This window comes from Pyrus communis, chromosome 13 (assembly GCF_963583255.1).
Source record: "Pyrus communis chromosome 13, drPyrComm1.1, whole genome shotgun sequence".
Classification (NCBI taxonomy): domain Eukaryota; kingdom Viridiplantae; phylum Streptophyta; class Magnoliopsida; order Rosales; family Rosaceae; genus Pyrus; species Pyrus communis.
The window spans coordinates 17773966-17915711 of NC_084815.1; the positions used below are offsets into that span (position 1 = coordinate 17773966).

The 141746-nt window shown below is 37.2% G+C and overlaps 15 protein-coding genes, 2 long non-coding RNA genes and 1 pseudogene across 19 annotated transcripts; 11 read left to right on the forward strand and 7 right to left on the reverse strand.

Annotated features, from left to right (window-relative positions):
- The first annotated feature begins 3694 nt into the window (after window positions 1–3694).
- LOC137712051 (uncharacterized) lies at window positions 3695–6461 on the forward strand. Its single transcript, XR_011065190.1, has 3 exons — window positions 3695–3871; window positions 4571–4629; window positions 6300–6461. It is a non-coding gene; the product is annotated as an uncharacterized lncRNA (long non-coding RNA).
- Window positions 6462–11495: 5034 nt separating this feature from the next.
- LOC137713423 (dof zinc finger protein DOF4.6-like) lies at window positions 11496–13265 on the forward strand. Its single transcript, XM_068452713.1, has 2 exons — window positions 11496–11686; window positions 12179–13265. The coding sequence occupies exons 1-2, from the start codon at window positions 11663–11665 to the stop codon at window positions 13100–13102; spliced, it is 948 nt and encodes a 315-aa protein (XP_068308814.1). The 5' UTR covers window positions 11496–11662; the 3' UTR covers window positions 13103–13265.
- A 3292-nt stretch (window positions 13266–16557) lies between these two features.
- LOC137712961 (uncharacterized) lies at window positions 16558–18764 on the reverse strand. The gene is made up of 3 exons (XM_068452173.1): window positions 18455–18764; window positions 17429–17577; window positions 16558–16911 (listed from the first exon to the last, which is right to left on the reverse strand). The coding sequence occupies exons 1-3, from the start codon at window positions 18629–18631 to the stop codon at window positions 16773–16775; spliced, it is 465 nt and encodes a 154-aa protein (XP_068308274.1). The 5' UTR covers window positions 18632–18764; the 3' UTR covers window positions 16558–16772.
- A 2147-nt stretch (window positions 18765–20911) lies between these two features.
- LOC137713489 (BTB/POZ domain-containing protein At3g05675-like) lies at window positions 20912–23216 on the reverse strand. The gene is made up of 2 exons (XM_068452788.1): window positions 23068–23216; window positions 20912–22435 (listed from the first exon to the last, which is right to left on the reverse strand). The coding sequence occupies exon 2, from the start codon at window positions 22371–22373 to the stop codon at window positions 21078–21080; it is 1296 nt and encodes a 431-aa protein (XP_068308889.1). The 5' UTR covers window positions 22374–22435; window positions 23068–23216; the 3' UTR covers window positions 20912–21077.
- Window positions 23217–49343: 26127 nt separating this feature from the next.
- Window positions 49344–54021, forward strand: LOC137713558 (transcription factor bHLH157-like). Its single transcript, XM_068452869.1, has 10 exons — window positions 49344–49747; window positions 50280–50369; window positions 50541–50649; window positions 50758–50799; window positions 50976–51035; window positions 51196–52608; window positions 52721–52822; window positions 52923–53069; window positions 53171–53296; window positions 53429–54021. Exons 1-10 carry the CDS (start codon window positions 49638–49640, stop codon window positions 53606–53608), a joined length of 2379 nt encoding a protein of 792 aa, XP_068308970.1. The 5' UTR covers window positions 49344–49637; the 3' UTR covers window positions 53609–54021.
- A 4375-nt stretch (window positions 54022–58396) lies between these two features.
- On the forward strand, window positions 58397–60659 carry LOC137712493 (aluminum-activated malate transporter 10-like). The gene is made up of 6 exons (XM_068451565.1): window positions 58397–58742; window positions 58866–59006; window positions 59107–59379; window positions 59491–59609; window positions 59754–59897; window positions 60189–60659. The coding sequence occupies exons 1-6, from the start codon at window positions 58397–58399 to the stop codon at window positions 60657–60659; spliced, it is 1494 nt and encodes a 497-aa protein (XP_068307666.1).
- A 12838-nt stretch (window positions 60660–73497) lies between these two features.
- On the forward strand, window positions 73498–76144 carry LOC137712448 (aluminum-activated malate transporter 10-like). The gene is made up of 6 exons (XM_068451519.1): window positions 73498–74162; window positions 74287–74427; window positions 74528–74800; window positions 74912–75027; window positions 75175–75318; window positions 75674–76144. Exons 1-6 carry the CDS (start codon window positions 73817–73819, stop codon window positions 76142–76144), a joined length of 1491 nt encoding a protein of 496 aa, XP_068307620.1. The 5' UTR covers window positions 73498–73816.
- Window positions 76145–86665: 10521 nt separating this feature from the next.
- LOC137712985 (plant UBX domain-containing protein 10-like) lies at window positions 86666–90382 on the forward strand. Its single transcript, XM_068452209.1, has 4 exons — window positions 86666–87835; window positions 89151–89321; window positions 89446–89649; window positions 89899–90382. The coding sequence occupies exons 1-4, from the start codon at window positions 87020–87022 to the stop codon at window positions 90127–90129; spliced, it is 1422 nt and encodes a 473-aa protein (XP_068308310.1). The 5' UTR covers window positions 86666–87019; the 3' UTR covers window positions 90130–90382.
- A 1496-nt stretch (window positions 90383–91878) lies between these two features.
- Window positions 91879–95017, forward strand: LOC137712685 (serine/threonine-protein kinase WNK8-like). 2 transcript variants are annotated; one of them, XM_068451816.1, is made up of 6 exons: window positions 91879–92559; window positions 92720–92757; window positions 92873–93100; window positions 93189–93567; window positions 93664–94054; window positions 94137–95017. In XM_068451816.1, the coding sequence occupies exons 1-6, from the start codon at window positions 92470–92472 to the stop codon at window positions 94829–94831; spliced, it is 1821 nt and encodes a 606-aa protein (XP_068307917.1). In that variant the 5' UTR covers window positions 91879–92469; the 3' UTR covers window positions 94832–95017. The 2 variants fall into 2 exon arrangements, with proteins under 2 accessions (XP_068307917.1, XP_068307918.1); XM_068451817.1 differs by lacking the exon at window positions 92720–92757.
- An 11306-nt stretch (window positions 95018–106323) lies between these two features.
- Window positions 106324–111043, forward strand: LOC137713776 (oligopeptide transporter 7-like). Its single transcript, XM_068453127.1, has 7 exons — window positions 106324–106492; window positions 106576–107072; window positions 107234–107331; window positions 108638–109207; window positions 109385–109640; window positions 109879–110061; window positions 110264–111043. The coding sequence occupies exons 1-7, from the start codon at window positions 106429–106431 to the stop codon at window positions 110867–110869; spliced, it is 2274 nt and encodes a 757-aa protein (XP_068309228.1). The 5' UTR covers window positions 106324–106428; the 3' UTR covers window positions 110870–111043.
- Window positions 111044–111884: 841 nt separating this feature from the next.
- On the forward strand, window positions 111885–114432 carry LOC137712284 (probable N6-adenosine-methyltransferase MT-A70-like). The gene is made up of 6 exons (XM_068451388.1): window positions 111885–111977; window positions 112148–112231; window positions 112328–112683; window positions 112807–113023; window positions 113251–113330; window positions 113874–114432. Exons 1-6 carry the CDS (start codon window positions 111885–111887, stop codon window positions 114118–114120), a joined length of 1077 nt encoding a protein of 358 aa, XP_068307489.1. The 3' UTR covers window positions 114121–114432.
- A 1108-nt stretch (window positions 114433–115540) lies between these two features.
- On the reverse strand, window positions 115541–116700 carry LOC137712000 (early nodulin-like protein 8). Its single transcript, XM_068451152.1, has 2 exons — window positions 116458–116700; window positions 115541–116146 (listed from the first exon to the last, which is right to left on the reverse strand). The coding sequence occupies exons 1-2, from the start codon at window positions 116648–116650 to the stop codon at window positions 115743–115745; spliced, it is 597 nt and encodes a 198-aa protein (XP_068307253.1). The 5' UTR covers window positions 116651–116700; the 3' UTR covers window positions 115541–115742.
- A 3304-nt stretch (window positions 116701–120004) lies between these two features.
- On the reverse strand, window positions 120005–121512 carry LOC137712648 (uncharacterized). Its single transcript, XM_068451764.1, has one exon. It carries the CDS (start codon window positions 121294–121296, stop codon window positions 120238–120240), a length of 1059 nt encoding a protein of 352 aa, XP_068307865.1. The 5' UTR covers window positions 121297–121512; the 3' UTR covers window positions 120005–120237.
- A 140-nt stretch (window positions 121513–121652) lies between these two features.
- Window positions 121653–124472, reverse strand: LOC137712647 (uncharacterized). Its single transcript, XM_068451763.1, has 7 exons — window positions 124196–124472; window positions 123910–124056; window positions 123719–123817; window positions 123226–123417; window positions 122928–123047; window positions 122699–122770; window positions 121653–122152 (listed from the first exon to the last, which is right to left on the reverse strand). Exons 1-7 carry the CDS (start codon window positions 124421–124423, stop codon window positions 121925–121927), a joined length of 1086 nt encoding a protein of 361 aa, XP_068307864.1. The 5' UTR covers window positions 124424–124472; the 3' UTR covers window positions 121653–121924.
- Window positions 124473–127406: 2934 nt separating this feature from the next.
- Window positions 127407–129801, forward strand: LOC137712285 (uncharacterized; annotated as a pseudogene).
- A 694-nt stretch (window positions 129802–130495) lies between these two features.
- Window positions 130496–131923, forward strand: LOC137712286 (uncharacterized). The gene is made up of 2 exons (XM_068451389.1): window positions 130496–130932; window positions 131354–131923. The coding sequence occupies exons 1-2, from the start codon at window positions 130534–130536 to the stop codon at window positions 131921–131923; spliced, it is 969 nt and encodes a 322-aa protein (XP_068307490.1). The 5' UTR covers window positions 130496–130533.
- Window positions 131924–132203: 280 nt separating this feature from the next.
- Window positions 132204–133309, reverse strand: LOC137713810 (uncharacterized). The gene is made up of 3 exons (XR_011065337.1): window positions 132905–133309; window positions 132683–132761; window positions 132204–132530 (listed from the first exon to the last, which is right to left on the reverse strand). It is a non-coding gene; the product is annotated as an uncharacterized lncRNA (long non-coding RNA).
- Window positions 133310–134102: 793 nt separating this feature from the next.
- LOC137712804 (serine/threonine-protein kinase BLUS1-like) lies at window positions 134103–141493 on the reverse strand. Of its 2 annotated transcripts, XM_068451969.1 has the most exons (21): window positions 141204–141493; window positions 140523–140777; window positions 140300–140424; window positions 140141–140185; window positions 139402–139483; window positions 139238–139306; window positions 138898–139068; window positions 138732–138797; window positions 138495–138563; window positions 138295–138360; window positions 137794–138143; window positions 137560–137696; window positions 137348–137442; window positions 137238–137276; window positions 137101–137160; window positions 135756–135854; window positions 135596–135647; window positions 135441–135496; window positions 135009–135073; window positions 134847–134898; window positions 134103–134717 (listed from the first exon to the last, which is right to left on the reverse strand). In XM_068451969.1, exons 1-21 carry the CDS (start codon window positions 141375–141377, stop codon window positions 134664–134666), a joined length of 2181 nt encoding a protein of 726 aa, XP_068308070.1. In that variant the 5' UTR covers window positions 141378–141493; the 3' UTR covers window positions 134103–134663. The 2 variants fall into 2 exon arrangements, with proteins under 2 accessions (XP_068308070.1, XP_068308071.1); XM_068451970.1 differs by lacking the exon at window positions 137238–137276.
- Between the last annotated feature and the right edge of the window lie 253 nt (window positions 141494–141746).

Consider the following 141746-nt stretch of genomic DNA (forward strand, 5'->3'; position numbering starts at 1 on the left):
CATAAATTCTTCAGCTTATCAACCAACGGCCTTAAGTAAACATCGATTGACCTCCCAAGATCCTCAGTTATCAAAAGAGTCATCATCGTGTATTCTTTTTTCATGCATTTCCAAGGTGGCAAATTATATGGGATTACAAATATCGGCTAAGTGTTGTGGTGTTGGTTTAGAACCCCGAACGGATTGAATCTATCAATGGCAAGTCTCAATCTAACATTCCGAGGATCAGCAGCAAACTTGGTGAACGTTTGATCAAACTCTTTCCATGCCTCCCTATTTGCAGGATGCCTCATCACATCGTCGTCTACCCGTTTTTCCTTATGCCATCTTATGTCTATGGCAGCATGCGTCGACATATACAATCGCTGCAACCTAGGTTTTAAGGGCAGATAACGCATGATTTTTTGTGGGATCTTAGTCGTTCTATTCTAAGATGTCATTTTGAACCTCGACTCATTGCATACAGGGCATTTATCCAATGCTTTATTCTCTTTGTAGAATAAAATACAATTATTTTTGCAAGCGTGAATTTTTTTCATAACTCAATCCAAGACCATTTAACACCTTTTGACATTTCTATGGTGTTTGCAAACAATTGTCCTTCAGAAGCATTCTCTTGAAAACCCCTAAAAAGTAATCAAAACACTGGTTTGACATACGATACTTTATTTTTTCGTGCATTAGTTTGACAATGGTCGTGAGAACGGAAAAGCTCTCACATCCCAGGTATAACTCTTGGTTGGCATTTTTTAATAGTTTTTCATATAGCTCGAACACTGTATTGTCCATTGGTGTAAGCACGTCATCTTCCCCTTCTTGATTAGTGTTTGTCGATGCAAATGGAAAATCATCATTTATAATATCTATGACTTGTTCATTAGGATCCACAATAGGTTCAACATTGTCCACTCTTATGGTGTTTAAAGATGAAGCATTGTCTAATTGTTCCCCATGATGGTTCCATGTATTATATATCTCAATCATTCCATTCCTTACTAAATGAAATCGAATATTTTCAATTGTCTCCCTTAACGTGTTGTTACACCTCCTACAAGGACACCGGATTCTAGTTGCACCCGGGTTGTGTGTATGTGCAAAGTCAATAAAATCATCGATTCCATTCAAGTATTCGTCCGCGCATCTATTCGAGTTATGTTTCCATGTCCTGTCCATAATTCATGGAACCACAATAACAATACAACAATCACTACAACTTCATACAAATGATAGTGTCACCTTATGCCTCCGGCAAGGGCCCTATCCCATTCGGGAATGTATAGTCATGTCACGTAATTTATGACTACATCAGATTAGATTTCGACTTGGATGAATTTCTATAGCATCTCGGTACAGTTCTTCAGGTGTACAACGTAGATATAAAATACTTAAGTGCCACCGGAATAGCATATAAAGATGACACCGAAATCTCCACAACCGAAACCTAATCCTTCAACCATAAACTACATGTCATAACTGTACATTCCCAAACTGTCCAAATAATGGGACAATTTGTACATTCCCAAACTGTTCAAAGTTAATTTCAATTAACTCCATACATCACAACACATATTTGTACGTCACGACCAAATTTAACAACATAATATAAATATAATTTCACAACACACTATAAACATAACAAACTAAAATTTACATTAATACTTTTACCCTAAAAAAAAAAAAAAAAAGGCTTACTAGACACACTGAGATAGCTCGATCAACTTAGAGAAGAAGATGGAGGGAGTACAAGATGATGAAAATGAGAGAAAATGGAAATGACAAATGTCGGATTAAGCAAAATCGAAGGGATGAGTGCAGAGGCACAATCTGCAATTTTTTTTACAATTTGCCTCTGCACATGGCTGAATCCAGATTAAAATTTTCACTTTTGGACGAATAATTTTGCGCAACGAACAATGTCTTCATTGCGCAAATGCAATTTGCACAACTAACATAGTCTTCATCACCCAAATTACATTTGCGCGACGAAAAATAATCATTCGTCATGCAAGTTTACCCTTTTTTTATTTTATAATTTATTCTTTTCAACAAATTGCACGACGAAAACATGTATCGTCACGCAATGCATATTTTTTAATTTTTTTATATTTTTCTGTTTTATTTGTATGTATTGTAAATTTTTATTTTATTATAAATCAAAAACTCAAACCTAATTAAACATTAAATTAATTAACAAAACTAACTTACTATCCCAAATAGAAATTATAATTAATGTAAATATTAATACTCATCCACATAACATAAATTTATTAATTAAATTAAATATAAGTCCACAAAATCTTTAAAAAAAAAAAAAACAACCATCCTCAACTTCAATCCTCCCTTACCCGCAACACATCAAACTTCCAATGCCAGAAAATCTACTTGAAAAGCCCATCCACATAAATCCGTTGCTTCTCATCGCTTTCATCAACATTCCAATGAACCTATATTAATGTCAATAATAATAAATTAGTAATTTAAAAAATATTACGTTTTAACAAAAATAATTGTTCATAATTTACTACAAACTTACAATAACTCCCTCAGCATGGACTTCTTCAACTCCTCAGGAACCTTTTTCCAAGATCAAACTTGGCAGAACAATCCTTCCACACCAAATTCCCAATGTCACACCTAAATTCAGCATACGCCTAAGCCATATTTTTACCTTCAAAGTACGGCATTTGCTTATGTCGACACCTCTCTATTCGGACTAAAGTTTCTTTTTGCCAAAACCTTCTCTAGAATCGGCCATTCTTTTTTAAACAAATTTTTTTTGAAAACTAGGGTTCTGAAATTGTGTTTATATAGCACTAGGATACCTTTGCACGACGAAACCATTCGTCGCGCAAATCTCCATGTTCGTCGTGCAAAATGCGTCATAAATGCGCAATAAATGGGAAGGTTTGAACGCAATCTGATCGTGCTTTGCATGACAAACATTTGATATTCGTTGTACAAAGTCATCTTACGCGACGAAACTAGCGTCATGCAATATATATTTAGCGACGAATGGAATGATTGTAATTATAAAGTTTACGTAAACATATATATCTATGTTTACGTAAACTTTATAATTGCAAACAAATATTCAGAAAATATTTAATACCTTATGTGACAACCCGTTCCAAATTTTACGTTTTTATTTTATTTTAAAAGCGTGAATTTACTAAATTGCCCTAGAGGCAAGGACTTTGACTTCCGTTGACCATCGACTTGAGAGATGTGGGACTTATTCTTTAAGCATATCCTCGTAGTACTCTTTGGTACGAACGTATAGGCGAAAGCCGTTTGCGCGTTCGGATTATAACGGTATAGTTACGAACGTTCGAAATTGGTTATTCAAGGTTTAGTGGGTATTTAAATTAAACACCCACTTTGTGGGGGAAGCCCAAAATCAGAAACGGAGGGAGGAAAGAAAAGAAGAAAAAAAAAAAAAAAAACAGGGAAGAGAGCTTCCCGTGCACCCATACCCGCGCCACCACGAGACCACCTTCCAAGGCCGATTCTGGCCAGCTCCGGTGGAGTTTTTCGATGCCACCACCACCATCTTGAAGCTCTCATTCCCCTCTACAAAACCCACCCAAGAACCACCTTGATTGACCATGGTATGAGACGGTTTGAGGCCACGAAAGTTGACGAAAATCAATGGTGCTCCGGCCACCCTTTTCGATTTTTCGGCCAATCGGCAAAGCAATGGCCGATGCCACCACTTGGGCTTTGTAGCCCACAATCCCAGGAGCAAAACCCAACCAACCTTGACCCCGTTGGACCACCGTAGACGACGAATCGACGTCGGGAAGTTTTAGGCATCCGCCGGCTTCGTGGGCAAAATTGACCATCTTCCGTCCACTTTTGGACTTCGTGGCAGGTATGAAAGTTGCTCCACTCACTGAGATCTTCATTTCTGTGAAGTTTGAGAATTTTTGGAAATAGTTGGATTTTCCGGCGAGTCGGGGCGGCCGACCGCCACCCGCGGCGGCGCGTGCGGCGGCGCGTGGCCAGTGGGCCGCCAATGCTATTTTTAGGCTATGTCAAATGTCTTGAATTCAGTTTTGTCATTTGAATGACGTAGGTTGATAGTTGGAACCTAAATTCATTACGATACGTTACTTGATGAAAATGTGAATCGATGATCCGACCGTTGGATCGTCACCAAAATGGGATATATTATAATACGTAATATTTAAAGATTATAGGAATTTACAGATCGGGAATCCGACTTACGGATCTTCCTGAATTGGATTTGTAAGTTAGTAAAATAAATGTTCATGGCCACTTGTTTTAGGCAATTGGCGGAGATCTGACCGTTGGATCGTAATGAAATTTTAGTATGTTATTCTTGAAACATATTGTGGATCGTTGGGAGTTGCGGATTGGAAATCTGATATGCGGATCTTCCGGGTCAAGTTATACAGGGTTGTAAACCCTACCGTCGATCTTTGATCGACGGTTGACTTGTGGTCAATGGGTATCAAACTATTTTAGAATGTCGTTGAGGTTGTGTTTTATGTGAATTACGTACTCTTCGGATAAGAGTTCTGAGATGTGATTTGATAATTGGTCACAGGGACCAATCATTCAGGACGCCTCGATGTGTGCGCTAGAGAATCATAGCGTGGACTCCAAGTAAGTGGATCTTTTCCTTTTTATCGTACATATTATTGAGAGTTCTATCGACACTTTTAAATTGATTAGGTATATTACTTTCATATATAATTATTGTGAATGCTTGAAGTACGATATGAACTACGAATGGCTTGATCCCTATTTAGGGTACGTAGGCAGTCTAACAAGACGTTAGATGCAGCCATAAAATATTCGAGACCAAAGCCTTGCTTGGGAAATTGAGTAAGGCGAAGGAAATTGGTAAAGGCAAGTTTTAGTTTTATGAATTAGTTAGCTAAATTAGTGTTAATTGGGTCGTCATGGATAATTATCCCTGAAAATAAATAGTTTGGGAGTAATGCGTTATTGATTGTACACTTCTCACTGTATTGTTTATAATTGAACATGCTACGACATGTTTGAGTATTAGATTGCATCATAGTATATCAATATGTATATTACTTGCATATAATTATTGGGAATGCTTTCAAGTGCAAAGGTGAACTCAGGACACCCAGGTAAGTTCAGGTGAGTTTATGGTACTAGTTGAATTGATTTCGTTATAGCATGACTACAGTTATGTGTTAGGCAACTTCGATACTGTCGTACTGGTTGCCATGAGTTGCACATGTTATATTGAGATGCATTGAGAGCTCATAAACCTGCACCCCGGTGTTAGTGCTCCCGCCCGTGGCCAGGGCACAGTCCTTCACGTGATGTTCACCTCCCGCACCTTATGCTCACCTTGGATTCAAGGTAGGTGCACAGTCCTGTCGTACAGACCACTTTAGGTGGTTCCGACTCGTAGGTGACCCGCGATTATTCGCCCAGTCTTCACGTGATCGTAGCACTTGAACTTATTTATTTACACCCAGTCCTGTCGTACAGACCACTTTAGGTGGTTCCGACTCGTGTGCAGGTATACTTATTGAGCTATATGCTAGTCAGGTTTGATGAGATATGGATAAGTCGTACAGGTCACTATAGGTGACTCCGACTTATATGCTAGCCAGGATTGATGAGATAGGGATAAGTCGTACAGGTCACTAGAGGTGACTCCGACTTATATGCTAGCCAGGATTGATGAGATAGGGATAAGTCGTACAGGTCACTATAGGTGACTCCGACTTATATGCTAGCCAGGATTGATGAGATATGGATAAGTCGTACAGGTCACTAGAGGTGACTCCGACTTATATGCTAGCCAGGATTGATGAGATAGGGATAAGTCGTACAGGTCACTATAGGTGACTCCGACTTATATGCTAGCCAGGATTGATGAGATATGGATAAGTCGTACAGGTCACTAGAGGTGACTCCGACTTATATGCTAGCCAGGATTGATAAGATATGGATAAGTCGTACAGGTCACTAGAGGTGACTCCGACTTATATGCTAGCCATGATTGATGAGATACGAATAAGTTGTACATGTCATTTTAGATGACTCTGACTGATATATCACTTTGTATTGATTTAGTTCATTTGGCCTACTTATTAATGTATGGTGGAGTTAATGGCAAACCGTGGTTTTGGTCATTTCTGAGTATGGTTTGGATATATGTATATATGTTGTACTGTCTTATGGAAAACGATACGGGTTTTACATTAGGGCATTACTTTTAGAGAGGTAATAACTTTGGGAAGCTTGGTTTTATTGCTTACTCACACCTTCTGTTTGGTGCCCTCCAGGTTTTAGCTGCTGAGTTTGTATCGACAACAATCTGTGGTGAATCTTAGTATTAATGGATATTTTTGAGGGTATGATTCTTACCCATACTACTGTACCTTACTTATGCTCTGACATCGCGTGTGAAATGGGTTCGCTCCCACTCGTAGCGCACTCTGGTACTTAGACACTTGTAGATTCAAATTTATTCACTTTTTGTACACTATCACATTTTATGGCTTCGTCACCTTCCAGGTGTCGGCCAGCACGGTTCGATTCAGGGTCCAAGTGGACTTTCTGGGTCGGGGTGTGTCACCTTAAATATTTATTCTAAAAATATTTAATACCTTAAATATTTATTCTAAAAATAATTAATACTTTAAATATTTATTCTATAAATAATTAATACATGAAATATTATTCTATAAATAATTAATATGTTAAATATTTATTCTATAAATAATTAATGCCTTAATCCATACAATTATTTGAGTATAAGTATGATATTCATTGAAGATTGAAAACACATATAAACCAAGGATAGGGTGCTTACATTAGCCTCAATAAAAAATAAAAAAAAACCCAACAAGAATTCAAACTTAATTAAGTCCAAATACATAACTTATAAAAAAAAAAAACCTTAAATTTAAATATTGTCATACAAAACATAAATTTAAAACTACTATTTCTATGGTCCTGGTCCATTCCGCAAGACTCCATAACGCCACCAATTGTAACATCCCTCCAACGTATCATCCATCAACTGTTCATTCATATCATCATCAAGAGTATACTTACACTGTTACACATATATGCAAATAATTAATTCCAACATAACAAACTTAATTATTGATCCATCAACAATATACTTACTAATAGTTCATCCATCACAAATTTCTTCACATTCCTGGGCACATCTTTCCAAGAATGCCACTCAGTAGTGGGACAATTATTATTCCCCATAGCTACAGCAATCACATGAGCGATATGCGGGTTGGCATCACACACACTCTCATCCTTGTTTTTATACGCCATCCCAACATGAACAACATTGTGAAGAATAAGGAGAACATAATTGTGAAGAATAAGGACAGCATAAGCTCATACTTATAAGAAGGTTAGGGCCTTTGTGCGACAAAGGCTTCGTTGTGCAAACATCTATAGTAAATGCGGTATTGATTCCTCTTATTCACCTACAGTAAATGGTCAAAACTGACAGGAACTTGCACGACAAATCCTTGGTCGCGCAAATGTCCCATTTTCGTCGCGCAAGTTTTTTGCGCGAAAAAAAATTACCCCGCGTTTTCTTGCTAACTTTACATGACGACAACAAGTATTCGTCAAACTAATTATTCTTGACGACGAATATTTTCGTCACGCAATTACGTCATGTGCAACAACATATTGTTTGTCGTGCAAAATATCGTTGCGCAATCTGTTTTTTCTACTAGTGTCATTCGATTTAAGACTGAAAATTGAGAGAGATATGTGACAATTAAAAATGAGTGTTAATAATTTCACGTTTAGTCTACTTAATTGATAGTATAATAGGACATCCAGAACATAAAGACCAATATAAAGTTACATTAACAACAATGTCATGTGTTATTAACTATAACCTTTAAATGATCTTGTGGTTCCACAATAAAATCAATTAACAATATCAAAAGTAGCTCAACTCCTTATAAAAATAGCAAATATAAGTCGTTGCAAAGTTTGGTTTTTCTGTGATGTAGGACTTTCACTTTCACAACTCATGCACTTTCTCACTTATGGTGAATTTTCAAGCTGAAAACATGGACAACACAAATTGGTAGCGTGGGGTCATTGTGCTTCACACGTGGGCCAACTTGCATTAATTGTTATTATAAAAAAGTTGAGGTTCCACCATAAAACTAACTGTTAATATGCATAGTGGTCAATTATTTAGTTTTTCTTTGACGTGGACTTTTCTCTTTCACATCTTCATAACCTTGTCATTATTATATAATCTTGTGATAAAAAATTTTAGACCTAGCATAATTCACCAACAACACCATCGATATTGTCTCAACTTTACCATCTATTTCTTAGGCGTTGAGTTTTATTACAAAAGGCATCGGTGATATTCGAAGTGAAACTCCCACACATAAGTTGTATATTAATTTTGTATTTCTCCAGTGTGAGAATCTATTCTCCAGCATGTCCCCCCACGAGTGATCCCACATGGGAACCAACATCGAGAACTGGTCAACTCATTATGTCGAAACTAATGCAACTTTTCGAGAGCCTCAACATCATTCATTTGCTAGAGCCTACACAACCTTTTGCCAGCCCAGTCATTCAATACCCTTAAGTTGGAGCCAAAGCAACTTTTATAAAGCCTATTAAGGAGGTAAATTCAAGCCGAGTAGACCAGCCCAGGCATGTCAGAAGAATATCCTGCTCTGATATCATAATAAACTTTTATAGGCTCAGCATGGTCCACCAACATCACCAATATTCTCAACTTAACCACCTATTTCTAGTTATTGAGTTTATCAAAAAATGTTTTGGTGACCCTATTCTCTAATACCTTGGACCATAAAATTTGATGATTATAGTGTATTAATATTTTAAAGAGGTATAAGGTGTATTAATATTTTACAGTGTTGTAACTTAATATAAGTTATATAATAAATTTGCTTACAATAAATAAAAAAAATCGCCTAGGCCCATCTAATCCCCTAGGCGCTAGACCTTGTCTGGTTCGACTACCGCCTAGTGATTTTTAAAACACTGGATATAGCTATACGAACTTAGATTTATGTTGACGTGGAATCACAGTCGTGGGAAATATTTTAAAGAAGTGGACTATTACTAATAACAGCTCACAAAAATTATGTTTTTATTGAGTTTTCTCTATTTTAAATCTTAATGTACTCAATTACAACACCATATTTCACCTCAAAATGTAGGACCAGAACATCTTAATACCAAAAATTGTAGTAGTTGGATGTAGGCTTTCATTGAAATATTGTTCCTTTATTGATTCAATTATATACATCTCCTGAATTAATGTCGTAGCTAGAAATTGGAAACTAAGTGAATGCTATTAGTGAATGCTGGCATGTAATATGTTCAAAGCTGATGTTAGAGAGTCATTTTTGGAAAGAGATGGGTTTTGGTTAAGTCGGCATTTAAGAGGAGATGCAAAACCAGTAGTTATGTAGTCAAGTCGCTTTTCATACCTGCATTCTATGCTTAATACCATCCATTTTGGTATCAAATTTATTATAAATCTATCAGAGAAGGCTTTTACTCTAGCGTTGAATTGAATTAGTATCAATATAAAAAGGAAATATTAAAGTTATAGAGTAACATAAGTTTGTGAAAATATAAATAAAAAATCTAAAGAAATAATCTTAGTGAAACAAAAATAAAAAATTCTAAGGTCCTTAGGGATTGTGACCGTGCCCTGCACTGGGAATGGTATCTATATAAAGTTAGCGTCTTCAAATTTATCACAGAGCTATTTTGTTCCTTAATTAGCAAGACTTCATGTGTGACAAGAATAAGATGATTAATGTCATGTGCTGAAATATATCAGAATCTCTTTTAAGTGGTCATGAATGCACCCTTTTAATATGAGCCGTAAACATTTCTTACCTGAGTTGCTAAACTCTATAATTCTACATAGCTTGGGTAAAAAAATTGGTTCAATTTGTGTTCCTGTATACAAATGGTTGAATGAAGAGTTGAACATATATTTACAGACTCGGATAGAGCGTTAAACATAGGTGCATTTTGATCCGAAAAATAATCACAGACTTCAAATTGTTTAACTTTTTATTCGACACTTATTATAAGGGGTCATTTGATTGAGGTTGACTCGATGGTAGGGCAGATAGAATGATGAGTACGAGTAGGCTAAGTCTAAAGTTCGAAACTATCTAGTTTAACAAAAAAATGAAAAAATAAATAAAATTCCCGAAGCCTGAGGTATCTTGTATCCCACACCTCGAAGGGTAAGACTAATTAATCCCTAGTAGCCCGAAAAGGCTGAAGGCGTTTCAACCCATGCCTGGCCACTGTCAAATGGCACAACATCCCCTCAAGGCTTTCAACTAGGGAAACACCCTTGTTTTTGCTAGCTTAGTGCCTCAAACCCACGACCAAGGAGCATACCTAACTTGGAATTCTACTGGACCACTTCCCATGGCTAAAAAATTAAAAATGTTTCAGTTGGTGCAGTTCCCCATTTTAATTTCATGAACTCTTAGCTAATTAACCTAGACTCTTTATTGAGCTACAGAAATTATTGGTACTATAATATATATGACCCCATGTGGCAAGTAGCATTACCACAGGGATTACCATATTCAAGCCTTGAAATGAATGGTGAGTCATTCTAGATGCTTCATGCATAAAATGGTTTTTACATGATGATATAGAAAAATTATTGGAGTCTGGTTGTCCCCCAAATTATAGTGACATATGTAGTATCTATATAAGCTCTAGTAGCTAGCTAACTAGCTTAGTTATATATGTAGCATTCATCAGCAAAACCGCAAATCAACTTGGACAAGTCCATTGCCTTAATTTTGTCTGTCAAATTTGACCCATTTAGTTTTCGAAGAACACAAAAAATGTGGATTATTTATATGTCGTATTAGGGTTCCTTTCTCTGTGCAGTGCATGCATGCATGCTAGCTAACAAACATTATTTATCTTTATAACGGAAAACAGCTTACAAATAAAAAGAGAACTTAAGCTAGGGTTAGGGTGATTGAATAGGCTGGGGAGAAAATATGACTAGCAAGCCGTATTTTCTGGTCAGAAAAGCGGAAAACACCCTCTACCAAAAGATTTATGTACACTGTCAAATGGCACAAACCCACAGGGCACAAAGTTTGATTTTATATTGCCACCGGACCATCATTTTTAATTACTAAATCTGCAGAAAAATATTCGCCCTCGGAAGGTCAGGAATAAAATATTTTGAAAATGAAAAAAATTATTAGTATATTAATTCTAGAGAGACTTATCTATGTAAATTATACGATTCGATTATTCATAATTGAATTATTATTTAAATATTAATTAATATGTTTATTTTCTACTTGTAACACACCATATAATTTACAAAAGTAATTTAAAAAATTGTCGACCTAAATTACCTATTATATTTGATTATACAAATCAACCCCTCTCTCTCTCTCTCTCATACACTGGCCAACACACATAAAGCAAGGGCCATACATACACAGAACGTCCACAAACAAAACCCTCTCAAAAACAATCTTTTCTTTTTTGTTTTCCAGCTTTTGTAACCAGTTTCAAGAAAAGTGGTTTTTTCGCTCTTTTTGAGGAAAACAGTTTTCTTCTTCCTATAGCTCTCCCTCTTTGTGCACTCAAGTTTTCAGCCATGGATACTTCTCAGTGGCCACAGGTAGACAGATTTTCTTCATTTTTCATTTTTCATATCAAACCTTTTTTCCGCTTCCTCTTTTTAATTCTATGAATAATTTAGACATATATATATATATATATATATATATATATATATATAAATTTAATGGCCTTTTGGTTCCTCTTTTCTTTCTGTAAGGATACTGATATGATATGGTATTCAGTGCAAGTCCCCACTCAGATTTTGGATTTAGTTTTTATCAGTTCTTCAACATGGTGTTTCACTTTACCTTTTGTTTAGGTGATAAAGGAAAAAAGAGCCCAATTTTCTTCTGTTGTTTTTGTTTCTCTCTTTTGTTGTTGGCTAATACAATTTTCAGAAAGTGTAAATTAAAAAAGCAGCTCCTCAGTTGTTTTGTTTTGCTTGTCTTTCTGCCATTTCTCTAATTTCACAGTATTACTACTGATCAAATATTATTTCTTTTGTTTGATCTGAAATTTATCTTCTTCCTTTTGCTATTGGCTTTTTTAGGGAATTGTGGTGAACCCAATAGAAGAGATAGTGACAAACTCATGCCCTAAGCCTGCAGCAGCTAATAATTTAGAGAGGAAGGCAAGGCCTCAGAAGGAACAAGCCCTAAACTGTCCAAGGTGCAACTCCACCAACACCAAATTCTGCTACTACAACAACTACAGCCTCACACAACCAAGGTACTTCTGCAAGACTTGCAGAAGGTACTGGACTGAAGGTGGGTCCCTCAGAAACATCCCAGTTGGAGGTGGTTCGAGGAAGAACAAGAGATCTTCATCCTTAAACAATTCTCCATCAACAACTTCTAACAATTCTTCTTCTTCCTCAGCATCCAAAAGGCTTCCTGATCTGATTCACCAAAACCCTAAAATTAATCAAGCCCAAGATCTGAACCTCACTTTCCCATCCACTAATCAAGATTTCAGGAATATTATCTCTGATCACTTGCTTAATCACCATCATCAACAATTTCCAAACAACAACATCAATAACGAAAACACCAACAAGCAGCAAAACCACATTTCTTCTTCTTCCCCAACTTCTACTTCTACAACTACAACAACATCCCACCTTTCAGCCTTGGAGCTTCTCACTGGGTTCACTTCTAGGGGTTTGAACTCCTTCATGCCTATGCCAGTCTCATCAGACCCCAACAACAACAGCAACACTATATATAATAGTCCCTCTGGACTAATTAATCCCATGCAGGATTTCAAGCCAACTCTTAATTTTTCACTTGACGGGCTTGGAAGTGGGTATGGGAGTCTTCAAGGTCATCATGTTCAAGAGAGCAGTGGGAGGCTTTTGTTTCCATTTGAAGACTTGAAACAAGCTCCTTCAGGAGGTGGGATTAATGAGCAGAACAAGGAGCATGGAGATTCAGCTGGGTATTGGACTGGAATGCTAGGAGGAGGATCATGGTAATTAGTAATTACAAGAAGAGATTTGCATAATGGGTTTTTCTTAGTTGTGGTTTTAAACTCTTTATTAATCTTTGGTGGTGGGTGACTTAATGTTTGGATTTCTTCATAAGTTAACTAACAGATAGGATACATGGGTTTTCTTCAATTATCATCTATTTTCCTTCTCTTTTTTTCTTGGAATTTCCTTTACTTTTTTGAAGTGGATGTTGCTGGGTTTTTGAAGCTTATTTTAGATTTGGCTTCAGAATGACTTCTTATATGTAAGGAGTCCACCATTGTTCTTTATATGTAAGAAGCCAAGTAGTGTTCTTGAGAAAAAAGGCCAAGGAAGATAGAAGCTATGGTATCAATCAAGACCAGCCCAGATTTTTTAAGGGTAGAAAAAAAAAGAGGCATATGGCATGCACTGTATAACCAGATGCCCTTTTTAATATTTCATGTAATTTCTTCTAGTTCTATCACTACAAGAAAATCAATGGGCAGCCCTCTCCACTGTAATGTGCCACTAATTGGTTGGCTTGGTATGATAAATAATATGTAGAATTTGCAACTTAAGTTGTAAGGTTCTGAGGTGGATGCAATATAAATATAAATATATATATATATATATATGTATGTATGTATGTAAATATTGTTGTTTTAGCAGGATTTTAGTTTAAGGTTTTATTCAAAAACAGAGATTCTTCCAGCCATTACACAAAGATCTCCATGAAGAATATGAGGAGAGAGTTTGCTAGCGGAAGACCCAGGTAAGAACTCTGATGCCTTCCACGCGACTTGGTAATAAACAACTTTTCAAAAAAGCAGCTTCTACTTCTCTCCATGTTTTAATTAGAACCCCTAAAACTGCTACTTCAACCAAAAGCTCACCTACTGACGAAATACACATATCCAAACAGTTCAGAAGACTCCCTCACAATGTCCCATTTCCTGGAATGATATCATTGCTTCCATGCCACACCCCCTTCTTTTCTTTTGTTTTTTCCCTCAAGTGAAGGATTTGAGAGAAAGATCTGACAAACCCTACTTTTTTTTGTCTTTGTTGGGACCCACAAACATTCCCCTTGGCAAGTGTGCTAAAGAAAGAATAATACACCCCACTAAGTTGATCTATCTAGATCTGGACTCTCAAATTTTTTATTTTTTAAATTACATTCTCTCTTGCTGTAAGCCACTTGTGGTGTGTATACACATAAAAGAAATGAAACCCACACACTATTTTACTCTTTTGTTGTTTTGTTTTTTAATTTCCACGTTCTAAAGATTATAAATAAATAGAAATGAAAAGAAAAAAAAGTATATAAAAATGTATAATAACTAGCAAATGTAAGATGTATTTAGTATTCATTATTTAAAATATCTATATATGTAAGAATATCGACATGTAAATTTATAGAAATATAGATTTCGATATTAATTGCATTCGACAAAAACTATGGAAAAACAAGATGGTATTGATGACGCATATATAAGAAGCGAGTTGACGTTTGCGGTCATAGTTGTTGTTTCTTGCAATGGATTAGGCATATCAACTCATTCAGATTTAATCGAATTAGAAAAGAATTTCTAAAACAAAAATTCTAAGTTCGAAATCTACAATGAATTATGGCAAATTTTCTATAGTGAATTAGTAAATATCATTCCATATCGATCCTTGATTTTTTTTTTTTTTTTTTTTTTTTGTGTTTCAAATATTTCAATGAAATTGACTATTTCCTAGATATTTTAAACACTGAATATACCATACCACCCCTCCCTTAACATGGTTGAGGTCATTTTCCGGCTAAATTTTCACGGTTTATTTTATAACACGTTAATCCAACTTAGGTTTTTCCAAGGGCTTTTTTGGGAGTCCCAACATGCCCATAGTCATTGGAGCAGATTTGCTCTCCTAAGCATCCGAATTTAAATCCCGGCCGTTCATATGTGCAGCAGAGAAAATCTGGTGATTAGATAGAGATCACTTTGGTCCAAGTTGACAATGAAAGTGACAAACCCATTTTCCTAAAGTTAATCACCAACAAATGAAAAATCTATTGGCCATCCCAACTATTTACATAAAAATATCAATTAAAATAAAAATAAAAAAATTAGAAAGAAGGGTGGAAAGTGGATTTGATTGATCAAATGTTGTTGGTGGGTTCTTGTGTGTTGTGTTTTTGTGTTTAGGTTTTCTCAATAAACAAAACATGTTCCAATTTTATCTCTTACCTTTCTTGAGTTGAAACCACAGAAGCAACCTTTATTTTTGGCAAGGCGTGAAACATCTGCCTGCTCTCTTTACATTCTTTCAAACCTATAACTCCCTTAACCTAACTCATAGGATAAAGACGTATGCATGATCAACTGAGCACCGTTATTATTGGACACGGAAAAATTACATTCATCAAATCTGCTCACCAAATGACATGTTAGAACTTAATTAGAACACGTCGTGTTATAAATTATAATTTAATAAAAGAGGGGGTAAAACGTGGGTATGACAGCATAATTATGTGGTTAGTCAAAATTACTCTCACAAAAGCAAGTGACCTCATGTATTTTGGTCTCATCTAATCCACCACATCGATCACACTGTGTGTGGGACTTTCCCTAACGAAACACTCCCTATCAAGTTTTCTTTGGCAGAGGGAATCCATACTCAAAGAAATGGAAGACTACAAATATCATTTGATGAAAATACCCGAGGAAGACTTTCATATAACGAGTTTACCATCACAGCGGCGTCCCACGCCACTAATAGAAAGCCTTGTGTAAGACTTTTTCCCTATGGCCTTGTACTTGTGGTTCAAACCATCAAGTATCAAGTGCCAGTGAAACCGTTCCCCCTATGTCCTAGTAGCATCGCTCTATCGGCAAAACATTATACAGAGATTCTTTGTCTAAAAGTCAAGGTCTCCAACATCACGAGGTAGAATAGAAAGAACGTGTTAGCTTGAGGAGTTAAAGGGCAAAATTGAGAGATTCTATGAGTTAAATTTGAACTATTGATGTTGTCACACATCTGATGGCTACTTTACGAGATCGCAATTTCAAATTCTCTTTTGAAATGTAAGAAAAAAAAAAATACAAGGGTCCTGAAATTTCATCTCAATAATTGAACTATTGATGTTGTCACACATCTGATGGCTACTTTACGAGATCCCAATTTCAAATTCTCTTTTGAAATGTAAGAAGAAAAAAAAACAAGGGTCCTGATAATTCATCTCAATAATCCCAATCGCCCAAACAAATTGAGTCCATCCAACCCAATAGCACCTTACAGACGAAGAAAGAAAATTGAACCAAGATGGAGACAGGTCTACGGTCCATCTTCAATTATGTTTCTACAGTATTATTCGTCACCGGGGGCCGGAACCGGCCATAATTAGTAAAAATACACCCAAGGATTTTGGGAGAGTACAAATACGGGGTAATAAGACGGAAACTTCTCTATCCAGAAATAAATAAGTGCACTGAAATCTGAAACTCAGCAATGATAGCACTTTTATATCCGTCTGGTATGAATGAATGTAACAGAGAGCAGTGGAGGGGTAAGAAAATTCACTTCATTCAAAAAAATAATACACTGTTTCCAGTTTCAATATTTCAACAGGGACTTTACCGTTATGTCCGAATGCCAAAACGATTAGACCAAGAGAACTATAGTCATGCTTGATCTTTTAGAGATATCAGTGATCAGCATTGATTCCGAATATACGAACCTTGTGCATGTTTGGGAACTTTGCAACTACCAACACAAAAACTGCTAGTGTGTTAAAGATGAGCATTGGATTTTGATAGTCTGTCGTGTGAGAGGCTATTAAGTACCTGCCAAATAAAAGATGATAGATGCATAAGTGAAACAGATGTCTAACCGAGGTAGGATTATTCGATACAGTAGCAGCACATGTGAGAAAGAAAGTTGTATCGCATCAGCATCTTTCTGCTCTAACAAAAGCATTTCTATAAGATCAAATTAAGTCTAACCAGAAAAATGCAACTTCTGTATAACAGCAATGTTGAATCAAACTTAATGGATGACTATATACAGAAGCACTCACCTACGAGACTTAAATTAAGGGACACTGTATTTAATTGTTGGTCTGGAAACGACTGTTGTAATCAATAATACATTGAAGTGAATGCAGCCCTAAATACATTGTCCTTCCCTTGTCACTCAATTTAAGTCCCTTAAGTGAGCACTTCTTGTTCTAGTCTAGTTTACTCATTTTCACTTGGTAGTAAAGGGTGTTTATGTGCGAGGAGTGAGAACTATAGGCAAAATTCTATAATTTATCCAAAAAGCGATCTGGAAGGCTTATAAAGAAAAACTTGAAGTACTCACAACACAACAGGCACGACAGTTAGAAACTTTCTGTTTCGAGTGAGCTGGTTGCCATTGTCTATTTGCTCCCACCAAGTCAGTGCGTTGTAGATACCCTGGTCATCTGCAAATGGTGTTCCTTTCTTCCAGTGAAAAAAGTGATAAGTAACCTGAAGACAATCAGAAAACGTTTTACTTTTCCCCAGAAGACGCATAACAGATACTTATTACTAAAATCAGCGGCAACAAATTCGAAGAGGCTTCAAATCAACTCGATTAATTGGGTAGTGAGAACCGAATGAATCTTTCATTTATCAGTATGAAGTTTACTATTTCAAATTACAATAACATAACGTGGAAACCCTCTGACTATATTCCTCAGATAAAAGTTGTTCATTCCACTGTACCCAATGCTTAGCAAAATCTGCGCTTCAGCATCCACATACCGATCCCTTAAAACTCAATCTTATTTCCTGGAGTTAAATCACGGCAACAGACACATGCCAAAATGCATCACCGTCTATGAACAAATTCAATACAATATCTCTTTCACTCTCCCTCCACACTGCGTACCGATTCTGAATTTTTTGAGAGTTTATAATTGAACAGAGACTGGTTCATCGATTCTACTTTCTACCCCATCTCTACTACAGAACTGAACAAGAGAGTAGTTTCTTCTCCTCCGCCTCCGTGCAAATTAAAATGATTACACAAACAACATAGACCTATATGAACTGAAGATAAAAATTTCGGGATTCCTCGAAATTTCAGCTAATCGATTAGAAATTTCTACATCCTGTCTAGTGTTTAGAAATTTCTACAATTCGATTCAATGTAACATAAGATCACATTCAAGTAGGATTCATTCATGCTAATGCGTTCTTCATCAATCACAACGACCCTAACAACTCAGATTCACAATCACAAGCAAAGTAATTAACCTAATCCGCCACCATATCAAACCAAATCGAACAGGAAAAAAAGAAGAAGATTAAGCTTAACCTAAAAACAAATAAATAAGGAAACAAGATTGGGGAGAGAGAATACGAGGAAGTGGGACAGGTGGACGACGGTCCAGGCCATGCCGGGAGAGCAAGAGAAGAGGCAGAGGACGGTGAGCCACGAGAAGAACACCATCAGAATGTAGGTCGTCCAGACTCCGGGGTACGTGAACCACTCCGTGTTCCGATTCAGATCCGTCGGTCGCACCGCCGTTACGTACATTTTCCGATCCTCTTTTTTTCTGGACTTTTTTTGCTGATTTTTTTTGGGATTAAGAAACGAAATTAATTGACCGGAAGAGACTACGAGATGAAGATTAAGATTAACGACGACGACGATGATGGGAGTGTTAATAAGGAACAGCTGCTCATCATCACCGACGTCGAAAACGAAAAGAAAATGAGACGATATTTTGGTGGATTTGGGGAAGTTGCGTTGCTGCAGGTCAGTTTGAGATTCGTGGGATTTTTGGGGCTGCCGACTTGGCGTGTTTTTGTTTTTTTTTTTTTTTTTTTTTGGATTTAATATTTTATTTCCTTTTCTTTAAAAATGGGGAGCAATTACGGGCAAGTCACAGTTATCCATCCTTTATCGCCGAAGAGTATAATCTGATTTTACTAAGAAGGAATGACTTACAGAAGCATTTCAGCCTTTCCTAACAACAAGTCTGACTTCTAAACGAACAACCGATTTCGAACCGAGATATCTAATTTTTAATTTGAAAAAAAGTCTCGTAATCCATTTTTTAAGCTCGTGGTTGATTAAATAATTTACTTAGGAAATTAGAAAAATGGAATTGGAGCGAAGGAGTATGATTGATGATGAATATATTTAACGGTGGGTGATGGAGTCGGTGCCGAGAGCTCTACCTAACTATATTTCATCTCAGTCGGACTTTGTATTAAAAAATAAAAAAATAAAAAACTAATGAAAAGATTTGGACTTTGTATTAAAAAATAAAAAAAATAAAAAACTAATGAAAAGATTTGAAAATTTTGAGTTTTAATGATAAGCATAAAATAAAATGTAAAACGAATAATACCATGATTGATTTTTTAGTATAAAAATATGATTTTTTGTTAAGGTGAACAGTACTGCAGACTTTTCATTAAAACTCTCTTAAAAAAATCATGGTTACTTACCGATTGATTTTAATTTAGGAAATTTTAACGAAAAGCTTCCAGTACTATTCACTTTAACGAAAAACCACATTTTTATATTAAAAATCAATTTTGTTATTACCTAAATAAGTGTAGCACTACCCAAATAAATGTGTTATGCTGCGCCCAAATAAATGTGTTACGCTACGCCGCCCCCCCCCCCCCCAAAAAAAATTATGCTGCGCCCCCCCCCCCCCCCCAACCAAAAAAAAAAATGTTTCCAACAACAAAAGAATTCTGATTATTGAAGAAAAGTGTGTTTTCAAAATATCATTTCTTTTGTTTTGTTTTGTTTTGTGTCTTTCAATGATGACTTATTGTGGTCTTGCTTGCAATGATTATATGTGGCATCGCACTTGTGCAATGACCTATGTGTTTGCCAGTGTTAAATTCGTACTGGAGACATCTCGTAGGGTAGGGCAGTGCTTGTGGTAGCCAGGGTTTATTGTTGTTTGTTTACTTGTGCAAATTTACTCCAGATCAATTTTTTGATCATTAGGGCTTATGTACCAGATTGGCAACCCTTGTAATTGTTTGTGAAGTTCAATAAAATATCACTCTATCGTTTCTTGTCAAAAAATAAATAAATAAAAATTATAAACCCCAAGTGTGTTTTCAAATATGCTTTGAGGAATTGCTTTTTAATTTATTTTTTTTCCTTGGAGATTAAAAGTATTTCTAATATTAGAGATAAAAGAAAACAATTGGATGTTTGTGATGGTTAGCCTCCACACCACTCTACGTAACAAAATTCGAATTAGATTTATGGATAATACTTGCGTGTACTTACCTTTTAATTTTGTCCAATTATATTTTAATACATGCTTTATTATTTTAGAAAATAATAGAAATTTCATTAATTTTTTTTTTTAAATTTTTAAAAAACAAGAAACACATGACATTTTTTTTTTTATTAGATCAAATCAAAAGGTCAATATATAGAGAACTCGCCATTACATTCATACTTCTCTCGCTCCCTTTCGTATTCCTTAATGCATTTTAAATAAACAAACATACCAATATGTTTATTAATGCAATGGAAAACCAAAAATGGAAAATGTCAAATTGCAAATTAAGGTCAGAATTTGGCAAGAAGAGTCTGGTTCTCTTTAAAATGACGTATTATGTTCCCAAATCGAACATCCAGCCCCCCAATCTTAAGAATTTTTAAAACCTATTTTTCTTAGGTTGACGCTTGTCGAACTGCTTCATAATCTGAGACGTTCTAAATGTTGTGCATCATTTACCCTAAGTTCAAATAGAAGCATTTTCTAAAAACCACAAATGGGATCATAACATTTACTTGTGTTCTTGTGGGGGAGAATAAATTGTAACGGTTGGAATTTGGAAACTATATTGATATAAAGCTCAATTCTTTCAAAGGAGCTTAATAATGTCAAAATGCAAGAATATAACATCAACGACCAATTAACTTTCTTCCTATTTCAACAGAATATTAATCTTACAACACATAAGGAGGCCAAAGCAAAAAAAAAAAAAAAAAAAAATCAGAGGCTCACAGTTGCATTGCCTGCCCCATCCAATCCCTCCACTAATCTTCTCTTTGCAGACTTCGTTCTAAAACACCAAACCTCAAACGCCTCGCTCAAGTCTGGATACCTGACCTGCTCGGCTCCCATCCAGTCCGCCAGAATGTCCGCTTGATCATTCGAAGGCAATGCCAGCACTAATGTCACCATGGCCCCTTCAATGCTCTGGCACAAGTCTTCGCTCATCTTGTATGGAAAACCCGTTCCCTCGCTACCCTTTGAATCCAAGAGGGGCTTCATCTTCCTTATATAAGGCAGCCATGTCTTTAGTAACGAGACGCGGATTGGAGTTGGAAGAATCACATTGCCATAGCCAACTGCTTCCAAGACTTTAGCAGTTACTTCTATTAGCTTAATTTTCAAACCCCACATAAAAGAATCAAGTTTTTTATCCTCGACTACTCCTAAAACGTTGCTCGAGCTTTCAGCCCAGTTGGATACGAAATCCTTCATCAAATCCATCTTCCCGAGTATGTTACACATCCACTCGAGATCAGATAAACTATGCAATATTTTCTCCTCTGCCCTGTCAGATACAAGGTCGGGCTCCAAAAGTAGGGCAGACAACTCCTTTTCAAACGTCGAATAAATCTGCAATAGACCCATTCTCAACACTGATTTTACTTCATCATCAGCTGTGACCAACGGTGCATCCTCATCTTCTCCTAGCATGAATTCAACTTGTTCTTGCGCAGAAGTTTTAAGCTCATTACCGAATGGAGGACATGGTCCAGAAATGGATGTGGCAACGCGAACTGCTGATACAAAAACGTTTTTGGTGGCAGCTAAATCAACAGGTTGGATCCTGGCTAATATCGGCATTGCTATTGGACCCAATTTTGAAACTGCTTGTAGAATAAGTTCCTCTTCTTTGTCCTCCCAAGGAACAGCCTCCAAGTACTCTATGCAGCAGCGCGCAATCTCTTCACACTGGAAGGCAACTGCTACCTGAAGAATACCAAGTGCAGATTTAACAGAGTCGAACGAGTCCAAAATTGAGTCTGCTGGAAGATAAAGCAGCTTCAACAGGTTGACATGGTGATCATAGTTAACCTCTGAGCAATGTATATTAATGCAATCACTAGAGCTCGGGTGAGATAGCCGGTTGGCAAAGTACTTGCTCCTATTTATCAGAACCAAGGAGTGGGAATAGAACCGTTTCGGTGTACCTTCTCTATTCTTCAAGCATATAACAACATCACTGTTTTTCCGATCACCAAATCTGCAGGGCTTGGTCTGTAAAGCTTTGTCCATGTGAGCGAACAATGCTCATGCTTTAAGCAATCGAACGAGCAAATTTTCGGAGTCGTTTTTAACTGAAGATTGAGATTTTCTTAGATATTCAGTTCACATAATCTAAACAAAATCAACATAATGTACATAAACTTGCATAATGTATACAATTATATGCAATGATCTATGTCACCAATTGACCACAATCTACTTAATTTTTCAGCATCCAACATATTTTACAAATAATCCCTAATTAGATACTTTACAGATAATAATTACTGGAAATTAAATCAAACCCAACGATACGAAACAAGATTATTGCAGCTAACCTCAATTAACCAAACAACTCAGGATTTACTTAACATTAACCATTCAATATATCAAATTAACAAACCCCTGATTGTGGTAATGATAACAGAGAACTAAACACAGATTAAGAACTAAACACAACTATATTTCCAATAAAAAGAATTAAGAACTAAACCCAATATATTTCCACTAAAAAAGAATAATTATTGAATTCTCACAGCCCACAGGTATACATATATTACTAAATAATAAAAACCCATTAAGTTTATCCAATTCCCTTTCAATTATTTGGAGCAAAATATTCAAAGTTCCAATCTTCTTTTTTTTTTTTTATTGCGCTCAAATAAAAATTTCATTTTTGCTTTTCAAATTCGTACTTCTGAAAGAATAAATAAATAAAACTCACCTTTAATTTTATCAACCGCAGAAATGGATCTGCAGTGGTTCAGTGAAAAATAGAACCTTAATTGCGAAGGGTTAAAAACGCGCAGATGAAGCCCTCCATTGGAGGCTCTGATTTTTTTGAGTTGAGCTTTTTCAGTTGTGAGAGCTTTGAGGAAGAAGAAAGCTTTGGAGTGAAAGGCCAAATGTAATGACCAAATAGCCCTTGTGTATGATACGTAACTTGGGATGATGTGCTGCTACAACAATATGGTAGAGGAGCAAATTAACATGAATATGAAGGGTAATTTTGTGCAAATAAACATCGGAAATCAGTTCATTACCCTAAATTGGGGACAAATGATTGGTGGAGACAAGGGGTTATTTGTATTGGATTGGATTTGGATCTTAGCATCAACTTGGCATATTGGCATGCCCACTTGCCCTTTTCCATCTTTATAATTTATTTGTAAAAAGATTGAATGATTTGTATCTATCTATTATATTGACCTCGAAATTTAAATTCATTTAACGATAATAAATAGAGTTGTAAGTTATCCTTTATAGTCATATGTTAATATAGTTCACATATAGGAAACATAATTCATTAAAATCACCAAAAAAAACTTCATGCACAAATATCAAACTTTTTTTTTGCAAGAAATGTTATTTATTTGTACGTGGATAAACTGATACATACAATGTGTAATTGTCGTAGGAATTTTTTATTTTTTATTTTAGAAAATGATAATTTATGTAATATATAGTAATTCTAGATAGATTACATTTTATGGAACTTTAACAAAAAGCTCCCGGTATTGTTAATATAATCTTCCTAGTATTTTCTATACAAAAAAAAAAGGAAGAAAATAGATCATCCAATTGGTTTTTGCTACCAATTCTTGTTGTTTGGAGGACTGAGGCCCAAAAGCCCAAAAAGCCACAGACCTAATACACCATTATTTGCAACTTGGTACAAAAAAATGATAAAGATTGGTGATTCGATAGGAAGGGCCTAAGAAAGTAAGGATACTCTTTGGACACCCAAAAGTTTACTATGGTCACAACTAAAAGAAATGTATTTGAAGTTGGGTGTCCAGAGCCAGTTCTTGAATGCCCATAACTCACACTTCGGATTTGCAGAAGCTTGTTCAGCAAGGAATGAGCGCGTGGCAGGCTTAGTCAATAGTCACATCTGCCAGAGGGAAGAATATTTACATTTGAAAGTCGAAGCTGATAGCTTCACTGTTGACTAGCTATTCTCTGCTGGAATTTCTCATCCACAATGTCGAAAGAGGTGCAAAGTTCGACTTCCATGTCTTAAAAATATTCACACACAAAAAAAAAAAAAAAAAAAACGTGTTCATGGTAATTTGTGTGATCGATTATTCTTGATCTTCTTAACAAACAAAACATGTTTTTCCTATTAACAACAGAAATGATGGAAAGCCTCGGACACGAATGAAGCGCATGCCAAATTATTAAATAACACTTGAAGAAAAAGTTTTATTTTGTGATGATGATCATCCCTGCGTACTCACAAGAGACTTCATTTTTACTAAGAGAAACTTGCACCTAGCCGCCTACCCATGGCTTTAGCTCCATGGATCGGCAGCAAGCCTCACCTTCCTTTTCCTTTCTCTCTTCTTTTTCTCCTTGTGGTTCTTTTTCTTGCGAGTTGTATATTATTTGAAGTGTAAAGAGTAGTATGTTGTTCCACATTGACAAAGCGCATATATAATACCAATTGTAACTCTTATATATACTCCACTTTGGAGACTAATGAATATACAAGAAATTCCCAAATATTGTCATATATATTTTTGGTATTTACCATGTTTAATTTAACTTGGCATCAGAGTAGTTCGCTTTTGGTGACCTGTGTGCTTTAATTTTGTACCCACTTTTGTCGTGATTTCCTTCATTCAAATATATATATATATATATATATTGAACAGTGACACGCTACAGTGCCATGAATAGTAATCTACTTCAGTGCCCCGTGAACAGTGATCTGCTACAGTGTTCTAGTAAATTGTTTTAATTCCTCTATGTATCTTTTGTGCCCTTATTGTTCGTGGTTTAGCTAAATGGCCCAATATAATCATAGTGTTGTTACACATCTTGGTGGAACAAATATATGGATAATTGATATTGGGGCCACTGATCATGTGACCGGTGATCCTACAGTGTTTGATGAGTTATGTGACTATATTCGTGATCCGTATATTACTAGTGCAAATGGAGCACCTTCCCCTGTGAAGGGTGAAGGCATTATCTTTCTTACTATGACCTTATCACTGGTCCATGCTTTATTTGTTCCTGATGCTAAGTGCAATCGTTTGTCAATAGGAAAACTACTTGATACCTTATATTGTTCCACTCACTTCTACCCCATGTATTGTTATTTTCAAGACATTCAAACTCAGAAGATAATTGGTCGTGGTAAAAGAATTGGGGGTTTGTACATCTTGATTATGGAGGATACTGTTGTTTTAGGTTCAAATAATTATCAAGTTCTAAGTGCTAAAGTGGATCGTAGACATCAAATTTGGTTATGGCATCGACATTTAGGACGTCCATCATTCAGTTATATGAAGCATTTATTTCCTTCTTTGTTTCACACTTGTAGTGATTCAGAGTTCAAGTGTGAAACATGCGTCAATCACTACAAGTGTGAAACATGCGTCATGGCGAAAAGTCATCATGCTTCCTTTCCCATAATTGATTCTAAAGCTACTTTGCCATTTGATTTGATACATTTTGATGTGTGGGGTCTGGCGAAGGTTTCTTCTAATGGATTTCATTGGTTTGTTACTTTTATTGATGGTTGTACTTGATTAACTTAGGTGTTCTTGATGAAGAATAAGAGTGATGTCTCTTTGCTTCTTCAAGAATTTTGTGTAATGATGTCTACTCAGTTTCAGACCAAAGTTAAGATTTTCAGTTCTGATAACGGAGGGGAATATGTATATCACACTTTGGCATACTTTTTTCATGATTAGAGTATTTTTCACCAGACGACTACTCCATTTACACCCCAGCAAAATGGTGTGTCCGAACGGAAGAATCGTTAAATAATGGAGGTTGTTCGCTCATTGATGTTGGATAAATGTGTTCTTAATCATGGGGACATGCAGTTTTGGCTGCTGTGTATTTGATAAATTGTGTTCCAAGTAAGGTCTTTGATTTTCAGACACGCTTGATGTGTTACAAAAACATGTTTGTCCTGTTTCTGTATCCAAACTTCCTCCGAAAGTGTTTGGGTGTATAACGTATACACATGTCTACTCTCATCAGCGAAGTAAACTTGATGCATGTACTCTCCGATGTGTATTTATTGGGTATGCTAACAATCAGAAAGGCTATAAGTGTTATCATCCTCCGACTCAGAAAACTTATATTACTATGGATCTCACCTTCCATGAGAAAGTTTTGTATTTTGTGAAGCCCTCTTCCGACTCCTCACCTCAGAGGGAAACTGGGGTGAAGTCTAAATTCAAAGATATGGCATGGATGATGTGTTACATGCAGAGTTAGGGGACAAAGCCTGTTGTGCTACGTGATACTGATGAGTCAGCTATAGACAGTGACCGGTCAACTGTCATTCCCGAGACTATTTCTACTGAAGACCGGTCAGATGTGCCCAACGAGTTGCCTGTTGTTGGTATGTCTAACGAGTTGCCTGACGATGGTTCATCCAATGATGATTCTTCTAACGGTTTAGTACAAGATGGTGACATACATAAGATAAATTCTTATGATTCTTCTACTTATCAGTTGCCTCCATGAGCTAATCGTGGAAAACCTAAAGTACAATATGAGCCTGATATGCATGCCAAAGCCAAGTATCCTATCAACAATTATATGTCTACTCATTGTTTGTCCAAACCATAAGCATCTTACATATGTCAGCTATCTAGTGTTTCAGTTATAACAAAATTGCAGGATGCTTTGTCTAACCCTAAATAGGTTAATGCCATGAATGTTGAGATGGATACTTTGGAAAAGAATTCCACTTGGGATTTGGTTCCTTTGCTAAAGGGGAAGAAAGTTGTTGGATGTAGATGGGTGTTCACTATTAAGCATAAAACAGATGGTTCTATTGACCAGTACAAAGCCAGATTAGTTGCTAAGGGTTATACTCAAACCTATGGGGTGGACTATTAGGAGACTTTTGCTCCTGTTGCCAAACTTAATATTGTGCGTGTTATTCTGTCCTTAGTAACAAATCATGATTGGCCCCTATTGTAGTTTGATGTTAAGAGTGTTTTCCTTCATGGTGATCTCAAAGAGGAAGTTTATATAGATCTTCCACCTGATATCGGAATATCTCCTGAAAAAGGTGTTGTGTGCAGATTGCAAAAGACTTTGTATGGTTTGATACAATCTCCTAGAGCGTGGTTTAAGAGGTTTACAAGTTCAATGAAGAAGTTTGGGTATTTCCAGAGTCATTCAAATCATACTTTGTTTCTAAAGTGACAAAATGGTAAGCTAACTGCATTGATTATTTATGTTGATGACATGATAGTGACTGATGATGATTAGAAGAAGATACAACGCCTTCAAAAGTATCTAGCTACTGAATTTGAGATGAAAGAATTGGGTGAATTGAAGTATTTTCTAGGAATTGAGGTTGCACGATCCAAACATGGTATTTTTCTGTCTCAACGGAAGTATGTTCTTGATTTGTTAACTGAAACAAGTATGTTAGATTGCAAATTTGTTGATACTCCGATTAAGTAGAATCATCGTCTGGGCTTATTTCCGGATCAAGTTCCTACTCATAAGGAATGGCATCAGAGGCTTGTAGGGAGATTAATTTATTTGTCTCATACTTGCCTTGACATTGCTTATGCAGTTAATGTGGTAAGTTAGTTTATGCACTCGCCCAATGAAGCTCATATGGATGCAGTAATCCGTATTTTAAGGTACTTAAAGATGGCTCCTCGTAGAGGGTTGGTTTTCTCCAAAAATGGTCATTTGAATGTTAAAGGGTATATAGATGCAGATTAGGCAGGTTCTGTCACTGACCAGCAATCTACATCTAGATACTTTACGTTTGTGGATGGTAATCTAGTTACTTGGAGAAGCAAGAAACTAAACGTGGTGGCTAGGTCAAGTGCTGAAGCTGAGTTCAGTGGTATGTCTCATGGGGTATGTGAGTTGTTGTGGTTGAAAAAATTGTTGAGAGATCTTGGATTTAAACCCAAGGGTGCTATGAAACTCTATTGTGATAACAAGGCTGCTATTGAGATTGCTCATACTCCAGTGCAACGTGATCGAACAAAACATATGGAGATTGATCGACATTTCATCAAGGACAAATTGGATGCTAGAATTATTATGTTTTCATTTGTGGGATTTGAAGATCAACTCATTGATGTGCTTACTAAGATTGTGTCTAATAGTGTGTTTTTCAACTAGCTTGACAAGTTGGGCGTGCGTGACATTTTTGCTCCAACTTGAGAGGAAGTATTGCGAGTTATATATTAGTGAAAGTGTAAACAGTAGTCTGTTGTCCAACATTGACAAAGTGCATAAGTAATACCAATTGTAACTCCTATATATACTCTATTTTGGAGATTAATGAATATACAAGAAATTCCCAAATATTGTCAAATATATTTTTGGTATTTACCATGTTTAATTTAACTCTTTTGTCCTAACATTTTCTTCAATCCATATTTAGCTTAGCTGCATTGGCGGTGTTGTTGTGACAAAAAACAATGTATACTTTTGTAATCTCGCTATGGTCAAGTTAAGTATACTTTTAGTACATATTTGTCATGTTATGTTGATTCGTGATGAAACTTGCATGATTGCCCATAAAATTTTATGAAATCTGATGAATTTGGCAACATTGAATGTGCAAGATCTTCCCAAATTTAATGAAAGACCTTTGTAAGTGAATTTCAATATATACTTTCCTATGTGGTGGATTCTTGCATTAATTCCCAGTGCAAGTAAACTTTGTATAAAACCCCAGCTAAGTCATCTCATTTATCTTCTTCTCATATTCCTCCACTTCTCTCTTCATTCCACTATGCATGCAAACCCCCATGCCCTCTCTTTCTCTCTTCATTCCACTGTGCATGCAAACCCCCATGCCCCCATCTCTCTCTCTCTTTCTGTATCTCTATCTTTATCTCTTTCTCATACGGTTCTTACATTTTTGCCCTTTGTATTATTATATTCTTTTTTTTTCTTCCTGATATTGCAGAAAGCGATCTTTGTAATTACAACGACGATTCAAACTTGGACGATGTGACCCCAAAGAAGTACAAACTTGACGAATGTGTTTTAAGTAGCAAGGAATGCAATAACGTGTGGGACTGCAGCCATGTGCGTGGAGACATGGGATATTGAACCCTAATGCCATCAAATGTGTTGTTCCTAACCAAGCTGGTCGAACTGGAAAACGTTGTTGTTGTCTTCCTTCAACTGAACCCAGTTGGCTAACTACCTACCTACCTACCTTAATCACCTTTTTTACATCAAAACAATGACTTAAATGTTGTTTTGTAATAAACGTAATAAGGTGAGGATTTTCCTTTCTCCTAGCAGGACCGGTCCGGAGAATTTGAGGGTACTAAGCAAGCCTTCGAAGTAGGGCCCTAGAATTCTCGGACCTCCGACTCTTTGTACATTAATATGTAAAAAAAAAAAAAAAAAAAGAAATCGCTAATACATGAAAAAATGTATTTATACATCAAATACCATTAAAATTTATCAAAAGAAGAAAGATATACAAACGTTAGATAATACACGTCTTACATTTTCAGACGCAAATGTATTAGTTAAGTTTACATAATCTAAATGGTTTTTTTTTTTTTTTATTAGAGTAGGCTTTGTAATTATACTTGGAAAAACAATACTTGTTTGGTGAGTCTTCAGCTAGGCTTTTTTTTTTTTTTTGGTTAAATAAAGATTTATATTAACAGGGCAAGGCCCAAAGAGAACAAGAAACAAATAGAGAGAAACTCTCACAATACCAAAAAAATAAAAAGAGGAAACAACCCCAAAACAAAGCGTAACCCACGCAAGGGAAGACGACGGGAAAGCCTAGAACCTAATAAGCAGCAACATTCCAATTATGGAGGATCGTCATGTTAATGGTTGAGGGCTTGATATGCAAAGTACACAGCCGACACCGGATCATATTAGTGATTGACTGAAGAAGAGCATCAGGGGTTTTCTTGCAATTGTTGAACATGCGATTATTCCGTTCACACCAAATGCAATAGACTGTGACTACAAGAGAGAGCTTTTTAACCACCATGGAAAGGGATTTCCCCCGCCAATGGGTTGCCACATAGTCCACAAAAGAATGCCATGGAGGATGAAGCCAAGGAACCCCACACCTTATCAACACATGCTGCCAAAGACCTTCAGTAAAGGGACAATCAAAGAAGATGTGGGAATGAGATTCCAAGTCAAAGTTGCAAAGCATACAGTTGAGATTGGCTCGAGAGGAAAACTGACCAATGCGATCAAGCGTAGTTAGCTTATTTTGTACGGCTAACCACAACACAAAACTCGCACCTGGAATAGAAGCATTATGCCACACCAAATGATCTCAAGGAATTTTTGGAGCCACACAACGAATACAATTCCATATAAAAGCCGAAGAGAAAATACCTAGGGGACCAAAGTGAGGAATCTAAACTCTAAGAAGAAGGCACAATACTGTGGGAATTTGATTGAATGGAACGGAAAGCTAGGTTAGTAGTAAATGGCCAACACCACTTAGAGGCCTTAATCACAGAAGAAAGTTTAGTATTTACGTGGAAACCAGAAGCCAACACTACCCCAATACTCCAAACGTCGAAGAGAGAGCCATGAGGATGCCAATTATCATACCACAAAAAAAGTTGAAGACCCACCCCCAACTGAGACATGAATAAAAGGCTTAATTAGCTCATGAAGCTTCAAAAGTTTTCTCCAATTCCAGAAGCAAATAAAAGGCACAGTTAGGCTCCAAAAACTCTTGTCCTCAAGAAAATAGGCTTTAACCCACTTAAACCACAAACTCCCACATGTTTCCCTTTTTCCCAACACAAACCAAAATCCAAATATGGCGAGCCATAAGAGATAAATTCCAAGAGTGGAGATTTTTAATCCCCAAATCCCTTTCATCTTTAGGGCAACAGACCTCCCTCCAAGAAACTTTAGCAAAACAAGAACCTGATACCTTACCAGACCAAATAAACCTTTGAAACTTTTGCTCGATGTCTTTTGTAATCTTTTTTGGGAGGAAAATGTGAGAAGCCCAATAGACTTGGAGGCTACATAAAATTGAGATCACCAATTGTAAATGCCCTGCAAAAGATAAAGTTTTATGCTCCCAACTTCAAATACGATTATCGACTTTCTCAAGTAAAGGCACACAATATGCATAATTCAATTTTGAAGTGATCAAAGGAAATCCAAGATACTTGAAAGGAAGAAACCCCTATTGAAACCCAAAGCACTTTACAATTCTCATTTTCTCAATGGTTTTGACCCCAGCAAAGAAAAGGTTACTCTTAGAGCCATTAGGAAATAAACCAAAAATGATAGAAAAATTATCCAAAGCCTCTTTGATAACCTTTGCAGATAAAGAGTCACCATGGCAAAAAAGAAGCAAATCGTCATCAAAGGCCATATGACTAGGCCTAACCTTGTTACATCTCCAGTGAAAACAAAAACAAAGGGAAGTAGCGACTCTAGCATGCATCGTTAAGGAAAAAAACTCCATGGCAATAACGAAAAGGTAAGGAGAGAGAGGAGAGGATATCTTTGCCTTAGACCACGTATCCCGGGAAAAAAGTCGACTAACTCACCGTTAACAGACACAAAGAAATAAAGGCTAGATATACAACACTGAATCCATTGAACAAACCTCGGATGAAAATTAAAAGCTGAAAGCACGCCAAATAGAAAATTCCAATCCAAAGTGTCATAGGCTTTACGGATATCCACCTTGATTGCACACCTAGAAGTACCATTGTTCAGATGATAACCTCGAAAAAGCTCATGTACAAGCAAAATATTATCCCCAATACGCTGCCCTCCAACAAAAGTAGATTAAGCATCACTAATAATGTCAGGAAGAACAACTTTGATTCTATTAGCCATAATTTTGGAGATGATTTTATAGAGGGTGTTGCAGCAAGAAATAGGCCGAAAATCCCCCATAGAAGAAGGATTAGGAACTTTAGGACAAGGGTAATTATGGTGGTGTTTAGCTCACGAAGTAACTGGGTGGAATTAAAAAATTCCTGAATAGCCAGAATAATTTGATCACCAATTATAGGCCAAGCTTTCTGAAAGAAAAGGGCATTAAAACCATCCGGGATTGGAGCCTTATTTGCCTTCAAACTGAAATAAACTTTGCAAATTTCATCACCAGAAACCTCCCTTATTATCGCAGTAGCCACTTCAGTAGAAATAGGATTTGTGACAAGGTCAGCAAGATTGACTTCAAAGGAAGGAAGAGCGAAATCACTACCACGAAGACTCTGAAAGTAACCCACAGCTTCATGTTTTATCTCATTTTCTACAAATGTAACAGGCCCATCACTTCTGCAAATAGAGGCAATACGGTTCCAATTAGCACATTTCTAATAGAATTGTAACAGAAAGCAATGTTCCTATCGCCACAAGCCATCCAATGAACATGAGATTTTTGCTTGACAATGGGCTATTTGAATATGCTTGTCTGGGAAGTCTTTACTAGTGTGGCCTTTTAATTAGGAAAAAAAAAAAACCTTCGTCATGTTTTGAACAGGAGACAGTAACCAAATAAATGCATTCTTTTCCACCACGCTACCAAGTTTTTTGTTATTTTTCTTACTTTTAGAATATAGCTTTACCCGACTACCTTCAGGGTGGGCCCTATCTCCTAGATGCTTAATTTATGTACCAATTCAAACCAGAAGTATTTTAATTTGCATGAATGTATGACTATTGTTTTGTAAACTTCGATTTGAGTCTAACTCAATGCGTCAATATAGGTAATAATTGATTATTTTTTCCGTTAAGGTATTAAATTTATTATCCACATAATCAACTCAGGATTTGGTAATTTTGGGCTCTTCCACCCAAGTTACAATCTTGTCGAGTGATGCAAATTTGTTATTTTCTTTAGCGTATACAAGCGGCATTCTATAATAAGCTAATCTAATCGGGGGAAAGGAGACTCAAACTTTGTGTGTAAAGGAAGCACTCTGACCAATGTAATTACGCTCACATCTGCAAAGCATTTTGTTACCTTTAGTACTTTTTTTATGCTTATGTAATTAGGTGCCCAAATGGCTCATGAGTCTATTCCAAACCTTTCTCGCCCCCAACAAAAATCATGGGCCGTTTCAAGCCCATTTCCAATTTACTCAAGACAAGCGTAGGCAGATAAAGAAGAAGAAGATTTCGCACGTGCGAAGCCGAAGTCGGGGTGAAATGACAAAACTAGACACCCTTTCTGATTCTGCTTTTTCCCCTTCTGATGAAAAAGATTCGAAGCCGTGATTACGTCTATCCGCATCATCAATACCTGACAGCGTCATCATTCCACCCAGCATGGTACAATGATGTGGTAGACACAGGTCCAGTGGGCCCCACAACCAATGCCAATCCCCACTTCTCGTCCTCTCTTCTTCCCAGAGAGGAGAGACCATACTGACTGACTGACTAGTCAGAGGTTGCAAAAATAGGATCAAAAGCATTTGAACCATCCGGCTATGTTGTTCCCCATATCGTCAGCACTTTCCATCTCAAACCAACCGTCGTCTGATTGACGCGTCCATCAACAACGTCACTCCGCCACATGTCCGCCACTGAGGAAAAGAGAATCATACGGTTTCTCGATGCACCAAGGTGATGGTCCATATAGGCTTTTTGTGTGGCCAATTGATGGCAACTACTAAAAGTAATACTACAACTAAAAACGCCCAAGGATAATAAAATTACCTGAAAATGAATTTCACTTTTATAAATTAAGGTTTGAAAAGCCTTAGGGGAAGATCTAGGAAACTATATCCAACCATAATCGTATTAGTAATATATATGAGTTAGTAACATGAATTTTGTTAGGAACAATCATGGTGGCGCATGTGGAAAATTGTGAGACTAGCTCATAGGGACGAATACACGAAACTATGAAAGGATTATACGTATAAGGTCTGATAAAAGGAACATAATTATGATGTTGTTTATGTGGAATCTAGATCCTCTTTGTGAGGAATCCGTGAATCATGTTCATTAATCGTACATCGTACGATTAGAAATCATTTTTAATATTTTTATTTAAAATTAAACACAAACATTACCTGACAAAAACTGATCGCACGATGTACAATAAACGGATATAATTCACGGATTCTCAGGATCCTCACCAAAGGGATCTGGAGAGGATCCTGCTGGGTTTATGTGTACTCAGCATAAAAAATTAGTTGAAAAGAAATAACCTAATGTCAGGTAAGATTTGGACGTTAAACCTTTGTAACTAGTATTTGCATTACGGAGTAGGATTCTCTCCCCTCTTCTTTTCCCTCCTCTTCCCTCCCCTCTTATTTGAATGGTCACGATTAAGTCACGTCAACATCTTATATTAATTTTTTATTAAAAAAAAAAAAAAGAAGATAAAATAGAGAATGTGAGATAAAGAGATGGAAGGGGATGGAAAGATGAGAGGAGAGAATCCTACTCCTTTGCATTACATTGGTTTCATTAGTCTGTATTCTTAGAATAATCATTACAATAATTACACTACGGCTCTAATCTATCAACTACTTGGGTAGAAGAGAATAGTTTTCGAAATAGCTCTCCACCTCCAATATAAAGTTTGAAAATTCCAAGTCTTATAATTATGATAGCTAGTATATATTATATAGCTCAAGCCGTATAATAATAATAATAATAATAAACATTTATTTATTAATTTATCCAGCAATCATAATATATAGGGAAATGCTAAGGGACTCTCTCATATAGGGACTTTTCATGGGCATTTTGTAACCTCATTGTTTAATGTTAATTATCATTTCAACATTATAAAATATTGTCTCAAAAAATGTTGCGCTAGAGAGTTCTACTTTTAAAAGAGTCTCCATAGCATTTCTCTAATATATATTGCAGGGTGATGCTAGAGACCATTTTTCTAGACTATATTTTATATATCATATGGTGTAGTGGTTAATAATTGCATTCAAGTTTTTAGTTAATTTCTTTCTTCGGGTCTGATTTTAGATTGGTGGCTCTCCTATGGAGTTCAAGCAATCTATTGCTTATGAGCTTTGAGGAGGAAGAAGAGAAGAAGAAAGAGAGGCTTAAGGCTTAGGTTTAAGGAAGAGGATAATGAGGACAACACTATAGTAGATCGAAACGACGGTGGTCGGTTGCTCATCACACGGCAAAGTGTTTTATGTAAGATTAGGATAGCGTTTCAGATTGAAACTTTTGGGCTCCTTTTAAGTTAAAATTCTAGCTTTGCCGTTATAGACACGTGAACCAAATGCCTACAGATGCTCCGATTAAAAGATGCAACTAAGATAGAGACTCAGGGCAAAAGGGGTAAAGGAAGACCTAGAAAGACTTTGAAATAGACTATAAGAAAATATATGGAGATCTCGGAGTGAACGAAAGACTGGCGCAAAATCGAGCACAGTGACGTTTTAGTATTCATATAACCGATCTTACTTAACAAAATAAAGCTTGTTTGTTGTTGTGTATGTATAAAACTAATTGTTAGAATTGTGTGTAGTTTGTGAAAGAGGAATCATATGGCGTTCAACCCGAGTCATGACCAGCCGGAACACAGTTCACAAAGGTGGTGTAAAAAATGAAGAGAGAGAGAGAGAGAGAGAGAGAGAGAGACATTCTCTGGTGAAAAATAGTAGTGTAGTGGAGAAGAGGGTGAAAAAATGATTGTCGGGATGTTATTTTTGGGTAATCGGGTAAAACCGTAAAAGGGGGAGATTTTTTAGTGTGATCGGTACACGGGATGGTACACCATATGTGATTATATAAATAGTGAAATATGTGTGTTAAAAAGTTAATAACTTAAAAAATAAAATTTCTCACCACTTCTATAAAAATACGTAATGTACTATCCGTGTTTTTGTCATAATAAAAATTTTCTCTGTAAGAGGGAAGCCTAAATCAGGGAGAGAAAGGCCAAGGGGAGTTTTGTTTCTTTGTGCAGAAGGTGGGGTTCCACGTGGCTCTGAGGGGACCCGTGGGCCTGCTTCTTGCTTGCTGAGGGAGAGGGAAGGAGAGACCATCTTCTTGATTAAATCAATCATGATTGGATCATTTTTTTATTTTGAACCGAGTCATGATTGGATCATTAGTGGGGTGGTGCCTCAATGGGTCTTTAAGCTCTCGGGCTTTTGTTAATAAATGCAAATGTAATAGCACTGTTTACATTTGACATGTACTCTCTCATTCATGCAATAAGCAAATTCAAAAGCTGTAATTTTTTGTCTTTTGTTATAGAAGTGAGAGTCGAATTCTTACAATGAAAGTTTTAAAATATCACGAGTATAGATTTGATTTGAAAGTGTGTAAGAAAAACAGTGTATAGTGATTTTTTTACCATTAAGATTGTCATTGACATTACTCTTATGCCATTCTTTAGTAATGAACATAAAGATATTAGAAGTGATCTTACTCATACGATTTGAAGTTAAAAATATAATTTACACTCTAAATCCAAAACTCTGTTGTGTATTTGCAAATTTTTCAAGTAAGCCATTAGATTTTTGGTGTTTGTTCAACTTGTTATTCATATTGAAAATACTTATGTTTTTATTTGATTAACTTATCAAATATATTCTCCAGTTCCACAACAAAGGGAATTGTCTTGTTAAATAAGAATGAATCACAAGCCCTCCCTTTTAGGTTGTGTATGAGAGACTTTCAAGAACTGAGTTTGTGGGAAAGTTTACAAGGAATGAATGAAAAAAAATGTTAAATAGAAGAAATTAGAAATGCACTTCCTTGTCAACATTATAAAGGCATTATGTAAGAAAGATTTGCTAAGCACTACTTGGAATGAGTTTTCAATAAATGTCTCATACATGCCTTTGTAATAACTATGTAAGGCATTTCTATTTCTCTTTGTAGTATATTTCTTCCTCGACCGCTAAACATATATTCTAAATTCTTTAGAACTTAAAAGTCCCTCACTCAAACATAATCTCAGGGACGCACCCAAACAGTAGTTTTCTTTTGTTGAAGTACCACAAGACCCAAATTGAATTGATCACAAACAATAGGGTTTTACCGGTGGATTAAGGATTATTTTTTTCTCACAAAAAAAAAAAAAAAGGTGGGGGGGGGGGGGGGGGGGGGGGTGGTTGTAATTGATCATGACGAGGGAGCTTGCTAACAAGGGTACCACCTCCGATCACTAGCTTTCGGTCTCCTGTACTCTCAACGTCATTGAAGGCTGTGTAACCCTGGACGGTCCATATTTCTATAGATGCACCACCCCAAATGTGAAAACTGACCTCACACTGAGACTACATATCCAATTTGTCATAATTTTAACTTTTAGTGTTTTACTTGCCCACAGTGTTACGTGGCTCTAGACCTCTGTTTGGCGGTTGTGTGAACAAAAACGATAAAGCCAAAAACACATGCATTCGAGAATTTTTTTAATGTGTCAGAAATACGTTTTGATATGTTAACTGTTATAATATAAGTTATTAAACTTTTTTTTTTTTAAGTATCAAATTATTTGTATTATAATACTTACGGCCGTGTTCTCAAACATTGAAAAATCTCTCCATATACATTTAGTAATCATAATTCCAACTTTCCCTAGCTACCGAGACATCTCAATGCTGCATTTGATTTTTTTGGTAACCTAATAATTATGCATTTCCTCTATGAAACCCTACATATATGCAAAACCTAACGACATGAAACGATATGTTGCCAAATTTGTGTTGTGACTTGTGAGTTGTTTTGAAAGGATATATGTGAGGGTTTTAAAGCCAGAGATTTTGCTATGAGTTTGCCCTTCGTATGTCATTGTATTCCTCTTTTGGTGGTAACGTGGGAGGGAGGTTATAAGATTATCATTTATTTATGCTACACTTTTATTGGACACTATAAAGCTTCTGTGGCATCTCTCTCAAATGTTTTGTCCTCTTAAAGCCTCCAATAAAGCACTGAGACTCCTTGTATGAATGATTTGTCCAAGGGGAAATCCATGACGAGATTTGGACGAGGACAAAAACCCATCTTCCGTTTCGTTGGAAGAAATGACACCAAGAACCCTAATTGGGGTTGAATGGTTGGTTTACACGAGCCAAGAACCGTAAATTTCTCTTAACTCTTGCATATTATGCGGCCATTTGGATTCTTGTTTGATTGCATAGTTATAAGTGATAACTGATTATTTGACAAGATAATACATTATATTCTCATGAAATAACAGTACACTCCGTAAGTTCATAAATTTTAGATGTGAAATTTGTTTGTGTGTCGAATTTAGTTAGCGTAAACTACAACATCATTAAAACCAAAAGAGAAATTAAAAAGATATAAACTTTGTGATCGATTCATTCACAGCTGTTACTTTGTAAAAGATATCCCAATTTATCTTAAAGAAGTTTCAGCCTTTCTAAGTAGAGAATCTATAGCATGAGGACATGTTATTCTCTAAAATGATTAACTTATTTATTTTAAGCATACTTTAGTCAATGCTACTTAACGATAATTAATATAGGTCAAATTACCTAGCTAGCATGCATTTTATTCTCTGCAGAAAAGGGATCATCCCATAGTTGACAAAGAAATACGTACGTAAAGCAGGTGATTGCTATTTAGCTTAGCATATTCAAAAGAATACGAACCTTTTGCAGCTACAGATCAAACTCTTAACCTAATAAAATCCACACCAATTTTAATTTCTCAGTAAAATTAGCTGGAAAATGGTTATACACACACACACACACACACAGAGTCTTCAAGAAAGAGATCCCTTTTCTTTTTTTCTTTCAAATAATGAGGATTAGTTGTGGGGCTTATATCACATCAAACTACAACACTCCGAACTTTCTATTTTTCAACTTACACCTCATAGGTCATTCTTGCAAAAATATTAGCCAAATCAAAATACTTGAGGTATCTAATTAAGTTCAAATAAATTGACGAACACTATGTGTTAATAGAGGCTAGTATTGAATTATTATTATTATTATTATTATTATTATTGCAATAAATTTTCAAGTCAAAACTTGAGAAATTTTGAAATGACAATGTTATTTCTGAGTGAACACAACATTATGACTATGAATAATGATTTCTGTCCAGTACCCCTTAAATAGGCCATCCCTGCCCTTTATTTCAAAGGACAAAGCATGTTTTTCCAAGAAAATAAAGCTTAAAAATGTTAACACAATAATTAAAAACTTTATGTAAGATCTAAATGTTCATATAATCAATCATCATATAAATGGAGGAACTTTTAACACTTGATATACACACTATCACCAACTCAAATAGTTTAATTCTTAATTAAGCAGGCTTTGTTTCTTAATTAAGCAGGCTTTGTTTGTTCTTTATAAACCAAAAAGGAAAGGAAAAGAGAACGACAAGAAGCAATCCAAATCCTATTGCTGGATTTCAATTTCTCCAAAAATAAAAAATAACGAAAACAAAAGGAGGAAAAATAAAGTGTAATTAGCCAAGCTTTTTGATGCAGTTGACCTAATTCTCAACGGCTATGATGAAGCGTGTGTTGTTTTGAGGAGACAAAATCATAGTCTTTTGCTTGATAAAGATGAAGGGTGGTGATGCTGAGAAAAATTGGAGTACCTTTGCGTCTTTGAAATCACTTGTGGTGGGTTCTATCTCCCTCTGACAAACCCACCCACTAACACAAAATTTGAGCTGCTAGCTAAGTATGGTTTAAAGGCAGAGACCATACAATTAACGATGTTAACTAACATATAAACACCAAAATGAACATGTTTAAGAACAATCACATTGTGGTTGACTTCAATCATGCAATGCTTTGTTAATTTGAGTAAAATTGAGAGGGAAATTAATTACAAAAACAACAATGCTAGAGACTTAATTGTCATCTCAGCTTATAGTTACTAACTGATGTGATGTATCACACATCGATTCTTACATTTTGAGAATTAATGAAGTTTAGGGCATAAGAAAATATGCTCTAGCACCAACTGTGTATGGTTATCAATAGTTGTAACCGATTGTGTGTGCTATATCATCACACATCTAGTCAAGTAATGAGATAGATAGATAAATACATGAGTTTATACAACTAGTGATACTTAGGATCTCTCCAAAGCATGTCCAAACAGAAAGAAAAGAAATATACCATCACATTAGTTAGACCTAAAAGTTGAGATATATAATAGCCCTTCAAATTCCAAAAAAAGATAAAACAATGAGTTAAGATTATAATAGGTTCGGAGTTGAATTCCTCCTCTAATGCAACCAAAAAAAAAAAAAAGTTTCAAATAATAGTGGGTTCCTCTACTAGTATTACAAAGTTAAAGTGTGTCCAAAGAAAAGAAGAAAGCGGGCCTTAGTTAATTGGGTAGTCTATTGAAGCAGATGGAGAATAGGGATTGGAGGAGAGATGAATAATAGGTTCAGAGTTGAATTCCTCCTCTAGTGCAACCAAAAAAAAAAAAAAAGGTTTCAAATAACAGTTGGTGCCTCTACCAGTATTACAAAGTTAAAGTGTGTCCAAAGAAAAGAAGAAAGTGGTCCTTAGTAATTGGGTAGTCTATTGAAGCAGATGGAGAATAGGGATTGGAGGAGAGATGAATAGGTAATGGAGAGGATGTAATGTCATATAAACATGAAATGAGAGCGTGAAAGATCCAAATTGGCATGGGGGAGAAGAGTAAAGAAGGGATTTGCCATTTTGGTGGTGGTGTGAATAGTAGTACTGTGAAAGGTCAAGATTATCAGTCTAGGAGTAGATTGTGGATATATTTGCATGGGGACCCAATACTATATATATGTCTCATGCACTAGTGCACCAACATTTGATCTCTCTTTTCATAATTTTATCATGAAGAATAATGGATGTTCCCCTAAGCTTTTCGGGTTTGGACCTTGGATACCCTACAAACAGAGAGAGAGAGAGAGATAGAGAGAGAGAGAGAGAGAGAGAGAGATGTTTCAAATTTTCAATGTTAATACAGGTTTGGTTGTTGATCAGCTAGATAGTTGTATCAGTTAAGGACTGAGAAGTCACCGAGCTTGGTCTAGGGTTTGTATGGAGCATATATATAAAACAAATTGTGCCAGTTGCTAATAAGAATATAGGGGATGGCTCACTAATCCGGGGCTATGTATGTATCATATTGAAAAGACCTCAAATTGTGCAAGATGATAATTAATCACTCTTTTTCTCTTCTTACACATTTTTTTTAATTTCTAATTATTTGATTCTATGCAAGTGACTTTTTATTACAGTGGTAGAAAGGAGTTAAGCTTTTAGGATGAGTGAGTTCGAATCCCGTATGTGACTAATCTAAAATCTAATCTAACAAAATTTATCGTTTTAAAAGAAAAAAAAAAATCTAATCCTATAATTCAAATAAAATTTACAAACATAATTAAACATGGGTGTATGACTAATTGATTATCCTTACTTTTTGTTAACCATCTCTACTTTTTGTACCTATCCACGCTCTACTTACATATACTTACATAAACACCAAACTTTTTCCACACACACACACAGAGTATTGTACTATATATACGAGATGCTAGCACGGGACCTTTTATGTTGAATTGTGTGAAATGGTGTGACTATATGTCTACTTGAATTGGGATTGCCCACGAGCTTTTATGTTTACTCACATTTAATGTCATACACTAGAAAAAATGTTAGGACTCCAATGCTCTTTTAAGCATTTACGACTAACGCTAACATGTTTTTCATTTCATTTGTTTAAGCCCCATCTTATTGGGAAATATACAAGTCACAAATGGAATTTTCTTGGTGATTCAGAGTGTCTGATATTCAAAGTGTTTTAATTGTTAAATCTTGATTTTTGTATTTTTAAACAAAAATTTAACAGTTGAAACCCTCAAAGTATTACTAAAAAAATTTTGAGTCACAAATATAATCCCATCTCATCGGTATTTGATGCTTTGAACGGGATTTGACCATGAACCGTTAATGATGTGCATCATTTTCATTATTATTGACATTCGACACACTTGAAGTTGATGCAACCCTCAAAGTCTCAAATGAATTTCATTAAAATTGAAGACAATTGCCATGTAATTGTGTGTGGAGGGGTAATGTTAGGAAGATAAAATTTGTAGATAAATTTATAAATTAAATGATATTTCACTTATACTATTGATCACGTTTATTAATACTTAAGTAATAATTTAATAATTAACTTCTATGTCATTTAGTTTACAAAATTTTGTCTACAAATTTAGTTTTCCTAATATTATTCGTGTGAGGACTATCTACATATCTATTTTTAATTCTCAAATACTCCTCTTAATTATTGATTGCACAACAAATCACTCTTCAAGGGCATAGAATGTCTAATTTTTCGATCAGAATTTCAATAATCAGATCGAATAAATTAAGAAAAATTGAACAAAAATTAAGTGAATGGCAAAAAGAGTGGGGAATATCACTAACCTTGATTATTGGTATTATCATCTTGGTGACTAGAGTGTAGAATTGTTAAAAAACGAGAGAGAGAAGGTGAGGCATCGGCAGGTGTGAAATCAGAATATGATCCCTACAAACCCCACAAACCCTACAACTGGGGACCACCTCCACCAATATTTGCCTTTAGGATCTTACTATAATGTTACCATTTCCCGAGGGTGGGACCCTCTTCTGGGGCCCACCGACAACTCAATCTTCTATTCGGAATATTCTCTCTGGCCCGCATAATCTTCGGGCTCCGCCGGTGGCCACTTTTCCATTAGGCTATTCACCATTAGCCGCCAGCTACCACCACTCTTCCCAACCAAGCAACAGTCACTTCCCTATACATTAGCTTTTTTTATGAGGCTTCAATCTGTAATTTAATTTGGTCATGTAGTAGTAATGGATTGAATTCAGCAAGATAACACTCTGTCGGACAATGTTTCACTCGGATGATACGGATGCAACTATTTTTGCATTAGAAAAGCGACTTACTTGAAACGGTTAACACGACATCTTGATCTAATTATGTCATGTCACATGGTAAGAAATTTATACGTTACATGACATTATTAGAGCAAAATACCACAATGACGATGGACTAGTTTCATACAAATTGTTTTCCTACACTAACCCAAAAGGAATTTTTAAGAAAAACGCAAGTGAATATTGGAAAAGCACTTCAAGCGCTTATGAACTCAAAAATATTTTCTTTTTAGTATATCGATATTTTTACACTATGAGGAGGGGAAGTTCGGCTAAGCTATACAATAGGTAGCTTAATTTGGTATCGAATTCGCCATCTACGAGATTCGAACCTAAGACCTTTCATTTCTAAGCGAAAAAGGAATACCACCAGACCGAAGTAGTGAGTGGCAACTCAAAAACATTTCTTTTGAAAAAATCGTTTTCAGTTATTTTAAAAGCACTTTCAAATGGGTTCTTAGCCTTTTACACACTCATCTTTATTTCTAGCCAACGAATTGAATAAATGAAACGAAATCAATGAACAAGATTAAACAAAAGTGCATAAAAAGTTAAAAAGGATTTTGCAGTTATCATTTCTCTAAGATTATGATATTAAGTAAATAATACTAGTATATACGATAATATATTTTATAGATTAATTGAACATTTTTTCTTTTGTTCAATTGAAAAGTTGTTGGTCAGGTGTACAGGATAGATAGGTCTAGACAACACACAATTTTACCTAATGTTAAATATGCAGAAATCATTTAGACGGAAAGAAGTTAAAAAATGCGTACATGGGAATTAAAAAAAGTAGTATGAAATTCAGAGAATTATACAAAAATAATTAATTAATAAGATAAAACGGCTATGGTATATTTCTGTTTTGGCCTTGATGTTCTATAACCAATGAAATGTTAAAGAGTGAGATAGAGAGAGATCGAAAATGAAGGGGTGATAGAAAATAGTAGCACCGTCCATGATTATTAAAATCAAAGTTAGCATAAAGCTTGGTGATATACTGCTCAACATGAAGTTTTGGTGCATTATTAAAGAGGTAGGCAATTGAGTAGGCAAATTCATTTTGATTAGTTACGTAGGCAAAGTAGCTATTGTGGTATTAAGCAATTTAGTTTGCAAATTTTGCATACCTTATAAAAAGAGATCAAATCTTCCGCATTCAAAATGGTGTGGTCCCAATCATTGTTTGACATATTAAGTTTATGAAACCAAAATTAAAAAAAATTAAGTTTGTAAACATATGTCAGTCAATAATTGAGGCTATAGAGAACCATACCCATTTTGGGTGCAAAAAAATTTGACATCCAAAAGTAGGTAAATTTGCCTACAATAGCCTGAATAGACAAATCAGGCTCCACATCTTTTTAGGTGTAAGACATTCTGAGTGATGGAAGATGACAAAATTAAAAGGTAAAAAGAGATGTTATAAATGAAAAAATAATAATAATAATAATAAAATACAATATTATATGCTTAGCTTATCTATTTCCTTGGAATGACACTTTTAATGAGATTATTGTGTAGAGAACTTGTCACGTATCTATTGCTTATTAGATGGCACAAGCTAGCATGTAGATTTTCCCTTCTTTATTTATTAAACGTACTTCTTTTTATTCAAATACAATGTTATTCTACTTCATTTGAAAAAACGATATTCTACTTTAAGGGAAAAAGATTGAGTTAATTTGCACAATGAATTAGTTACGCTATATGTATCCAACTAAAACAAATAGTATAGGTATGATGATTCATAGGTCACACAATGTGTGAATCGACACAAATATTATAAGTATTTGTCATCCATATGAATCGAATTTAAAACTTTTCATTTATAAATGATGACTGATGAGAAATATCATTATATACCGTAATCTTAATCCATTTTTATTATATTTTAAATGTGGTAGGATGCCCTTGGATAAGGATCCTTGTCGGATCCTTTTCCTAGGGATCAGGAAGATCTTGTAATTGTGTCCGTTCATCATACATCGTGCGGTCAGAAATTTTTTAAAATTTAAAATTTAAAATAAATATAAATAGTATCTAATAAAAACTGATCGCACGATATACTATAAACGAACACGATTACAAAATCTCTCGAATTCCCAAAAAAGGAATCCGGCTAGTATCATTTTCCCATATATTTATAGATGTAATAGTGGGGAAAGGAGATTTGCAGTATAATATTATTGCCACTGGAATGTTAGTAGTAGACTAGTAGGGTATGCTGCTGTGTGGGGTTCATAGATTGATAGGGACGTTTGCATTTGTCCAAAAAAAAAAAAAAAAAAAAATAGGGACTTTTGCTTTTTGTGACCTTGTGTGGCTTTTGATGCTGACCTTGTTGGCGAGTTATTTTCGATCTCCATTTTCGTTTCCCTTTTTGTGGATGGATAATTTTCTTTTTCTCTTGGAACAGAAATTAAAATTAAGAATTCATAGTGGGTGGTTTATAGTTGTGGATTTCTACTCTCTCTTTTTCCATGTAAAAAGGAGAAAACTTAAACATGCCTCTTGTTTTGTTTTTTTTTTTAAATGGCTCAGCTGATGGTTATGTCAATCCATTCTTTCGAGAGTCAAGAATGTTCAGAGAAATATTTCAATCTCCCTTAACCACCATCTTGTGATTTATCAAAGTAAAAAATTGAACACAAAACTAGTAAAAAAAAAAAACCTTTAAAGCCTTCAACTGCACATAAGACTTCGTTTCATTTTTTTCCTCTAATCTTTCAGTTTAAAAGTTCAAAAGACAAATTGAAACATGACTTGCAATTCAGGAATAATGTTAAATTTTCCCCTTAAAACAAAAAGAGAGACAAAACAACAAGAGTTTTTTTTTTCTTTCTAAATATTAAATATATTAATTGTTTTGACAAAAAAAAAATATACTAAATCTATAAATCACATCAAAATATGGAGGGATACAAAAATTATTTTGGGGTATAATTGCTCTATTTCTAGGCTTTTATCTTCTTCATCTCTTTCTTTCCAACTCTAGGGCTCCTCATTTCCAACTAGAGAAAATTCGACCTTTGGTCGATAGCTCTAGGTCATCGTCACCTTTCTCAATTTGTACATTTGAATTGCGTTTCTTGTTTTTCTTGTTCAATAAACTTTGTAATCTTTAGCCATATAGATTTTGGTAAAGTTATTGCAAATTAATTATAAAATAAAATCAAGAGCATTCACAAAAGCATAAGAAATTAAGCTCCTTAACAACACAATTATTCATTTGCTCAATTAAGTTCATAATATTCCAACAGAATCCTCTCCGTATCTTCTTTGTGAGGATCCTTGAAATCTTTGAATCGAGTTCGTTCATCGTACATTGTGCGATCAATTTCATCATGAATTTTTTATGTTCAATTTTAAATAAAAAAATTTAAAATGATTTTTGATTACACGATGTATGATAAATTGATACAATTCACAAATCTTCAGAATCCTCACAAAGAAAGTCCAGATTCCATATTATTCTCTATCATTCAACACCTATCAAATAAAGAAAAAGACACGATATATTTCATGAGTTAATTATAAATTAAAAGAAAAAATTTCCTAATAACTATGCAATAAAGCTTAGATTTACCCTTTCATTTTCCCCCATCTCACGGAATTTCAATATCTCCTGGGATTTGGAAAGTTCCTTCCGAGATAATCAACCATACCAACCGGCTATAGGCGGTAAATCAACGGAAAGGGTTCAGGGCGTACAGATGGGGACCTGTCACCGGCACGTCCAAGTCTCCAATAAGACAACGATATTAACATAGCAAAATTAAATACCCACGATCCAGATTTCCCCCTCAACTTCGGATTACTGTATCTGATATTTTAATTTTGTCTTTCTTTTCATTTTAAATTTTATTATTTCTATCAAATTTTTTTATGTGCCTGTCACACTGCTGCATAAATCAATATCGATTATCACACACAATTTTCCTTATGAACGTACTCTTTTTTAATTTTGTTTGTAGTTGCCGTTTGATATATTCATTTTATTAGTATAGAGGAGAAAATACTCTGTAGTTATTACTTTTAAAAAATTTATGAATTCAATCATTTTATAACACGTGAATTGATTTATTAAATATTACATTCTACATTCATATCAAATTAAATTTAATATTTACATACATTGCATTGCATAAAGTAATAAAACAATATATGTAACATCCCACATCGTCCAAGGGAGTGGAATCTGTAAGCCTTATATGTATATTCCCATCTCTACCTAGCACGGGGCCATTTGGGAACTCACTGGCTTCAGAGTTCATTGGAACTCCGAAGTTAAACGAGTTCGCGCGAGAGCAATCCCATGATGGGTGATTCACTGGGAAGTTCTCGTATGAGTTTCCAGAAACAAAACCGTGAGGGTCTGGTAGGGGTCGAAAGCAGACAATATCGTACTATGGTGGAGTCGAGCCCGGTATGTGGTGTGGGCTCGGGCCGAGATGTGACAATTTGGTATCAGAGTCAATCCTTGCCCAGATGTGTGTCGACGAGAATGTCGGGCCTCTAAGAGGGATGGATTGTAACATCCCACATCGTCCAAGGGAGTGGATCATGTAAGCTTTATATATATATATATATTTCCATCTCTAACTAGGACGAGGCCATTTGGGAGCAAACCCATGATGGGTGATTCACTTGGAAGTTCTCGTATGAGTTCCTAGAAACAAAACCGTGAAGGTGTGGTAGGGACCCAAAACGGATAATATCGTGCTACGGTAGAGTCGAGCCTGAGATTTTTATCTTTCGCACATCCTTATTAATTTTTATTTATTAATTTTGTTCAATTTATTTAATCCGATAGTTGGAAACAAGAGACCAGAGGGTGTGGTAGGGACCCAAAACGGATAATATCGTGCTACGGTAGAGTCGAGCCTGAGATTTTTATCTTTCGCACATCCTTATTAATTTTTATTTATTAATTTTGTTCAATTTATTTAATCCGATAGTTGGAAACAAGAGACCAGACATTGAAGTTGAACCCATAAAGGATAATAAATTACACTTTCATACCTTAGGATTGTGATCTATTTCAATTCCTTACCACATCTTTAAAACATTTCACTTTCATACCTTAAGTACTATTTTATTTCAAAATAATACCTCCATTACATTTTTCATCCATTGATCCGTTAAATCCTGATGTGGCTGCCACACTACGTGGCTGCCAAATGTCTGCCACATGGTAAATAAAATAATTTTTAATTTTTTTTTAGAAAACCTGAATTTTTTCAAAAAAAAAAAAAAAAATTGAAACCTACATCTGCAAGAAGAAGAAGAAGAACAGGGAGGAAGGGAGCTGGGTCGGGGTGGGGGCAGGGGACGGGAGGAGGATCGAGGGGGGTGGGGGGGGGGAATGGGGGTTCTGGTTTCCTTTCTTCTTCTTCTTCTCGCTGGGGGGAGGGAAATTTTTTTTTTTTTTTCTTTCTTCCTCCCTCTCTTTCTTGCATATGTGGGTCGCTGGGAAGCGGGAGTGAGGGGAGGGACAATTTGTTTTTTTGTTCTTTTTCTTTCTTTCTCCCTCTTCTTCTCCTTGTTCTTTTCTTCTTCTTCCTCCTACATATGTGGGTCGCTGGGGAGGGGGGGGGGGGACAATTTTTTTTTTCTTTCTTTCTTCCTCCCTCTTCTTCTTCTTCTTGTTCTTCTTCCTCCTGCATATGTGGGTCGCAGGGGAGGGGGAGCGGGAGGGACAATTTTTTTTTCTTTCTTCCTCGCTCTTCTTCTTCTTCTTGCAGATGTGGGATTAAAATTTATTTATTTTTTTTGAGAAAATTCAGGTTTTTTTAAAAAAATTAAAAAATTATTTTATTTGTTACGTGGTTGATATTTGGCAGCCAGGTGATATATATATGTGGTAGCCATGTCAGCATTTAAAGGATGAAAAATGTAACGGAGATATTATTTTGAAATAAAATAGTATTTAAAGTATGAAAGTGAAATATTTTAAAAATATGGTAAAGAATTAAAATAAATCTTAAACCTTAGATATGAAAGTGTAATTTACCCAAAACATTTTTAGAGACTTGAGAGAGAAAGAAAAAGGAGAGACAAAAGCAAAGCAAACCTTAACCAGCACCTTCTCTTCTTATATATAAATATAAAACCTTACCTTGCAATCTTAAACTCTTCACTCTCTAAAACTGACCACTTTCACCTTCTAAAAATTTCAGGCAACACAATACAAACACTCTTTGTTGTGCAACTTTAGCTTGTTTTCTCGCAGCAACCACCAGAAAGCAACAAGCTTTGGTTTTTTTGCTTCATTAATTTGTTCAAGAAGCAACAAAAATTACAGCAAAAAGTAGTTCGGTTTCAGGGTTGGTGGGTTCTTGAGTGACTGAGTGACCGAGTTGAGCTGCCCTGGTTGACTCGGACATGGACTTTGGGTTCTGAGGATTTGGGATTTTTGAGGTTGGTTTGATTTGGATAGTGAAATGGCCCAAATGGGTGAAAGTTCAGTGGTAAGAGAGAGGCTGAGGAGTCTGTGTGTTAGCAATGGGTGGTCTTATGGGGTTTTCTGGCGATTTGATCACAGAAATTCCATGTAAGTTCCCATTGTTTCTGTCTCCTTTTTTTTCCTTTTGGGGAAGAAAATAAAATACTTCCATTTGTATATTCATGCTGTTTTTGTTTGTTTCTTTTGGTTCCTGATTTTTTTCTTCCTTTTTTTTTTTTTTTTTTTTTATCATTTGGTTTTTCCAACTTAACAATCTGTTTTGTTTTTGTCCCAAGATGCATTTCTTCTTGTGGGAATACTGGGTACAAGTCCTCTTTTAACATATATATTTTTATGTGGGGTTATAAAAATCCAATCTTTCAGTCTGATTGGACTTAGCTTTTACATATAGATTGAAATGGTTCAAAAGAATGCTTTTTATGTTGCCATTAATTGCAGGCACTAGTTATTGGTATTCTCCTTTCAAATATTGGTTATCTATTTTCTGCATGCTGGAAATTTTGCACTTTCCTTTGTGAGATCAAAGCTTGTATTGAAGTTCACATTTATTATTCGGGATTATAATTAATTTTTTATTGGTTTCAAATCTGACATTAATTCTGGGTTTGTAATGCTTTAGGTTGTTGACAATGGGAGATGCCTACTATGAAGATCATGTGGGAGCAGTGATTGAAAATATGCTTCCACAGGTCCATGTACTTGGAGAAGGGTGCGCCCAATACTTACTCCGTTTCAGTTTACTCTTTTTCCGAATTCGAATCCGAAAATCCATAAAACTTGATTACAAAACATCCCTGCAAAATTACTTTTGTTGTTTCAGACAAGCATTACAAAGTTACTTCTAAAATGGCTGATCTTGTTGTTTTGTTGTTTGAAATAGTATTATTGGGCAAACCGCTTTCACCGGAAAGCATCGATGGATGCATTCAGATGCTCACGGTGGAGGATGGAATCCATGCAGTTCTCTTGAAAATCAAGATATGTTTCAGGTTGGTAGGCCATCCAAGTTCTTGTTGAATTGCTCAAATTAAGTTAAAAATTCTGAGAAATCGGAGTTGCTCGTTTTTGCTTAAGTTGAACTTTTCTGCCATTTGCAGGATTATTCTGAGTTCAGTTGCCAATTTTCTTCTGGTATAAAGGTATGATTATTTCCGTTCGATCCTTTATGCTTTCGTGAAATGAAGTGAGAGTAGTTGAATGTATGATATATCTGATGAACTCTTTTCTTTTCACGGCCATTTGTAGCCATATTTGTTGTAAACTTTTCTTTATCCATCCATAGTCGTATTTATTGACCCTGAAATTTAACTTGCAGACAATTGCAATAATCTCCGTTGAACCACGAGGAGTAATTCAGTTAGGATCCACCGAAAAGGTAATTAAAAGCACCAAACTGGATTTCCACATTCTTATGTTCATATGAGATCATGTTGTCCAAAATCTAGTTCACTTGGTTTGTTGATCATATAGTATGGAATGGTTGAATACTTTTTTTTTTTTAATTTTTTTATTATACTGCTATTTTTTTTTTGCAGATTATGGAGAGGCCGGAAGTTTTGGATGAAACAAAAAGGTTGTTTCGGGAGATGGAAAATCTTGATGGGCTTATTCCTTTGGAAAATGCACCTTCATCCATGAACAATGAAACTAGTGATCTAAATGAGTTGTTTGCTTCATTGATTTCATCTGGGAATTCCTACAATGGAGATGTTAACTTGACTCCGGGTGACAAATGTGACGAACACCGAGGAAATATTATTTCTGCAGTGGGTTTTCAGTCTACATCATCTGATGATATTGGCTCAGCTGATAAAACCCCCTGGTTTAGTACGTGGAGTGCCGAATCTTCACTTTTGACTTCATTCGAACCGCAGTTGGCATCGGAAATTATTCTTCATGATTCATTCGAGTCTTGCAGAGATACAGCGAGGAATATTCAGGTGGACTCGGCATTCACTTCATTAGCTGACTTCGAGAAACCTATTCAAGGAAGCTGTGGATATCAGATGGATAACCAGCAATCTCTGCATGGATTCCCGGTGGAGTGTAATCCAGCTGATCTAAGTATAGATCTCTCTAGATTGTACCAGTTGGATGATCTTTCCCAGTGGTTTGCTGCGTCACCGGAACAGAACTTCAATGCAATGACAACCACACTGAACAATGAGTTCTCACAAGTAATAGAAAGTACTTCAGTGTTGTCTAGTCTGGTTAAAGGTGATAACTTTATTCATGTTCCAATTCAAACTCCAGCTAACTCTATTCAAAGTTCGGTTACAAATCCATTTAGCACCGATGGACACAATAAATCTGTGATCATTCAGAGTGTTGATGGTTTGGGACCGGATTTTGCATGTGGTCAAGTCGGGAAGTGTTGGGAAGATACTATAATGCCAGCAACCAGTGGTGGCTACTTGGCCACGGGTACTGCTTTGACAAAATGCTTCTCAGAGTCAGAAATAACCGGTTCCATGCCTGGTCCTCGGAAGGGGTTGTTCTCAGAATTAGGACTTGAAGAGCTTTTAAATGGTAAAACTACTACTTCCAGCTCTGTAAAATGCAATCTAGAGGACCAGTCATCCACCACTAGAAAAAGGAAATCAGAATGTTTATCTGTGAATAGCAATCAGGTTCAACCGCCAAGGCTTGCAGGCTTGGATATGAGTACACATTCAGCGAAATCTTTCTATAACCTGGACAGGGCAAACAGTCTTGGTCCAAAGAAAGACTTTTTCCCAAAATCACAGGTAGGCTTATGGATTGATGACAGCTATAGCGTCAGCGCTAGAAGTGCGGTTCAAGATAAACAGCAGAAAGCTGAGGTACACACAAAGAACACCAAGAAAAGGGCAAGGCCTGGGGAGAGTACTCGACCTAGACCTAAAGATCGCCAGCAGATTCAAGACCGTATCAAAGAGTTGAAGGGGATCATCCCTACTGGTGGCAAGGTACGCATTTTTGTTTTTGCTTTCACTTACGGTAGACAATAATGAGATTGCAGATTAGACATTGTGTTTCTAATAAGGTTTTTGACGTTCATATATTTTCTTGATGAAACAGTGTAGCATCGATTCTTTGTTGGACCGGACAATCAAATACATGGTCTTCTTGCAAAGCGTGACGAAATATGCAGATAAGCTTAAACAGACTCATGAGCCAAAGGTCAGTTGGTTTGGTTATTTCTGTTATATGTATGCAGGACAAGCCCAAAATGTGTTATATTTTATGAACTAATGTGACAATATTTTGCATGGATTTACAGCTAATTGGCAAGGAGAATGGAGTGGTTCTAAAAGACAACAGCACCAAATGTGTTGGTAATACACGGGCATTAGCAGTTGAGGGTCAAACTGTGGTTTGCCCTATAGTAGTCGAGGACCTTGATCAACCGGGTCAAATGCTTATCGAGGTAAGCAAAAGGCATACAAAAAATGAAAGAGTTCCCTCCAAGTCTTATGTCAACCTTAATTATTTGAACCCTCCTGACTTCAATATCTACTTCTGTTGCAGATGCTTTGTGAGGAACAAGGTTTCTTTCTTGAGATAGCAGACATAATCCGCGGCTTTGGGTTAAATATCTTGAAGGGGGTTATGGAAAGCCGGGAAGATAAGATATGGGCAAGGTTTATCGTTGAGGTAAAACCTAAATTGAAATATTTACATTAAGGATCTTAGATAATTTCTCCCATAAGAAAAATGAAAAGTCGTGGGGACATTCGTTATTTTACTTTTTTTCTGAATTATCTTAATCCGAAATTTTTGTAACAGGCAACTAGGCATGTAACAAGGCTAGATGTATTCTGGTCCCTTGTCCGGTTTCTACAACAAACAACTACGGGTGTGGTTGATCCAACTAATCGGCTAAGTAATGTAGTAGATGGTGGGGTTCCTCCTATATTGGATAGTTGTCAGCAACAAATCTTGCCGCCTCCGGTCAGCTTGATTTGAGATGTTTAGCTTACTGACTACCCTGACCTGTGAGGGTCAGATATACCTTAAGCATTGCCCTGTGAGGACCTGATGTGGTAGGTGTTTCCGGCAACGGAGGAAACCACAAACAATGAGAGAAAATGAGATTGGTGATTGAGCCTCGGAAGTCTCTGTGATGTGTGCATATTGTTAGTAGAGACTAGGAATGTTCCTGCAAAAATTGCAGGTTTGCTCTTTTGACTGCTTTACTTAGTTCCCAATAAGAAAAGGGTGTGCAAGGCATGGTGAAAGTGAAGTTAGCCCTCTTTGTATTTGGGATTTTTTTTTACAAGTTTATATCTTCAACCTGCTGAGAATTTAAACCAGTTACTAATAGGCTAACCACTGATTTGTTTTTGGCCTCTGTTGTGGCTTAATATTTGGTATTGTAGTCATGGAATGTTCTCATCTCTCTCTCTCTCTCTCTGTCTCTCTCTCTCACCGTCTCTCTCTCCCTGACGAACAACATGACGCCACATGTTTCAATTAACGTCTTTCATAGTGCATGATTATGTGAGACATCGCCATCTTGACTTTTTGTTTCTCGTCGGTCTGTCAAATGGAGGAAATGAAACTACAACATATATACACGACAGAGAGAATAATGGACCGCGAGATAACGGACACAACACCACAGGAAAACATAAGCATCTACAAACTCATACATAAAGCAAACCGCATAACTAAACTAGCTAGAAAGAAAAGTTCAAACGAAAAATGGAAAACTTGAATCAGACACTTCTGCAAAAGGGAACGAAATTCAAGAGAGTTTTCTTTCTACAACGACAGCAAAATTACATGACAATCTTTAAATTCGTTATATGTGATGCATACTAAGGAGAAATTTTCTCTTGTCAAGCAATTGACATCATGTCAACCTCGGTTTATCTAAAATGTTACAATTCACAATCTGACAGTATTACATACATTATCTATAGCAAGAAGGCATACCCTCACATTAAAATTTAGTAAGACAAATACAGAATCTATATCTGAAAGAAAACCTAATATATACACACTATACACTCTAGTGATCATCGATCATCATGCATTAAATTTTGCAAGGCTAAAATATGTGGAATTAGGTACTTCCGTCTGATACAGTTGAAGTTAGGCAAGATTTACGTCGGTTCTAGCAACGAATCGTCGTTCTAGACTAATGTTATTTAGTAACTATTGGCAAATCATGGTATCGTACACGAGTACATCGTAGGAAAGCTGATAAATCAAATAAAGTTGGAAGAGAAAAATACCGCAAGGAAAAACCCTGCATAATTGTCAGGTCATTTTCATGGAAGTCCATGTTGTTGAGAGTATGAATACCACATTGAAGAAAGAATTGACCTTATAAGTAATTGGGTTACTCATCATATTGCCAATTGGTTTTAGGGTGGAACCTTAATTTCTTCATGGTATTAGAGCAGGTTGTCCTGTACGTAAAGCTCAACGGGCAATGACCGGACACATGTGCGTCACGTCGCCCAGTTGTGTTGTTCATGTGTTAGGCTTGAAAATTCATCACACATGAGGGAGCGTAGCCCAACTCCTTATAAGCCCTTACAAGTTTGGTCTCTCACTGATGTGTAACTAACTTTGTCCTCACATTCTTCCAAATGTTTGCTTAATTAGGAATGGAAAAGATTCATTAACTCAATGCAATCACTACAAGAAATTAATGGAACACTACAACTAAGAACTGGGAGCATATAAATGATTCTATGAAGTACCACATTCCAGCAGTTGTGGTTGTCTGATGACCCGACCCTAGTGTGTAATTTTCTCGCCTAATCCTTCATTACCCTCTATGTTGTCTTCATGGAAAGCAAAAGAAGCTTTCTTACCAGGCATGTACTTTGACAGTTAAATCTAATCAACAAAGTTTTTGACAGTTACTGGTTCTTGTTTCTTCCCTCTCAAGGCACCAAGGACCTTCATATTTCGCCCGGCATATATGCCATATATAGAGGGAGCTATTATTTCATTCCAAAATAGTTATCATACACTATGAAAATTGAAGAGAACAAATGGTATAATATAATTGTTTTGAATTCCTAACTATAACAAGTTCCTATATAAAACATTAGAAAAAAGGATGATTGTTGTTGAGATTAGGATGTAACATAAAACTAATTGGTAATATGGGGAGTAGCCCAACTAATTATAAGCACATGCAAGGTCCTCCTCTCATCAATGTGTGATTCGCTCTCAACACATCTCTTCACGTGTGACGAATTTTCAAGCCTAACGTGTGGACAACTCAGGTGACGTGGAGCACGTGTAACGGTTAAGCTTCACACGTGAGACAATGTGCTCTAATACCCTAAAGAAAGTTGAGGATCAACCATAAAACCAATTGACAATATAAGGAGTAGCCCAACTCCATATAAGTACATGCAAGATCCTGCTCTCATCAATGTGTAATTTATTCTCTAACATATCTCACGTCGAATAAGTATAACGTCTTCGTTTGTATACGTCTCCCTCTTTGTGATATCCACCACAACTTGGTCGCATGCAAGGTCTTCGTTTGTATACCGGGCAATATGTATAACTATTTTGGAATGCGTGATCCATCTACGAAGACGTTATATATCATGAGTGTGACCAAGTAGCAATATGTATAACGTTTTCGTTTGTATACATCTCCATCTATTACTAATTAGTTTTGAGTTCTATGTTCTATATACCATGTTTTGATTACTATCAAAGAATTATCACCACATAAAATATAAGCAAAAAGGAACCAAACTTTGAGATTTTTTTTTACATAAGGGTTGAAAACCTTGGGTTTGACATGTCTACATCATATTTCGGTAAAGTATAGTGCTAATTAATGCACGTAATCATATTAAATTACACGATAATCAATCTGAAAATTGCGGGAACAAAAGTATGTATATATGCTTATTGATAGTTGAATTGGCCTCTCAAATCAGCGCACGCAGCTGTGGAAAGAACTAAGGGATGAGATAAGTGCTCTTTCCATTCAAGTGAAATCAGCAACAAACAATCAAATTCATGCAGCCCCCAAGTTTTAAATCCTCTCCAAAAATCTAATGCCCCCACAACTTTACTTGGTCACAGTCATGACCTAATTTTACCTTCAATTTCTAATCAATCAAAATCATATATTAACATTTCAAGTACCATATTGGACTCTCCACTATAATTGAATGGAATTCAAGTTTTGTCCTCTCTATGTGAAACAACTGGTGTAGTTTCAGGAACTGTGACAAATAGGGGCATGGAGATTTGGTCTTAAAAAAGGGGAGGGGGGGGGGGGGGGGGTGGTGGTGGGGGTAGTGAGGGGATTGGGGGTTGGGTTAGGTGGGAGGGGAAGGAGACAAGGGCTAAGACTCTACTGTTTTTTCCCTCTAAAGGACTTAAAACAAATTTTCTTCACTGCTACAGAAGAGGGAAAGAAACATGGTTCCTTACAGTTAGTAAGTTATTTTTTAAGTTGCGAATCACAAGCTGAAACATATTACAAATAACTTGTAGTTTGACTATGATTTATTTGTAAGAAAGAAAAACTTGTTAAGCTTACCTAGGCCGGGTGTTTTCGGGAAAGAAACTACACCACTCAAGATCCTTACCATAGGACTACAGGAATGGAGCGAGAGAGAGAGAGAGAGTGCAAGATTGTTGAAATAGTTCTTCCATGATGCCATGATATCATAATATCATAAATATGTGTTGAGTGCTAGTTCCTAATTATCTTATCTGTGGCATAATATTAGATATTGATTTGATCGCTTGATAGTGCGCTGATGTTATCACTTTTGGTGAATTTTAGGACACAAATATGTCACCAAGATCATCAAGGTTTGGTTTTAAGTCAATGACACACTCTCTCTCTCTCTGGCATTAAGGAAAAATTGGAAGGTTTAATTACCAGCGTATTTGTAGAATTTCCTTCAAATGAAGAACCACACGTGTTTCAACAAATTAGATATTCAGTAGAATCATCTATATGCACCTCGCACCGCCGAGGTTTTCTTAAAAAATAAAAATAAACCATCTGAATGCTGTTTGATTACTAAATCAAATTGGTTATCTAATTACGTTCGGTAAATTTCCAGTTAGCAAATATCCCATATCACAGTTGTAGAGTTTATGCAGTACAAGTAACACATACATAAATTGCATTATAAAAAACGTTGCATTCCAGGATTGAACACTGTCCTGTTGGTGATGTTTGAAGTGAAAATGACCAATTGATACAGGTGTAAGAAACAACTGGATTATAAGCGTGAAACATAACTTCTCTAAATGCACGACGTATGCTTAGTTGTCATTGTATAGATACAGTCGAAAATGTATGATAACATAATTAATAATATATTTTGTTAATTATGAGGATGCCGGCACATTAACGAACGTTCGTTCCATAGTCGGACGGAAGCTTGAAATGAGTTTTTACCTATTTTGAATGAACAGAGAATGGAATTAATGAAAGTTCAACATATGTGTCCTTGAGTCCCAACCTGACCTACCCAACATACAAAAAACAAGAAGTGCATTGGCCCTTAGCTGCTGACATTGCCATGCTATTGGAAAATTTTTGTTTATTCTTTACATCATTACTTGCAAGCTCATTTGTTTATTTCACCACTATGAGAAACCAAATTTCCTTATATATACTTCAATAGTCCGTCAGCCTTCCTCACCAACAATCCTTTCCTCTACATGACCCTGAGGACCACCTGTTGTATAGTTCTTCTCGTTTAATTCTCTATTTTCTTCGCCATTTTCATTTTTAAAAAAATGGCTCAGGAGAAGGAAGCAACCAGCGCAATGGAGTGGAGGATAAAAATGGCCGACGGGTCATCTGAAAGTTTGGCTCCCACCGAGGCACGAGGGTGCCCCGGCATAGCCTGGCTTGCCTTAAAGGGCCTGGTTGTAGGGTTGGTTATGAAAGTATGTGACTTTCTGAAGAAAGCTTGGGACTTGGGGCACAATGAGCCCAGAAAAGTGATCCATGGCGTCAAGGTTGGGATGGCCCTCACAGCTGTCTCACTCTTTTACTACATGAGACCTCTATATGAAGGTGTGGGAGGAAATGCCATGTGGGCAGTTATGACAGTTGTGGTTGTCTTTGAAAATACTGTTGGTAAGTTACAAACAATTTTTCCCATTTGTTTTTTTTTACACGATCTATTAGTGCAATATTAGCTCCTCAGTGAAGGTCACAAGCCGAAAAACACCCACTTTTTACTTGTTTATGTGCATGCAGGTGCAACATTATCTAAAAGTATAAACAGAATTTGTGGAACTCTTCTTGCTGGATTTCTTGCCATCGGCATCCATTGGATTGCTGATCGATCCGGGAAAGATTTCGAGCCTTTCATCATTGCATTTTCAGTTTTCTTATTAGGTATGTAGTAGTCTTATTAATCTCATTTTATTTTGTAATAGCTATAAATAGTACAAATAAGTTTAATGTGTTACTGATGTTGTTATTCTTTTTTCTTCAGCTTCTACAGCAACCTTCTCGAGATTTATACCCTCGGTGAAAGCCCGATTTGATTATGGTGCCATGATCTTCATCCTCACATTCAGCTTAGTTTCAGTGTCGGGTTACCGGGTGGATGAATTATTCGACCTGGCCACCCAAAGAATGTCGACCATCATCATTGGAACTTGCTTGTGCATTGTCATAACCATGATCATTTGCCCCATTTGGGCTGGGGAGCAACTCCACATGCTCATCACTGGGAACATGGACAAGCTTGCCAATTCCTTAGACGGTACAAAATTTAATCCAATCCCAACTAGTTAGGACAATTTAATCCCAACTTGTGTTTGTTGTCCTAGGACAGTTTTGCTGACAGTATAAAATGTCGCACTATACTCTTCAGGTTGTGTGGCAGATTATTTCAATGATAGTGGAGACTTTGCTGGTAGTGACAAAGAATCTGACAAGAAATTGCTTGGCTACAAATGTGTTTTGGGTTCAAAGGCAACAGAAGAATCCATGGTATTGCAACAGAAACATATATAATTTATGGTGTAGCTTTCATTTTATATTCAATAAATTCTCTTGTATCGTGGTGATTTTTTTTTTTTTTTGAAAAAGAGGATAATCGGTCTCTAACAGTGCCATTAATTGTCTGTTTTACAGGCCAATTTTGCTAGATGGGAGCCGGCGCACGGCAGATTCAACTTCCGGCATCCGTGGAAACAATACCTCAAAATCGGGGCATCAATGCGCAACTGTGCTTATTGCATTGAGGCGCTCAATGGTTGTGTCAGTTCTGAAAATGAGGTAATTCCAAATTCTGCAGTCTACTAAAAGCACTTCTATTAGAAACCAATCAAGTTTCTAATTAAAATTGCTTTCTAGAAAAATACTTGAACTGCTTCATGCTTCATGCTTCATGAAGAAGAATTTGCTAAGTGTTTTTCCATGAAGACACTTCTAGGTGCACATATAACCAACCATAAAAGAGTTTTTTTAACTTTTTCTGTCAGACGTTGTCAAAAGCGCTTTTAGGTAGTTATCTAATTTATTAGTGCAAAAATACTCAAATTGAATCACTTTCATATGAATTTACAGGTATCTGAGCTCACAAAGAAGCATATCAGCAACATTGCCATAAAAGTAAGCTCACACTCCTCAATAGTGATAAAAGAGCTAGCAAGGACTATGAAAACAATGAAGAAATCATCTGCAATAGATCTCCTAGTTGGAGAAATGAACAATGCAGTTATGGAACTCCAAGAGGACTTGAAATCTCTTCCTAACTTATTCATTAACCCAAAGCCGCTTCTGCAAGAACCCGAATGCCCCGAAAACAACACCACCACAAAAGCAGAAGCAGAAGCAACTGCTCTCATGGACATAATTCCACTTGTGACTTTAGCTTCTCTGCTGATTGAGATTGTTGCTAGGGTTGAAGGCATGGTTAGTGCAGTTGAAGAGCTGGCAAAGCTGGCCGAATTCAAGGCGGTCGGCGCTGAGAAGGCAAATCAAAATCAGACTAGTAACAAAATTGTACCAAATCAAAGTGCCCACCAAAGAGTTTGAAATAGATTTGTATAATGATTATTGTTCTTGGCAGATTGTGTTGTTGGAAAAAAGCCGGCCAAGAAATATATACTTGGTGCTGTAAATTATACCATTCTAACAACTTGGAACGTAATTCTAAATCTGTCATTGACCAAACCTTAAATTTGATCACTGTATATATTGATCACAACTTATGTTGTTTATCTTTACACTGACTCCCCATTTTTCCCGATGAACCAAAACACTTCTCCTGGATGTCATCGACAGCCACCATCCTCCTCCACCTTTTGTTTCTTTTTCTCCTCCTCCTTTTCCCTTTCCCCTCGAGTCGAATGGGAACTGCAGTGCTCCGTGGGCTTCGCTGTCGACAATGAATTCGCTGTATGATCCTCCGTCAACTACCTTCCTCACCGACTCTCTCTCTTTCCCCGTCGGCCCATTGGTTGGAACCTCATTCGAACTTTTGACGTTTAGTCCCACTTCCTTGATAATGAAAACAAAGTACTAATTCAAATTGACCCAATCACCTATAGTAATGTCTTTTATATATATATATAGGCATCCCATTTTTTGAAAAAAATGAAAATTAGACGTGGAACTCATTTTATATCGAATTTCAACGATTCGAACAGTTTATTTTATAAAATGAGAATTAGGTATGAGACTCACTTTATATATATTAACCTTTCTGCACGCACTGATGCACGTGCGGAAGACCTTTTTTTACATCACGACATTGGCATCCATTTCCGCCTCTGTTTTCAATGCACTTAAAACTGAACCCAAACAGAACAACCTGTATGGGAAAAGAAGGAAACAGAGTTTAGGTAAAAAAAAAAAAAAAAAAATTTCAGCACTTGAACTTCGTATCTGCATAATTTTCTAAAAAAAAATAATCAATGGCTTGAATTTTGTGTCAATTCCTCATGATCGCGTGTAGTGACTTTCAAGGGAGATAAAGCAATCTGCAAAGCAACTTAAAAAAAAAACCTAAATCTTGCAATAATCAAATCACTGCAAGAAAAAACAGAATAAAAAATCCAATTTTAACATTCTTTTTGCCTGAAGCAACAATCTTGCCGATAGAACGAAACGAAAGCAGAGAGAAACATGAGAAGGAAAAATGAATTTGATGAATGGTAGGCAAACGTTGGATGGCGAAAGAATCAGTCGATGTTGAGGAAGAATTTCAAACTTTTGTCACTGATTTGGTCGCTCAATTCTTCTCTCGATTCTGGTATGTTGGTTGTTCTTCCTCCGGAGAAGCACCAAGTTTTCACTGAGAAGTAAATAATCGAAAACAGAAATGAAAATGAATTTGGTGAATAGTAGACAAACCCTGGATGGAGAAGGAATGCAGAGGAAATGGAGAATCCGAGATTCAAAGTTACCTGCGATAAGAATCATTCGATATATAAACTCCCAAAACAATTATATGGCATAGATGAACTTAAATGAAATCAATAAAAAGTGGAGAAAGGAAACCGGCTTCACCTACACAATCACCGGAGAGATACCCAATCCTTGTTCATAAATTTGCAAGATAAAAAAAAAAAACATAACTACGTGCTAGAAACAATGAAAATAGTGTGGTGATTGAAAGCAGCCACTAATATCAAAAGTGAATTGCTCTGGTTGGGAGAAGCAAAACATGCGAAAAGCCCAACTGCTCACTTCCTTCTTGGGTTGGAAATTCCTCTACTCTTCTCGAGTTTCTAAGGCAACGAACCTTAGGGGTTTCTTTTTCCGTCTAATCGCCCCGCTTTGTTTGTGAGTGCAGAGACATGGAAGAATTGTTTGTGAGCGCTGAAACGTGGAGAAATAAGGAATGAGTAATACATGTGCAAGGAAAAATTGCACAATCCAACATATCGAACTCGAATTATCCAACAACTGCATGGAATTAGTGGAGAGCAAACCTGTAATTCGCTTCAAATTGTGAGCGAGCAATGGCTTTTGTATCATCTTCTCCTCCTACAAAACTGTTTCATTTTTTTTCTTCAGGTTCTTATTTTGTGTCCTTCCTTCTATGTATCTCTCGTCCCACAAACTGCTTCTTTTTGCACGATTAGAGCGTTTCTTTTCCTCCTGAACATCACTGCACGTTCACGTTTATCTCTCCCTTCGCAAAACGGTTCCCGGTTAGACGCATAGCAGTTTCCAATCTATTCCCCACGTTTATCTTCTCTTTTCTTTTTCTTTTTCTTTTTTCTAATTTTTAATTCTCTTTTTGTTTAACATATTTTTCTTTTTTCTTTTTGACAAAAGTATCCCTACTATTTTGTTTTTATTATTTTCAGCTAGTTGTGAAGTTTTTTTGTTTGAGGGACTTTATAGTTCAATTTTTTTGGTGAACCTTTGAGACACAAAACTCTCATTCTGGCTTTCTAATATTAGAGATATTTTAGTATATCAAATTAATAGGCATTGAAAACGTTAAGGGAAATTTTATTTGAACCCATATAACCTCTTTCTACACCCAACTTATTATTTACACCCATATAGTTTTTAATTAAACTATCAATATCTCTTTAAACCTAATTTTACTACCTAAACTACCCTCACAAACCTAATATAATATGCAAATGTATCTTTACACCCATTTTAAAAATAAAAATCCAAAATCAGTGTTCTACAACTTGTTTTCCACAACTCGTTGATTGAGAGTGTAATGTCCATACGTATATGGATTCGTGTTTGATGAGTTGGTCAAATAAGCAATCTGGAATCGAGAAGTTATGTGAGCAGATAAGATTAGATGAAGTAATTAACTCATATGTTACGGTGTTTTTGTGCTTATTTGAGATTAAAATGTTAAACCAATATGCTTATTTCTCTTACAATAGAAATCGAGTTGGTTTTAATCCTTGTGTGATTTATCTGAATTGCACTCTCGTTGTTTTTATCCCATTGCCGCTTCATAAACAAATGCAGTAGCGTATTTCAAATGCTTTAATCTCAAGTTTTTACCTCGGTTTTAAGATTAGGAATATTGGGTGGTGGAATTGTAATTTGCAAATCCATATTCTTAGGCATCACTTGGGTTTTAGCCATTGTAATTCAAATTTGCATGAATTATAGGACTCAAAATCATTTTATATATACACATACATGTCACATTCTGGCCCGGGGCGGATCACTTCCCAGGCCCGCTCCACCACTGTAGCACGATATTGTCCGCTTTGGGCTTACCATTCCCTCACGGTTTTGTTTTTGGGAACTCACGAGCAACTTCCCAGTGGGTCACCCATCATGGGATTGCTCTAGCCCCCTTCTCGCTTAACTTCGGAGTTCCTACAGAACCCAAAGCCAGTGAGCTCCCAAAAGGCTTTGTGCTAGGTAGAGATGGGAATATACATATAAGGATCACTCCCTTGGGCGATGTGGGATGTCACAATCCACCCCCCTTAGGGGCCCGACGTCCTCGTCGGCACACCACAACCAAGGTTAGGCTCTGATACCAAATTGTCACATCCCGGCCCGGGGCGGATCACTTCCCGGGCCTGGTCCACCACCGTAGCACGATATTGTCCACTTAGGACTTACCATTCCCTCACGGTTTTATTTTTGGGAACTCACGAGCAACTTCCCAGTGGGTCACCCATCATGGGATTGCTCTAGCCCTCTTCTCGCTTAACTTCGAAGTTCCTATAGAACCCGAAGCCAATGAGCTCCCAAAAGGCCTCGTGCTAGGTAGAGATGAGAATATACATATAAGGATCACTCCCCTGGGCGATGTGGGATGTCATATACACTAGTAATAATAATTAACTTAGGCCCTCAGTTGTCATTGGAACTGGCAGTGGGTATATTGATTAGTGGGTTTATTGATAAATTTTAGTTTGATTTCTGATTTCATCTTGTATTTGATGGTAATTATACAATAGGGTAAAACTGACAATTCACATTTTAAATTTAAGTTGGGTGTAGAGTGAGGTTATATGGGTTCAAATAAAATTTATCAAACGTTAACCTAACTAGAAAGAGAGAGAGAGAGAGAGAGAGAGAGAGAGAGAGAGGAGAGCAGCAGTGCGTTTGGGTTTGGGTTCACCGACAAAAATGGGGGAGGGGGGTTATAGGTGTGTTCTAATATATATTTTTTTGCTTTTCCCATTCATCTAAGGGCATATTTGGTACTTTATTAGGAAAAATTTATTAATTAAATCATCTTCAATTTTTGGGTTAAAAGCTAAACTTTTTAATTAAAAAAAATTAAGTTTTAATCCAGAAATTAAAATTTTTTTTCCCTCAAATGATGCTAAGCTAAAATTTTAGTTCAAGATTATTAAGGAATGAATTTAGGCTAAATTTTTATAAAGTAAACTTTTGAAAAAAAATAAAAATTATGTAAACTATTTTAATTTATTTTTATGAACATTTTCACCCAAAAAGTTTCCAATAAATATTAATGAAATTACAAAATTGACCCCACGAAACAGGTGTTTCATGTAACTCATGAAACATGTGTTGGTCTTTCTTGAATCTTGCCATCTTGAAAAATTTGGAAATGGGAAGAAATAGTTTTGGTAGGGCTGGGTTCGGTTGGTAAACTATGCCAAATTCCTTGTGCCACATGCTGGACATATACATAATTACCGAAAATCAGTTACCGCTAGCCAACCATCTTCTTGCGGTTGCCAAAAATCGGTTCAGCCAAAATTATTGGTTGGTTCGGTTGGTAAATGGCACAACCGATGGTTTCCACTTCTTCCTCGCCATCTTCCAGTTCCAAGGGCTCAATTTGATTTTCAGATTGGAGTGCTTGTTTGGTTGCATTGTGTGGTTCATTTTGGGTTAATCCATGTTATGCACTAGCGGTTGAGTGGTTAGACTCCATCATCCTAAACATAAGCAACACATATACATTCAAAATCATATATATGTACGTGTATATATAGTATCAGTAATCATCATGCTATCAATTTTGTTAACAATATTTTCTATATTTATTATGGCATGAATCATATACATATACAATATTTTTTAAACTTTAAAACTAAGGAGTCATTTATTTTCTAAACCCTAAAACTGAGGAGTCAAGTGTAAGATCTCATATCGCCCAGGGGAGTGATCCTTATATGTATATTCTTATCCCTACCTAGCACGAGGCCTTTTGGGAGCCCACCGGCTTCGGAACCTCCGATGTTAAGCGAGTAGCGCGCGAGAGCAATCCTATGATGGGTGACCCACTGGGAAGTTCTCGTGTGAGTTCCCAGAAACAAAACCATGAGGGTGTGTTGGGGGCCCAAAGCGGACAATATCGTGCTACGGTGGAGTCAGGCCTGGGAAGTGGTCCCGTCCGGGTCGGGATGTGACAATTTGGTATCAGAGCCTAACCCTGGTCGCGTGTGTGCCGATGAGGACGTCGGGCCCTTGAGGGGGGTGGATTGTAAGATCCCACATCGCCCAGGGGAGTGATCCTTATATGTATATTCCCATCCCTACCTAACACGAGGCCTTTTGGGAGCTCACTAGCTTTGGGTTTCGTTGGAACTCCGAAGTTAAGTGAGTAGCGCACTAGAGCACTCCCATGATGGGTGACCCACTGGGAAGTTCTCGTGTGAGTTCCCAAAAACAAAATTGTGAGGGTGTGCTGGGAGCCCAAAGCGGACAATATCGTGCTACGGTGGAGTCGGCCCCGGGAAGTGGTCCCGCCCGGGCCGGGATGTGACACAAGCATGTAAAAAATACCTAAAATATCTAAATAGAAAGAAAAAAAAAATATCTATATATATATATATATATATATATGTATGTATGTATGGCATACCGACGGCATACAAAATCAATTACCAAAGTCATGCCATTAATTGTCAGTTAAGTAAAATGCCAACCGATTATGAAAAAAATGCCAAAACTATACCATACCATTATGAGCCGACCGGTATGGTTCGGTCGACAAATCGGTTTATGGTAAAATTTCCCACCCCTAAGTTTTGGAATTGGGTAGAAAGAAAAAATGAAAGAATTGTATGAGAAAAGTGATTTTTATGTGGATGTTTGAACAAATACATAAGTATTTATAGAGTTTTTGGGTGAATTTTTTAGTTTAAATAAAATTTTAAATTGTTTTAGTCCTTAGATTTAATTTGGGCCGTTAAGTTTTTTTTTTACCATTAGATTTGATAATCTCAGCCATTGGATTTAATAAATTTATGTCACATCCCGGCCCGAGGCGGATCACTTCCCGGGCCCGCTCCACCACAGTAGCACGATATTGTCCGCTTTGGGCTTACCATTCCCTCACGGTTTTGTTTTTGGGAACTCACGAGCAACTTCCCAGTGGGTCACCCATCATGGGATTGCTCTAGCCCCCTTCTCGCTTAACTTCGGAGTTCCTACGAAACCCGAAGCCAGTGAGCTCCCAAAAGGCCTCGTGCTAGGTAGAGATGGGAATATACATTTAAGGATCATTCCCCTGGGCGATGTGGGATGTCACAATCCACCCCCCTTAGGGGCCCGACGTCCTCGTCGGCACACCAGGACCAGGGTTAGGCTCTGATACCAAATTGTCACATCCCGGCCCGAGGCGGATCACTTCCCGGGCCCGCTCCACCACCGTAGCACGATATTGTCCGCTTTGGGCTTACCATTCCCTCACGGTTTTGTTTTTGGGAACTCACGAGCAACTTCCCAGTGGGTCACCCATCATGGGATTGCTCTAGCCCCCTTCTCGCTTAACTTCGGAGTTCCTACGAAACCCGAAGCCAGTGAGCTCCCAAAAGGCCTCGTGCTAGGTAGAGATGGGAATATACATTTAAGGATCACTCCCCTGGGCGATGTGGGATGTCACATTTATACATTAGATTTATAAAAAAAAAATATTTGAACTTAGACCGTTGGATCAACCAACGGTCCATTAATTTCAGCCACATGATTATGAAACTAGTCATTAGGGGAAAACAAGTAGCTGACAATAGGTCCCAGGCTTGTTTGGCTTGTTGTTCTAGCATGCGTGCAGAGTATGGCGCGTGTGGATTGGGCTGAGACTAGGCTCTTTCTAGCGCGTCCACACATAAAAGTCGGCCATAAAAATGGGTTTGGCTAGTTTTTAGGGTTACTTTGTCCAAATTTTAGGTCTTAACCCAAAACTTATATTTTTATAAGATTTGGGTTAAAACCTTAAATTTGGGTAAATATGGGTTGAAACCTAATTCAGGTTGTAACCCCAAAACTTATTTTAGGGCACATAGTTGGAGATGATTTGGGTTAGTTTAAAACCTAAATTTTAGGTTTTAGCCTAAAGGTTAAAGAAAGTCATAGGTGTAAAGGTAGGTAATGTGAGTTCCAATTTTCGTTTATATATTTATGTGACTAACTCTTGGAATAAGTTAGGTCTAATTTTCGGTTGAATTGAATTGAATTGGAATCAAGGATTCCAGTTTTAATCCAAAATATCTTTGGAATGATAATTTTTTTTCAATTCCAACCAAAGAATTTTAATTGCAACATACATTCCAATTTTGGAAAAATCATAATTTTTGGAAAATTTCTGAATGTTATATTTCAAAAAAATTTAAATAATAACTTGAAATCTTTTGTTCAAAAAAAGGGAAAAAAAAAAAAAAAGAACACTTGAATTCTTGAATATGTCCAACAATTTGAAAGGTCAAAATTAAAAGTTCATATTGAAAATACGAAGAAAGCTGCTTTATAAGAGAAGGATAAGTAGAGTATCGCTTTGAAATTAAGGCTGGGCATGGACCGGGCCAGGCCCAAATTTGAAGGGATTGGACCCAGATTTAAAAGAAATGGGCTGAACTAGGCCGGTTTGGGCTGGGTACACGGTCCTTCCTTTTTTTTTTTTTTTTTTGGGCACAGATTGAACAAGCTCTCCTCCAACTTCCTCGCCGGTCTATTACCTCCGACCTCCTGTACCTCGTCAACCTCGCCGTCCTCAACCTCTCCTCCAACCAATTACTCGGTCCCATTTCGCCGCAGCTCATCAACTTCTCCGAGCCTGAGCCGTGCATCGCCAAATTTGCCTAGAGATCGACATCTTCCGCAATGTCGATAACCCTAACGTCGTCAACTGCCACACAGTTGAGGATCTTGACCAGAATGTTACCAACTCGCAGTTGTACGATCTTTTCAACCAGGTCGGTCAGGTTGTGTCGGTGAGGGTCTGCAGGGACTTTAGCACTCGCTGATCTCGCCGATTTCTCGGTTATGGTTACGTCAACCATAATGGTCCTCAGGATGCTGCGAGGGCACTGGAAGTTCTAAACTTCACTCAAATGAATAACAAATCAATCAGGATTATGTATTCACACCGGGACCTTAATATTATAAAGAGTGGAACCGGAAACATATTTATCAAGAATCTGGACAAGGTAATTGACCACAAAGCATTGCAGCTTTTTGGTTCTAGCAGGTTGCAGCGGAGGCTTTTTTTGAAGGTAGAAGCTTTGAGAGCAGAGGTCCCTTTATTTGTGGATGGGAGAGAGAGAGACTGTGGTCTTGAAGCTATGGAAAACCCATATGGGATTAATAACTTGAAGGAGAAGAAGAAAAGAAGAAGAAGAAGAAGAGTTCGGGGAGAAAAAGGGAGAGAAACTGTGGGAGAGATAGATCGAGAGGGAGGAGATTGAGAATCACAAATCTGAAGGGGAGGAATGAGGATGAGAGGAGAGTCCTCGAGAAGGTGACAGAAAGTAGGAATGGCAAAATGTTACAAACGGGCCGGTTCGGGTACCCGTTTTTCTACACTTATGGAATCAGTCCGAACCTAAAATTTCAAAGACCCGGCCCGTCCCGCTCCGTTTCTCTTTTTAAAAACTAGGAACCGGCTCGTACCTACATTACCCGTTCTGACCCGCAGTTCCTATACCTGTTTGCCCAACCCTATTTGAAATAATACATCAACATAGAGCCAGTTATTTTGAATCGTTTAAGCTTGAAGACACAATGTCTGTGTATTAGAATTTCATAGCTTTCCGTATCTTAAGATAAATTTCAATTATGTTATAAAAACATTTGGAATTTCAAATGTCGAATTTGATTTGAGTGCTCCAAAATTTAAAACTATTAAGTCGAAATAGGTCAAAATCAGTTTCATATTTAACCCTTACCAAAATGAGTCAACTGACTACACTATTTACGTGGAAAATGATATTCTTGTGCAAGGAAATGAGTGATGTTCACTTGAAAGGTAATTGGACACGTGAATTATAAGAAGAAGAATGCTAGTGTCACTTATGTTTGTGTGTGATAGCGTAGAGCTTGTAGCATCCCTCTTCAAACATTGGGCCTTACTTGGGCTTGGTCTATTCATTTGGCCACCTTACTTGGGCGTAGTCTATTCATTTGGGCCTCTCCATATAATCCAAGCAAAAGTAAATGAATGTTCGAGTCTAACGGTCCTTTCTCTCTCACTTCGTCAGTCTCTCCAAAGCCAGGCGTTTTCAGGAAAGAAACTAAAGCACTCAAGACCCTTACCATAGTACTGTAAGAGAGAGAGAGAGAGAGAGAGAGAGAGAGAGAAAGAGAGAGAGAGAGAGATTCCTGGAAATGGCATTCATTAGGAATCCAAGTTTTGTACCGATAATACCATGAAACTCCAAAGAATATTGTGACAGTGTGGGGAACGAACCAAGGGATGGTGTTGTTTGTAGCCCTTGCGGGTTGTGCTGGTGTACTTCGCAGAGTAAGAGGAGGAGCAGAACGGAGTCGAGGTCTCTTCGTCTGGGGCGTGGCGGTTGTGGAATTATGGTAGGGGTGGAAGAGTGTGAGGTGGTGGTTGGCGATGATGAGAGTTTTGTGGGGGAGGGGGAGGGAGTTGAGGCAGGGGAGGGTGAGAGAGAAGAGGATGGGGGAGAGACGGTGGTGGTGGTGGGTGTTGGAGATGATGGTGTGGGTGAGATCTTGAGCATTTTGGTTAAGAATGGGGAGAAGAGGGAGAGAGACAGACAGAGAGAAAAAAAAGCAAGTAAATTTTATTTTGGTTTACTTTATGATGATATTCTTAATAAGGTTTAAGGGGATTAAGGGTCTTCTTTATCATATAGAAGCAAATAAAAAAAATAAGTATTACAAGTGAAGAGGAATACTATTAGACCGTAGTGCTACGTGACAATAAAAAGATAATTTTTTATATATTAAATTCGTACTAATCTGTGTGAGTAAGAGAGTCTTCTACATACATGTACTTAAGGGTGAATAAGAGTCTTTTTTAACAGCCACTTAGTAATACGATTTAGTGATAATCCTTTTCACTTGTAAGTGAGAGGTTTTAGAATCTTTTTTTCGCCAAAGACGAATTTGAACCACATTATTGTTAGCCTATTGTAAGGCTAAGTTCATCCCTCCTTATTTTTTTTGTTAAAAAAAAAAGTATTTTCTAACAGAAAGAATAAATGTTTTATTACTAAATAAATAAATAAAATATTCTCTTTGCTAAAAAAGTAAAAAGGAAAAGAAAAAGGAAGCCTTAATGAAAAGGGCTTGGGCCAACAAATATTTAACCAAAAACCATCCCAAAATGTTATTTAACTGAAATGACTCAAAGTTTAATAAAAAAATCATCCAAAACTATTGTCCACGGATCAAACTTACAAGCCCAACCAGTTATAAATCTACACTTCCGTGAATACCCCTAAATAATTCAATATTGTCCTGACTCTTCACCAATCTCAACCGAACATGAAACCGCCATAATAACTCCATGTCTTCCTATCAAATCGAATTCTTCCATTTCAAAACAATCAAATTAAAGTTGAAAAAGGAAGCATTCATCAAAACAAAGCCGCTGAAATAAGTTCAAAGAAATTTAATGGTAGAAACCGGCGAAAATTGTTTGGAAAAAAAAAAAAAACCAAAACATAAAACTATTTTTGGAGAACCCAAAACGTAACACTGTTTCTGAAGAAAAAAAATCATATAGTGTTTGTTTTGTCTGTGCACAAACAAACATTGTATCTGAAAGGAAAAGAACCAAAATCCAGAAACAGTTACTTAAATTCCAGAAACAGTGACTTAGATTCCAGAAACAATCTATATTTTAATTTTTTACTGTTTCTTTTCTTTTATGCATTAGTTGATTATATTTAACAAACATGGTGCTTATACAGTGAATTTCACTATTTCTTTTCTAGCTTACATTTAAGAAACAAAGTGTCTATTTCATTTGGATCCAGAAATAGTGACTTAGATTCCAGAAACAATGTTGCTTAAAATCCAGAAACAGTTTATTTTTACAGTCTAGAAACAGTGACCCATCATTATTATTGAATAGTATGCAGATCTCAAATTTATTTTCTGAAGAAACAAATGATGAACTCCACTGACAAAAAAAAATTGAAAAACAGTACCTCGAATATACTATGAATAATAATGACGATCACATTTCAACGAAATAATAAAAAATATAAATTAAATAGCATAAGGATCTATATTTTTGTTTCAAAGAAAAAGAAGATGGTATGCAAAACAACGATGAATTCTATTAACGATGAAAATCTGGAACTCAACTTAAAAAAGTTAGGGGTAAAATCGACAAATTATAATTTATTATAGTTGGGCCATTTTTAGTTGTACTACTTTAATATGGGCATTGTACTAATCATTAAACAAAACTTATAACATGGTTTTTTTTTATTAAAACTAAAACTTTTCAAGCCCTTTTCATTAGTTTTCCTAAAAAAAATGAAAAATAAAATAAAATTTTTACTAAAAATAATTAACTTATAAAATAGTTTAGTTATTGTCACGCTTGGGACCTGGAGTCGGTGGAAAAATTAACCCTATGTTTGGCGCGCGATTAAAAAATAAAACGAAAAGCAAACTTCTCTTATAAAAATAACTCCAAAAACCCTTACAAGGTGTACAAAAATAAAATAAAATAAAAAATCTTAAATCCCTTGTCTAACACAACCTCATCTCATCTAGTTCCTCTCTGGCCAAGTAACTCATATGTAAAATAAAAGGGTCATTCACACTATACAAATATGATGTAATATCAAAGCTTTAACCACGTAATGCCATATCACATCGTCCCTTTACGTGTTCATTACATCTTTCATCAAATGTAACTCATTACGTGACACCTAGTGGCCTTCCTACTCTAATGTCTCCGTGTGCATTTTACATTCATCCCTCGGATTAATGCAACACTAAAGTTGTCATGCTCCATGAACATTTCGAATAATTTAGATTTCACTATATTAATAATTCCAAAAGCATTTCAACAAATTCAACATGCTTGACTTGAAATAGAGATATATTTGTAAATAGATAAATCTCATGATAACTCATGATTTTCGTTTACCAAAAAAAAAGAAAAAATTTACAACCCATTACATAAATCACACACCTTAATAATCTAAACTTCAGCAAGACAAGCTAACTAACATTTCCACACACAAACCCTAGTGCTCTCTTTTTCTCCGCGTTGTATGCACTGCATGCTTCCTCAAGCTTTGCAGGAACTCACCTATTTATGGTGGTGATACGGCGGCTGAAAGAGTCATCTAATTGGTTCCAAATGGATGACACGTTATAACTTTGGCTCCAATTGGATAACCAAAGGCCTGATCTAAACAGCTCATGCTTAAAATTCATGAGTCACATAGATACATGTACTTGGTCTTCATGTGTTGACCAATATACAACCCTAGTCGACACATATATATGTATTTTATATATAAGACAAAACAAAATATAATTATAAAATACGAGTTCTGACAGTTATTTCGGTCATTAGATTTTATTTTGATTCATGTGAATTAGAAAATAATTTATATAGATCAATATCATTTCTATTTTGATTTCTGACAATTTTATTGAACAACTTCAATAAAAATCTAATTCTTATTTCACATCATTTTAATTTCTCTCAAACGAGTGCATGCGAGGGTTGAACACTGTCGTGACCTACCCAACGCAAAAAACAAACAAGCGCATTGGCCTTTAGCTGCTGACATTACTATGGTGGGCGGGAATGTCTATGTAAAATAATGATATTAATATTGGAAGTTGGACGGGAAAGCCTGACTGGAAATTGCATTGGATCGTATAAGTCAATGTGCAGAACTATTGGGGTCATTCCCTTGTAATATATATACTTCAACACTCGCTCCGCTTTCCTCACCAACAATCCTCTCATCTACGTGACCCTCTGTCGTATAGTTCTGCTCGTCTAATCCTCTATTTTCCTCGTTATTTTCGTTTTTTAAAAAATGGCTCAGGAGAAGGAAGCGATTGGCGCAATGGAGTGGAAGATAAAAATGGCTGGCGGGTCATCTGAAAGTTTGGCTCCCACCAAGGCACGAGGGTACCCCGGCATAGCCTGGCTTGCATTAAAGGGTCTGGTTGTAGGATTGGTTATGAAAGTATGGAACTTTCTGAAGAAAGCTTGGGACATGGGACACAATGAGCCTAGAAAGGTGATCCATTGCCTGAAAGTTGGGGTGGCCCTCACAGTTGTCTCACTCTTTTACGCCATGAGACCTCTATATAAAGATGTGGGAGGAAATGCCATATGGGCAGTTATGACAGTTGTGGTTGTCTTTGAAAATACCGTTGGTAAGTTACAACTATTTTTCTCATTTGTTTTTTACCACGATTTAAAGGATGAGTGCGATATTAGCTCCTCAATGAAGGTCACAAAGCGAAAAGCACCCATTAGTAACTTGTTATGTGCATGCAGGTGCAACATTAAGTAAAAGTATAAATAGAATTTTTGGAACTTTTCTTGCTGGATTTCTTGCCATCGGCATCCATTGTATTGCGGATCTATCCGGGAAAGATGTTGAGCATTTCATCACTGGATTTTCAATTTTCTTATTAGGTATGTAGTAGTCTTATTAATCTCATTTTACTTTGTAGTAGCTATAAATAGAACACATAAGTTTAATGTGTTACTGTTACTGTTATTCTTTTTTCTTCAGCTTCTGCAGCAACCTTCTCTAGATTTATACCGTCGGTGAAAGCCCGATTTGATTACGGTGCCATGATCTTCATCCTCACATTCAGCTTAATTTCGGTGTCGGGTTACCGAGTGGATCAGTTATTCGACCTGGCCAAACACAGAATGTCGACCATCATCATTGGAACTTCCTTGTGCATTGTCATAACCATGATCATTTGCCCCATTTGGGCTGGGGAGGAACTCTACATGCTCATCACTCGGAACATGGACACGCTTGCCAATTCCTTAGACGGTACAAAATTTAATCCAATGCCAACAAGTTTAGGACAATTTAATCCCAACTTGTGTAGTTGTCCTAGGACAATTTTGCTGACAGTATAAAATTACCCACTATATTCTTCAGGTTGTGTGGCAGATTATTTCAATAATAGTGGAGGCTTTGCTGGTGACAAAGAATCTGACAATAAATTGCTTGGCTACAAGTGTGTTTTGGGTTCAAAGGCAACAGAAGAATCCATGGTATTGCAACAGAAACATATATAATTTCATGGTGTAATTTTCATTTTTGATTCAATAAATTCTCTTGTATCATCGAGATTTTTTTCTTTAGAAAAAGAAGGAATATGTATATATCTCTAACAGTGCCATTAATTGTCCATTTTATAGGCCAATTTTGCTATATGGGAGCCGGCACACGGTCGATTCAACTTTCGGCATCCGTGGAAGCAATACCTTAAAATCGGGGCATTAATGCGTGACTGTGCTTATTGCATTGAGGCGCTCAACGGTTGTGTCAGTTCCGAAAATGAGGTAAATTATGTAATCTACTAAAAGCGCATTTATCATAAATGAATCGAATTTTCTAATTAAATTTCAAGTGCTTTCTAGAAAGATACTTGAACTGCTTCATGCTTCATGAAGAAGAATCTACTAAGTGTTTCTCCACTATGGGACTTCTAAGTGCTCTTATAACCCATAAACGAGTTTTTCTAACTTGTTTAGTTGGACGTTGTCAAAGGCGTTTTCAGTTATTTAAAAATGCTTTTATTAGCGCAAGAATGACTTAAATTGAACCACTTTCATATGAATTAAGCACTTTCAGTTATCTAAAGACGTTTTTATTAGAGCAAGAATGACTCAAATCCACTTTCATATGAATTTACAGGTATCTGAGCTCACAAAGACGCATATCAGCAACACTGCCATAAAAGTAAGCTCAGACTCCTCAATGGTGATAAAAGAACTAGCAAGGACTATGAAAACAATGAAGAAATCATCTGCAATAGATCTCCTCGTTGGAGAAATGAGCAATTCAGTTTTGAAGCTCCAAGAGGACTTGAAGTCTCTGCCTAAATTATTCATTAATCCACAACAGCTTCTGCAAGAACCCGAAAGTCCTGGAAACGACAACAAAACAAAAGCAGAAGCAGCAGCAGTTGCTCTCATGGACATAATTCCACTTGTGACTTTAACTTCTCTGCTGGTTGAGATTGTTGCTAGGATTGAAGGCATGGTTAGTGCAGTTCAAGAGCTGGGAAAGCTGGCCGAATTCAAGGCAGCCGGCGATCGGAAGGCGAATCAGAATCAGACTACTAACAAAGTTATACCAGATCAAAGTGCCCTCCAAAGGGTTTGAGATAGATTTGTACATTGATTGTACATTGATTATTGTTCTTCGCAGATTACGTTGCCAAAAAGGGAGCAAGAAATATATAGTAATGAGGTGGTGCTGTAAATTATACCAATCTAACAACTTGGAACATAATTCAAAATCTTTCAATTGATCAAACTTAAATTTGATCACCGTGTATACATTGATCTGAGATTTTAAAATCCAAATGGCATTTTATGTTTGGAAAATTTTATTTGAACTCAATATCTTTACACCAAAATAATAATTTTTTATAACAAATTAGCAAATTAGCAAATTAGCCTTTCGATGAATGAAAAAGAAAAGAAATGAATAGGGTACTTTTATACGCAACCCCACAAGCTACTAAGGCTTAGTTTGGTATTGAGATGATTCTGAAAAAAACTGGTATCAAAAAAAGTTGGGAGCTGTTTTTGTGTTTGGTAAACATTCAGCTTCAGCTTTTTTTCATAGTTTTGGGTGAAAAAAAGCCAAAAACAAGAAGCTGCAAAATCCAGTTTTGAAAAACCGGCTTTTGTTTCACATCTATTTTACATAAAAGTTTACCAAACTCTATAATACTACTTTTTTTTTTTTTTTTTTCAAAAGCACTTTTACAAAAAAATTTATCAAACACTCTACTACTTTATTTCACAGCTGCTTATTCTCACAGCACAAAAGAAGTAGCTTTTTTTCAAAACACAGCAATACCAACACCCCACATTTGATGTTTTGCTCCTAAACTTCCAATATTGCCCTTAGTTAAACTCCCAAAAAACTAAAAACCCCAGCAGGTTAGCCACGCCACCCACCCACCCACCAGGGGCCACTCAACGTCGACCACCCACCCCAAATCTTCTAGCGGCCAGCAACATCTCCTCCTTTCTATCTCTTTCATTCGCTCTTTCTATCTGTATTTGGCCAAGCGGAAGGAGCCATGAACTTTTACCTAGCGTAGCCATCTCAATTCCAAAGCTAAGTCAATAAACTACAAACATGACAATGAAACATTATAAATTGGGGTGAAGATTGGGGACAAAATGACCAGTGGTGGCGCATGCACTGGCGAGGCAGATGACAGCCTGATTGGGTGGTGTTTGTAGCTCAGTGAGAGGGTTGTCGTGGTGGAGAGATTTTTCAATGTGACCGGTATACGGAATGGTACACCACGTGTTATTGTACGAATGGTGGGATATATGTGCTAAAAAGTTAAAAAGTTAAAAAATAAAATTTCCCACCACTTCTATTAAAACAAGTGGTGTACCATTTGTATTCCCGTCACAATTAAAAATTTCTCGTCATAGTGGTTGCTAGCAGTGGGGTGGCTCATTGCTGGGTTTCTGATTTTTATTTTAATGGTTAAAAGTGGGATTTTAAAAGGAAAGATTAGATGCGTGGTGTTTGGAGTAGTTTGGGGTGCCAATAGAATTGCCTAATGAATATGAATAATGCTTGACTATAAAAAGAAAAGCAGTAAGTCCTGCATGGTATTCAATCATAAATGAACATGTGCCCAAACAATTGAAGAAGGCCTAAACGGTCCTTCTTGAATTTCTTCAATATGGGTCGTAAACAAGGACGAGTCTTGGGCTTGCATCTTGGATGAATTTGGAAAAAAAAAATGCATCTGTTTTCTCTCGGGCACGAACCTTTTCCTCATGGAAAGCTTGAGAACAACTTGATTCGGTTTCACAGCAAAGAGGAAAATATTAAGGTTCATACCCTCCTGGAAATGAGGATCTACATGGGTTAGCTTTGAAAATTGACCGACCAGTCCAACACCTACCTCTTGCCATAAGTAACTGCAGTTGCTGCAAGATCACAGCTTGGCGTGCTTTGAATTCGTGTTGAGCGGCCTTGGGTTTATTTCAAAAATTTGCAAACGAGGCGTCTAGGTTCGAGACGCAAGTTTCCATGGATTTACTCAAAGCTAGACGCAGCATACAACGAGGAAATGATTGAGATGGACAAACGACTGGCTCGATACCAATGTTAAAACCCAACTCCACTTCTTTATCAATTGCAAAATACCTTCTTGTGTTACACAAAGACTATTACAATCATCAACATAACTCTCTAATTATTACAGCTGCTGCTATTTATAATAACTTCCTAGCTTACTCCTTAAGCTACCCTTTAATAACTTTTAACCACCTTTAACAACCTCAACAATCCAATCTTATCCATTTGGCATCCTAACAATATCCCCCTTAAAAACCTACTAATACAGAAAACAGAAACAAGTACAATTGAATCAAAAGCATATCAGAAATTGACAACTTCTGAAAATTTAAGGTAATTGGAAGATGGTCCATGTGGTAAAAGAATTAGGATTTAATCCCTTGTGGTATAGTCCATTAATAAATTTAGTCGAAAAGTGATTTTTTTGTTAAATGCCTATTAAATGTAGAGATAAAAATGTACTTTGATGTGTGCACCTTCTTCTTCCTTCTTCCTTCTTCCTCGTCTTTCTTCTCTCCCTAATTAAGGAAAGTTTAGGCCTTTTTATCGGAGGAAGTCATATGCAGTTTCTAGAGAGAGAGATGTAGAGACTAACATTATCAGAGTCGGAATCAAGGGACACAAATCCTCTCCGGATCTGAGCCTAGAGATCAATAGATCCGGGCTATTGAAATTTGGTCCAACGGTTACAATTTTTATAACTTTTAGGAAGGCCCCCAGTTTGTAGCCGTTTGATCAAATTTCAAGGGCCCGGATTTATTAATCCCTAGGCTCAGATTCGGAGAGGATTTGTGTCCAGAATCAAGTGCTTGGGTCCAGAGCTTGACTTGTCAAAGAACATGGAGAAAGTGACTAGAACTTCCCTCTCTTGGGCTACCAAAACAACACCAGATTCCTGCAAAGGACTAAGATCCTTTCTTGATCTTACTCTACTGATCCGATAGATCCTTGAATCTTAGCCGTTCAGGCAAATCGAACGACCACAAATAAAATCCTCTTTTTCACACAAAATGAGGTTGCCTCTTCCCTTTCTAGTTTCTTCTAATCAGTTTCGTCTCCACTTTCTCTTTCTGTTCATAGCACTACCGCCATAGTCCCATAACTCTTTTTTTTTTCTTTCTCTCTCTCTCTCTCTCTCTCTCTCTCTCTCTCTCTCTCTCTCTTTTTCTAATCTCTTTGTTGTTCCTCTTTGATTGCATTTGACCACCGATAAGTGATTAGAAATATTTTTTTTTCTTAGTTTCAGTGATATGAGACCCAAAAATTTTCCTTGCCTTTCTCCATGTCAATGTTCTGAAAAAAGGGTAAATTATATTTTACCCTCTTAGGTCTCAGTGCAATTGCAACCTCATACAACATCTTTAAAATATTTCAATCTCATACATTTACTATTATTTTATTTCAATTTCATACAACCGTTACAAAGTCTGTTAAATTAACTGTTAAGTGATGATATGACAAATATGAAATTCTCATTTGTGCTGACGTAGCTGCCATTTTTGTGCTACATAGCTTTAAACACTTAATAAAAAATTTAGAATATTAAAATAATTTAATTAAAGAAAACTATTAAAAAAAAAAAAAAACCAATCTTCATCTTCCCCACTTGAGCTCATCCCCTTCTTTCATCTCCCATCACCCTTCCTTTCCTCATTAATTCTGCACCTCCATCTCTAACCCAAAATTCCAAATTCCTTGCTAGGGTTCTCATGGATGCCCTTGTCGATAAGAACTGGGACCCCGATGAACGAATGTGCATCAGTCGAACTAATCGGGACCTCGACGAGAGCGCCTCCGTGCATAGAACTCTCGGCTGCCTTCAAGATTTTGATGGAGGTGGATTGCAGAAGTCTGGCATCGCCATCATGGTAAAACCTCGAAGTCGTCGTTGCCTGATTTGGACTCACCAGCCCGATTTGCAACTTGAAGGAAAACTCAAATCTGAACCCAGTTCCATCTGCTGCTTAACCAACCTAGATCTGAACCCGCTACTAACCCATATGTTAGAGACTTGCTTGTTGCGCGAATTGAAGAAAGTCTTCATTGTGTGAGTAATTTATTGCAAATTTTGGGTTAGAGATGTAGGTGTAGAATTAATGGGGAAGGGTTGGGTGATGGGAGATGGAAGAAGGAGTGGGCTCGGGTGAGGAAGATGAAGATTGGGATTTTTGGTTCTTTTTTTTTTCTGGATTTTTTCGTTTTTTCTTTTTACTTTTCTTTAATTAATTATTTTAATATTCTAAATTTGTTATTAAGTGTTTAGCCACGTGATACAAATGTAGCAGTCACGTCAGCACAAATGAAGATCTCATATTTGTCATGTCATCACTTAACGGTTGATTTAACAGACCTTGTAACAAATGTATAAAATTGAAATAAAATAATAGTAAATAAATGAGATTGAAATGTTTAAAGATATTGTATGATGTTACAATTGCATCGAAACCTTAAGGGGTATAATGTAATTTATCCAAAAAAATAAATAAATAAAAAACCACAATAATTGTTTTATGTTTTTCCTATTAAGGACTCACTGGAACTAATGATAACAAAATCGAAGGAGAAGGTTGGAGATGGAGGCAATGAACAGAGATAGAAACAAGAGAGAGCATTTAGTGAACAGAAGAAAAAGGTGGTGCTGCATCGTTTTGTGTGATTTTATGGACGATCAAGATTTCATGGTCCGTTGGATCCGCAAGGAGAGATACGAAGAAATAGAAACAAGGCGTACTTCTCAGACCTAATTTTGCGAAAAAGAGGTGGATTGTCTGTTCTTCTATTTTAATATTCTCTTCATGTTCTTCTGTGACGTGCGGTTACGGTTAAGTTATGTTAATATTTTATATTATTTTTTTTTTATAGAAATAATAAAACAAAAAGTAATAGGAATATAAAATGTTGAAGTGGCTTAACCGTGACCACACAAATTGAAGGGCATGAGAAAAGTTTGGAAATGGGAGGGCAAACAATCCACCTCCTTGTGAAAATACAAACTACAGAGAGTAGAGAGATGAGGAAGAAGAAGATACACATGTTAATGTACATTTTTACCTTTGTATTTAACATACATTTAACGAATAATTACTTTTGAACTAAATTTGTTAATGGACTACACTACAAGAGTTTAAATCATAATTTTTTTAACCACTGGAGCCATTTTTCGATTACCTTATCACCACAATGACTGTTTATTAGATTTAAGCCATTGAAGAATTGAAAACTTGAACTAACGTAACCACAATTGAAAGAAAAAAGAAAAAAATCGACGACCAGCAAAAGAATTTGCACACAATTCTCACAGATCGGTCCTCCCTAAGCAACCACCCTTCTCCGGCTTCCTCACATCAATGCTCTTCTTCGACTTCCTAACACCTTCCCGAATCCGGATAGAGAGCCTTAGACATCGAGCTTTGGCTCTTAGACCGGTTTGGTGGGTTAGTGGTGTTTCTGCTCATAGTTTCTAATTCAATTGTTCAAACGTATGTCCCGTTTCAATTAGATTTTCAACATGACGTGCTACTTTTTTTCAGCCATGGAGCATTATTCAAGGAATAGTAGAACTCAAAACCAATCGACAATCAACACTCACTCCCCCATTTTTCCCCTTGAATCATAACATTTCTCCTTGATGTCATCTACGACCACCATCCTCCCCCACTTTTTCTGTCTATTTCTCTTCCCTCTTTTCTCTTTCCCCTTAATTCGAAGAGGAACTGCAATACTTCGTCGGCTTTGCTGTCGATGATGACTTTGCTCGTTCTTCTGTCAACTCCCTTCCATACTAACTTTCTCTCTTTCCCCGTCCGCCCGCCGGTTGGAACCCATATTTTCCATTTTCATACTTTCATTAGTCGTTGTTTATTCCCCAAGCTTCTAACTTTTGACGTTTTCCAAAAGAGTGATACTAGATCCACCCCAATGTTCTATTTTCCCACCCCGTTATAATCTCACCCACCATAAAAATAAAAATAAATTAAAATTCTATTTTCCCACCCACTATTATTCCTAAAATAACCTTTATCACACCACCTCCCCATCAGTATCCTGCTTCCACCCCTAGTCTCTCTGGAACTTCTAGCAAAATGCATTACTTTGGCAACCCAAAACACCAAAATCCAATACCTTAATTAAACTTGTGAAAATCAAGAATTTTAATAGACTAAGATTACCTTCAACTCAACAATGCCCATAGAGAAATCAATATTAGCTGACGTAAAGCATTCCATGATTCTTTAACATTAACAACTGACATATACACACTTGCCTCGAGAAAATCAGTCAACGGAGGTCCAAGTAGAAAAGAAGACGAGTAACCTTGCAGTTCTTCTCAAATTCCATTTTCTCAATCTTGTTCCACAAGCTATGAATCTCTAGATTATGTATTACTGCAACAAATCATTTGCTCTTGTAGCAACTATCAACCAATGAAGTTCGAGGTCAAAAGAAAGAAATTAAAAAATTGATTACCATTGTGATGACGCTCTCAATCTCCACGATACCATTCAAAATCAATAGAAAATTGAAATTTAAGCTCCAAACGAGAGACGTGACGTGATGTGGCCGAGAGGAGAGGACAAGTCCTCTTGCCCTTCCTCCATCACAATAACTCTGTCGTGCTCCCCTTGATAGTCCATGCTTCCGGCTGTGGCAGTCGGTGCAGAAGCCAAGAAGAGAAATGAAACTGATGATAGAGAAGAATTGGGGAGCGAGAAATGGGGACGTAGAGAGAGGGGGAGAGAAATGGGGTAGGGGTTTAATAGTCTTTTGATAAAATGATAAACATGTTAATAATACTTTTAAGATTTTTATTAAAACGTGGGTGAGAAAATAGGACAATGGGGTGGGATTATTAGCACTCTTTCCAAAAAAAACAAATAATAAGAGTGAAATGCTAATTTAGTCTCTCAACTATCACCTCAGTGAAAATTAGGTACTTAAATTATTGTTTTCGTAAAATATGTCCCTAAATTCATTAAAAATTGCTAATTTCATCCCTACTAATATATTTAAAGCTATTTTATCCAAATTTTCGTCAACTAAAATCAATTGACACACTTTAGAGTGCAATACCGTCATTTCTTTGCCTATAAGCCCTTGACATTTCATATAAGTTGAAAATCTAACGTCTAATTTACCCTCCAAAATTAACTCCATACACAATTTCTTTATGAAAAATTAGCCATCTACCCTCCAATGTGTATCACTTGCAAGTAACGTGACTTAAATTGACGGAAAATTGAATATAGTAGCTTTGAATATAATATTAGGGATGTAGTTGGCAAATTTTTATAATTTAAAGATTGATTTTTCTGAAGAAAAAAAAAAGTTTTTAGACCTAATTTTTACTAAGGTGATAATTTATGGACTAAATTGGCAGGTGAATCACCTAATAATAATGTTTCTCACACACTCTCTCTCTCTCTCTCTCACACACACACACACATAGAGAAGGCGGATTCATGGTACTATATTTTTTCTACACAAGTTTTAAACCATTAGATTGGCCCAACATCAATGGTTGAGACTTAATATAATATGACAATTAATTTGATTTAAAATAAAATAAAAACGTACATTCCTTATTAAATCGGTGTAGATCTACATAATGTGGGTTCAAATAAAAATTCTCTATATGTTTTTATCGGACTAATTCTTAATGTGACATCCCACATCGCCCAGGGGAGTGATCCTTATATGTATATTCCCATCTCTACCTAATACGAGGCATTTTGGAAGCTCACTGGCTTCGGGTTCCATGGGAACTCCGAAGTTAAGCGAGTAGCACGCAAGAGCACTCTCATGATGGGTGACCCACCGGGAAGTTCTTGTGTAAGTTCCTAGAAACAAAACCGTGAGGGCGTGGTCGGGGCCCAAAGCGGATAATATCGTGCTACGGTGGTGGAGTGGGCCCGGGAAGTGGTCCCTCCCGGGCCAGGATGTGACAATTTATTGTGACATTCCACATCGCCCAGGGGAGTGATCTTTATATGTATATTCCCATCCTTACCTAGCACGAGGCCTTTTGGGAGCTCATTGGCTTCGAGTTCCATGGAACTCCGAAGTTAAGTGAGTAGCGCGCGAGAGCACTCCCAGGATGGGTGACCCATTGGGAAGTTCTCGTATGAGTTCTCAGAAACAAAACCGTGAAGATGTGCTGGGGGCCTAAAGCGGACAATATTGTGTGATGGTGGTGTCAGGCCTGGGAAGTGGTTCCGCCCCGGGCGAGGATGTGACAATTTGGTATCAGAGCCTAACCCTGGCCGTGGTGTGCCGACGAGGACGTCGGGCCCCTAAGGGGGGGTGGATTGTGACATCCCACATCGTCCAGGGGAGTGATCCTTATATGTATATTCCCATCTCTACCTAGCACGAGGCATTTTGGGAGCTCATTGGCTTCGGGTTCCGTCCCTAAGGGGGGTGGATTGTGACATCCCACATCGCCCAGGGGAGTGATCCTTATATGTATATTCCCATCTCTATCTAGCACGAGGCCTTTTGGGAGCTCACTGGCTTCGGGTTCCATGGGAACTCTGAAGTTAAGCGAGTAGCGCGCGAGAGAACTCCCATGATGGGTGACCCACTGGGAAGTTCTCGTGTGAGTTCCCAAAAACAAAACCATGAGGGCGTGGTCAGGGCCCAAAGCGTTCAATATCGTGCTACAGTGGTGGAGCGGGCCCGGGAAGTGGTCCCCCCCGGGCCAGGATGTGACACTTAAGATAACTTAGGTCTGATTTTCAGATGAATTGAATTGGATTCAAGGGTTCCAATTTTAATCCAAAATATCTTCAGAATGAGAATTGTTTTTCAATTCCATTCCAAAGATTTTAATTTCAACATCCATTCCAATTTGGAAAAATCTTAATTTTGGAAAACTTTCGGTTGTATTTCAAAATTCTTTAAATAATAACATGAAACATTGAATATTCGCAACAATTTGAAGGGTCAAAATTAAAAGTTCATATTGAAAACATGAAGAAACTATAGTGGGAATTCAGCGGCTTTAGAAGAGAAGAACAAGCAGAGTGTCACTTTGACATAATTATTTCAACATAAGGCCAGTTACTTTAGGCATTTTAAGCTTGAAAACTCAATTTGTATGTATTATAATTTTAGAGCTGTCTGAATCTTAAAATAAATTTTAATTTTGTCAGAAAAAAAAAAAAATTTGGGATTTCAAAATTTAAAATTTTGAATGTCCAATTTGATTTGAGAGTTCCAAAATTGAAAACTATTGACTCAAAATATGTTAAAATCAGAATTTATATTTAACCCTTACCAAAATGAGTCAACTAACTATGAAAAATGATATTCTTGTGCAAGGAAATGTGTGATGTTCATCACCAAAGCTCGCTAATTTATTTTATTTATTTCTGGAAAATTTTCCGATTTTAATTTATACAATTTTGTGTTTTTATTTTGCTTTAATTGCAGCTGCCAGAAGCAATTTTTGCAGTATACATTCCCTCGATGCAACTCAAGTACTGTTCGCAGCAATGCTACAAGGTACGTCTGCTAATTTGTATAGATTTATTTTATTTCATTTTGTTGTGATTTTTGTGTTTGATTGTCTTTGATTTGATTTAATTAAGCAGTCACATAATCTCCAGCGTACCGAATTTTTTATGCGGGAGAATGTGGTGCCTTAGGCTGGTACGCCATATAGTACTGGATAAAATTATTAATACAAAGACGGGTGTTTCGCGCTCTCTTGTATTAAATTAGACCAAACTAATTTAATACGACCCACTTATTTTATATGACATATACCCTCTTAGCAAACCAGTCCAAAATGGGCGTATTAATTAGTGCTCTCTTTCTTCTCTCTTGCGCGAACTGGGCACTCTCTCTTGCTGTCCCCGCCGCTTGCTCCATCTCCTTCTCTCGCCCGCTGTGTTCTCCCCGTCTCATCTGGCAAGCTATGTTCTCTCCATCTCCTCTTGGTGGCTCTATTCCCCCTGTCACCTTTGTTATCTGATAACACCCACAGAGAGACGACTCGCACCACCACCACACAAATTCGGAACGATTTCATTTGGGTTTTAGAACCTTGATTGGGAATCGATAATAGGATTTGAAAATTCGAAAAGGTTTCATATGGGTTTTATGATTCAGAAAGAGTTCTTCTGGATTTAAGATTTCATCTGGGTTTTTAATTTCTTTAATTTCTGGGTTTTAAGATTCCATCTGCTTGATGGTGTTTTCAAGCCCCTTTGGGCCAACAACAGGTAAGAAAATGAGGGTGTTTGTGGGGGTGGTGCGACACAGGGATCTGGGATTCTGGGAAAGAGATAGATTTTATTTATTTTTTAATTTTTATTAGTAATCTGATTTAAACAGGGGACAAATATGAAGTGAAATATCAAAGTTACTTTGAATTCCTCTTATCCGGTTAAAATATGGTCATCGATCCGATACTGCACCAAATATCCAATTAATTTAACCAGTATTATCCGGTGGTTATTTATTCTATCCGACAGAAATAGTTAGTACAATTCGAACTGCCAAACGAAGTCTTAGGAGATCATCCATGCTGGTGCTTTCCGTCTCCAATGTGCTGGCCCAGGTCCTGGACTCGGTCTCGTAGATGATGCAACAAGCCTATTAACACTAGGAACGCCCGCTTTGTTATGTTTGCCTTCTCATCTGCTTACAAGCAAATCCCCGCCAGCATGTACAACGATAATTTAGCCAATCAGGACAATGGCAATTCAGTTATTTCCCAAATAGTCAGGGGCATTTCTGGTGTTCCACAAAACCTTATAACTGTTGACCTTCTGCTTTCGCTCCCGCGGATGCTGTCATAAACCTCCTCGGTAATTTCTCAGAGAAGAGAACCGACATCCCCAAAGCGCCGTCGTATCGGTCTCGTCTCTCTCCTCTTTCTTCTCGAACTAGAGAAACCCTAATCTGTTTACAGAGATGGTCGATGCCAACGACAAGTTAGCGTATTTCCAAGCGATCACAGGCCTTGAAGACACCGATTTGTGCGAGGAGATTCTCACCGCCCATGGCTGGGACCTCGAGCTCGCGATCTCCTCCTTCACCAACACTGCGAACCATACGCCTTCGCCGGAAGATCCATCCGATTCCGGAACCACCTCCATAGTCTCCGATTTCGGCGGTGGGGACGGCCTTCGCTCCATTCCCCAATCGTCGCACCAGTCTGGACAGTCGTCAAACGCGGTCGCAGCACCCGGTTTTTCTTGGAGGATCATCACTCTGCCTATTTCGGTTATTTCTGGTAGTCTAGGGTTGATTTCTCGGGCGGTTGGGCTCGGGTTGTGGGCCGCCGGTGGAGTGCTATCGTACTCGGTCGGAATGATTGGACTCCGGGTTGGTCGGGACGGCGAGGCCTCTGCCCAATTACTGTCGGTGCCGGCGGTGGGGAATGAAGCAGTGCAGTTTGTAGCGAGGTTTGAGCAGGATTTTGGGACGAGGAGGCCGAATTTTGTCAGCGAGGGGTTTATGGACGCCCTGCAGAGGTCGAGAAACTCGTTCAAGCTGTTGTTCGTCTACTTGCACTCGCCAGATCATCCTGATACGCCGTCGTTTTGTGAGAGGACTCTGTGCTCTGAGATGTTGGTGGCTTATGTTAATGAGAATTTCGTGTCGTGGGGAGGGAGCATTCGGGCAAGTGAAGGCTTCAAAATGAGTAACAGTCTGAAGGCCTCGAGATATCCCTTCTGTGCCGTCGTAATGGCTGCCACGAACCAGAGGATCTTACTGCTTCAGCAGGTATATGATTCTTTGCTTGCCTTATTTCCATATAAGAATAATCGGTCCATAAGAGTATATGGAATTGATAGCCCTATAGAATGAACTGATTGAGAAATATTGTAAGTTTAAATATTTATATCATTTGTTGTTGGTAATGGATTGGAAGGTCGTAGGGCGGAAGTCAGAATTATCAGTTACAGTCTTTGTTTAATATTGGGGGATGAAGATGGAGGAATGGAAGTTATGTCATGTATGACGTTGTATCTCCTAGGGAGACATACTGAAACTAGAGGTTTCTTGGCATAAAGTTCAAATCTAAGTGGTTATCACCTACCAGCACGCGCACAGTTTATCGAATGACACATTTGACTCATTGTATGCAACTCCTTTCTGTTTCTTTTCTTGTAAATGAGTTGACCAGCCAGTAGTAGTGATTCATGGGGTTTAACTAGGAAGCTCACGGAGCGGTGTGATTGGTGTTAGCATTAAAAATGATTTTATGGTGGGTGTATTGGTGTTAATGGTCACCGGAAGAAACAAGGTAGACATTTACGTACTGGTGTGGTTTAGCTTGCTGATTCTCCGTCTGTTCTGTTTTCCATCCTTAGAGTTCCTACTGCAGTGACTGAACTTAAAACTTTGGGGATTTTCCTTTGTTGCTTTTACCCCGTTAACACTGAAAGCATGTTTATTTTGGTGAGAAAGATGGCACTCCTTTTTTAGATTTGAATGTAGGAAATATTCTATTGGAGGGATAAGAATCTCAACAGGAAAGTTGAATGGATAACTATTAGAAAATTTGTGCTATTTTCTTTCTGAAAATGCTATTGAGTTGAAGCTGTTGATTGATCAATATGGTCTGTGCATGAGATTTTGTGTGTTTGACTCGCACTTGTCTTGAAAATTGTTGCTAAGTTCTAATTCAATGATGTTGGAGCTTTAGCTTTTATTTTGACTGATCATGTTCCTGAGGAAGGTGAATCATATATAGAAATTGTGTCGCAATTTATCTTGGATGGTAACAAAATATTATTGTTTCTGATTCAGATTAGGTGGATGGTAAATTTGTTATTGAGCTATTGAGTTTAATTTAAGCTGTTCTATAGCTTGGTATGAGCATTTTATTTTATGCCCTACGTTTAACATGTTTTCCTGTTTAAGTGATGCATCTTGAACTTGAAGTTGTTATTTCTAGATTATTAGATAATAGCTTGATATTGATTTTCTCTTTCTTTTCCATATTTCCCTATTTTCCGTTTCAACTGTATGGTAACTAAGTATGGATGATGTGTTGTTCATTTTACCGTAACGACTATCTTGTCATGTTTGGCAGGTTGAGGGGCCAAAGTCTCCTGAAGAAATGCTCTCAATACTAAACAGAGTGGTTGAAGAAAGTGCTTCTGTTCTTGGCACAGCAAGGCATGAGGCAGAACAAAGGAGAATCAACGTTCGTTTAAGGGAGGAGCAAGATGCTGCTTATAGAGCAGCACTTGAAGCTGATCAGGTATGTTAATAGCATAACCGAATTTCATGCTCCCTTTACCCTTTCACGTGACAGGCAAAGGCTTTAGGTTTTAGGAAGCTCTTAGGTTGTTCTATTCCCTTATTGTTATGTTCGTGTGCTTCAGGCGAGGGAAAACCAGAGGAGGGAAGAGCAAGAACGTCTAGAAAGAGAAGCTGCTGAAGCTGAACGGAAGCGCCAGGAAGAAGAAGAGGCTTGTGAAAGAGCAGCACAGGAAGCTGCAGAGAAAGAGGCTGCACTAGCTAGGATGCGGCAGGAGAAAGCCTTGTCACTTGGTGCCGAACCTGAAAAAGGACCTGATGTTACACAGGTAATCCCTCTTGCATTATTACGTAAATTTTCTCTTTTATTTTCTTGTACATTTTGAATGCATAGATGTTTCAGATAACTTCTATTATGTCCATGTGTAGAGTTCAGTATGTTTAGACATCATTCATGGAAATTGTAGTCGTATGCACCTTTTATGCTGGGTTGCAGTTCCCATTATTCCTTGTTTTGTCCGAGATAATAGTTCTTTAACCTAACGTATGCATGGTTATGTTTTTATTTGATAAACCAGGTTGTGGTTCGGTTCCCAACTGGACAACGCAAGGAAAGGAGATTCCACAGCGCTGCATTAATCCAAAGTGTCTATGATTTTGTTGATTCTTTGGGTTGTGTTGATGCCGAGAGCTACAGTTTGGTGTCAAACTTCCCTCGTGTTGTATATGGACCAGAGAAGTTGTCCTTATCCTTGAAAGAAGCAGGATTGCATCCACAGGCCAGCCTTTTTCTGGAGCTGAATTCTTGAGAATATGATGGTTTGTTATCAAAATTTAGTAGAGATGATTCCTGCAAAACTGCAACTAGGGTTTAATTTATTTTTGCATCTCTATACGCAGCAACTATGTCGATTTCATTAGAACGATATGACGAGTTAAGATAGATGATACTGACAATATGTGGATGTGTAGTTTGATTTCGTTGCAAATTCTTTCAAACGAGCGGCCCCCAAAATTGAAGCTGGAATTGAAATAATGATACTGACTATATAGACTTGAAAATCTAAATGAGCTCTTCCTTTCATTTCTCCATGTGATGTGATTGATGATTACTTTGTGGTGTTGCCTTCTCCCGTCCTTCTCATTCCTGATAGAGTTGTTGAATTTTGAATTTCAAAGATGAGCGCCTGCCAAATTGCCTCTAGCTTGCTCGGTCCAATTTGCAAGAACCAAGTCTAAACATAATATGTCAGCAGAACTTTGTTTCGTGTTGTGCCAACGGTTCATTGTTCGCAATTTAAATTCATAATCACCAGAACTTTGTTGATGTAACCGTTCATCGAGCACAACCAACACACCGGGAACCATCGTCAATCTTGCCCGGACTTGAAACGGAGATTTTAATTGACGTGATTTGAACCAGAGACCTTCGACTGACGTGATAACTGAACTCATGATCAGCTTAACTTTACCTATCTTACGTGGTTAAGGATGTGGTTTTTGTGTGTACCAAACTCCATGAAAATTAACACCCTACTTAATTACACAAATGAAATGCGTACATTGTGCTTTTGCAGCATCATCTAGACGGTCCGATGTAAATATTCCACAGATTGATACGTGGTAAAAAAAAAAAAAAAAACTAAAATTATGCTTCCAGATAACGAAAAGTTGCCATATAGTTGGAAAAGGTTTGTGGCTGTGGAGAATACGGTTGGAAATGCCATGCAAGCCAAGCCAAGCCATGTCTAACTTGTTTCTTTGTTGAAAATCCTAACCTCTTATGGTTGATTCCAACTTGTTAGTATGGCCGATGCTTCTAAAACCAAAACACCAAAGTTATTGACACCTCTTCATGTCACGCCCTTCCCCGCCATTTCCCTTTTCTTATCTTTTTTCTTCAAATTGTTCTAAATTTCAACTTATACGTTTAGTTTTAAAAACAATTATTTTAAATATGAATAAGTTACTGATGTATCTGAAATACGGTAATGTGATGTTACTATTTCACTCAACTATAATACATAAATGTCTTTGTTTTCATAAATATATACGTTCAACTATATTGCCTATCTTATAACACATGAAATAATACATTATGTATACCGTTAACATGAGTTACGTAATAAACATAGATATGAAAGAATTCTAGTTTTTTGTTTTTTTGTCAGTTTTAGAAGAATAGAGAATACATACTTTCTAGAATAAGTAAAAAAATAGAACAAATATAAGAAAAATATGAAGAAAAATAAATATATTTGACCGAAAATGTAGAATAAGTCAAAAAACAAAACAAAAGAAAATCTAGAAAAAGGAATCTAAATTAAATTATTTTACAAGTGGAGCTCCAATTTCCACTCTTCCAGCCTTACAGGACAACATGATTAATTAAATCAATGATTAATTTACTAATATTTTCTCTGATCAGTATATTAACTTTTACTAATACGATCCAAGCTGAGTTGTCTTCCCCTAATCAACCTCCCAATTCCTTAATTAAAATAAAAAATTAAATTAGTTTCCAAGTAGAAGTCCAAAAGGACAGCGTGTACCATCAAATCAGAGAGAAAAAAGAACTCCGCCAGAACTCATCTTCCAATCCAAAAATCAAAATCCCTAGAAATCCCAATCCAACCCCAAAACAATGTCCCCCCAACCCTACATTTACCCCTCTCCTCCCAATCGCAATCCCTAGGGTTCCATCTCCAATCGCTCTCGCTCTCTCCGCAGCTCGATTTCTGCACTCAAGGGTTTTCTTAGGGTTCTCAGAGTCCCCCAATTTCGCCTCCCCAGCCCGAAATTTTTTAGGCCAGAGTGAAATCCCTGACTTTGGCGATCCGAAAGATGCAGATAGCGCCATGGCTGAGTCTCGGATAGGTTTGACAATGTGGAGCTCCGTCGCGAACCGGAATTCAGGTACGGAATTCGGGGACATGTGGTTTATCGGCTGCCGTTTTCGTCTTCGATCGGCGTTCGACCCGTACTCCGTCGCTTGCGAGGCGTTTTCTGAACACTGTGGTAATCTGATTCCGGTTGGGGGTGTTGTAAGCAAGAAGATTTGATAGGGTTTGCGAAGAATTGTTTTCCGTCTTGCTAAAAAAAAAAAAAGTTTGCTTCTTTGGGGAGATTTTTGTTGTGTTTTTAGGGTTATGGATTCCTGTAGTGGTTTTGTTGGTGGAAATTCTGCTTGCGACGATGGTGGCGTTGTGGAGAAAGATCCGACTGGGCAATACTTGCGGGTACGATTTCGAATCCTGTTTGCTCTTTAATTTTGGTATATGAATTGTGTTTTAATGTTAATTTTATCGGTGTTTATCAAATGTGTTTTCGTCATGTTTGCGTTCTTGTTGTTGGATTTGGTGATAGAATTCTTACGTAGATTTGTGTTTGTTCATCCAGTATGACGAATTTTTGGGGAGGGGAGCATTCAAGACTGCGTATGCTTCTCTAACCTACCTTGAATTCGTTTCTTTGTAGTGGGTTTCGAGGGTTCTAACAATTTGTCGTTGTAAATTTATTTTTTTACTTATTTGGATGTTGTATAAAATGTAGATACAAGGCATTCGATGAGGAGGAAGGAATAGAAGTAGCCTGGTGCCAAGTGAATATCGAGGAGGTGTTGCAGTCTCCGGAACAGTTGGAGAGATTGTATTCTGAGGTTCATCTGCTGAAGTCATTAAAGCATCAAAACATTGTCAAGTTCCATAACTCTTGGGTGGATGATAAGAACAAGACCATCAACATAATAACAGAGTTGTTCACCTCTGGGAGTTTGAGGCAGTGAGTTTCACCGACTGTTTTTTCATGTTTCATGTTTTTAGTTGGCTTACATTTATCAAATACTAACCGTTTCTGTTCTGAGATCTAGGTACCGAAAGAAGCATAAGAATGTTGATATGAAGGCCATGAAGAACTGGGCAAGGCAGATTCTTCGAGGCTTGCATTATCTGCATTCTCACAATCCTCCAATTATTCATAGAGATTTGAAATGCGACAACATATTTGTCAATGGAAATACCGGCGAAATTAAAATCGGAGATCTCGGATTGGCTATTGTCATGCAGCAGCCTACTGCTCATAGTGTTATTGGCACCCCTGAATTCATGGCTCCAGAGCTTTATGACGAGGAATACAATGAATTAGTCGACATCTATTCTTTTGGCTTGTGCATGTTAGAAATGGTGACTTGTGAATACCCTTATAGTGAATGTAAAAATCCTGCACAAATTTATAAGAAGGTTACCTCTGTAAGTTTCTGATCGACTGCTTTATGAATTTCCGTCCAGTTTTTGTTTATCTACTAAATGGTTGCCTAATATTTATCCTGACTTCCTTTGTTGTAGGGTGTAAAGCCTGCTTCACTCAGTAAAGTGGACAATCCTCAAATCAAGGAGTTCATAGAGAAGTGTCTAGTTCCAGCATCTATGAGATTGAGTGCAGTTGAACTCTTGAAAGATCCATTCCTTGCAACTGACAATTTGAAGGAGCCCAATTGTGTTACTTCACAATTAGAAAAGTTGGTGAACTTGCCACAGCCTGAAGCATGTCCTATGGACGTAGATACTAACTACCAGAAGTCCTCCTTTGGATTTTGTAGGAGAAGTACCAATGAAATATCGAACCCTTCAGTTCTGGAGTTACAGAGTTCCACCGAGAATAATGAGTTCAGGTTAAGAGCGGAGAAAAATTCTGATAGCACCGTCTCTTTAACTTTGCGCATTGCTGATACATGTGGTAAATACATTTTCCTGCAAAAAGGTTTTCTTTTTCCTCCTTATTTTCCTGAACTGCACCTGAATATTATTTTCTTAAACAGGTCGTGTGAGGAATATCCATTTTGAGTTCTATCTTGATTCCGATACTGCAATTTCAATCGCTGGGGAGATGGTTGAGCAACTTGATCTTCCACATGAAGATGTCTCTGTCATAGCTGAGTTAATTGATAACTTGATCATGAAGCTTGTACCTGGCTGGAAACCTTCATCAGAAGGTTCATCATGTGGAACAAATAGTTCATGTGTTGATCATGCTGCACTGCAAAATGTTCTCTCACATGTTGCACATGCGGAGGACCAAGATAACCAATCATCAATGATTTCAGATACTTCGGTTACCTCAGCTGAGTATGGTGTTTCTACTGCCTCAGGGGCCAGTAATGTCAAAGTTATGGAGTTGGCTAAATACAGTTCAGATGAGTGCTGTAAAGCTTCAGATGGTTACGGTTCCAGTCCAGATTGTTTGGTTAAGGGTGCGGTCAAGGAGAAGAGTTATGAAGCTGATTCTGGTGATTCATTTGTGATGAACGAGGCGTGCACCGACATGTCAAGCATTTGTTCCTTATCTGAGCTGTCTCTAGCCAACAAAGACGGGTACAGTGAGCTAAAGGGGGAGCTTGATGCTATTGACATGCACTATCGTCGATGCCTTGTCAAACTCTTGAGGTTGAGGGAAGAAGAAATTCAGAGTGCAAAGAAGAGGTGGATAGAGAAAAAGAAAATTGCTGTTAATTGATGTCCTTAAATAGTATTCTCATTTGTCTTTTTCTACGTGTAACATTCGTTTTATACTAGTAATTTTTTTTTCGGTTAAGAAACTCGGCGAAGCGAATAATTCCCGAGTTTTTACGTGTGGATTTTGGTACATACATTTGGTTTTATTGTTACTAATGAATATTTTTTAATTTGTTTGTTCCATTGATGTTGTTAGAGATGTTGAGAATTTACAATTCTTGTGTACCCAAACATATAAACAACAAAGCCTAATCCCATCAAGTGGGGTTGTCTTATGAATCATAAAACGTCTTGATATTGCGTCAAGTTTTCTATTAGCTCCGATGACTCTTGTTTTTTTCTTGAAGTCTAATTAGATCTCAGTTGACTGACTGTTTAGATAGTTTTCCCGCCTCTGGTTCATTCTGCCTCATGTTGATCTTTCAGGTCCTTGCAATATCGTTTTTATCTTATATTTGTGGATTATTATCTGCATTGGTTTAGCACTATTTGTCTTTCAAGTTTTAAAAGTTATTGTGAATCCTTAATTTTAGGTTGCGAATTTCGATAAGGTTTAGCCCTCTTATTATTTGTTTTTTTTCTTTCCTTTCTTTAAACATCTTATTATTTGTTGATAATGTATGATTTTTTTTATTTACGTAGAAAATACAATAAACGCATTTGAAGACCTTTGCTTGAGATTCATGGCGGCAAACCAACCGCAGGCTCAACATCGTACCTCCGGTACGTCGATCCCCAGAAATCCTATATAATAGATAATCCACCTTTTTATTTTCTTTGATTAATTCTGCCTCTTGGATTTTGAACATTTTATTATTTTTATAATTTTTAAAATCTGGAATTTTTTTGTTGAGCATTTCTTCAAATGAGTTTGTTTTCTTTGCTTTGATTTGTATGTAAAACCAAAGAATTGGTGAAATTTTTTGTATACTATCACAAGATTTGTGCTTACACTTGCTTTCTTTTCTGTTTTTTTTTTTTTTTTTTTTTTGGGGTTTGGAAAAAGAGTAAATTTAGATGCTTGGTTACATTTTAGTTTTATTTTAGTAGATGAATGGTTGGGAAGAGTAAACTGCGATTTGACCACCTAAACTATTACTCTAATTGAAATTGACCTTATGAATTATTTTTTTAGTAAATTCATCCCCTGAACTGTTTAAAATAAGCCAATTAATTAACCCATTGTGTCGTTAGATTTCGTTCACTATTATGTCATATTCAATGGCAAATTAATTTTTTTTATCATCAATTCTTACGTGTCAGTTATAATCATCAATAAAATAATTACACGTGAACTCAAAATAATTCAAGAACTTAAAACATAATAAGAAATATAAAGAAACCAAACGTTTGCATAACATGCCATTTCACATTGTCATCACACATTATTATGTGTCCACATGTCATAATTTATTTTTGGTTATAAGTGACATGTAAGAATTGATGATAAAAAGACTAATTTGCCCTTGAATTTGACAGAATAGTGGACATAATCCAACGACAAGGGGTTAATTGGCTTATTTCAAATAGTTCAGAGGGTTAATTTACCAAAAAAACAGTTTAGGAGATCATTTCAACTGCACTAATAGTTCAAGACGTTAATTCTGACAACCCATCCTTAAAATTTAGTTTTTATTTATTTTAATCGAGGGAATTGACAAAAATGTCCTAGAGGCAAGGATTTTGACTTCTGTTGACCATCGTCTAGAGGAACGTATGACTTATTCTTTTGGCGTATTTGTGTAATACTTGTCGGTATGAACACATAGGAGAAAGCAGTTCACAAGTCCGGATTCTAACGGTAAGTTACAGACATTTGAAGTTGTTTCACTAAATTATAGATTTAAAGGAAAATAAACTCCCACCATGTGGGAATTGTAACCAATTAGAAATTAGGGAGGAAGGAGTGGATCAATCAGACAAAAGGGCAAGGGACCAATTAGATGAATAGGAGGGCAGCCAATCAAGAGAGAGGATCCCTCTTCCCCGTGCACTCCATGAACCTAGGTATGATCCGGCCAAAATTCCGGCCAATTTCTACCATTAAGTTGAATTTCGCACATCCATCACCTGCAATCTACTCCACCACCTTCCCTCCACCATCCCCATCCAAATTTAAGGGTTTTTAGGTCCTAACCCGAGAGGAATTTCATCGGAGCACTGGAGGTGCTCGATGGTAATTCCTCCATTCCGACGAGTTCCATCATCTAAAACTACCCTTAATCAACTTCCCTTGGACCTAGGAACAAGACCTAACCAGTGGTAGAGACGTTGCAACACCGAGGAAGGATAATCGAAGTTCATCCATTTTAGGGTTCCGGCGGGTTTAAGTGAAATTGGAGCCTTTCCTGGCCAAATTGGACTTGGTCACAGGTATAAAATTTGCTCTACCCTTTGAGATCTTCATTTCTGTAAAATTTGAGAATCTTTAGAGATAGTTGAATTTTCCGGTGAATCGGGGCGGCCGACCGCCATGTGCGGCGGCGTGTGAGCCGAGTCACCTCCTGACCTTTCTAAGCTAAGTTTGACACCCCAATTCCATAGGTGAAGTCCAATTGATGAAATCTCATCGTTTGAGCATAGTTTTGATAAAAGATCGCTACTTGAACATTATGTGAATTGACGATCCGACCGTTGGATCGTCACCAAAATTTAATACATTATAGTATGTAATATTTGATGATATTAGAAACTTACAGATTGGGAATCTGACGTACGGATCTTTACGTAAAATAAAATGTTGACCGTCACTTGAATTGGCAATTGGCGAAGATCCAGCCGTTCGATCGTAATGAAACTTTAGTATGATGTTTTAGAAGTAAAATGTGGATCTTTGGAGGTTACAGATTGGAAATCCATGGTGTGGATCTTTCGGATTGAGTTACATAGGGTTGTGGACCCTACTGTTGATCTTTGATCGACGGTTGACTTTTGGTCAATGAGTCTCAAATCCTTTTAGAACGTCATTGGGATGTGTTTTATTTAAGGTATGTGTCCTATTGATAAGAGTTTTGAGACGTGACTGAATAATTGTTCTAGGTGAGGATCGTTCGTGACGTCTCGATATTCGTGCTAGGGAGTCGTATAGTGGACCTCAAGTGAGTGGGTCTTTTCCTTTTATCATATGCATATCATTGATAGTTCCACAAAATGCTTTTAAATTGATTTATGCATTTTATGCCATGTCATATATATATTTGTATATTCTAAAATACTATGATATGGTTGAGTTTTAGATTGCATTATGGTATAACCATATGCATATTACCTACATATAATTGTTGTGAATGCTTTGAAGTGCTAAGGTGAATGCGGGACGTACAGGTAAGTTCAGGTGAGTTTATAGTATTATTTGAAATGATTGAGTTAGGGCATGACTATATTAGTGTTTTGGGCAACTCTGACATTGTCATACATGTTGCAAGGATAGGGAACTCCGACATTGTCATACAAGTTGCAATGATAGGCAACTCCGACATTGTCGTACATGTTGCAATAATAGGCAGCTCCCACATTGTCGTACATGTTGCAATGATAGGCAACTCCAACACAGTCGTACAAGTTGCAATAATAGTTAGCTCCGACACTGTCGTACATGTTGCAATGATAGGCAACTCCGACCCTGTCGTACATGTTGCAATGATAGGCAACTCCGACTTTCCGACCCTGTTGTACATGTTGCAATGATAGGCAACTCCGACACTGTTGTACATGTTACCTATGAGTCGTACATGTTGCATTAGGCAACTTCGACTCATGTGTTATCATGGATTGATTTCTGAGTCGTACAGGTTGCACTAAGCAACTCCAACTCATGTGTTATCATGGATTGATTTATCAGTCATACATGTTGCATTAGGCAACTCCGACTCGTGGGTTACCATAGATTGATGAGCACTTGATTTATATTGTTGTTGCTGATATGTAGTGATTTGGAATATTCTTGGATTTACATTTGATTTCATACTTATATGTAGTATGATTTTTTGGAACCTATACAGGTATTACAGCGAGGGGTTATATCGTTTAAAAGGAGTAAGTTATAGTTTATCAGAAAGCTTCAAAAAACAACTCGAAAATCTTCGGTCTTGTTTGGTATCCTATTTGAAATTTTTTATAATTTCTCAAAACATTTCTTAAGATTTTTTCTTGAAAAGAATTTTCTTTAAGACTCAAAAACTTGTTTGATATCCAATTTAAAAATTTTAAAGTTTATAACTTAAATTGGACAAAAAGATCCAAAAAGAGGGGTTCGAGAGAGAAAGAGGAGAGATGAGGAAAGAAAGTAAGAGATGATTGGAGGAAAGAGAAAAAAGTGAGAGGATTGAAGGAGATAGAGAGGAAAAGGAGTGAGAGAAAGAACCGAGAGAATGAAAAGAGCGGATTGGAGGAGGGATGAAAATGGTAAAAAAAAGGAAAAAGAGAAGGGGGAGAGACAAAGAAGAAGAGAGAGATGGATTTGGAATGAGGGGGGCGGAGGGAGAGAAAAGAAATGAGTGAATTTAAGTTTAAAAACTCTAAAAACTTACTTTTTGTGTTTTTAGAAAATATATTATATTTTTTAGTTAGTCTTGAATTTAGTTTTTGAAAATAATCATACCAAACAAGTTTTTAAGACCTAAAACTTCAAAATTATTTTTTAGTTTAAAAACTTGAATTCAAGCAAAGTATCAAATATGCTATTCGTTTTCTCTCAATTCTTCACCTGACGCTTTTCGGAAAACTTCCCAAATGATAAGTCTACAAGTCATTTTCTTACAGCTCAGTTACTATAGAAAAAGAGGGCAAAGAAGGAAAAAAGAAGAAGAGAACTCTTTCTACAAACAGAGAACCCGAGAATCTTACCTAATTCAAAAAATCATATAAATTCAACAAGTACACATAACTATTTCATAAGATATATATATATATATAGACACACACATGCCGAGTACTTCTAAAATCTTTATATCAAAACCACAGATGCAAATGATTGTGTATTAGCATTGGAGTGGATTTTGATTTTGTTTTTGGTCTAATTCCATACCAAATTCCAAAAATCAAATAAACTGGAGAAATTCAAAAACGCAAATTAAAAACAGAAACGAAACCACAGAATGCAAATTTTTTAAAACGAAAACCGGATAGAGAGAGAAAAGGAAAGAGAGAGATTAAACGGCCAAGGATTGCCGTTAGGGGCAAAATTAGAAACTAAATAGGTTACTTTGTTTGTGCCAATTTTATTAGGCTGATTTGATTTGGATTTTGTCATAACTATTAAATAAAGTTGTTAAGATATTTTTTGGTTATTTTAATTATTTTTCCTAGAATAAAAAGGTAATATTTAGTACCTCAAACATAAAAGGTGAATTTTTGCGTGCAGGATGTTGTTGTGTTAGGAAAGGAGAATCCAAATCTGATTCTCCTTTCCTTTATGAATTGTTTTGGAGATTATATTTCCTGATTTTGTATTTATTATTCTTGTATCAATAGGGAATGTTACTTGTACTCCAAGTTTATGACTTGTATATATATTGTACTCTACACATCAATAAAATCATTCACTTGAAACTTTCTAAGTGAGAAGAACAGTCGTGAAGGAACAATGGGAAGGATTGTTATGCAGTACAAACCCCTCGTTGAAGATCTCAAGTTCACACTCGATTGTTTACGGCCGCGGGACATCCGAGAGATAGGAGAACTCAACGTGGAATTGGGTCTCCCAAAAGATGAAATAGAACGTCTCCAACAACAAATAAAGGAGGGTTCAAAGCTGGTTGACAAGTTATCCAAGCTTAGCATGAGGAACTACAACATCTTGTGCAGTTTCTGCAAATGCTCGAAGCCTAGCTACACCGATCGACTTATTGAATTGAATAGCTCTCTTAGGGAGCTGTTTGAATTACTCAAGTTGCAGGAAGCCCGAGAGATGAAGGCGATCTTGCTTTTGAATAGGAAGATACATAAAAGACAACTGAAATTGGCAACAAGGCAGTCGAAATTACTGAAAAGAGAAAGGGAGATACTGAGAGCGCTGCTGGAAGCAAAGGGTGTGCAAGAGCTTTCAGGAAGCAATACACAAACAGTGGTACAGGAGCAAATTGGAGGCAGTGGTTTGAAGCTTTTCAATAGGAAGACACATAAAAGACAACTGAAATTGGCAACAAGGCAGTCGAAATTACTGCAAAGAGACAGGGACATACTGAGAGCGCTGCAGGAAGCAAAGGGTGTGCAAGAGCTTTCCGGAAGCAATACACAAACAGTGGTACAGGAGCAAATTGGAGGCAGTGGTTTGAAGCAAGCGGGGCCAATAAACGGAGGAGGGGCTGCTCTAGAAGCAGTGTTTGAGGTATTATTTAGTGCCGTTATACAAACTAAGGAAAATACGAGGGTGTTTAAACGCATCCTGGGACATCTCGAATCCACGCTGTACAACATAAAACCATCGATAGAAGAGATAGCAGAATATAACCAGGTATTGCATCTTACAGAGGAAGAAATAGAAACTTTTAGAGTAGAGATGGAGAAGGGTGTAGAGCTCGTTCACAAGTGCTCCAAGATTAGTCTTTGGGCAAGCAACAAAAAGTATGAATATACCAACAAACTCTTTGGATTGAATGATCCTCTTCAAAGATTGCTAAACAGAGTGAAAGTGCAACTAGCAAGGGATGCGAGAGAATGTTTGGTTTCGGTAACAAATATGGAGACGGTACATAGGCTATTGTTTGGTTTTTCTTATAAATTTAGGATTAGTTTATTATAAATAACAAGTCAGTTAAGATGTAGTTTTTTCGAATTATATAGTCTCTTGGCAATTCAATATTTCTTTTTTTTAATAAAGTTTTATATTCAGTTAGTTTCTTTCATACTTATGAGAGTATGATTTAATTTGTTTGCTAGGTTTTGTGGTTTCCTAGTAAAAACAGCTTTTCGTTTTGTGTAAAAATAAAAAACAAAAATTTCTGAATTGAATTTAAAGTCCGCTGCAGCCAGACCCGTCGAGTACACGCACCAGATCCTGCCCACAACCCTGCCTGAACCGCCCGCGCCGTCACGCCGCCTGCAACCCAACCCAAATCCACGCCCATTATTTCGTTCAAGTACAGAGGAAAAAGGAAATAGGAAAAAAAGAAAGAAAAAGAAACGGAAAAAAGTAAGGAAAGAGAAGGAAAAAAAATTGTTCGGAGGTTTTGAGGCCCACACCGGCAAGGAAAAAAATGGCTTGTTTCCATTTTCTGTTTGAAGTCTTTGATGCCCACACAAGTCGATGGCCTGTTTGGGATTGTTTGCAACAATCAGTGTTTGGACTAGTGACCACTCAAGTGATAATGTTTGTTTTTGTCCATTCGTTGCTACAATTTATTTATGAAAATCTCATTTGTTTAGTAGCGGGGAGCCCTCATATGCTTTCTTTTCATACTCTCAACATCAGCATGTTTAAATAAGAATCAGTTTGCCAGCCAGTCAAGTCAAGTCTAGTTTGCCCATTCACCTGCCTGTCCGCATAGTGGAGTCTATCTGCCTACATGTCCGCTTAGCGGAGCTTGCATCCACATCTACTTGATTGCAAACTCATGTTTTTACCGCCATGAGTTTGACGGAAGTGTTGAAAAATAATAGTACATAGTTTACTGTTTGGGTTTTCTTATAAATAGGCATCGTTGGCAATTCAATATTTCTTTACTTAATAGAAGTTTTATGTTCAGTGCACACTCTAATATTCAACTAGAGAGTGGTATGATACAATATGATCAAACCGAAAGTCGGCGTCCAGTACCTGAACTTCCATAGGCTACAGTTCGTTTGGATGTGTTAAGCGTGCAGGGAGCAGGGAAGATGACGAAATCAAGGAAATTAGAGGAGGAGGCCAAGAAAGTTGAGGGAGTGGTGTTGTACAAAATCAGATTGAAATTCAAGCTTCAAACATGGTTTCAATGGTATGTCTAAATTCTCTTCATTCTTTATTCTTAAGTTAACTGTGCATTTGTAAGCCTCGTTTTGGACACTATTTTGATGCCATTGTTCATGAACAGGAAGAGTCTGAAATCGAATTTGAGCCACAAGGCGTCTCCTCGGAATTTGGTACATGACACGCGAATACGCAGGGTAGCGGACCTGATACTTCACCAAAGTTTTCTCATTGTTCAGTTGGATAACCAAAAAGGGAGGAAAAAGTTGAAGAGATTACGGACAGAAACATGCGAAAGGTAGTGAAAATTCATGTAGCTACTGCAAGTGCACATATTCGTTTTTTGAAGTTGATACTAGAGGAACCAAAACTTTTCCGGAAATTTTATACACCAAATGATATGGCAAGTGACGTGAAAGTAATTGTTCGTTGACAAGGTCATGTACCTAAATAAGATACTCTTCTATTGACATGGCATCATAAATTTCTGATTAAGTTGTATCAGATATAAATTACGGCACATATGTATGCCGTAATTGTTTTCGTAATATTACGACACTCCTTTAACGCCGTATCTAATACCAATTAAGGCATGCAAGGCACGCCTTGAAATGCATTTACGGCGTGATTTGCTTAAATTATTCACGATTAGTAGAGTACGTCGTATTTGACAAAACATCTTTTACGACGGGGGCTTTTACTGCTTGGGGGCTCACACCGTGAATAACCATTTACGGCACTCTTTGTGCGCCGCAAAAGACCAATTCTATTATAGCGTTTCTTCCAAGAAACAGGAAAATAGGCCTGAGAATTTATACTCTGTCCAAATAAAATTGCGCGTCCAGTTGCTAACTTGTACTAAAACAATCTTAGGCCAAGCATAAATAGAAAAATTGGGAGATAACATGCTAACAATAGTCGAAATAATACATAGAAAGAGAATGACCACGCCACTCAGATATACAATTATGAATCTTGTCTGCCAAAATTTGGAAATAAGCGGAACGGAATGGCAAGAAACGGAATTGCATTTTTTTTCCAGGCATTCAAGCCATTTACTAACATTTCCGGAATAAAAAACAAGGTGGGGTCCACTTAAAATCAGGAATTGGATCCCCTAGATGGAGGTGGTATTTGGGTTCCGGTGAGAAGGCTCTTCCAGGAATCCAACTTTTATACCCAAACTACCCTCGTATCTTCTACCTCCCCCTTCGTACATGTGACTCTCCTTGCCCGGTCTGCCGACTCCCTTGCACATTCACCAGCTTAATCACGATATTGGATGATTTTATGCCAATATGGGCTTCGAAGACTGAGTTGGTGGAATGGGTTGTCGTTAGCGAACAACGGATTTGAAACTCGTTCGGTGCCGCATATGTCAATTGAACGACACTCTTAACACCTGGAATTGAAGTTGCAGTGGTGGTGGATCCACTGCTATGGTGGTTGTGGGGAATATTCCAGTGGCTGTGTGGTTGAAGAGAGATGGAGGGAGATGGAAAAATAAGAAGGGGAAGCTGAAGATAGTTGGGGTACGAGGGTGGTGCGTACTTTACGAAAAAGAAGAAAAATGAAGAGTTACTTGGGGATTAGGAACGGAGCAAGGAGATTTGATGGGTGGAATTTAATTTAATTAATTAGTATGAAAATAATTTATTTATGTAAGGACAATTTAGTAATCATCTTAGTTTTAATTCCGATTGAAGTAGATTAGTAAACAACTTATATGGATTCAACATCATTCATAATCCGATTTCAGACAGTTTTAGTAAACAATTTCAAAAGGAATCTGATTCCAATTCCACCTCATTTCAATTCATTCTCAATCAAATTCCTCTTCAATTCAATTTCTCTCAATATGATTACGGATTAGTAAACGGACTCTTAGGTCGTCCAACAAAAACTGGAACCCCAAGATAAATAAAGGGAAGCCTTCCATTAGGAATTCTCAACCAATTAGAGACCGACGATGAACATCTGACTTACCTAGATGAACATGAGACTTTGCTTTATTCAGCAATATCCAGAATTCAAGCCATACTCATTAAAGAAAAGTTGCATGTTAGTACCAAACTAGCCTTGTTCACTTTACAGAAAATCATGATATCATTCTCAAAAAAAAAAAAAAAATATGAGTGGAGATGCTCGAGAGGAAGAAATAGCTTTGACCCTTCCAGTTTCAAATAAATGCACTAGACCTTGGTTGAATCTAAGCTTGAATTCAACCAAAATAGTTATTTTCAAAAGTTTAACTAAACAAGTTTTTGAATTTTTGAGAATTAAAAAAGTATTATTCTTTAGAGATGTCCTTAAAAAAGGGATCTAAGAACAATCAAATCAATTTTTTTAATAGGATACCAAACGAGCCCTTAGCATTTTGATGATATAAAATGTCAAACATTTGATTTTATGTACAATTGAAAAAATACAAATAAGATTATCATATAATAGCGTTGCTATTTTAAGTCAAATATGTAAACAATACAAATAAAGTGAGATAAAACATGTGTAGTCATTGATTTCACATGTAAAATAACTTACTCTAATACATTAAAAAAGTTGATAACATGAAGAGTTGTTTAACTAGTTATAAACTCATCCAAAATCTCGTTTTCAAGGAAAAAGAGACTAGGAAGAGATTATGATATACAAGAAAGGTAAGGTATTTTATTCGGGCTGGTACCAGCGCGCAGTGACTTTACGTGGACGAATGTGTATCGTGAATTCCATACGCAAGTCTACAGAGATTCAAGAATAATATTTGAATTTTGACCAGAAAGTGTAATTTAGACACTCAACGGAAAAATCAGTTGGCCTTGGGTTGGATTGGAAGGGTAGGTGCCACACTGCATCCTACTGTTTTGGTAGGCTGTAATGGACCCCTCAAAACTCTTCTCGTTTGCCATCTTTTGTCCTGCTGTACATGATCACCACCGCAATATGGGCCAATAGCTTTCACAATTAGTTCTTACCAATGTTTCATTTAGGATGACCCACTTTTGTGAATAATATTGAATAACACTTCCATATCATTTCCACCAATGTTTCATTTGGGATGATCCACTTTTGTGAATAATATTGAATAACACTTCCATATCATTCCCAGCAAGGAAAAAAGTCTTTTATTTATTCCTTTCAAACGTGATATATAAATTTGAATAAATTATTTAGAAATAAATTTTAGATGTTGGAAAAAATAAATTGTTCCGATTATAACGTTTATTGTACAATGAATTTTATTTAAAAATAAATTTTAATGTTGAAAAAAATAAGTTGTTCCGATTATAGCATTTATCATCTAGTGAATTTTTTACATGGTTCGGTACAGTTTCACAAAGTATTAAACAAAGAATTTAGTAAAGATTGACTGATCTGATATTGAATTCGAACAATTTGTAAATTATAGAATTCAAATTTGGTTGAATTTACTGATATGTATGTTCCAACGCTGATCATGAACCCTAAAACAAAAACATATATAGAGACATAAAAAAGCTAAAAAACCGCACCACGTGGGGGAGCAGCTGCAACAACTCACATATTGACCTACTAGTTAATTTAGCCAATTTAGCTAATTACCTCCTATCCTCTCTTAATATTCTCAGTCCTCTGATATGTCATATCATTCAATTTCTCACCACCTTACAAAACAATCCCACCTATTTATATCCAAAAATCCATGTGATAAATTTTAGGGAAAAAAACACAGAATGACAGAAAGTAGCAGAGAATCCATGGAAGAAGCATCCTCTCATGAAATCACCTCCCTTCTCAGTAAGCCCCCTTCTTTTATTTTCCATTTTTCTCTTTGTTTCTTTTCCTAATTTTACTTTTTTTTTTTAATGGAATATTTGCAGTTCCTAAGGAAGAGAAAAAACATGAAGGCTTCTATGGCCAATCATCATCTTCCGGATCAACAGAAGAAGAAAACTCACCAGTGGAACAAGTAGCGCTAACTGTGCCGACAACAGACGATCCCTCCCTCCCCGTCCTGACGTTCCGAATGTGGGTCCTAGGCACTCTCTCCTGCGTCCTCCTCTCCTTCCTCAACCAATTCTTCTGGTACAGAACCGAGCCCCTCTCCATTACCGCAATCTCCGCCCAGATTGCGGTGGTGCCTCTGGGGCAGCTTATGGCTTCCAAAATCACCAACCGTGTCTTCTTCAAAGGGTCCCGCTGGGAATTTACCCTAAACCCTGGCCCTTTCAACGTCAAGGAACATGTTCTAATCACCATCTTCGCCAACTCCGGCGCTGGCACCGTCTACGCGATCCATATTGTTACCGTGGTTAAAGTTTTTTACAAGAAGCACATCACCTTCTTCGTGTCCTTGCTTGTTATCCTAACAACTCAGGTAGCTAGGTCAAAACTTATTTTATCAACCAGCGGTTAAATTCTGAAGCTTTTTGTTTCATCGGTTTTAGTTAATTAATTGATTTATTTGTTGAAGAAGATTTGTTTTGATATTTTGTTGATTAGGGTTTGATGGGCTTTGAATTATTGAATGGTTGGTAGGTATTAGGGTTTGGTTGGGCTGGGATTTTTAGAAGATACTTGGTTGAACCAGCTGCTATGTGGTGGCCAGCAAACCTGGTTCAAGTTTCACTGTTCAGGTACGTACACTTTTTTTTACCATTACTATATAATTTTACCGCATTAAGGTGTGGTTAAATTTGTCATCTCATTTTTTTCCCTCTATATCTTTGGTTTTTTTTTTTCTCTATATTTTTGGGTTACGAATAATCATGGATTCCGGTGTTTTTTGGGTGGCTATCGAGCTTATTACTTTTGATCGGTTGGTACATCGATCGGTTTGGAGGGTTTAGAAGAAGGGTAGGTGTTTGCATTCAAGCAGTGTCGTTTTCAGTATAGCTACCCATGCATGACACAAAAGTTTATAATGCTATAAGGAAACGACAGAGATATTAGTTGTTTGCATTGTTTTGGCATATTTTTTAACATCTGTATCATTTCTATATATAAATATTTTAGCAATGTGAGGGGCAATCGCTTGTCATTGTTAGCTAGCTATTGATATAAGCTTTGTTTGAAAGTGTTTTTGCTTTTTAATGGTATGTGTTTTTTTTGTAGAAATTACTTCAAATACTTTTTCAATATTCACTTGTATTTTTATTAAGAATTGATTTTAAAAACATTTTCTTCAAAAATAATTGAAAAAAATACCCATATTCTAATTTTTGTAAAATTTATATTCATCAGTGGTCGACACCCAACCACTGTACGCGCATAAATATTAAAAAAAAAAACTAAAATATTATTGATGAACCTCACGTTGTGGATCAGAGATGATTTCTAATCACAAATTCAGAATGACGGGTTGGGCTGTCCAACACGCAAAAGAAATACCCAATTGCATTTTGTTTGTTTACATAAAAAACCAAAACAAGTCTTTCTCATATTTTTTTATGCAAGTCAAAATCACTTAAAAGATTCTTCATTAATTGAGTTAAGGCGAATCATTGCGCTAGAACAGCTCTTGGGTTCTTCTTTGTATACAACGAGTTCAATATTAAATTATTATAACTAGATTATTGTGTGTGTATTAGTCCAAATATTCCATACATTAGTAAATACATCATTTCACTAAAAAAATGAACAAATGTCAACTATTTTAATAATTAAAAAACGTAAAATATGATAAGTTATATTATGTAGCATTAAGTGGTATAAAAAAAATGTATGATTGAGTTTGGGATCAAACCTAAAACTATAACATTCATACTACTGAGTGCTACGAAGTATTAAAACCACACCCTTTAGAGTTAGCAAGTTACAATACTTTCATTTGTTCATGCATCATCTCACTTTAAGTCTCATTACTAAAGCAAAATAATAACATGTCATGTCCCATTCCACATATTATTGGATAACTAACATTTGAGAGAACTCATGTCACAGGGCCCTCCATGAGAACGAACCAAGGCCCAAGGGTGGGTTGACACGTACCCAGTTCTTCCTAATTTCCTTCATGTGCAGCTTTGCCTACTATGTTTTCCCAGGCTACCTCTTTCAGATGCTAACTTCCCTTTCATGGATATGTTGGATTTTCCCCAACAATGTCTTGGCCCAACAGCTTGGCTCAGGTCTTTATGGGCTTGGAATTGGCGCTGTTGGGATTGACTGGTCAACCATCTCCTCCTACCTTGGAAGCCCACTTGCAAGCCCATGGTTTGCCACAGCCAACGTGGCAGCTGGTTTCTTCTTTGTCATGTACATATTGACTCCTATTTGCTACTGGTTTAATATCTACAAAGCCAAAACCTTCCCCATTTTCTCAGACACATTGTTCACATCGGATGGTCAAGAATACAACATAACAGCCATCATTGACTCAAATTTTCACCTTGATTTGGAAGCATACAATCGGGAAGGTCCGCTTTATCTCAGCACGTTTTTCGCCATAACATACGGTGTTGGCTTTGCTGCACTTACCGCCACAGTTGTACATGTTGCTTTATTTCATGGAAGGTAACTAGTCACATTTCATATCACAATGCGTTTTAACTAGGCGCCGGTTTTTATAATTTTGTGTTTATATCTTTGAGCACATAATTAGTCATGTGATGAGACAGATAAACACATAATATACAATCAATAATAGGAATGTAGGTTATGAAGCTCATTCTTTGGCTATATGGTATGTAGGGAAATATGGGAGCAAAGCAAAGCAAGTTTTAAGGAGAAGAAAATGGACATACACACAAGGTTGATGCAGAGGTACAACCAAGTGCCTGAGTGGTGGTTTGTGATCATACTTTTGGTCAACATTGCAGTCACTATATTTTCCTGTCAATATTATATTGAGCAGCTCCAGTTGCCTTGGTGGGGTGTTTTACTAGCTTGTGCTATTGCCATTGTCTTCACCCTCCCCATTGGTATCATCACTGCCATCACAAATCAGGTACTTTTTCGACACCTCAACTTATTCTAGCTAATATTTTCACTCAAACCTCCTTCAAAATCGAGAACTATATAACCGCTACAACGTCCTTATGATAACACTCCAACTCCCTTTCAATGGTACACGAACCCCCTCAAGTAGTGCTCCAATTAACCTTGCTAATATTTTCATATTCAACTTTTACCTATTTTGGTTTCTTCATTCACCTTTCAATGTATATCTCCATTTCTAATGACAGACACCAGGCTTAAACATCATCACTGAGTATATAATTGGGTACATCTACCCAGGATACCCAGTAGCCAATATGTGCTTCAAGGTGTATGGCTACATAAGTATGACACAAGCCATCACATTTTTGCAAGACTTCAAGCTTGGTCACTACATGAAAATCCCTCCCAAAACTATGTTTATGGCCCAGGTACAATTCCTATTCCTAATTTACGAGAGATAAACTAGACATATATTTTCATCTTTCTACATCTCTCATCATGTGATTAGGACACATTTTTGTGACGAGAGATATAAACATATAGGCATCTATACCTTGGTTGACCGCAAAAGTCCCCCATAATTTACTCTTATTGCCTTTTTTACTAATATCGATGTTGATCCCTTCTTAGGTTGTGGGAACCCTAATAGCTGCCATTGTATACCTGAGCACAGCGTGGTGGCTAATGGAAACAATCCCGGACATATGTGAGGACACGTCATCAATATGGACTTGCCCTAGTGATACAGTATTTTATGATGCCTCGGTCATATGGGGCCTGATTGGTCCTAGAAGAATATTTGGTGACTTAGGCATATATGAGGCAATCAACTGGTTCTTCCTAGTTGGGGCAATTGCCCCCATTTTTGTATGGCTGGCTGCCAAGGCCTTCCCACAACAAGAGTGGATAAGGCTCATCAACATGCCGGTCTTAATCGGTGCGACAGGATCGATGCCGCCAGCTACAGCGGTGAACTACACTTCTTGGATTATTTTAGGGTTTCTATCTGGTTTTGTGGTGTATAGATATAGACCAGACTGGTGGAGGCGCCATAATTATGTACTCTCTGGGGCACTTGATGCTGGACTTGCCTTCATGGGGGTACTTTTGTATTTTAGCTTGGGGTTGGAGGACATTAGTCTTAGCTGGTGGGGGAATGACCTTGATGGTTGTCCTTTGGCTACTTGCCCTACGGCCAAAGGAGTGGTCGTTGAGGGTTGCCCTACTTACACATAGAAGAAAGAAATTGTAAGTTGTATATAATCCCTTTGTATTTTATTGTTGAAGAATTGCACTAGATACGAAATTGATTTTAAAATTCCAATTGATTGTTTGTATTGTTGATTTGTAATCGGGAAACAAATGGGATTCATTGTAATTTGCCCATGTATCGTTGATTCTTGAATTAATTGTTATTTGGCAACCTCACTAGGGTTCAACAAAATGTTACCCAATTACAAGTCTACTGTAACCTAACAATGAATACTATGTTAATTGAAACATTCTTTGGAATCCTATTGGAATTTATCTTATATGAATAGAATTCCGAGAGTTGTGGTCTAACCTTTTTTGAATCTCTAGTGCAGTTGATTAGCATTTACAAAGATCATTTGATGATCGTAAAAAAGATGTACGCGACTGACACGCGAGAATCTTTCTTTTGAACATTAATGAGGGCTTATTGATGAAGGAATAGGTTTTCTGCGTATTCATAAAAGAATGGCTTAAATGTCAAAATGGTCATTGTCATATAGCCATATGGCCAATTTAGTCCCCATGTTTTGGATTTGGCTAATTTAGTCATCGTATTTGTCTCTGTTAGCCAATTAAGAACATTTCATTCAATCTCTTTTAAAAAATTCATAAGAAAATTCATATGAGATATAATTACCCTCTCTCTTTATAGAAAAATGCAAATCAATGAGAAATAACACATATAAGAGATAAAACTTTCAATCTGAAAAAATGATTAAGGTTGTAACATAGAAAATAGAGGGGGTAATGTTAGGGAGGAGGTCAGGGAGTTGGGAGGAGAATAATTTTACTTTCAATTGTTAATTTTATTTCATTTTTAAATATTTTAAATCAAATAAATTATAATTTTATAAATAAGTTTATAATAACTTAATAAAATTTTTTTGCATAAATTAGATGGAAATGTCCTTACTTGGATAACGGAGATAATTAATAACTAGCTAATAATGTGCTGAAATACCCCAAAAATTCCTGCTGGCAAGTGTAATGGTACTAAATGAATGCACCCTGTTTTAATTTTGACTTGCAGCATCCCCTTTTGGAGGATTGTATAATTGGGTTTTCCTGTTTCAGAAATGGAAATATATCGGTATACGCTATTTTCCTATTCACTTAGTTATTTTTATGTGAACTTATTCGAAGTTTTTTTTTGGTTATTGTATTTCGAATTTTTATCCTGAAATTATTGCAAATAACTTCGATCTTAGTACTTAAAACTATTTAGGTTTTCACTTGTCATTTTATTCTCTCTTTTATCAGGTTCATTTTAGGCGAACAATCGCTCTACGTACTGATGTCAATTTAGGAGACTGTTCTTTTCTAGACACTTGTCGTCACATGAAGGTAAACGTTACCCCCATCCCATTACTTGAGTGATAAACTAAATTTATTCTAATGACTATTTTTCATGAAGTATTACACTTTTCTCTTCATTGTTAGACGTGCAAGTATGTCCACTATGAGCTTGATCCAACACCTGATGTCTCACACATGATGATGGGGCCTCGAGATCTCGGTCCCCCTGGACAATTAAGGCCTCAGCGTGCTGAATACTGTTCCGAGGTTGAACTTGGTCAACCACAGTGGATTAACTGTGATATACGCAACTTTAGAATGGACATTATAGGGCAATTTGGAGTGATAATGGCAGATCCACCATGGGACATTCATATGGAATTGCCCTATGGGACAATGGCTGACGATGAAATGCGCAATCTTAATGTTCCAGCATTGCGGACGGATGGTCTGATTTTCCTTTGGGTCACTGGACGTGCAATGGAGCTTGGGCGTGAATGGTATGTGTATACTTTGGCCATCTGTCAACTATATGTTTCCTGATGCATATAATCAAAGATGCTTAATTGGATCTGCTTATTCTTTGGCTTTGGCTCACCGAAATACCACCCTCCTTCTTGCAGTTTAGAACTTTGGGGATACAAGCGAATTGAGGAGATAATTTGGGTAAAGACTAATCAACTCCAACGAATAATTAGAACAGGGCGGGCTGGCCACTGGCTTAATCATAGCAAGGAGCATTGTCTTGTTGGAATAAAGGGGGAACCCTTAGTAAATAGAAATATCGATACTGATGTCATTGTTGCCGAGGTCAGAGAGACGAGCCGTAAGCCAGATGAGGTTAGGGGAATATACTTCGTCTAATTCTGCGGTGAAATTCCTATTCGAATATAGTTCTTCCTAATGCGCTTACAGGGTGAACAATAATAGAATTTGTACTTTTTCCCTTACAAGTTAAGTGGTGGTAATCTAGAAGTTGTTGCCTTCTTCTAGATAGTTTTATCATGATTATCGTCTTTATATTATCATTATTTGTTTAATTATTGTCTTTATATACACTCCTGCAGATGTATCCCTTGCTGGAGAGGGTAAGTCCAAGGACAAGAAAGCTAGAACTGTTTGCTCGCATGCACAATACTCATGCAGGGTATGATTTCTTGACTACCGGTTGTAATTGTTAAATGAAGTTCCTTCATTGCTGTTGATCACCAACGTAGTAAGTAGTGACTTTTTGCATGAATTGATAATGAGGGTTGTAGAGGATCCTGTGACAGCCGGTGACAATCTGAATCTAGCATTGTCTTTAGGTTTCGTAGGTTAAAAGAGATTTGATTTACAACTCGTATAGGCAAAGTCTGCTATCATGCTAATGAGGGTAGATAAACATTATAACTCTTTCGGGTAATTATAAGCGTTTACCATTGTTTATTCCCTCTTGTTGTCTGTGGGGCCTTTAGTTGAAGATCAAGCTTTCTAATCCTCCACTCGTTTGCAGACAGACATCCCGTTTATGAGCATTTTTTGCTTCCCATCTTGTCTGGGGACGGATAAGAATTACTGAGAGGCGAGATACTTTCTTACTTTTAGCCACGCGGGGTGGCTATTCACATGTGTGTCCCAAAGTGACGTCCATTTTTTGGATTATGGTTTTATGTTTTTCTTTAATTTGTTCCGAACTATCTTGTTTCAGGTGGATGTCACTAGGTAATCAACTGAGTGGTGTAAGATTGGTGGATGAAGGCCTGCGTGCACGATTCAAAGCTGCTTATCCGGATGTGGAGGTGCAGCCCGCTTCCCCACCCAGGCCCTCTGCCATGGAAGTCGACTCTAATGCTGCCCAAATGCTGTGGCCATTCTCAGAACCTGCAGTTCCGGAGGCACCCTATGCTGCCTCTGAAGTGAGGCCATCACCAATGGATGTTGAAATTGCCGGTTGAGTATCCACTTGATCCATCACAATTACTCAACCAAAACAGCGTTCCGTTGTTTGTACTGAGATGTCGAAAGGAAGTCCCGCCCGGCCCTTGCTCGGATTATGATAGTAATGTAATGAGGTTGAGAGGGACTCCATGATCGTCGTCGATTTTGTCAGATGTGTTTACCTCTTTTTAGTATTAAGATAAGAAGAAAGAAAAAAAATCGGTAGTACAACGAGGCTTAGATAGTGTACTTCTGTGCCATATATAATCGAGCATGCAATGTTTTACAGTTACTATAGTTCTGAGCTTATGATGTTTGTTCGTTATTTACTGCTGTTGTTCCCTGGTAGTCGCGTGTGTGCATCCGGTGCATCCAAAGGCAATTATAATTTTGATAGACTTTTGGATCGGAATTTGAACTCTTTGATTCTAATCCGATGCATTTAAGAACAACTTGTATGACACGAGACATGAACATACAAAGTGAAATTAATAAATGTTTTTATATTATTAACACAAAATGTTACCATGACAATGCACTTATGCAATACAAGTCTTAAAATTCGTATGAGTGACATAAAATTTTCTCATTTCTTGCACTTTATTTATTTTTTATCAATGATATGCTGCATAATTTTGATTGGACCCACATAAGAATGTAAAATGGAGGGACAAGGATTGTCTGCCCTTCCACTGCCGGTGCCCTTCTGTGCTCTCCTATTTTGTGTGGTCTCGGTTAAACAACATCAATATTTTATATTGTTTTTTTTATAGAGATACTAAGACAAAAATGAATAGTAATATAAAATGTTGACGTGACTTAACCGTGACCACACAAACAAGAGAGCACCGGAAGTGATAAGACAAAAATGAATAGTAATACAACATGTTGACATGGCTTAACCGTGACCACACAAACAGGAGGGTAAACAATCCTTGTCCAAGATGGAGATGGACATTGTCACACCATCGTGGGTGAGAGATTTTTCAAAGTGTTCTAAACACGATTTTTCAAAGTGTTCTAAACACGGAGAGGTACTCTGTATGTTATTATGTGCATAGAGGAAAGTTTTTTTTTTTTTTTAAAATGTTTGTCCACTCTTCACTTGTATAATAACATGTTGCGTATCTGTTATATTTCAAACACATTAAAAAATCTCTTGTCGCAGGCGAGCAACATGCTCATCCAGCTGGAAACTTAATAATTGTATAAACTACTAGAACTGGTCACCACCACAATTAGCGGGCGGGGTTCTGTCGGCCTCTCCTGGTTCTTTGACATGGGGAGGAAACCAATGTTATCTTTCTCGATTATCAAAAAAGTAACCCACTTTGTAACCTTCTCTTTGAGGTAAATGATATCCTTTTACACCCCCTCTCAATCCAAAAAATTTGAAATATCAGATAATTAATACAATTATATTTCAATTTCTCTCGCGACGATTTTCCGAAAACTCGGAGTTTCGCCAAAAGAAACCAAAGAACAGTAATTCTGGTAATTTGCTTTATTCTATTGAATTAACAAAAAGAATTACGAAATCACAACCTCCATAATATTGAACCAATATTAATGGTAAAAAGAAAAAAGAATCACTGTCCAAACGTGGGGAGAAAATTCAACTCATCTATGTTGAAGCTCTTCAAAGATTACCACTGTGTAATGCAAACACCCCAAATCCAACAACCGCTGCTGCGAAAACTGGAAACCTTGGCGACGGTGCAGAAGAATGCGGTGCAGAAGTAGGAGGAGTCGGGATGCTGCCGAAGACGGTGGGGTAAGAAGGAGCGGAAGCGTCCAATGCACTGGGACCGGCGGAGGGAGAGTAAGCAGAGCCATTGCCCGACAGAAAAGAAATGTGCAGCTTCTGGTTCTGTTGGCAATGGCCCGGTTCGCCGCTGGTGAAGTAGAAATCCCCCAATGTGGTGAAATTGAAGAGAGAGTTGCCGTCGTTCATGGACAAGATTGGATCTTTGAGGTTGCAGCTGCTGTAGGATTGTGCTGTCACTTGAATCACCGAGTCTTGGCTTGGTGGGTACAAGAACACTGCATTTTGAGAACCAAAATGAGAAAGGCGATATTCTAAACTATTCTATTCGAACTTGTTGCAATGGGGCCAGGACATTGTTCTGGCCCTCACATGAATGTCTTGGCCCACACATGAGAGAAATGAAACCATTTGGTCTTCCTTTTGTTGTTTTAGTGATTTGTTCGACAATTTGATATTCTAAACCGCTATACATTACTGAGAGAGGCGATTTGAGGTGGGGTGCAATGAAACGGCCATACTGCTCAAGTCAACCGACCTAACCAAGATATGCGAATTGGTAATGAGAAAAAAGGAAGAAGAAACTTACAAAGAGAATCTCCAAGCTTGAATTGGTGGTATTTTGACCATTTGGTGTAGACTTGTGGATTTGCAGAAGTTGGTATTCCCCAAGCATCTAGATCTCCTACTTTGTACTGGTAGCAGAGCACCTGGGACTGTATTAGCATGAGGAACTGCAGAGCCAATAGGAACTGGAATCTTGGAGTTCTGAGATTGGCCATCTCTCTCTCTCTCTCTAACTTCTCTCTAACTTGAGAGTCTTGAATTTAAGAGAGAGTTTTAAGAATTAGTCACAGGCTGGAGGGCAAGTCCTATTGGCTATGAGGGTGTCTCTGCAGACAGACAGCCCGAAGACAGAATTACCAAATGCCCTGGATTGTGTGAGATTGGGCAAATTAAGATAATGGTTTCCATCTTTTAAAATTGTCAAAAGACTCGATGCAAACCAGCCAGCTGTCTCAAAAAGAGTAAAACATCAAAAGAACATTAAAAAAAGGGTATGTTTACACATTTGTTTATTTGTTTATTTCTGATTATCAAATTGGACAAAAAAATTATGGAAGACATGCAAGAAAAGGATTTAGGCGAGACAACCATTGCCACCGTTGCATCTCGAGTCATTAATAAGAAATTATTTGGAAAGTTTTCACAGATGATTTTTTTTTTTTTTTTAATGAAAAACTTCGACGGTATGAGAAAATTTTTATTGATAATAAAAAAAAAATGTTACGCCTGATCAGGGATGATATAAACCTAACTACTCATAATACAAGAAAAAATAATTTAAAAATATGGGACATAAACCTTACATTTATATAAACGAAAACACTAAGGATACATGAGAAAAATAGGGATATGAAACCTAACTCCTCTAAAGCTAAACCTAAAAGTGTAAATCTGCAAAACAGATCAAGCAGCATCACAGGTTAAGAAAAGAAAATAAGATAGTCAGGCAAACATGTATGTCGAGATGCACATTAATTTGAGAAGCAGAAGCCAAGAAAGCCAACATAGTTTGAAAACAAAGCACCACGAGCCACCACTAGAGAGGAATCATGTCATACCAAAGTTGGAGAAGACAAGTCCATGTTAGCAAAGTTGTTCCCGACAACAGTTCCCTCGCGATATATGTGAGAGGCGTAGAAAGTCATTTCCGAATGCGGTCCAAACAAATAGACCATTGTGTACGAAGGGGCCAAGGAGGATCGAAAGTAGTCAATTGGGGAGCAGAAATATCACTAGAAGAGTCATTTTCCAACCAAAGACAATGTCAACCCAAGTGACATGCAAACTCCATACCAATAATAATTGCCGATAATTTTGCAAAGAAAGAATTGCGATAACCGATCCCTTGAATTTGTTTCAAAAAAGTTTTTCACACACTTGTAGATTAATGGAGAATAGGTTTGTTCTTGGTAAGTGGTAACATAAACAAGGCACTATCAGTTACAAGAGAAACTTATATGAAACATTTGGTGATATCTCAAATTGATCATGCATTATCAAACGTTTTAAATTTCATATATAACGGTGTGTTGTTACCTTAAGAGTTTGTTGATAGGGTGAAATTGGAAAACCAAAGAACCTATGGCTAATGATGTCAAATGGGCAAGTTGGGATGGTGATGCATGAATTCAACTCCAAATGGGATCGGAAATTTTCATTTGAATATTGATTGGGAGTATAAATTGAGTTTGTAATTGGATCATCGTCATCTAGGGAAGAAATGAAGGAACATGTGAACCTGTCACCTTTCCACATGCTTTGTCTTCTGGATTCGGTCAGAGGAGGGCACTCACTAACAGCTACTTGGTGGTTGTTTAAGGTTTTATTAAATTATAGTCAAATCTATGATAGATAAATAAATAAATAGAACACGTATATCAAAACTTTTTTATTGCCCAATAACAATCGATGATTAATTACATTCTCCATGTAGATGTTTATTTACTAGAAAAGTTAAGCAAACTTTCTTAAAAGTGAATTTTTTATGAACTATATGTTATCTCATATTTTTTGTAAACGGAAATTAACGTTAAATTATGAGGTGATAAAGAAATTTTTTTTCAATGTGCCTGGAACAAGAGATGATATATCACGTATTATTATACAAGTGGTGAGATACTTGTGTTAAAAAATTAACAACTTAAAAATAAAACTTCCCTCCACTTATATAATGAAATATGGTGTATCACTCGTATTCTTGACACAATAAAAAATTTCTTGTAACATAGAATCTATGAAGAGTTTCACTTTAAAAGAGTTTTCTTAGTATTTCTCTTAATATTATTCCTCTCCAACTAAGAAGACAATGTCAACATTCTCTCTGTTGGTTTTATGGAGTTCATATTCACATAAATTCAAGAGTGCAATGTCAAACATTTTAAAATTAGAAATGTAAGGAATACTACAATGTTAACATTCTTTTTTTTTTCTTATATAGCGATGTGACTGGAGGGAGAATTTGAACTCGGGACCTTGAGTGCATGAGCGAATGCACTTAATTAACTGACCTATTGTGAATGTTAACATTGACCTGAGTTCAAATTTCAAAGATGACAGTTGTTGGATCAAAGAAAAAAACAAACTCAGTCTCAAATTTCATAGATGATAGTCGTATCAAAGACGGAAAAACAGAAACTTTAATGAAGCATCCTGATGGTTTCTAACATCAACAGTGAAAAAAATAAACCTGATTCAGGCATCAGTCTACAGTAATTGGAGAATACATTAACTGCACATAGTGACCAGACTCGTCAATTGGTCATTAACTGGCCCATCGCTGGGCTGATATTAACCCACGAATATAATCATTCATAAAAATATATATGAATAGTCCACTTTATTTGCCAAATTAAATTTCTTAACGCTGCACGACCTACATGTTCTAGAAGCAGAGTGCATATAAGCGGAAAGGGATGCTTTGGATCTCTTTCCACCTAATTCACTCAATTAAGGGATCAGGGTTTTTAAAATTTGATCGAACAGTTAAAATTATTATAATTTTTAAAAAAAATCTCTGTTTGTAACTTTTGGATCAAAATTCAAGGATCCGGATCCAGAGAGGATCCCTTTCCCATATAAGCCATCTATAAAGAAAAATACTTGCAATGCCTTGTCTTATTCGTGATACCAATATTTACGCAACTTGGCGGGTTTTGATCCCAACCAATTCACTTCCTTCTTAAAATTTAACCATCTAACTCACTTCCACTATCATTTATCAAAAAAAACTTGTAACTTTAACAATTAAAAAATAATAAGCAAGTGACTTTTGTTGATGCTTTTTTTTTTTCGTTTCCTAATTTTAGGAATTAATAAGATAAATGGAAGGACAATTTTACTGTGTAAGTTGGATTGAAAGTTTATATTCCAACCCCTAAAATTCTTTATTAAAATGTAAATTTTGACATCTGTGTATTTTAAATATATTAGACAGGAATTGGAACGTATGAGATTTTGAATTTCTAATCATGTTCTTTTTTCAACATTGCCATCCAATAGGCTCTTTCGGGTTCAGGTTTGAATGAAGCTTATTCCAATTAAGAGTGCATAAGAAGAAAATAAGAGTACGAAAATTACTGTAGATATCTTTGCCTCCAATCCAATCCCTCTAAATTCTAATTACGCAATTTGGCCGGCAGTTTGACCTTCATTATGAAAACACCCATGGACCCATACACCACAAAAGAAATAAAACGAAAAAAAACCCCACTTCAAAATTTACAAATAAGTGAGTCCAAAATTCTAATTATTTTCGTCAATATTTCTCCCCGCCAAAAAGGAAAGCTTTCAACAATCTCCCTCTTCATTCGCTCCAGTACTTCTCATCAGCATCCTTCTCATCCTCCTGCTCATCATCTGCACCGTCCATCAAGCTCATCTTGAACCTCTTCACGTCCTCCACCGCCGCGCTCCTAAACAGCCCTACATCGACGGCTCCCGACACCATGTGGTATCCACGTGTCCCCAAATCGCGAGGCCCGTCATGGGGCATAGCGAAGCCACCCAAGTAGGCCCCACCACCTTTGGCGTCGGACCCCAGCACGGCCTGCTCGGCCTTTTCAATCATTTTCCTCACCTTCTTGTTCGCGGGGTCCCACAAGTGCCCCATGCTGGCGCTCAGATCCAACGGCCCCATCTGAATACAGTCGACTCCATCGACGGCTGCGATGTCCTCCGCGTGGTTCACGCCCTCCTCGCTTTCCACCTGGCACATGATCAGCAGCTGGTCCTCGTAATTACTCAAATACCCCTCGTCGACGCCGTAGTTGGAGGCGCGAACGACGGTGTGGGCGGACCCACGGACGCCGGCGGGAGGGAAGAGGCAGTAGGAGACGGCCTTCTTGGCGGCCTTGGAGGATTCGATCATGGGGAACATGATGCCTTGTGGGCCGAGATCTAGGGCTTTTTTGGCCCAAGTTGCGGAGGTCTCGGGTAAGCGAAGAATGGCGGGGGTTTGGGTGGCGGCTAGGGCGTGGAGGCAGGAGAGGGCCTCGGGGATGCCGCCGGGGCCATGCTCCATGTCGACGACGACGAAGTCGTAGCCGGAGAGGCCGGCGATCTCGGCGAGGGTGGGGGAGAAGGAGAGGAGGAAGAGGCCGTAGAGGGTCTCGCCGTTTTGGAGGCGGGATTTGAGCGTTAGGGAGGAGGGGGAGATGGAGGTGGTGGTGGTGGTGGTAATGGTGGTTGTGGCGGTGGATTTGATTGAGAAGGTGGCGGGTTTAGAGGTGAGGTTTAGGGTTTTGAGTGGGGAGATGGAATTGGGTTTGATGGGGATGATGGAGATGGGTTTTCTGAGAGATGATGAGGCGGTGTGTTTGGTGGTTCTGATGGCGGCCGCGGCGGGATAAGTGAGCGTGGCCATAGCTGCCGGTTGGTGTTTTGGTTTATGGGAGAAGGCTCTCACTTTTCACTTCACTGACTTGTGAGCTGTGTGTCGTCGCGACGCAGCTTAATGTTGGTGCGAGAGGAGAGACACTTGTCACGTGTGCACGTGCGTGGTGAACTCTTGGAGCTCTCGCTGTGTAACCCGTATTCTACTGTACTCTAATGGCTGCAGTCCGCTCCGTTTCATGGAAGTCTTTCTCGTCTCAGGCTTATTCCCGTCTCGTGGCATGACAGGAATTGAGAAATTAGATTTTGTTAGCACACATTTAAGACAACTTATATTATGCAAACATCTGAATAATGAGGTAAAAGGCTAAACAGATAGATATATGCTCAACTGAAATAAAATTACATTTTCCAGGTCAATCATCAATAAAACTGACGTCCCACATTCCATATACCAGTTCAAATCGCAGCATAAAATGTTTACTTAGTTAACCTTAAGAGGGAAAATTTCGAATACAATATCAAAAACGAATAGAGAGACAAAATTGGCCCTGATAATAAAGAAACGGGCTAAAGTACTAGAAATTAGCGAAGAAGTAACTGAAATGCCGAAGATTTAGTAATCTGAATTGGTAACAAGCCAATGCAAGTCAATCTGCTCAATCAAACTTCAAACTCGCTTTTGCCATGGCAAGAGCACCTTCATAACTTTGATTTCCTCCTATAAATCCACTCATGTGAACGAAAACACATCCGGGAATCCCAGCCTCCTTTGAGAGCTCCTCATCCCTAAGCCCCCGCCATTGTGATGCAAGAGCCTTTCGGCTCTCAAATCTATCAGGAGCGACTGCCACCGCTTGAACTCTCCAGTGTTTGCTTCTATCATCCTGCATATCGTTTTTTTATTGTAATATTAAAATTAGGGACTCTTCTCCATGTAAAAATTTTAGACATATTATTAGCTTCATATCTAAATGAAACGTAAATGTCACCTAAAACATTCTTTTCTTTTTCTTTATTTCCTTTTTGCTAAGAAAGGAGAGATATCGTCAACTAGAAATGAGGCCAGAAAGTCGTGCAAGTACACACTACACTTCCAAATGATCCCAACAAATGTTCTTTAAATCTACTTACATTTCCGATAGCTCTTAAAGAAGCTAAAAATATTTCGAATTGCGTCAAAAGAACTTGCATATTTACAGGTAAACAAGTTTCGTAATGCCAATACTCTCTTAACATGTATTATATCCATTATTGGGACTCCGGTTTCCTAATATTTTCTTTGCACATAATAAAGTCACAAGCAGGAATTTTCCCAATCTCCTTTCTACCACCTAATTGCATTTATACTTTATACAGATCAATGGAAGGAAAAATTACTAAGATAAAAAAATAAAAAAGAAAGAACAAGGACACCAGATAAATAAAGGTACCTGATAGAGAACATATTTGATGGGCGGCTCAATCTTCATTTCCTCTTCAAGTTCAAATAAATGAAGCTTCCACTGCAAGGAATAAAATAATATATACCGCTAAAAAATAGTTGAAGGTAATGAAGAAATTGTAAAATTAATAGCATTAGCATTAGACAATGATATGAGAAAGCTTAAACCTAAGAGTATTTAACTGAAAAAAATAAATAATACAGCATTGCATACTTACAGGGCAAAATCGATTCAAAACCATGATTTCACCACTTGGATCAACACTCCATCTTGCTAAGAGACACTCCATCACGATAGATCGAGCTGGTAACCATGATTTTGCATGAAAACGGACACTCTGAAATTTTGAAAAACAAGGTCATTGAAAAGGGATGCAAAATAAAAATTCCAACTAAAACACATCCTCATTAAAGCGTTCAACCCTTCTTTAATTTGGTTGTCCTCGGACTTGAAAGAAACATATTAAACTTGAGCAAATTCTACAACCGCCAAGTCTTAATGATAGGAAGACGTACACTTAAAAATTCACTGCCTGCAAGTTCCATTGCTCTTTGAAAGGCTTCATTCTCCTTTTCAGATGATTGATAAGGATCTATCCAATCCAAATTCAACCTGCCCACCCTTGAAGACAAGTGTGTATTATTCACATATCTTGGAGGCTGGTCCGTATCATACCGATTGATCCCATTGTCAACAGCATCAATTGCCTGTTACAAGTAATTGGAAGTGTCAAAAATACGGTTGCAATAACAAGAATTCATGTCAACATGAAACCGCTGAACATTAAAGAAACCAAACTGAGTAATGACAAATGACAATTCAATAAAAACTTATAGAATCAGGGAAAAAATGGCCTCATAATGGTTTTTGTTCTAATTTATAACACAACAGGCTCTCAGCATCAACGATTCCATTCGAGTTCAAATGTAGTTAAAAATTAAAGGTAGCACGGCCCCTATTCTACATTCGCATAGAAAATGAAGAAAAGATGCAGAATTTAGTAGTAACCTCCATAAAGCTTTTGTACACAGCCAAGAACAACCGTTGCACATCGAGGTGACCTTCATCGACCTGAAGCTCCTTCGCTATTATTTGCTTCCCGAAATGCTACAAATAGATTTAACACGAGTGAAGTTACACATTCGAAATTCCCATTACTTTAATCCCTAAAAACAGATTTGGCCATTTGAAGCAAATACCTTGTAAACCAGACCAGCACTGCTCAGCTTGGTCTTAAACCCGTGCCCGAAAACCTCCTCGAAACCCTTCTGGTGATGATCGTATCGATCCCGACTAGAATCATATATACCCCCAACATCAAGCACAGCATCCAGACCCTCCAAAACCTAAAACCCTCAAACAAACAATAACAACGACAATAAGAAATCACAAATTACTGCAAATGGTTCGAATTTCAACCAAGTAACTTAATTTATCATCAATTTTCTCGGAAACCAAACAGAAAGTGGGAAAGGGATTGAAAACCAGGGGGTCGCGAGTGCGGACGATTTCGGCGTTGGAGAACTTGTCTGTGAGGCGAATCATGAAGCAGCCGAGGGCTTCGTCGCAGTGGAAGCTGCCGTTATGGGTCCCCACTCGCTTAGGTGAAGTAGCGGCGGCCATGAGAGACCGGGAGAGGTGGAGGTGTAGGCGGTGGTGGTAGGCGGGGAATGGGAGTGTGTGCTTGAACCCTCTGCCTACTAGCAGAAGCATGCCTTTGCGGGGATTTCAACAGTCGGGGAGTTATTTCTACAATTTCATTTATTATTATTTTACAATTAATTTCACACCTTATAAATGAAGTTTTGTGTTATACACATACGTTTTATTATTTCTTACATATTTCTGTTAATTTTTTTTTCAAATTCCATAAAATGGTTGAAAATTAAAAGAGTTGTGCGAGTAATAAAAATGGTTGAAAATTAAAAGAGTTGTGCGAGTAATAAAAATGGTGTGTAGAGAATACTATTTTAAGTCAAATGGTCGAATGCATTTTTCAAGGCTCCATACCTAAAAGAAGTAATAGAAATTAAAGAATATAACATGTGCCAATTAATGTTACAGTAGAGTAATATTTCTTAGGTTTAAATCTGGTGTTGATATGTGATATTTCTCATTATTGGTAACTATGAAGAGGTATTAGGTTTAAATTTGGTAAATAACAAATTCGATACCAATTTATTCTTTTAGTGGACTACGTTTGGTACTTGGGAATGGAAAGAGCCTGTATGTTCATAGGTAGAGATGTTTTTCCGTAGAAACTTGAAAACGCCTCAAAGACTAACTCCAACCTTCAAGGGGCAACACCAAGTTGGACTTGGTCTCATACATATCCTCCAACTGTTTGATAAAAAGCTTCAAAGAAGGGTTGCTCTTCTTTTATATATATATATATATATATATATATATATATATATATTTAAATATTACCTGATCGTCACATATGTGTATTTGATAATTATTGGCTTAGTTCTACCAGTAGCTACTGCTTCAGTATAGAGAGCATTTTCCTTTATGAATATTGTGAAATGTTCCTTGCATAACCAAATAGGAGATCAATGGTTGAGTGATAGTTTGGTGGTTTATATTGAGAGTAAATGCTTTTTCATCTATTGATAATGAAGTTATAATGCAGGATTTTCAAAATATAAAAACGTGTCATGGACAACTGTGACTTGTATTATTATTTGTTCTATAAATTATGAATGATGAAACTATGATTTAATTTTTAAGGCTATTAATATCTAAAAAATGTTTGTGAACTTTTACATGTGACCCTTTTAATAATTTTTCCTAAATCCGCCATTGGAGCCATGCCCATGCTAGGCCAAGAATTGGTCCTAAAGAAAAATTGTAAATAAAATGTAAAGGAAAAAATGGCTAAAAGATACTTGTCAAAATTGAATTTCAAAATTTAAATATTTTTTTTTTAGTCGTGGAAACTTAAATAATTGATTTTTGTTGTATTATTTATGTTCACAATTAGATTATTGCTTAATCGTTAATAAATATGATCGTTTTTTTATTGGTGACATACCGTTTAAAATAATGCTAGGGAGACCAAATTTTTTAGGAAGACCAAATTTTTTTAACCAAATTTGCAAACTAAATGATATGGTTGTAGATGATTGGATTATTAATTAATTATCGATTAACGTGCTTATTTTTATTGGTGACACATTATTTGATTTAAAAAAATTGGTCTCCCTATCATTATTGTGACATCCCACATCGCCTAGGAGAGTGATCCTTATATGTAAATTCTCATCTCTACCTAGCACGAGGCCTTTTGGGAGCTCATTGGCTTCGGGTTCCGTAGGAACTCCGAAGTTAAGCAAGAAGGGGGCTAGAGCAATCCCATGATGGGTGACCCACTGGGAAATTGCTCGTGGATTCCTAGAAACAAAACCGTGAGGGAATGGTAAGCCCAAACCGGACAATATCGTGCTACGGTGGTGGTTCGGGTCCGGGAAGTGGTCCCTCCCAGGCCAATATATGACAATTTGGTATTAGAGCCTAACCTTAGCCGTGGTGTGTCGACGAGGACGTCGGGCCCCTAAGAGGGGGTGGATTGTGACATCCCACATCGCCCAGGGGAGTGATCCTTATATGTATATTCTCATCTCTACCTAACACGAGGCTTTTTGGGAGTTCACTGGTTTCGGGTTCCGTAGGAACTCCGAAGTTAAGCGAGTAGCGCGCGAGAGCACTTCCATGATGGGTGACCCACAGGGAAGTTCTCGTGTGAGTTCCCAGAAACAAAACCGTGAGGGCGTGGTCGGAGCCCAAAGCGGACAATATCGTGCTACGTTGGTGGAGCGGGCCCGGGAAGTGATTTTGCCCGGGCCGGGATGTGACAATTATTCTATCATTTAATTTGCAAATTTTGTCTATAGTCTCTCTAACATTTTCAAGGGAATTGAATCAAAATTTTATATGGAATCTCTATAAATCAATTAAACTCCATAAAAATCCATGGATTTATAAATCCATTAAAATCTTTTAAATTCTCAATTGAATACACTTCCCTTAGTGTCTCTAACATTATCACTAAAAGAAACTAGGACCGCAATTTATATTCCCCATTTATGCAAGGGGCATTTTGTTTCCTTCTCACATATGGATTTGGTTTTCTTTTCCTAATTGGTTAGGATATTTTTATGTTTCCTTATTAATTATATATACTAGCATATGAGCACACACAAAGTGTGTGAGAAGATTTTTTATTTTTATTTTTGAAATAGAAGGAGAGAGGAAGAGAGTGATAGAGAATGTGGGAGTGGGAAGATTTTTTATTTATTTTTTAATTAGAGATATGTTAGGATTATATGTGGGTGACACTTTGCAGAAAAGAAAAAGCAAAATTTGGTTGTGTGAAATTACATTTCTGCCCAATATTTTTTATTCATGTTTTGTTTTAATTAGAGGTTTAAAATGGTAGTTTCATAGGATTTTGGTTGACAATGAGTGTTTTATAATTAGTAGAGATTCTGATTCCTATTAGGATTTGGACTATTATTTTGAACTTTTCTTGATATATACCAATTAAAACCTGAGTTTTCAACACAGATTCAAGAGGAGATCGCGAGTAATACACAAAGAGTCACAGAAGCTACGGTGCTTTTATCCTAATCTCACTCAACTCAATAGTACGTTCTGGGTGGTCTCTTACAAAATAAGTAGCTTCTTCATAAATATGGAATCTGAGAATTTTATCGGTCGCCTTGCTAAGAGAGCTAGAATGGTAGTTGATGAAGTTCAAGTGACATATGATTCGTTGACAAGAGCTAGTAAACATAGTGATAGGATTTTTACCATCTGCCCAAAAAGGGTTAAAAACACCTAAAATACTTACAAGAAAAACAAGGTTATTGTAGTATAATTGGCTTAAGTAAGGTCGTTCTCCACATGGATTAATTTAAAAAGATTAAAGCAAAATCAATTCTCAACTAATTAAAAGGTGATTTAATGACCTAAATTAAGAAAAACGAATTTAATTAAAAAGATTACTTAAAAACTACAACTTTAAAGAAGGAGAAAGAAACAATTTTTAGAATTCAAAGTGAGAAGGTACTGGGGTTTCGCCGTCACCCTAACAATCCTATATAGTTCTTCTAATTACTTATGAATTACACATGCATATTTTGAAAGTTAGATTTTCCTAGAGTATATCCTACTTGGAACCTCCAACATTGAACGTATATTTAATATGCAATCCGTTAGTGGTGTCCAGATCAAATGTCAACATGCAAGACTCATTAAGTTTTGTGAAAACCCTTTGAACAACCATATAACCCTTAAGAAGTGTCATCCATCCTAAGAAGTTACACATATTAACCACAAGAAGCCTTAGTCAATTTTAGGGACAATCTTCTGCCAAAATTGCATCAAACTACTTTTCTAAATATTCTAATTGTCGCGAATCACTAAGACAATTAAATAGTTTTAACCGGTGATTAACAACTCAAAATTTGCATGGATAAATTCATAAGCAAATTAAAAAGAGACCACATATTCTTGTTAAGGATCATGGCCTCACCCTAGCAAAAAAAATTAGTTACGCATATTAATAATAAAAATCGCAAAGTCTTTATTGAAATGGAAAAAGAATGAAAACACCTTGAAATTAGTCTTGAAATCTCTAAGTTTTGCCCCAAATCTTCTCTCTAAAAATTGCATAAAAATAAAACCTAGGGCCGGCCAAAAAAAAACTTATTTATACTACTCTAATTAAATCCTCCTAGTCAAAGGTCTTAGAATAAGGCTAGGAAACTAAATAAATTGAAATAAATTAGGAAACATAATTCAAAATTCACTTGGAAATTCGCCCAAAATCCTTCACAACCACGTTTTGGACCCATATCAGCTTCAAAACTGGCCCAAAATAGCAGGATTTTAAGTTTGGGCTATTCTAAACACTTCACCAGAAGGCCACAAACCTATCTGAGATCATCTTGGGATTCAAAAACTGCATTTAAGCCCAAAAATGTTACTTTCTAGCAACACGCACTGCTCATTTGTTTAATCACTAGAAAATAACCGTTTGGTAGAAATTTTGACACCTCCAACATTAGTCCGTTTGATCATGTTTTACTCTAGAGAAAATCGAATGTTCTATGTTGAAAATATAAAACAAAGTATCAAAATTTTACCAAGATAATTACCAAAATATACTAAGAACGAGGTAAAATATATAATATGAAATTAACTCATCAATAAGCTTGAAGAAGTATTACGGCAGTGGTCGCCGTGGCATGCAAAACATGTTTCTTCATCTCAAGATCCAATTGAAGCAGTGGAATCCGGTGAAGAGACGTTCTTTCCAGTTCTTCGTGTCGGCATAGAGAAGGCATCAGCGCATGCGGTGTCCTTCTGGATGGACAACCAAACAAGGAAAGCAGATCACAACGAACCCAATGTGCCCCTATATGATCGTGGTTACGCCATAGGTCTGACTTTAGCTGGTGATGGTTCAAGTAACTTGGAAGGGGGCTTGGAAGCAGATCACTCGTTTAAAAAATGCCCCAAGCCCCGTAATAATGCTGCTGTCAATAGTGCCCGTAAACAGCTCAAGTCCAAACGCAATCAGAATGCTGGTTCTTGCAATCCAACGCGATATTATCAGAAGTCTTCCGCAGCTGGAAAGTATGATAGTTAAGGCCTGGAGTTCTCGATGCTGAGACGCAGAAGCTTTTGGGTCTCGGGGAGCTTGATCCACCACCTTGGCTTAATATGAAGATGATGAGGATCATCTATCAGGGATTACAATATATGATGGTGGGGATATTAAGGAAGAACATGAGGACGGGGAGATTATCGAAACAGACAATGCTGAACCGGAGAGGAAAATGACAGTATAATTTCCCGGAGTAAACGCACCAATCCCAGAAAATGCTGATGAGAGACCTTGGGCACCTGGATGTTCAATTTCAGAGCTCTCTAGGCACCCTTCACACAGCAGATCGAGCCATCATTCAGAAACTGGCAGCAGAGGGCATTGCCGCGGCGAGCAAAGGAACGACTACGACCTTGATAATTCAACTCATGGTAGGGATAGGATGGACAGGCATAGCCACCACCGTAGGAGGTAATGACAGTGACATTTAGCTTACCTAGTAGAGCTGCTTTTCTTCACAGATGAATTTTTGAGAATTTTGTCTTAGATGTTTATTGGCATTTCATTACATTTCTCTTCATTAAGTAGGCCATCACAAACATCACCATTAAACTAAAAGGTCTCACAAACCTCGCTAACATTATATCGTTGTATAAAAAAAATAGCCCACCATATGCGTCCGTCAAACCTCAGACTAGGATGGACGGAGGCAACGTCTCCAGGTCAATAATGAGGCATTGTTGGTATTTGGTTCACTAACCAGGAATCACTGGTATGTGAGAAGGGAAGATGCAAATATCAGAAATAGGTAATGCAAGGTGTGTATTATTCTTATTCCTGACACGTTTGAAAGAAAAAAGTAAGTGGGTTTCACGTTAAAATCAGGCATGTCATATCAATCATGTTTCTTTTCTCATATTATTCCTAATTTTTCATTCATAACTTTTTCAATTTTTTATCAAACAATACGATAAAATGATTCAAACTCAAGATGTCGAATTTATAAATAAAAACTCTTAACCATTTGCATTGCATGACCTTTGCCTTCCCCGTTTTCAAATAAGTAACCATGCCGTAAGTTTTTGTTTTACCTCTTGCCTTCAGTAAGTTGCAACTTTGCAAATAGAAGTTGGGGGTGAGTGGTGGTCACTGGTCAGTACTTTCTCAAACAAAACATGAAATAGGATAACAAAATCCTCCGACCACCATGCCCTTCCCTATCAAGCTCACTTGGTCTCCCTCCACAAATCCCACATCGCATCTCCTCCCCTCAAAACTCCTCACCCCATCTGAATCCTCCTCTGCAATCTTCTTCCCCCGAGCTTCTAATCCTTCCCCACCTCATCGACCCCTCATAGCAAAATGCACAACTGGCGGCGCTGCCGGAGAGGGCGGCGGCTTGAAGAAGGCACTGAGTGGCATTGTGGGAGAGCAAGTGGAGGAGCTCTTGAAAAGAGAAGAGAACAGGGAGTTGCTCGATGGGTTGGAAAAGGCGTCTCAGAGAGTTGAGATTGCTAAGAGAGAGCTGGCTGAGATTGAAAGGCAGGAACTTAAGGCCAAGCTTGTGAGGGATTACATTGCTCAACTAGAAAGCAGAGCTTCTGAGGTTCTAAATCTTCTCAGTTCCCAACTTTTGATTCATTTTCTGGGTTTTTGTTTTAGGTGCCTTTTCCTATTTCCTTGAAGTTTTTCGATTGAGAATTGTTATTAACACTTCAAAGTTCAAAATAGTCATTAAGCACTCTATCCGCCTTATCTTCTTATCGGGATGGACTATTTTGGAGTGTTGATACCAGCTCCCATTCGGTTTTTTGTGTAATTTGAAAGTGAAATGGTCAGTTCATTTGTTGAAAACATTGATTTGTCATTTGCTTCTGCTGTGTTAAGATTTCTTTTTTTTTTTTTTTTTTTTTTTTTTTTTTTTTGTTTCTAACTATAATTTTTGTTCAAATACAACGATAGTTGACATATTATATGTTGTCGGGCATCTTCTCCTGCTAAGATTATTGACTCTATTTGCATTGAAGATTGCAGAATGTCAAAAGGAGATATCAGAAGCAAAATCCATGGTTGAAGAAGCTGAACGTGCCGTCTCACAAGACGGGGATCAACTCGGTGGCGGATATACTTTTGCAGCGACCGAAAATAAGGAAATCGACAAGGATAAAGAGAGATGGCAATCCATAAAAGCAGCTTCAGTTTCCGCCCTAGCCGGCACTGTTGCTGCATTGCCCTTCTCCTTCACTCAGGTGGCAAGCATTTCTGAGCTGATCCTCCCTCTGGGAGTCACCTTCGCTAGCTGCGCTCTATTTGGAGTCACCTTCCGATACACAATACGAAGAGACTTGGACGATGCTCATCTCAAGACCGGAGCGCCTGCAGCATTCGGAGTTGTCAAAGGGCTTGCTACACTGGATGGCGGACAGCCTTTGGAACTGAATGCCGGTAGCTTCTTTTCACATGCTTTTGATGGCGCGATTTACGTGTCTCAGAGTCTTTTTATTTTTCTTTCTGCTGCTGTTGCTCTGGATTATTGTTTTAAGACAGGGCTATTGAGTCCTTTTCCTATCAAGAAATCTGTATCAGGATCCAATTAACCAAACGATGTTCATACTTTCGAGAAACAACGATACTTTGAGCTTTATATCAGGAGTCAATAACAAATAAAATGATTAGTTCGCGATCTTGTATTTCATCTTCATCTCTCATATCGTAAAACAAAATAACTTAATCGATAAACAAATTCATATCAATGGTGTCGAAATGGATTCTTCACTCTACATGTGAATTCATCTTCATCAACATGTTCTAATTCATATCAGTGTGCAGATAGTGATATCGGAATACATTCTGTGATATCGGAATACATTCAGTGTGCAAATGTGGAATCACAAGATTACGGTTACATGATTTACAAACGACTGAATGAACTCACAATCGAAATGCCTCAAAACCATTAGTCTAGAGATTCTATACCTTGCCTAGCAATATACTTCATTTCCATTCTAGTAACATTCACCGCTCATTTGAAAAAGTTCCGTTAAGAGATTAAAAACATGAACTCTATTCGACCCCAATATAAGCGATAAATGATGAACCGGGTGGAGAGCATAATTGAGGACTCATACCTGGACATGAATAATGCAGAAAACGATGCTAGCAACAGGCAGCCAGATCTCCGCAGGCGACAGCGACAAATTCGTCCTAACAAATCATCGGAAAATCAAGCAATCACATGACACATTTACCTCATTCTTCGAAAATCGAAAACTACAAGCAGAAGCTCAACAAGTATGCAATTGCTCAGATAATCAAAATCAAAAGCATTCAATTAAGCCACAATCTTCATCCCCTACCTCAGGTAGGGAACCAAGTACACAAGCGCATACACCGCATACGCCGTTTTCCGGTATCCAGCCAAGCAAAAATCCAACTCTACAATTATTCATTGCAACCAAACAAAAATTAAAACAAACCCAATAAAAATAAACAAAAAGTTCAAAAATTTGAAAGAAAAATACATAAATGATAAAAAAGATCAATAATTTGAGAGAAAAGTGGATTGTTTTTGGTTTTACCAGCCAATTGAAGTAGGGAATGAAGCTGACAGGAAGCACCAGGGACGAGAGCATGCAGGCGCCGATGGCGGTGGCGAACGGTGCGTCGTTTGAGAACTCCGCTCTGCAGAGTCTGTATCCGGAGAGGTTATTGTTCTTCGTCCGGTTTGGGTGTTTGTTGGCGGATAGGAGAGAGGGTCTGAGGCTAGAGAGCTGAGGAGGAAGCGGCGGCGGTTTTAGGGAGTGGAGAGCCGAGGAGCAGTGGATTGCGGCGGCCATGGGTTTTGCTTGGGTTCGGGAGAGGTTAGCGTAACATGTGAGGCGCACTGCACTGGATTCCTGCCAATGTAATCGGAGATTACTGCACAGCTGAGCCTGAGTGGCAGCCACCTCGATTCTCGCGCGTTCTGGGAAAGAGAGATACTAAAGAGAGTCCTCATATATATTTTTTAAAATTATTTTATAAAGTTGTCACGAAAATTGACTTTTAACTGTCAAGTTTACTGTTCATCCTGATAAAATAGAAACCAAATTGGCATATTTGTTGATTTGCACCTTAAACTTGTATGGAGTTAAACTGTCAAGCCTACGTTCAATCTTTGATCCATCCAATTTTTTATCATTTTTGCTTTCATACAATTGTCATGTGTTGTTTCTGTGATCAAGATGAATAAAAAAATTAGATGAAAACTTTTAAAATCTAACGTCAGGAATTATAAAAGTTCAATAGGGTAATCAGCTTAGCAGCTCTATATCAATTTAGGGGACAAATCAACAAATACCTCAACCAAACTTGAACATTTGATATGTTTTCTCTTGGTGAGGATTCCGGAGATCCTCCAATCATTTTATTTTATCATACATCATGCAACCAATTTTCGTAAGATACTATTTATATTCAATTTTAAATAAAAAAATTACAATGATTTATGATATATACGATGAACAAAAAGGATCCCCGTTACTCAAACTTGAACGTTTGATATGTTCGATTAGTAGAGCTCATAAGCAGCTCCTATTCAAAAAGTCAACCTGCGATGACAAATCTCAATATTTTCAAGTTAAAAGGAAAAAAACAACCCTATATAAAATCAGTTAAAAGGAAAAAAACAACCCTATAAAATCACCTCATTAATTCTTTATAAAATTTCCAATCCAATAAGGTTTAGGAAATCCCAATAACTATGAACAAAAAGAAAAAAAAGTATATTAAATACCAAATTGCTAATTGCTAATTGCTAAAGATTTGTGGAAGCAGATTTAGTATAAACAATGAAATAATAAATAAACAACATTGTGTTCTACAGCCATCATATACAAGCTCATAAAATCTGTGTTGACCAAAAACGATATAAATATAAAATAAAACATATATAAAAACCTCTCTTTTCCTTATATTTCATGGCTACTCATGGCTGCAAGCCTATAACTACAAAACCAATTTGACCGCCAGCCCAGAAGTTCGATCTTCACTACAGGGAAGGACATAAGTTACCGTTTTCGAACCGGACAAATCACATCCTGATGAATCCGTAAACTGTGTATTGCTCGTCTGAATTCCCAAGTGGTGAGGAAGGAAACTTATTACGTACAGTGGAAGAAGGAGATCTGGGAACATCAATTTCTCTCGATGCATTTACTTCTATCGGCAGCCATAAATGATTCCCGTTCAGCAAAGAGGAAAATTCGTTGGAGAACGCGTTCAGCACGTCTACAGCTCTTGGCCGGATGTACATCATGGATTCACTTTACACTAATCACAACTTTGGGTCACGCAGCCTCAACTTCTTTCTCCGTTCTCTTGCCCAGATACAGCATTTAGCTGTTGTTGCAACTGTCAAGCGGTAACCAACTTGTTAATGCTATCATAAATGCACGCAAATAGCGGGATACACACAGAAACCCATCACCATCAACACTTCCCACTCATAATACTGTTAATAAGAAGTCTTTGGCAACTCACTTGAACGTGTCTTGTCTTTTCGGCGGTCAGTTCATCACTCAAGTTGTTCATTCTGGAAAGAGAGAAACATCAGCCAAACTTGTATAAAAGCAGGAAAAAGAAAAGAAAAGAAAAAAAAAAAACCACTTCCGAAGTACTCAATTTAGACTTGGGATAACTAACCTGGCTTGAAGCTCCGATACTTTGATGAGCAATAAACGCTCCCTCTCAGAAACTGCGGTTTCAACCTGTTGGTCAGACAAATTAGAGAATGTTATAAAATGTACAAAGCTAATCATTGACTAACCGTTGATATACAAGTCTAACAGAGTTTTTAACATGCAATGCAATAGAGTAAAGCGACCACCATGATATTTCCGAAAAGGCCCGTATCAAATTAATTCATCTAGCAAGCAAAAGACCACTTAACTGATTTAACAACAAATTTCAGTCAAGGTTGAGGGAAGTTTTATCAATCAGTCAAAGTTGATAGAAAGAAAACAATCAAGAAATCTACCATTTGGAAAAGAAAAAAATACCAGAGGGAAACTGCTGAGAAGCTAATATGATAAGATATCTTTATATCAGAACTGGGACAAAATAAAATATACGTACATTTCCATTGTTCTCAGAACAGGGAGGCAATGGAGGTAACTTTCCATTTTGAGTAGCTGAAATAAGAAAAGGAGTACCTTACTAACTGGTTCAATAAATCTTTACTGATACAAAACTTATATCTAGTATTATACTCCCACAGATATTTCACTCACCTTCTACTGCCTCAGCTGGTTGCAAGCTGCTTAGCAAATTCGTAATAATATCCTGCAATTAAAAGAATAAACAAATTTGCACTAAATTTGAAAGCTGAAGTTTTGAATCAATTCTTCAAGTCCATCCACCATCTGTGTTGAACCAGATTTGCTCTTTTACCTGTTGAACCGACGTCTGTTGAAAAAGATTCTGAAGGTGAGGCAGGAGAAGTGATGCAGGTACGTTGCTGTTGTTGAACTCCTTTGGTGACATGGCAGGCTGAAACATAAAGAATGAAATCACATAAATGAAGGACAAATAAGATTTCAAACTACCCGCAGAGGCAAAGTCAGTAACTGAACCTTCTACATGCTCGTCATAGTATAAAGTACCAACTATTTAAGAGCTAAGTGAATATAGAAAATGGGGAAAAAGCTATAGACACAATCTAGTATTGTTCATCAAATACACCCATGAACTCAGAATATTAATATATGCACACATATAACTTAGATCTCCCAGTTATTGATGAGAATGAAGTTCATGCTCGCTACAGTGACTCAGTATCTAACGGCTGGAATCCAGATCTCATAAAGTCATCTTCTTTTATTTAAGGATTTTTATCACAAATGGTTCTTGATGTTTTGCCGACTCCTAATTCTAGTCTTTTAGGTTTCAAAAACCTCAATTTGCTCGTTCATTTATAGACATGCTCATCGATGTTGTCCCTCTGTCAGATTTCATTAAAATTTCTGTTAGTCTGCTCACATGGCGTGCATGTGGGGACCATTTATCCAAAGAGATAGTGCCATGTGGGTACAATAAATGGTTAAAAAAGTTCATAAATTATGAAAAATCTAATTTTTAATAAGTACAAAAAACCAAAATAATACACATGACCCGTTGACCAAACCACCCTACCCTCCGATGACCTGGCCCATCCCAAGAGTCCTATTGGACCGCCATGGCATTCAATATTCATTAAAGCCGTCGAGATCTTGACCGCCATGACCGTCCCCATCGAGCTCACATATGATGGTAGATTTATTGGACACAGATGACATGGGATGGAGAATCGGGTTTTGGTTGTATGTGTGCGTGTACGGTTGGGGGTGGGTTGCAGCCAGAAATATGGGTTTTTGGTTTTGGAATGAGGGTCAGGGAATGGGGTAGTGAGGAGGGGGAGGACGGTTTAGTTGGGTGCTGTAGCAATGGCGGAGATGGAAGGGGGATTTGTTTTAGTTTTTTAACATCTTTATACTCATTTTTTTATTAACTTTTTGTGGGTTTTATTCAGCATTTTTGATACATGGTATTGGATAAATGGTCCCCACATGCACGCCACGTCAGTAATCTTGCGGATTTTTAACAGTGATGGAGGGACAACATTGACAAGCATGTCAATAGATGGACAAGAATTAAGAGTTGACGAAACATCAAGGAACATTTCTGATAAAAACCATTAGAGAGAGAAAGAGAGAGAGAGAGAGAGAGAGAGAAAGAGAGAGAGAGATCACAAACAAACCATTTGCCTGGATTCAAATACCCAATCACCAACGCTAGCAGACTTTTTCAGATATGATCCCTAAAATAACAAAACAGAACATGAATTAGAACTCAAAACATTTACTTGAGAAGGGTTAAGCAAAACCAGCTACCTACCTGTGAAGAATGATGAGGTACTGTACTCGATGGAATATCCTATGGCAATTTTTTTTAAAGTTAGTGATTGTGAAAAATAGAATAAGCATAGCATAATAATAAAGCCTCACCTTTACAAGATCTAAATTTTCTGATGTCACTGAAAATCGCCCCTTAATTTGCACCAAATTAGATTTTGACTTGTCATCCATAGAATCTCTAAATCCTATTAAAAGGTAAAGCAATTAGTGCTATAAGAATTCCAAGCAATTGGGCACATAACGGTTGAAAAAGTTGCACTGTTGATTTTCATCTTTAAAAACATTATGAAAATACTCATTACCTCCAGAGGATTTTATAGGAGCTGATAAACTGTTTGCTGAAGCTCGATTGGGAAGCATCAGTGGACCACTAAAGCTTGGTGTTCGTCGTACTTCACATTTACCTTTATCAATTATCGGTTGATTTTCATTCTCACTCCTGAAGTTATCAAAGCATCAGGAACATATCCCACAAGAGAGAGCGAGAGATGAAACCAAAAGCTTAAATTCTGGAGCATTACTCAACCATGACAAACCTTTCAATGGTGCGGCCCTTTTCTGATAATGAATGACTAAGTACAGAACCAGGTGTGAGTGGACCACTCAGCGCTTGACGACTTTTCACAAAAAGAGTTTTAGGCTTGGCCTGCACTGTGTCTTTTTCTGATGTAGACGCTGTTGCCTCAGAGCTTGATTCATTTTTCTTCCAGCCTGTTTTCTGCTGACCAGCGGATTCTGATAAATTACTTTCAATATCCTTGCCCTTTTTGTTTAAGCATTCAACCTGTTGTGATTCATCACCATTTATTTCTCCTTTGTAATCAGTCCAATATGATTCATTATTTTCATTCAACTTCCCCAAACTGGATCGCCAACTAGTTTCAATCTGCTAGCATAAACAAAAAGGAAATCACCTTTCTGCATAATAATCACACTTCTAAAGGCAAAAGGCCAGCAATGTACAATATAAAACTAAAATCTTGAACTGCAGTTAAAATAGTGTAACAATTTTCTAAAGAATAAAGCAAATTGATGACCTTATCATTACCGACTACAGGTTTAAATTTTTCATCTTCATCCATCGTTTCATCATCATCTCGCACCTAGCATAAAAAATGAAAGATATTAATTGAGATTCACTCAGCAGTCAGCGATACACAAAAACAAAGAAATCCCCAGAGATAGCATCTTTATATGGAACATGCTGATACTTGCTAAATAATAAAATGTGGCATACCAGGGACGCTTGAGCTTTTAAATCCTCAACGTCAAAGTTCCAGGCACTAACTCCTCGCTGGTACTCACTCTGTTTAAAAAAGAAAAAAAAAAAAAAAACCAAAGAAACAAAAAGTAAACCACTAAGGAATACACCAAAGAAATTTTTTTATAAACTGAACTCTGAATGTGAACATTTGTGAACCTGTTTAAGTTAATTTTAGGTGAAAAAGTAACAGCTTGAAGATACGTATCAGACCTGTGACATTGCCTCTTGCTCTGCTGACGGCATTTTCTTTAAAGCCAGTTGTGCTGCATCTTTAAGCTGTGATAGTCCAATACTTTAGCAATTCATGAAACAAGCATACTAACACATGTGAAAGACTGAAAGCAGGAAAGCAATATAAAACAGTGTGACAGCTAACCTGGAGGGCTTTTACACGATTCCAAAGAGGTGGTAAGTCTGTAAACAATTTCTTTATAGAATGCTCTGGAGCTTTTGCATTCTTGAAAAAGGAGTGTTTTAATAATTTCTCTGCTGTTGGCCTCTTTGTTTGATCTTTTACCAAGCACATTGCAACCATTTCTTTAAAAGACTGATGACAACTGAAAATCCTCCAATTAGAATATTATTCTGTAAGCGAAATACAATACAAGGGTACCACTAGAATTGAAGGCTCTGACACTTATATACCAATTAATGATACAGAATGCAGCAACAAATGTTTGCACTAATGTTACTCTATCTAGAAAGAAAAGCAATACCTTAGAGAACTTTCTATCACGGTCATAATCAAGTCCTGGAGGGGCATTTTGTATGGTCATTAGAAGAACCTATGAAAACAAACAAAAGAATGGCAAGTCAGAGGTTTAGATGACGAACCACCACATAGGTATGCAGTCTAGCTATACTCAGGTAACATAAGTACCTTCATTGGAGGGTATTTTGAAAATGGTGCATGGCCATGAGCCAACTCCAGTGCCGTTATACCAAATGACCAAATATCAGCCCTGAACAGTGATAATCCAACAGAAAAATAAGACATATCATATATGCCACATAGGACTCTTTTTATTAATTTTCAAATTATAAACTACAAAGCAGAACTTTTTGCTCCAAAGATCGAGTTATGAAGGTGGCTTACAAAGCAGATATCACACTGAATATTTGCAGGCAGGAAAAATGTGAACACCCAACACCCCCACCCCCCCCCCCCCCCCCCCCAATTTTTTTGTCCTCCCTCCCTCCCTCCCTCCACACACACACACACACAAAAAAAAAAAATCCCCATTTGTACAAGTCAACTATCTAATCTATAATTGATATGTGCATAAACACATTCTATAGATCTAACATTTTAGAAGGCACAGCTTCTATTTCTTGTTATCTACTTATCAGCTCAATATATATGGCACAGTGGCAATTACGAAGGGAAAAAATCTGTAATAAACAGCTCTGATGCTCAGGGAAGGAAACAAATGTAGCAATGCAATTTGTGAAGTCATGCATATTAATTTAGAAACTACGTCTGTCTCCGGATGAGGAGAAGAGATTTTATGTGTTCCCTGGAGCCACAAATTCTTTTTTTTTTTTTTTTTTTTTGAGAAGGAGCCAGAAATTCTTAGAAGTTCAAAAATATTTAAGTGACTATATCAAATAAAACTCACTTGGAATTGTATCCACTTCCTGGCTGCAATACCTCTGGTGCCATCCTGGAAAGCAAAAAACAAATCCAAATTTCAACTACATCGGTGATAAAGCAAGCAGTTTAACATGTGGTACCAAACCAGGAATTAAGTAATAACTTCTGAGGCAATAAAACTTACCAGCATGGTGTTCCTACGAAAGTGTTCCTTGAGCGTTGTCTATCAGCTGCCTCAAACATGCAAGCTGAAACGCCAAAATCGGCAAGCTTCACTGCCCCATTAGTGTCAAGTAATATATTTCCAGCCTGCAGCCAAGACATTAACACAATCGAAAAGTGAGATCCCCCAAACAAAGATATGAAAATGAAGCGCAGTGAATGGTTACCGGAAAAATGAAACAGACCTTAACATCTCTGTGAATATGACCTTGTTTATGAAGGTAATACAAAGCCTTAAGGGTTTCCTTAAGGATAGAACCAATCGCAGATTCCTCAAACCCATCCGGATATGCGATTTTCATGAGGTGCAAACAAGAACCCTCTGCCATGAATGGCATGATTACCCAAAGGTTTCTTTCAACAACAAATGAACAAAACGCCTGTACGACATTTGGATGATCTATCAATTTCATCGTCTGCGCCTCCCTTCGTATATCCTCCTACAAAATAATACAAACATAATACATCAATTACTGGGTTAGGAATCACCCACAGTATTGAAAAGACTAAAACTTGGGTTTTCTTCAGCAAGTAAAACAATAGCATTGTAAAATTTACAGTTCGTGATTCGTGCTCATCGATAACGACGGTTGAGGATCTTAACCATAAACTCATCCAAATTAAAACCTACACCAATCCAAAAAAAAAAAGCAAAAATCTTTCGATTGCTCACTAACTTCACATTCCCAAATCTAACAAATCTCCGAAATCGAATTCCAATCTCATAAAAAAGAAAAGATCTTGATTCCAACTCAAATCTAGCTTCAATTAGCAACCAAACAATTTCAAATTATTCACAACAATCATTGAAAAACTACAAAATTTGGGTTTTTAAAATAAAAAATGGAGAGTAGTAAGAAACTGACGAAATTACTATTGCAGCGATCGAGATCCAAGCACTTGACCGCGACGACTTCATTGAAAGGGAGATAGATCGCTCTGTAAACAGTAGCGCTGGCTCCATATCCGACCTCTTCCAGAAGCTTGTAGTCGCTCGGATTCGCCGAGTGAGCTCTCGAATTGCTTCCCATCCTCCCCATGCTGCTCGAGGACTTGTGCTTCGGGTATGTCGTTTTGAGGACAGGCCTCTGCGTTTCGATGGTTTATATGGACACGTTGACCGCCATGAGAAGCGATACAAAGGAAGCGAGAGTGAAGAAAGAGAACTCGGAGCAGGTAACTTGGCTTTGTGATGAGAGAGGGGTGATGACGTGGCGGTGGTGGTGAACGTTGAAGGGGATTCTGACACGTGGACGGGTCTTTAAATGGACGGCGGGGACCCGTGCTTGGCCCTTTTGGCCTTTTGGTAATTTTACTTTTTAATTGGATGAGTTGTCAATAATTTTGTTGCTAATTATATGTAATTTCAGATAAATCATGATTTTTGGGAACCACGATTTGAGTTTCTT

Bases quoted from the DNA above. Each gene is read 5' to 3' on its own strand.
- LOC137712985 (XM_068452209.1), top strand. From the start codon at position 87,020: ATGGTCGATGCCAACGACAAGTTAGCGTATTTCCAAGCGATCACAGGC. The intron at 89,322-89,445 runs GTATGTTAATAG...CGTGTGCTTCAG, and splicing joins CAGCACTTGAAGCTGATCAG to GCGAGGGAAAACCAGAGGAG. The intron at 89,650-89,898 runs GTAATCCCTCTT...TTGATAAACCAG, and splicing joins AAGGACCTGATGTTACACAG to GTTGTGGTTCGGTTCCCAAC.
- LOC137712685 (XM_068451816.1), top strand. From the start codon at position 92,470: ATGGATTCCTGTAGTGGTTTTGTTGGTGGAAATTCTGCTTGCGACGAT. The intron at 92,758-92,872 runs GTATGCTTCTCT...TATAAAATGTAG, and splicing joins AGGGGAGCATTCAAGACTGC to ATACAAGGCATTCGATGAGG. The intron at 94,055-94,136 runs GTAAATACATTT...TTTCTTAAACAG, and splicing joins GCGCATTGCTGATACATGTG to GTCGTGTGAGGAATATCCAT.
- LOC137712493 (XM_068451565.1), top strand. From the start codon at position 58,397: ATGGCTCAGGAGAAGGAAGCAACCAGCGCAATGGAGTGGAGGATAAAA. The intron at 58,743-58,865 runs GTAAGTTACAAA...ATGTGCATGCAG, and splicing joins TGTCTTTGAAAATACTGTTG to GTGCAACATTATCTAAAAGT. The intron at 59,610-59,753 runs GTATTGCAACAG...TCTGTTTTACAG, and splicing joins AGGCAACAGAAGAATCCATG to GCCAATTTTGCTAGATGGGA.
- LOC137712284 (XM_068451388.1), top strand. From the start codon at position 111,885: ATGAATGCACCCTGTTTTAATTTTGACTTGCAGCATCCCCTTTTGGAG. The intron at 112,684-112,806 runs GTATGTGTATAC...TCCTTCTTGCAG, and splicing joins ATGGAGCTTGGGCGTGAATG to TTTAGAACTTTGGGGATACA. The intron at 113,024-113,250 runs GTTAGGGGAATA...ACACTCCTGCAG, and splicing joins CGAGCCGTAAGCCAGATGAG to ATGTATCCCTTGCTGGAGAG.
- LOC137713776 (XM_068453127.1), top strand. From the start codon at position 106,429: ATGACAGAAAGTAGCAGAGAATCCATGGAAGAAGCATCCTCTCATGAA. The intron at 106,493-106,575 runs GTAAGCCCCCTT...GAATATTTGCAG, and splicing joins TGAAATCACCTCCCTTCTCA to TTCCTAAGGAAGAGAAAAAA. The intron at 109,208-109,384 runs GTAACTAGTCAC...TATGGTATGTAG, and splicing joins GTTGCTTTATTTCATGGAAG to GGAAATATGGGAGCAAAGCA.
- LOC137712961 (XM_068452173.1), bottom strand. From the start codon at position 18,631: ATGTACGTAACGGCGGTGCGACCGACGGATCTGAATCGGAACACGGAG. The intron at 17,578-18,454 runs GTATTCTCTCTC...GATTGTCTTCAG, and splicing joins TCCACCTGTCCCACTTCCTC to GTTACTTATCACTTTTTTCA. The intron at 16,912-17,428 runs GTGAGTACTTCA...TTTATTTGGCAG, and splicing joins ACTGTCGTGCCTGTTGTGTT to GTACTTAATAGCCTCTCACA.
- LOC137712647 (XM_068451763.1), bottom strand. From the start codon at position 124,423: ATGCTTCTGCTAGTAGGCAGAGGGTTCAAGCACACACTCCCATTCCCC. The intron at 124,057-124,195 runs GTTTTCAATCCC...TGAGGGTTTTAG, and splicing joins TCCGCACTCGCGACCCCCTG to GTTTTGGAGGGTCTGGATGC. The intron at 122,771-122,927 runs GTAAGTATGCAA...TATTCCTTGCAG, and splicing joins TTTTGAATCGATTTTGCCCT to TGGAAGCTTCATTTATTTGA.
- LOC137712448 (XM_068451519.1), top strand. From the start codon at position 73,817: ATGGCTCAGGAGAAGGAAGCGATTGGCGCAATGGAGTGGAAGATAAAA. The intron at 74,163-74,286 runs GTAAGTTACAAC...ATGTGCATGCAG, and splicing joins TGTCTTTGAAAATACCGTTG to GTGCAACATTAAGTAAAAGT. The intron at 75,028-75,174 runs GTATTGCAACAG...TCCATTTTATAG, and splicing joins AGGCAACAGAAGAATCCATG to GCCAATTTTGCTATATGGGA.
- LOC137712286 (XM_068451389.1), top strand. From the start codon at position 130,534: ATGCCCTTCCCTATCAAGCTCACTTGGTCTCCCTCCACAAATCCCACA. The intron at 130,933-131,353 runs GTTCTAAATCTT...TTTGCATTGAAG, and splicing joins TAGAAAGCAGAGCTTCTGAG to ATTGCAGAATGTCAAAAGGA.
- LOC137712648 (XM_068451764.1), bottom strand. From the start codon at position 121,296: ATGGCCACGCTCACTTATCCCGCCGCGGCCGCCATCAGAACCACCAAA.
- LOC137713489 (XM_068452788.1), bottom strand. From the start codon at position 22,373: ATGGACAAAGCTTTACAGACCAAGCCCTGCAGATTTGGTGATCGGAAA.
- LOC137712000 (XM_068451152.1), bottom strand. From the start codon at position 116,650: ATGGCCAATCTCAGAACTCCAAGATTCCAGTTCCTATTGGCTCTGCAG. The intron at 116,147-116,457 runs GTAAGTTTCTTC...CTCAAAATGCAG, and splicing joins CAAGCTTGGAGATTCTCTTT to TGTTCTTGTACCCACCAAGC.
- LOC137713423 (XM_068452713.1), top strand. From the start codon at position 11,663: ATGGATACTTCTCAGTGGCCACAG. The intron at 11,687-12,178 runs GTAGACAGATTT...TGGCTTTTTTAG, and splicing joins ATACTTCTCAGTGGCCACAG to GGAATTGTGGTGAACCCAAT.
- LOC137713558 (XM_068452869.1), top strand. From the start codon at position 49,638: ATGGCCCAAATGGGTGAAAGTTCAGTGGTAAGAGAGAGGCTGAGGAGT. The intron at 50,800-50,975 runs GTATGATTATTT...TTTAACTTGCAG, and splicing joins AATTTTCTTCTGGTATAAAG to ACAATTGCAATAATCTCCGT. The intron at 53,070-53,170 runs GTAAGCAAAAGG...CTTCTGTTGCAG, and splicing joins CGGGTCAAATGCTTATCGAG to ATGCTTTGTGAGGAACAAGG.
- LOC137712804 (XM_068451969.1), bottom strand. From the start codon at position 141,377: ATGGGGAGGATGGGAAGCAATTCGAGAGCTCACTCGGCGAATCCGAGC. The intron at 137,277-137,347 runs GTGAGGCTTTAT...AAATTGCCATAG, and splicing joins AAAATTTAGATCTTGTAAAG to GATATTCCATCGAGTACAGT. The intron at 134,899-135,008 runs GTTAGTTATCCC...CTCTCTTTCCAG, and splicing joins GTATCGGAGCTTCAAGCCAG to AATGAACAACTTGAGTGATG.